Source organism: Primulina eburnea, chromosome 6, assembly GCF_022965805.1.
Source record: "Primulina eburnea isolate SZY01 chromosome 6, ASM2296580v1, whole genome shotgun sequence".
Taxonomy (NCBI): Eukaryota; Viridiplantae; Streptophyta; class Magnoliopsida; order Lamiales; family Gesneriaceae; genus Primulina; species Primulina eburnea.
Window position 1 is genome coordinate 19,953,979 of NC_133106.1, and position 144,179 is coordinate 20,098,157.

The 144,179-nt window shown below is 37.0% G+C and overlaps 1 protein-coding gene and 1 long non-coding RNA gene across 4 annotated transcripts; both read right to left on the reverse strand.

Annotated features, from left to right (window-relative positions):
• Positions 1–18,339: 18,339 nt before the first annotated feature.
• LOC140833851 (type IV inositol polyphosphate 5-phosphatase 7-like) lies at positions 18,340–23,065 on the reverse strand. 3 transcript variants are annotated; one of them, XM_073198306.1, is made up of 14 exons: positions 22,733–23,064; positions 22,379–22,494; positions 22,190–22,277; positions 21,656–21,724; positions 21,343–21,451; positions 21,172–21,276; positions 20,326–21,082; positions 20,040–20,233; positions 19,740–19,848; positions 19,474–19,622; positions 19,058–19,320; positions 18,786–18,845; positions 18,545–18,700; positions 18,340–18,465 (listed from the first exon to the last, which is right to left on the reverse strand). In XM_073198306.1, the coding sequence occupies exons 2-11, from the start codon at positions 22,406–22,408 to the stop codon at positions 19,074–19,076; spliced, it is 1,857 nt and encodes a 618-aa protein (XP_073054407.1). In that variant the 5' UTR covers positions 22,409–22,494; positions 22,733–23,064; the 3' UTR covers positions 18,340–18,465; positions 18,545–18,700; positions 18,786–18,845; positions 19,058–19,073. The 3 variants fall into 3 exon arrangements, with proteins under 3 accessions (XP_073054407.1, XP_073054406.1, XP_073054408.1); XM_073198305.1 differs by having other exon boundaries at positions 22,379–23,064; XM_073198307.1 differs by lacking the exon at positions 21,656–21,724 and having other exon boundaries at positions 22,379–23,065.
• Positions 23,066–44,659: 21,594 nt separating this feature from the next.
• On the reverse strand, positions 44,660–109,748 carry LOC140833359 (uncharacterized). Its single transcript, XR_012118433.1, has 3 exons — positions 109,320–109,748; positions 107,598–108,696; positions 44,660–45,013 (listed from the first exon to the last, which is right to left on the reverse strand). It is a non-coding gene; the product is annotated as an uncharacterized lncRNA (long non-coding RNA).
• Between the last annotated feature and the right edge of the window lie 34,431 nt (positions 109,749–144,179).

The window sequence follows — 144,179 nt, forward strand, 5'->3', positions numbered from 1 at the left end:
CAGTGATCAACGCCTCGAGACTCATCCTAGGACACTATGATCCGTACTCGACTCCATAAAATGTATCAACCGTCAACGCACTGCAAACTAGCTACAAATCCGTAAACTCAAATTTTGACACCAACTCGTTTCCTACGACTTCTAATACATTTGAGTGCCTATTGACACTACGAGACATATCAAATAACATCTCAACATCATACTAAGAATACCTAGACGTAGCAACGATCACCCATCGATTCTCAACGAAGCCTGCAACAATAAAATCTCAAGAACGCATCAATACATAATTTTCTGAAAAACGCAGTTTGAGCAGTCCTACGTAAAACGTCATAACTCACTCAATTTTTATCCAAATATTTCTAATTTACTGTCAAATCGAAGGTATCAAAAGTTCTACAATTTTCACGTTGAAAGTTTTCTCAGAATCACGACCGAAAAACACAGTATTTAAAAAGACAGTAAAAACGAGTTTTCAGATCTAAAATTATTTCAAAACTGAACCAAACCCATTTCCGCTCAAACGACGAACGTCACACATGAATTTTTACGCATAAAAATAACACAACACATAATATGACGAGATCGATGCAGAAATAACAGAATATACGTGTGTTTTGATATTAAAAATACCGTAACGATGATACCGAAGTGGAGATGGCGCGAGGATTGATCCGGGACAAACTTGGTGCTAAAATCTTTGAAGAATACACACGAAAGTTTGCTGGACGATGGAGAGGGAAGGGGCGGCTGCAAGGTTCTTAGAAACCTAGGTTTTCTCCTCTCAAAAATAATAAAATCTGAATAATGAAGTGTGTGTGTGTGTGTGTTAATCGGTTTTTAGTGTATGTAAAAACATGTAAGTGTGTGTCAGTGTATAAAACGTGTGTGTGTGTGTTTTTTTTTAAATTAGGAGAAATTATAGCTAAATTAACTAATTAAAATATTAATTAAAGGTTAACACACACTAATCTAATTAAACTCTTCAATTAAAATGATTACACACTAATTTTAAAAGTATTAAACTCTTAAATGCACTAAATAAATGAATTGGGATTTAAAATGCTAAACTCAATAAATTATTTAAAGAAAATGCCACAACCTCAACTTAAAATAAAATACCATATTTTAAATTGCCAAGAATCGTCCCCTGTCTTTTCCTCGATCGCGCCTCGAATAATCGCCTGAAACATGAAACTTGGAGAGCATTTTAACATGCATCACGTAAACATAATTAATTTAAAATAATGCATTAATTAATTTAAAATAATGCATTTAGATAAATCATGCACTGCTAAGACTCGTTTTAAAATTTTAATAAATACTTTAATAATTAATTAAATGCATGGATTATACGTGCACTGAATTTGGGTACTACAAATACGATTGTTGAATTGGAAAGACGGGAAAAAAGAGATTCTGATTAAGCGAGTGAAATTTAACATAAAAGTAAAAAAAAAATTGTGTATATGAGATTTAGGTGTTGTGTGCAAATGTTTTAACATATATTCACAACATGCAGTGAAATATATTAATTAAACCCAAATAAACTTTAATGAATAAAATAAGGTAGAATAAATCACGCACAAATAAAAATACTTGTGCGGTTTGATACTTGTTTTGTGTCTCAGGACAAAATAATTCACTAGAAAAATTATTGGTTTACAAAAATCAATACTAGTTAGCAAATAAAAGCTAACTCCTTTTACAAGTGAAGGAGCAAAGTGTATCCAAACAAATATTTCAAACCGTATAATCAAAACTACGAATGCAGCAAATGTGAAGCCGAAGTTCTCGAATAAGTGACACACTAATCAAAATAGTGATTACGTGTTTGTGATTGAATGTTCTCAACACTTCACGACAACACTTTAATACATCTTGGCTTGAGTTCTTTATTAATTCACTGACGTAATTCTTTTCTCTTACTGTGACGTTTCGCTACTCTCCTTCAAATTCAAAAGTCATTCGTGTGCAATTTATAGACTTCATTTTCTGTAGAGTTTATTCCTTGTATAAAGTCCTACACAAAGACAGAAACAAGAATTTCATTAAGAAATAAATTCTTTTGAACAATAGTACAATATCTATATATCTTATCATAAATATCAATAATCTAGAAAAATCTTATTAATCTAGAAATGCAAAACTCTATATATTAATATCACAATATTAACGTCCAAAAATCAACTCACGTAAATCACATGCATGCAAATTATTTAATTTTTTAATTGCTTTATTTAATTGATTTTAAATGCTCAAATGATACATATTACATGATTAAATGTTTAGATTTGCATGATTTCATGAAAGTAAATATTTTAACTGGATATTCGATAATAGGTCGGGTAAAGGAGATCAGGGAGAAAATATTTTTCGGTAAATGTTTTTAAGGCTTGATAATATGATTAATTAGGTAATTTTTTTTTAAAAATGCTGAAGTCCAAATTATTTTACGATTCGAGCCCTAATTTATCTGGGAACTGGTTTTAGTCAAACGAAGAACTTTTTAAGGCCCAAAAATTATTATTTTTGTAAAGGAATTTTTGTAAACTTTTATTTTACAATCAAATATGTCTTAATGGGTTTAATTTACCTAAGATTATTGAGTCTAGTTACTCCTAAAATTAAAGCCTTAAAGACCCTAACTTTTAGACACTAAAAATCAAAAATTTAAAAAGCAAAAACTAGGATTCTTGGGACTCGTAGCAGCCGACATACACAAACATCACACACTCAAGGATTTTCGAAAATTTTAAGGTCGTTCGTCGTCGTTCGTTCTACTTCGCAACCCACGCCAACAATCAAATATTCGAGTGTTTTTAACTCAAAGACATGCTTATAAACCTTCCTTTTGCACCATTTCAAATCATATTATGCATGCTTTTCTGTTTGGAAGCATGAAAAATTATTTGGATCAAATTATTTTAACGTTAGACATATATTTTTCAACAATTCGACGTTCCTATACAAATATGAATATATTTATGATTTATAATGGGTATGCTGACAATGTAAGACGTAAAAGGGCTAGGAAAAGTGTCGATTAAGGGATGATATGAAGGCTGGACATGATCAAGACGAGTCGTGCATGGATACGGATAGAGGCTAGGGTTTTCATGGAGGATTAGGGATCGGCGATGGGAGGCTAGGCGAGGGGTTGCACGTAGGGTTAGGTCCAGTGAGGGGTTGGCTCAACAGGGTCTGGTGTGGTCTAGATGGGTACCCTAGGTTGGCTGGATCAGTGGCTCCAAGCTGGTGAAGGCCACGAGCCCTAGGCACATGCGGGCGTGCGCGTGGTTTGTAGGAGGCTGTGTGTTGCTCGATGATGGTCAGGTGTGGTCCACTAGGGTCTAGGGAGGATAGCTTGGGGTTGGTACGTGGTCTGGTGCAGCCGTGGTCCAAGGTGGCTCAGGTTGGTGTGAGCCGCGACTTGTGGAATAGAGAAGAGGTGCGCGCAGTTGGTTGCAGGGACTAGGGGATGGTGCGTTGGGTCAAGGCTGGGGCAGGTATGGTCCAGGATGGTCTGAGTCAGGTCTGGTCCAGGGTGGTTCGGTGGTGGCTCGTGGTTTGGGTGTGACGAGTGGTTTAGGGATGGCTAGGGAAAGAGTTTGGGCTCGAACCATCGTTCACAGGGGCTAGTTCATGACTCACAGAGGTAGCTTAGGTATGAAAAATCCATCGCTAAAATTTGGGAATAAAATATTAAGTTTGGCATCAATTCGGCTTTTAAAACGCTTCACGGTTTAGTTATTAAGTCATTAAATCGAAAGACTCGGGTTTACGTCTTAGAAAAATTATAGAAGTCAGATTTAAGCTTATATGATGATTTGGAATAGGCTCGAGTCAATAAAAGTGAGAAAAGTCAAACCGTGATTTTTAGAGTCTAGGGGTAACATGGTCATTTTGCGTCCCCAGGTAGTACGGAAGGTCTGGCAGTGCCCTGAAGAATTATAATATATGCTAAATTATATTTTAAAATATTTATAATGAAAATATGATATTTTACTATATATGCTAAAGTTGTACGACTTTTCCTGAAAAATGTTATTTTACGAGTTTTGAAAGATACGATGTTTTATGAATAAAAGAAAAGGAAATATTTTGAAGGATGTGAATTGACTGTGACAAATATGATATGATTGTGAATATCGTAAGAGAAAAGGCCCAGAGGGAGATCGTTTACGGGAGAAGGCCTCAGAGCGAGCCCAACGATCGTATTTCCACTTTTAGCCGAGGCCCAGTGATGAAAGTTGCCGACGCCCCGCCCCCATGTACGGTGAGCTAAGACTGATTAGTCGCCCACATGATGATACAATTATAGCTAGTCAATTTCAAATATCAAAATTCACCCAAAATGATATACGATGATGGAAAGCTTTACGATTTAATGATTTATTATTTATTTACGCTTACACACTTGTACTCGCTTATTTTAAATAAAAATATGATTTTAATGCATGCGCTTGTATATGTATTATTTGCTACTTATGGTTAAAACATGCTGAGTCATCAGACTCACTAGGTTTAGATGGTTGCAGGTGAGGAGGATTTTGAGGGATGCGCTGACGCTTGAAGTCTAGTTTTGGATTATTTTAAAAGTTGACGTATGATTTTTGTTGTTGACGATTTATGAATTTTTATGCATTTAAGATTTTTAAAGGTTGAGTTGTTTTAAATTTGTGTTTCGAATTTTTTGATTTAAAAAAATTAGTAGGATTTTAAAGTTAAAAAGTAAGAGTCGTTTCAACTCCAGCTCGTATCGAAAAAAATTTCAACTACTCGAACTCGATCTCAAATCAACTCGAGTAGTAATTTTCAAGCTTGATCTGTACTCAACAATGTATCGAGTTATTTTAAAATATAATTAATATTTATATATAAATAAATAAATTTATAAATATATATATATATATATATATAAATTTTCAAAAAATATATATACATACTCGAGTAGCTCGCGAGCTACTCGTGCAGACTCAAAAATTACTCAAGCTCGACTCGATTACGGGCTCGAGCTAGTCGAACTCCACTCGAGCTCAATCTAGGTCGAGTTACCCACGAGTAGCTCGACTCTTTTTCACTTCTAATCTGACCTTCATAAAATTATGTCTGGCGTAACTCTTATCAGACCAACTCGATTTAAGTTTGGGACCATAACAACTCTTGCGAAGTATGTTTTTTAGCTATCTTGACTTAGAACTTAAAGGTTCTACATATCCAGGCTCATGATGTAATCTTTGTTCTTCTGAAAAACAAGATGACTATTCTGAATTTCTAGATCTAAATGTTCATATATTGTGCTGGATATGACAACAATTATGAATTTAGATTTTCCTTTCTCCAAACACAAATGCGTTCTTATTTCAGAAAAGCTACAGTAATTATTGCCAAAGCCTAAGCCAGATATGTCACCAGCTTGCTTTTGACCTTTGTGCATCTTTCCAAGTGAAATAGAAGAATTTATCCAAGTGTTGACTAGATTATTCAATCTTTAATTTTCAATCATTATTACTTGAACCTCATATCGGATGTTTTTATTTTCAGTTATTAGAAGATTCACTTTTTTCTTCGGATGGTCCAACTCATCAGACTGAATGCAATGTTATTTGCTGAACTTATCTGTAAAACATTTTTTTTCTACATTGAGTTCTTCGAATGTTTGCAAAAGTCTTTTGTACTCCATAATCATCTCATTTAATGCACATACTAAGTCATCTTGTGTAAATTAATCAAAGGCATAGTCAAATAACTCATCAAGATTAGATTCCAAATCATCATCAGCCATCAGACACTTGACTGACTCCTCATTGCTTTCACTGGAAGCATCATCTAAACTGGTGGTGCCTGAGTCTGACTCAACCCACTTTCTTTTGGTTTCTTTTGCTACCTGATTTTTGTTCTCTTTTCTTTTTGAATGACTTCTTATCATTCCCGGATCTTCTTTTTTTGAATGACTTCTTCTCATCCTTTTTTGGTCTGGTGCATTCAACAATGAAGTGGCATGTTCTGCCCCAATTAAAACAAGCTTGATTATAAGAGTTTAATTATTTCTTATAGTTATTCTTCGTATTAAAATTTTGAATATTTCTATGATTATTCCTCATGAATTTCTAGAACTTCACAAATTGTGACATGACATCGTTTCGTCGTTAATAAAAATATTTTGATTGAGACTCTTCTGTTGTAACAAGAGTTTTCGTTGGTTGTGAGATCGATGATACTTCCTCATTTATTGTTCCTAGATCAAACTCATAAGCGTAAGATCAACAAATAGATCATGCAGTTCAATTTTGCCCTAGATCTTTTGATTCTCTCTTAGCTATAGTCTTGATGTCTCATTCTTTTAGTAGGGCTCTCATCACTTTAAGTATAACATCTTTGTTTTTGTATTTCTTTCCAAGAACATCCACCTTGATCACTATGTTGTTGAATCTTTCATCGTACTCATTCATTGTTTCTTCGATCTTCCTTTTGATGTTATCAAATTTTTGAATAGCCACAATCAACTTATTTTCTTTAGTCTGGTCATTCCCTTCACAGAGTTGAGTAAGATTTTCTCATTTCTCCTTAATTGTTGAACAAGTTTTAATTTTACTGAACATATTCTTGTCTAAAGTTTTATAAAGGGTATACTTGGCTATGTTGTTTAGATTGACTTTCTTTTTATATTCGGCATTACATTCCATCCTTGATTTTTCTTTCATTTGGGAGCACCTTCTATGATAGCCACAACTGTGTTTGCTTTCATGATTACAATTGGTCTGTCTATGATGATGTACCACATATCATCATCTTGTACTATATATATGCATGTATTTGGATCTTTCGGTCACCATACTCTTCTTTTGAAAACATGAAGATCTTATTAAATGAAGCCATAAGAGTATAAATTGTTAGAGTAGGTGCACGTCGAGCCAAGTGTTGGTCGAGTGTTCACAATGAAACTCTATGTATAAACAGTCTTTATTTTAATAATATTTGAAATTATTATTTTGGCACTTCTTTATCTGTATACACATGCTAGTTACATAGATAAAGTCCTTGAATATACAAATAGTAGAAAGAACATGAGATGCTCATATGATGAGAATCATGAGACTCATATTTGGAATACTGTATATTCTAAACAATTCTTAGTCGATTCAGCCGCCGCTAAGAAGGATATATGCCCCTCGAGTTCGAGACTAGTATCTGCGATGTGAGTACCATGTTTCATTGGTAGGGGACATTGTGATGTCCGAACATGCAGATAGGTGCTCCTTGTAGAGTGCACTGAACAACCCTCCATACTCACATCGCAGATACTAGTCAGTACCATGTTTCATTGGTAGGGGACATTGTGATGTCCGAACATGCAGATAGGTGCTCCTTGTAGAGTGCACTGAACAACCCTCCATAAAAGGACTTTCCAAGTGGTTCTCACTTATCGAGTGGAAAAGTCCTAGTTTATGGTTGTACACCATTAGTCCTTATGACCCGGGACAACATTGAGACTCTATGTGCTAGAATTACACTTTGACTTGTTTACCGACTCTCATGGGCTCATCAGGTGGCAAGGTTGGGTGTTCTGTCGAAACATATAGGAGTCGATGCATTGTAGTCGGGGATTCACCGCTTACCTTCGGGTATGGATATCCTATGTGTTATCATGTGTATGTAGGTTGAAATCTCTGATCAGAGTATGGTGGTAATTATGAAAGGGGTTTCTTAGATTACACCATCGATCCAACTACGACATGACACATAGTATCGATTCATTGACAACTCTCGATATACCAATGGTTGTCGAATCGATCGGGATATATGAATTGAAGGGACCGTACTGTACGCTAACCATAATAGAATGGTTCTTGCAGGCACTATCATTTGATACCTAGGGAATCATGTAAGCGATGCTGCTAGACTGTTTAACATGATTGATTGGGTACTATCAGACTTGAGTTCTGACGTTCTTATTATCAAGGAGTTGATAATTAAGAATGGAGCAATTGTGGTATGCTCGTATAAGGACATGTTTAGTCCGAATCACGTGGAGATGTGAACCCACGGCTAGTTGTATCAATGAACCATTGAGGGCCACACAAGTACTAGCTTTCTAGATCCCGTTGAGAAGTAAAATAGTTCAATGTGTTGAACTGCTTATAAAGGAGTTTATAAGCGTAAGCAAAAATAGAAGTATGAATTCTATAAGGAGAATGTAACTTTTAATTTGAGGAAGTATTCCTAATATAAAAGTTGACCAAATGAGTAATGTATTTGAAAATTGTGATTTTCATATACATTATTATGGACTAAATTAAATTAATTCAAGTGTTAAATTAATTAAACGCTAATGGACCTAGTAGAGTTCAAATAATTAAATTAATTCAAATGTTGGATTAATTAAACAACATTGGAGTAGAGTCCAATTAGAAATAATTATTAAATTAGTGGGCTTGAGTAAAATCAAGTAAAGGTTAAATGGTTTCAAATGTGTTTGAAACATTTAAATAAAAGTCCATGGGCCTTGTAATTGTTACAAGCCCAAGTAAAATGCATGCTTGGAAGGTGAAGGGTTGGAGACAACTTTTGAGTTAATTGCATGGCATGCATATGCACCTTTTTGCTTCAATTTTTTGCACAACCAAGAAAAACTCTCATCCCTCTCTCCTACACATATCATGGACGAAATTTTACTCTAGATTCTCCTAAATTGTTTTTTCTATTGTTGAGGAAACAATATACTTCTCAAGAAAAATACCTTACATTTTCTAGTGTACTGTGGTTCTAGCTAGTTGGTGGTGGACTTGATATTGAGCAATGTGTGCTCTTGGAAGCTTGAAGAATTGTCTAGCCGTTCAAGAGCTTAGTTGTATATCAACTAAGTTGGAGCCAACATCATTCTTTTAAGATTGATAGGTATATTTTCTAAACACCCTATGTATGACATTTCGTGTTTTTGTATTTGCTACACATCCTAGTACATGAGGTGTTCGGTTTTCTTGCTAGAAAATAAATTTTGTAACTTCCGTGCACATTTGAACAGTTTAATCGATCCTCTTTCAAGTGGTATCATGAGCTAAGGGTACTAGTTTGTGTAGCATATACATAATATTATATTGAGGTCGATTTCTAACCGCATGAGATGAATTTTTGCAACAAAAATCAAGGCCGTCGTGGGGTGATTTTGGGGCAGCTTGGGCTGCCCGAGGGGCTGCCCATTTCGGCTCGGGATGCCCGAACGCCCCATGTTTTTTAAATAAAAAAAATTTGTTGGCCGGAATCCCGTGACGGCGATGACGACTAGGGTTTCCAAAAGTATTTTGGATTATCAAAGTGTCATGGGCCTTGAATTTGTTGGACCATGAGATGGCTAACATATTTGTGAAATTTAAATAGGCCAAAATGTTTATGGTGAAAAATGATTTTTTTTTGCCCTTAAGTTTAAATTTACAAATCTTGCAAATATTTTCTCATTAAATAAATAATTTAAGTTGTACTTTAATTATTTATATTAAATGGTGATTTACAAGAAATTCGGTTATAAATAAATTAATTAGAAAGTAGACAAAGGTGTTTGTATACTTTGTTAATTTAGTTTATAATCGCGGTGGTTAGGGACTGGATCAAGATATATAATATTGGATCAATTAATTATTGTGATAATTAATTGATGGTGTATGATATGTGATATTATGCATGAAGGATGATCAAAAGCCCAAGCCCAATTTGCTAGGTGTATGCTAGTATATTTTGTGTTGAATGATTGTAATAATTATCAAATTTAAAGTGGCTTGGTTTGTGGCCCATTCCCACCCCATGAGATGTATCCCTATTTGCCATGGATATTTATTTGTAAATATTAGAATAGTGCAAGATCAAGATTGGAAGATGGTGGCCTTGATGATTATGAATATCGAAGACATATAAATATTGGAAGCATATGTAAGTAGTTGCATTTGCATCCCATGCATTTCCCTAGGATTGGACCTAGGCTCGTGCTTAGCTCACACGAGCCATTAGTATTGGGGCGATTGATCATCCTTGTTTTGTTTACTGTTTATTATATATACATGATATGTTATAAATAATGAGTATGTGCGTTATTATTATGATAATAACCAAGCTGCATGAATACGGCAAACATACGATCAAACATGGCAAGCTTTTAAATAAAATTAATGATGAGACCTTTCAAAATTAAAAACCTTCATTTTGAATAAGATTCAAAATTAATATCAAGCCCGGAAAGGGGAATTATAAAGTTGTTTATAATTTTCATGTCTTCCAACGACAATGGGTGCATGATGAACGCTACCCGTGCTCGGGGCTCGACTAATATTATTGGGGGGGCCCTGGGTGCCGGAAATCTGTGACATCCATTGACATTGTGATGTGAACTACGTGGAACTCCCATGATTTCGGCTCATATTATTGAGGAAACTCATGGCGACCGTCCATTAAGGTTCAACATCGGTGGGTAAGGCTTGACACGTAAAGATGAACGACGTCATATTATTGGGTCCTAATCAAACGTGAGACAAAAGTTTACGTAGAGGGTTGCATGGAGATGCAATTGGAAACTACCTTTTAGGAATTGTGATTGGCTGATATTATTCGGGATCATAATTCGCTAATTGGACCTTACGTACCTACTGAGGAAAGGAGTTTCCCGTTTTCACTAGAGGGTAGTGAAAATGTCAAAACAGTGGGAGCAAAAATTTATAAAGTAAAAGTCAATACTTTATATCTTACTAAATATTTTAAAATATTCATTAACATTTATCTGTTTACTTTTCAATACTTTTTGACAATGTCTTCGATTCGCAATCCGCTATCTGTAATACTCGACAAACACATATTAACCAGACCTAATTACCTCAATTGGCTAAGAAATCTGAAAATCGTCTTGAATTCGGAAAGGATAGCGTATACACTTACTGAGTCGCCCCATGTTAAGGCTCCGACTGACTGCACTACTGAGGAATTACAGACTTACAAGGAATGATGTGACCATGACTTGAAAGCCAAGTGTTATATGCAGGCTTCTATGAATGACGAGAAGTCGGTTCTTTGTGTGGATTCTTCATCTGGTACGAAGATTGGTCCACATGAGAAGGGAAAGAAGCGTTCTTTCCAACGTCCCAAGAAGAACGTGCCCTTGAAGAGGCAATCTCCGAGTCCTGCTGTGGTAGCCATAGCACTAACGGCTGACAAGAATGTTGACATATTTCATCACTGCAAGAAGCCTGGACATTGGAGGCGTAATTGCAGGGAATATCTTTCCCAGAAGAGTTCTGGAAACGGTATGTTCTATATTGAAGTAAACATTTAAATTAACTCTACTTCTTGGGTATTGGATACCGGTTGTGACTCACATCTCTGTAATGAGTTACAGGTGATGGGAAGAAGTAGAAAGCTTAGGGAATGTGAGACTTTCTTGAGGATGGGCAATGGAGCAAGAGTTGCTGCCAAGCCAAAGGAGATGTTTACTTGCTGTTGAACAATGATTTTAAGTTGATTTTAAGAGATGTTTTGTTTGTACCTTGATTTGGTGAAAAACATTGTTTCTATTTCTATGCTTGATAAAAATGGATATTCTTGTTTATTTAGCAAAGATGTTTGCAACTATTTACAAGAATGAATGTTTAAGTGATACTGGAGAACTTTAAAACGATCTCTACACCTTAAAATTGAAAGATATTCCACTAAACAATGTTCAAGGAAAAACAACAACAAACAAGCGAAAAAAAGATACTCTAAATTCGGCACAATTATGGCATGCTCGATTATGACATATTTCCCCAAGAAGGATGAACAAGTTTGTAGGAGTGGGCATGTTTGATATGTTTGATATTAATACTCTCATGACTTGTGAATCCTGTCTGAAAGGAAAGATGACCAAAATTCCCTTTATGATGGGCCATGTGGAGCGAGCCAAATGGTTATTGGATATGATCCATACCGATGTGTGCGGTCCGCTTAGCATCACCACTAAGCATGACATGCCTACTTCATCACCTTTACCGATGACTTTTCGAGGTATGGGTATGTGTATTTGATTAAATACAAGTCTGAATCCTTTGAAAGGTTCAAAGAATTCAGAAGTGAAGTAGAGAAACAGTTGGGACGAAGCATCAAGACACTTCGATCGGATCGAAGTAGTGAGTACTTGAGTGCCGAGTTCCAAGAGTATCTTAGGGAGAATGAGATTCTCTCGCAGTCGACTCCGCCCGCTACACCAAAGTTGAATGGTGTTTCGGAGTGTCGTAACCGGACTTTGATGGACATGGTTGGTCTATGATAGGGGTTCACAGAGTTGCCGCCATCCTTTTGGGGATATGTGCTTGGGATAGCGACACTGTTGTTGAACAATGTCCATTCAAAGGCAGTTGACAAGACACCATATGAGATATGGATGGGTAAGCCTCTCAAATATTCTTTTCTTAGAATATGGGGGTGCCCTGGAATGTGGAAAGAGGAGAAGTGTCTATTGACAAAGTCGGCTCCGCAGATAATGTTGCAGGATCCGTTAAATAAGCCTTTACCTGGACAAATATTCGAGAAGCATCGCGAATCGATGGGTTTAAAGCATATGGGTAGTCTGCTCTAGTGAAAGTGGGAGATTGTTAGAGTAGGTGCACGTCGAGCCAAGTGTTGGTCGAGTGTTCACAATGAAACTCTATGTTAAACAGTTTTTATTTTAATAATATTTGAAATTATTATTTTGGCAATTCTTTATCTGTATACCCTTGCTAGTTGCATAGATAAAGTCCTTGAATATACAAATAGTAGAAAAAAATGAGATGCTCATATGATGAGTATCATGAGACTCATATTTGGACTACTGTATATTCTAAACAGTTCCTAGTCGATTCAGCCCTCGCTAAGAAGGATATAGGCCGCTCGAGTTCGAGACTAGTATCTGCGATGTGAGTACCATGTTTCATTGGTAGGGGACATTGTGATGTCTAATCATGCAGATAGGTGCTCCTGGTAGAGTGCACTGAACAACCCTCCATAAAGGACTTTCCAAGTGGTTCTCACTTATCGAGTGGAAACGTCCTAGTTTATGGTTGTACACCATTAGTCCTTATGACCCGGGACAACATTGAGACTCTATGTGCTAGCATTACACTTTGAATTGTTTACCGATTCCCACGGGGTCATCCGGTGGCAAGGTTGGGTGTTTTGTCGAAACATATAGGAGTCGATGGCATTGTAGTCGGGGATTCACCGCTTACCTTCGGGTATTGATATCCTATGTGATCTCATGTGTATGTAGTTTGAAATCTCTGATCAGAGTATGGTGGTAATTATGAAAGGGGTTTCATAGATTACACCATCGATGCAACTATGACATGACACATAGTATCGATTCATTGACAACTCTCGATATACCAATGGTTGTCGAATCGATCGGGATATATGAGTTGAAGGGACCGTACTGTACACTAACTATAATAGAATGGTTCTTGCAGGCACTATCATTTGATATCTAGGGAATCATGTAAGCTATGCTGCTAGTCGTTTAACATGATTGGTTAGGTACTATCATACTTGAGTTCTGACGTTCTTATTATCAAGGAGTTGATAATTAAGAATGGAGCAATTGGGGTATGCTCGTATAAAGACATGTTTAGTTCGAATCACATAGATATGTGAACTCACGGCTAGTTGTATCAATGAACCATTGAGGGCCACACAAGTACTAGCTTTCTAGATCCGGTTGAGAAGTAAAATAGTTTAATGTGTTGAACGGCTTATAAAGGAGTTTATAAGCGTAAGTAAAAATAGAAGTATGAATTCTATAAGGAGAATGTAACTTTTAATTTGAGGAAGTAGTTCCTAAATTAAAAGTTGACCAAACGAGAAATGTATTTGAAAATTGTGATTTTCATATACATTATTATGGACTAAATTAAATTAATTCAAGTGTTGAATTAAATAAACACTAGTGGACCTAGTAGAGTCCAAATAATTAAATTAATTCAAGTGTTGGATTAATTAAACAACATTGGACCTTGTAGAGCCCAATTAGAAATAATTATTGAACTAGTGGGGTTGAGTAAAATCAAATAAAGGTTAAATGGTCTCAAATGTGTTTGAGACATTTAAATAAAAGTCCATGTGCCTTGTAATTGTTACAAGCCCAAGTAAAATGCAGTGCTTGGAATGTGAAGGGTTGGAGACAACTTTTGAGTTAATTGCATGGCATGCACATGCACCTTTTTGCTTCAATTTTTTGCACAACCAAGAAATACTCTCATCCCTCTCTCCTACACATAGCATGGACAAAATTTTACTCTAGATTCTCCTAAAAAAAATTCAATTGTTGAGGAAACAATATACTTCTCAAAAAAAAATACCTTACATTTTCTAGTGCAAGTGTAAGTTGGTTCTAGCTAGTTGGTAGTGAGCTTGAAATTGAGCAAGGTGTGCTCTTGGAGCTTGAAGAATTGTCTATCCGTTCAAGAGCTTAGTTGTATATCAACTAAGTTGGAGCCAACATCAATCTTTTAAGATTGATAGTTATATTTTCTAAACACCCTATGTATGACATTTCGTGTTTTTTTATTGCTACACATCCTAGTACATGAGATGTTCGGTTTTCTTGCTAGAAAAAAAATTTTGTAACTTCCGTTGTGCATTTGAACACCTTAATCGATCCTCTTTCATAAATAATATTCAGAGATCGGAAAAACCCGCTCTGATACCACTTAGGATCGAAAATGAAATTTAGAGAAGGTGAATAAGATTTTTAAAATCAAACTGACAGATGAAATAACTCAAGCTGTGTGAGTAGCTCAAGATGATTTTCCAATCAAAACTACATATAAGAGCAACTAAACAGATCAGTGCGGAAAAAACTCAAAATACAAAGTGGATATTAAATACTTAGATCAGATCATATAAGATAAATTAAATGACTATGAGTAAATAGGGACAAGGATTTTTTTATGAAAGTTTGAAGACTAAGATTCTACATCTCCATTTATTCTATTTCTAGAAGAATTTAACTAGAAGACTTGATCGGTACAACTCTTTGTATAAACTTACTTCAGCTTGGTTTAGCAACCTTAATGAGTTAAAAATCCTAGAAACTACTTCAACAAATTTAATCTGTTCAGAAACTAACTTCTGACAGTTACAACAGAGTGTGGACAAAGTGATCCTCGAGTTGATATGATAAGAAACTTTTCAGAATGTGCAATATCAGCTTGAATATGAATCTTTTCAGAGATGCTGAGATGGAAAATGCTTAATACTAATCAATGTAACAATCATCATCTGCAATTCTGATGCATCCTCTTTTATAAATGTTGGTTCTCAGAGATACTAAATAGATATGGTACTCACAATTGCACTGGATGCCCAAAAATTATGCATAAGGTGCCACATATCCTTGTCGCATTACCGAAAATAATATCAACCAATTTAAATTTCTTGGACACTAGCTGAAAGGAATAACAAATGGATTCTTTATTATGTCCTCCTTGCTGATAACAACCAAATCTTTAACATAGATAACTTTTAGTTGCATGTAGATAATATCGTCAGATCAATTTAATTAGACAACACGGTTTGTCTATCTGTCTCATCTTGTCATTGTATTTGAGTAACGCACGTTTGATTTAGTTTGATGATCTTTTATCGATAGTCTTGTCAATTCAGTTCAATAAGCTTCTTGGGTAATATATATTTATCAATTTATCTTAAGTCGAACTAGTTTAGTCTATAATCATCAAAACTTTTGTTCAAATTTGATCTTAACAAAGACCGAGTAAAAAAATTTCCTCATGAATACAAAAAACCTACAATTTAACAAGTTTTACTTAAAATTTAACATTAAGGGGTAACTGTATTTTTAGTCAGTTTTAAATTTTTGTCTTCTAACAAGTCAAATTTCAGTGTAGATCCGCTATTTTTGAGGTTTTTTTTTTTATTATTTTAATCTTTTTTAGACATGATGCAATAAAAAAGATCCAAAATGTCCAAAAATCGGAATATGTATATGACTAAGATCAAGACTTGATAACAAATATGATCAAAATGAACATATTAGAAATAGACAAAAATTTGTGTAAGACGATCTCACGGATCGTATTTGTGAGACGGATCTATTATTTGCGTCATCCATGAAAAAATATTACTTTTTATGCTAAGAGTATAACTTTTTATTTTACATATTGATAGAGTTGACTCGTTTCACATATTAAGATCAATGAGACTCACTCTTAGAAATGTTATTTGTCCCTCAAGAGAATGGCCCATTTAAAATTTTGTGGTGTGCCATGTACATGGTGCTCCTAATTATGATGAGAACTTAACAAAATAAAAAACCCACTATATTATTATATAGTGGCTGTCACATATTAATTTAGGTACATTGAAATTATGATTCCAATCCGCACTCTTGTCTTTCACCGAACGGACAAAGCAGACATCCACAGCGTGGAACTTTAACAAACTAATCAAATTAATTATTTATGCTATGATTCAGGCAGATTAATTTTTTGAAATAAAGGAAAAAATTAACAATTATTTAATCAAAATAAATTTCAAATATGATCCCCAAAATTTCATTTTACTATGTGTTTTTTTTCTCACTGATATTATTTCCATTTTTTTAAAGGATAAATCTGTAGTTTTATTAAGATAAATCGTTCATTACAAACTCGCCAACTAAAATGGAAATCCGTCTTTCAACCAAACAAAGGGTGAAGGGGATGAAGAAGCAAAATTTGCAACTTTATGGGCTAGTCTATTCGTTATTTTATGTTATATACATTTCATTTTAGATTCATATAAATATACATGATAAATAAATTTAATTTTCAATAAAATTAGTCTTGAAATTAAAAAAAAAAATATGTTCCTTGTAAAAAAATAATACTTTTATAACTCGGTTGTCTGAACTCAGTCCGACTAATCTCATAAGATATCGAACGGCCTTCCCTTAATTTGAATTTAAGCAAATTTTAATTTGTTCACAAAATATTAATTTTTGAGTAGGTCTCTTGTGAAACGGTTTCACGAATCTTTATCTGTGAGACGGGTCAAATCTACCGATATTCACAATAAAAAGTAATATTATTAGCATAAAAAGTAATATTTTTCATGAATGACCCAAATAAGAGATCAATCTCACAAAATACGATTTGTAAAATCGTCTCACACAAATTTTTAGTTTTATCGTTGACTCTCTTATAATTTCATATCAAATTGTGGCTTTCTTCACGAGCCAATAAAGAAATCTGCCATTAATGCATGCGACAGCCACGCGCTGAATTGGTAAGCACCATAATCATTATTCCCAAATATTTTAGTGAAATTCCACAGTTTAAGGTGGAATATTTCATCCTGCTCCCGTCCGTTTAAGGTCTCAAAATCATACGAGAATGTCACGTCATTTTTTTGATGTCCTACGTGGAATTAAAGTTCAGCAAAGCATAAATTTAAGATTACAAATATTTATTCCTCAAATCTTTTTTTCCCGTATCTACTAAAAATAAAAATAGAATTCAATAATATGTATATCTTTTATGAATTTTGAGATGATATCTACCTATGCTAGAATACCCTATCTTAACTCCAATGTGTAATTTATAGTGTTGTTACCACGAGGTTAGTTTTAGTTCGAGGTGGATCATCGACAAGTAGAACCAAATTTGTTGATTTCGAATTTATACTATAACATAACTTGCAAAAAGTCTTCGCAGAAACGATTTTTTTGGCAAATATGACAATCGCAAAAAAATATCTCCAAATTTCATCTTTTACCAACCTTGACTAAATAGTTTACTTGCGATCTACAAACATTTTTGCTCCGTATGAAACTATTTATATTATTATAATAATAAAAAAAAAACTACATGTAGCACAGTTCATAATTCAACTGTCTTGGAATAACTAACATTTGATGTAAAAGGCTTGCGTCTCTTCGAATGAAAGGAACTAGTCCAATGCCATGCCTCCCACCAAATAAACCAGCAATATCTGAACCTGTCTGTGACTTTCTTTTTCTCAGTTTGTTCTGATCTAAGTTGCTTTTGCTTTAATTTCAGACCAAAGTAAAGCATATATATATATATATATATATATATATATATATGTATATATATATATATGTATGTATATCTCTGTGTGTGTGTGTGAGATATGGACACAGAGATCCATACAAAAGGGAGGAAACAAAGAAAACAACTTTTCAGTTAGAATCATTGGCATAAAACAGAGCACAAAGCACTCTTACAGAGAAATCAAATAATGCTGCTGTAATTTTCCTATCACGTTAATTCTCTCTTCATTTAAAGCTAAAAGGTGAAAAGGGGTGGGATTATTTTGACCATAACCAATCTCCCCTTTGTCAAGAGTTTTTTTTCGAATCTAAAAAATAAAGAATTTCCAGCATTAATGAACAAAGTGAAGACAGGATCCTTGTATTCCCTTTCTTGAATGATTACATACAATTGCCGCATCCTGCGATAAAATTAGTTTGCTCATTAGTATGAAATGATATCGGATTTTGGGAAGTTGACGCAGATGAATGTGATGGTACCTGGCGAATGGAGGGCTAAAAATACGAACTTGGTATGAAACGTAGAGGTGTACGTGGGAAAATGGTGAATGTTGAAAATGGAATGTAAGAAGTTGTGTGGACTAAGTAGCGTTGACACCGTGTGAAGTTAGTCGTCAAGGTTACAAATATGTACATCTGATCAGAAAGATGAGGAAGAAAATAAGACAAAATCCATAGAGAATTGCTGCAAAATGTGGACCGAAAAAGAGAAGGGCCTCACCTTTATCGGTTAATGGGCGAAGGGATGTCCCCATCTCGAGTTCTTGGAAGCCATCGCATCCTGCAAATGGGGACCGATGAAACATAAAAGATAAGACAACTCAATGCAACACTTGACAATATCCCTTTCGTAACTGCCAATTTGAAATGGCACCACAAGGGATTTTTAGAATGGCATTCGCATACGAAGGTCCATATGTCACAGAGGACAAAAACGTGATGTCAAATTCGAAATTATGCTGAATTAAGAAGTAAACAAGGGAGATCGTGTACCTTTATGAGAATTTCTTCAAAAAAAGCAGAGTTCAGTGTAACCATGTGAGTATGGGAACAGTTCCCCATGTGAATATGGGAACAGTTCCTCCGCGTCGGTTCTGGAGCTTGAATAGCTCATGCTTTTCCTTAACCGATTGGGGGCTGACTCGACTTCTGCCCAAAACACACTGGAAACAGGCCTATGATCTGAAAACCTGGATTCTCCACAAACGTATGACAATTGTTGAAGCCCGGTGCCATACCACAAAATTCGATCACACCTTCAGGTTTAAAAGAATCAATATCAACCCTTTACTTAGCAGAGGATATATAATTTGATATTAGAATAATACATCAAGGATTAAATCAATTTTTTCCATTATTCAAGAATTTAGATCATGACTGCAGAAACAAGTATAGTCATAGGTTATTACCACGCAGGCGTCCTTCGTTTCTCTTTGGGGTGCATATCATCACCGGCATATCTGTCTGAATTATGAGAATACTTATACGTTGGTGGGAAATATATCTTCCCTTCTCTCCACCCATCAAATACTCGACCTCGTCTCTGCTCAATCTGAAGCTGCAAGGGAAAAAGGAAAGAAAAGAAATTTTCATTCAGTATTAGCAAATAAGAAAACAAAATAAAACTAAGTATTTCCAAGAACTGAACTTCAGAAAACATAAGAAGATATCATACTTGATCTTTCTCTAATAATGCTCTCCAGTTTTGCATTTCAATAAGTGCTTTGGCTGATCGGTATGGCAGTGCAATTCGATAGTTTAGATCTCCAATCCAAATAATTCGACTACAGCCAAAAGATATTAAACAGCAATAGTTAGAACAAGAATTTTTAATTAAACTCTTATATTTTCACATTGTCCAACAACAGTGAAAAAGAATACGTCTGAGGTTGGTTATTGATGATGGGTTAAAAGAAGGAATTCACTTCATAAAATGGATAAATGAGGGGTTTTCAATGAAGCCAGAGAATCTTACTCGTGTTCAAGGATGGTCTCTGGTGATTTCTCTTCATAGATACCATTGACTCGTGGGAATCTCGTTTTCCTTAGGATCTCCACAACATCGGCATTTCTTCGAAGCTCGTCTCCTTCCTTCTGACCAGACGTCAAGTGACTGCACACAAAGCAAAGGCTGGTCTGATGCAACGACATGCTAATGGAAATGGATCCCTGCAATAAAAAATGGTACTTCCTTTAAGTTTATTTATTCAAGAAATGCCTAAATGCAAACTTAACTGACTCTTTGTAAGGTAAATCACTACCTTATTACCAAGATATCCCATCAATCCTCTGCCAACACAAGAAACCTTTATATTCCGAACATGTTCCCGCAACTCGTTCCGAACCCAAACAGTGAGAAAAACACCAACCATTTGCTTGCTTGCAGCTAAAGAGTATCTTGCATGTCCAGGCATTGTGTACGCATCTCCCCCCTGTGCATAAGTGCTGTATGACATTGGAGAATACAGAACTGTACTCGGTGATTCCCCAGGCAAATAATCCTCATCCGACCCCCATCTCGAGAAATCACTTGTCCTCTGACCACAAGAATAGTCACTTGGCCTCTGACTTGAAGAGTAGTCGCTCGGTCGATGACCAGAGGAGTAGTCGCTTGGTCTCTGGCTAGAAGAAGAATCACTTGGCCTGTAACCCCATCTCGTACTTGGCTCAAAGTCACTAGTCCGATGACCAAAAATTACGCGGTCACACACACTTAACCTCCTGTCCAGCCGAGGTCGTGGGGTTGACACGTCGTTCTCCATTCTCCACCCTTGTGGTGTCTGGAAGGATCTACGAGGAAAGAAAGTCGAGGCTTTATGCCCGGTAGCTCCTTCAAAATCCGCATTCCACTCAGCAACAGGATCAGGGATAGGTGACGGTGTATAGCACACATTGCCACCACAAGCGCCAGGAGCATTGTTTAGTGTTCTTTTTATAAGGTCAAGCCACTTTTTGGCAGGACCATTGTCCTCGGCACCAAGAATGTTACTAGCATTCAGAGGGACTATTTCTTGAAAACTACAAAGCAGAAAGAACAATAACTTCAGTTCAGAAGAACACGGTAAATTTGATTGTTTCTCAGCATGGATCCAAATTTAGAATCATACCCAAGTACATATATGTCAGCCGGAGGTGCTGAATGTAACCAACCATCTAAGTTCATATTGCTCGATGGTGATTTTCCTCCCACATTCCAGGTAGATGCGAAGACACTGAACCAAGAACCGGAAAATTTAACAACTTCAACTAAAAGGAAAGAAATGAATAATCATACAAACCTATAGTTCTGAACATTTATAATCTGAGGGTGATCAAGATAACCTCTCCCTCGCCTGGACCGAGAACGTGAACGAGAAAAAGACCGCTCCATATTTTTGGTTGAGTTTTCTGCAGAACCAAGACAGATAATCTCTACAAAACCAGTCTCATAAAAAAGATCTAAAGGTCTAATGTATGGAAAGCATGTTGATGAATAAATAAAATAGTATGAACACGTAATTTTACAGCACAGACTAAATCTTTGAACACGACTTGTGAATTTTCAAACTTTTGGAAGTGTTAATTCAAAGTTAGAAATATGATACTACCGACCAGTTCTACTTTTCTTGATTGAAGATGGTTCCCTTTCAGAGAAGCTCTTCCTCCACTCGTCATCCCCACCTAAAGAGAAAATCATTATTAACACCTAATTTTCTCAAAATTAAGCAGCGATCTACAATTTGAATTTTGCATAGTTTCACATCTCGAAAATTTTAAAATAACAATAGGTCCTTGAAGTTGGAATTTCCCCATATTCAATTGATATTTTCTTTCTTCCATTTCTAACAAGCAGCGTCGGAGGAAAATAATTTTAAAACTTAATTAAAATGCTTAAAAAATTTGCTTGATTATTACGATGACCAAAAAGACAAGCCTATAAAAGCCAAAGAGAACAAAAAAAAAAAAAAAAAAAAAACCATTAGTATCTTCTCATAGGATTTCTCAGCAGCCGATACCATGTTAAAAACAAAGAAGGAAGAGATAATCAGAAAATACAAAACAAATATTGAAACTCAACCCCATAACCAAATTATCTCTAACCCCATGGAAATCATACTCTCTTATTCAATAAAATTGTGTACACACCTCCATGAACGGCTCCATCGGCTTCATAGTCCACATTTTTGCATTTGATATTGAACCATTTTCTGATCAGTTTCTTTGACCATGAGAGCTTCAAAATACCCAACAAAAATCATTTCAGCATACAAAATAATAAATTTGAAACCACATTTCCTTCCAAGAAAATAAAATAGTGGAAGAAGCCCCAAAAACCTTGCTTTTCTTGGTATTTTCATCTTTCATTGTGCCTCCTATTTCTTCATACAGCACTCTCTACACACTACTGCCTTCCCCCTCTTCCAAAAATTCGATCTTTGCCCCAAAATCAACTTCAAAGAAAGAGAACCCGGAAAGCCAAAACACCGGTAAGATCCCCTTAAAATTCACCACTTTTCTGTATCTTCATGAGCTTCGACGCTTCAAGCCCCATGCAATAATGAAAATTCGAAAATGGGCCTTGCCAAATTTTTATTTTTTTAAAAAAAATCTTTCAAACTTCAGCAATCAAGTTTCCCAACACCTCGCCATGAACCCCATCAACCAAGATCAATTTTCTCGATGAAATACCTCTGTAGGGAACACACAAACGGCCTACACACAACTTGACAACAGGAGGAATATGTAGGCTAAGAGCCCAAACTTTATCGACCCGAATGCGAATGACACAAAAGAATGAGAGGAGAACCAACTTAAGAACAAGACAATGCAAGTATCAAGGAGAGAGATAAAAGGAGGAATTCCGAAGGGGGGGTCTTCCCTTTTTTCCCCTTTTTAACAGTAGTCAGCCTCGTTCTCAGTGGCAAAATAGTTACAGCAATGCATCGAATTTGAGCACAATAAAGTGAGCCATCACAGCAGCCTCCCACTCTCTCTCTCTCTCTCTCTCTCACACACACACACACACACTCACACACTCACACACAGAGACACCCATATGTATGTGTGTGTGTTGCTAGCTTTTTTGAACCGAAGCACAATGGCCAGCCCCAGCACGACGGAAGATAGAACAGTCATGTCGTTTTACACATAGGTCACCTATTATGACCAAAATTTTGGCTTTGTGAAACCAATGCATTGAATAAAATCCCTTGGTAATCTGATTAATTTATTTATTTCAATAAAGATTTTCATTTTTTCATTCTTGAAAAAATAAACTTGAAGAGCAAATCTTATGCAGCTGGTGAGGATAGATTGAAGAATAATGTTATGACAAAAACTTGTGTGAAACGATTTCACGGGTCATATTTTGTGCTACGGATTTTTTATTCGGATCATCCATAAAAAAATATTACTTTTTATGCTAAGAGTATTACTTTTTATTGTGAATATCGGTAAGGTTGATCTGTCTCACAGATAAAGATTCGTGAGACTACCTTAAAAGAGACCTACTCTAATGTTAAAAGGTACAATTAATATATTGCTACAATGATATTTATTATCATTATATCGCTAGATTTTGATGAGATTTTGACAAACCGAATTTTTATATTTAATTTTTTGTGTTATACAAATTGATATACAAATATCGATATACATATAACATCATTCTAAATGAAATTAGTCAGCATTTAATATATATTATTTAAAAGTTGGCATTGGTCTTGCAAAGAAAGTTAGCATATTAAAAGCAAATAAAGATAAAGTTTACTCAAATTCAGAAATAGTTGCAATTTACATTTGACATGATTTGATTTGATTTGAATATCGACTGTCTTCTTTCATTAAAAAAAATAAGGGCGTACTTTGGCTTTATACAATGTTTCTTGCTTTCTTGGGCTGTGGTGATTGTTGTCTGTGAATTGGTAATTTGGAATGTTTGGAGATTGTATTGTCAATTATTTGCGTATTAGTATATTGCTTCTTTACATGAGGGATTTATTGTATGATAGATCCAAAAAAAAAAAAAAAAAAAAATTTGTGTATTAATTGAAATACTCAGCATTATTATCATGTAAAAAAGTTCAATATATAAATTATAATTAATATTCATCAAGCCAAAGTTATATCAAGAATATCAATGTTTTTTTTTTTCTTGAATTGGTTCAGGAGTTGGTTATAATTAGATTTCGAATACGAGACTAAATATCAAATATGAGATATTGGTGTATGACGGACTCTGAAAGTAACGATATCTATGTAATATATCCCGAACTAATTTTCTTTGTTGTGGTTTTAAATAAACAGTTGTGATTTGTTAAATTAAAATTAGTCTTTTTTGGACATACAAGCTTAAGGGTGTATTTTAGAATCTTATGTTATTTTTTGTCGAATATATGAATACTTCGAAAACGAAATGTAAATCAAGAATCAAGATAATACTTGGCAAAATTCTTGATGAGGTAACTAAAGAAGCTAGTGGAAAGGATGGATTTGAGAAGGACTAACAATTCATGTGTGTGTTTAACTAATTGTGGGGAATGTTTTTTTTTTTTATATAAAAGAATTCGAGGCTGAAAAATAAATAGGGAGGGGCAAATGTCTCAAGAAAGGGAGGTGTGGTCCTTCCTTTTCAATGCATTAGTTCCTAACATAAGGTGCCAATTTTGTGGGGGCTGTGGCCATTGCATTGACTCATGAATCTTGTGGATTTGATTTCCTTTACCAGGAATATTTATTAATAATTTTATTTTTACTTTATTTTTTAAAATAAATATTTCTGCAGTTGGTATTCATCATTTATTTATTTAATTTTTTTTTTTGAAAGGTGGTATTCATCATTTGTAGAGAAAATTATAATGTTTGTTTTTTTGTTGGGAGAAGTAGAGATAAATCCCTAATCATAAACTCAACTTCACATTCGGTCTCAAGGTCATAAAATTATATTTTCACTTCTTGATGCACAAAATTTTTTTGAATTCACTTCTTATTTCGTATTTAATCTCATTTTCCCCTTTAATTCAATTTTATTTCCGTTTTTAATTTTATTTCCTCCATTACATCACTTTTCTTTTCTTCCTCAATAATTTATCACGTAAATCCGTAACTCATCTCCATGGATTTTCACGATATAATTATTGTTATTTGATAGAATAATGACATTAATTAAATCTAAGTTGATATATCGTCTGCATGAATTTGTGGTACTAGATCTTCGATAATGTGATACACTTTGACACAAATGTGGTACTTTATAAGCTAGATTGTGGTACAATGAACACAAACATGTGGTATACCTTAACATATACAACGACAATATCATCTCATGTATATCATTTCTCACAAACATCGATACCATAACACTTATATTAAAAAAGCTCGAACTAATTTGTACAAAAATCTTATTGTTCTCCTTTGGAAAAAAGTTGATAAAAATATTTGAATTGTGGCAACAAGACATCAGAAGGTGATAAAATAGTTATGAATTGTTTGATAATTTACGATAAGTGGTTAAATTAAAATTTAGATTTATATCTTATTTCATATCATTGCATTAAATTTGCATATAATACATGAAATAGTTAATGTTATTTGATAGAATAATAGCATTAATAAAATCTAAGTTGTTACATAGTCAGCATGAATTTGTGGTACTAGATCTTTGATACTGTGGTACATTTGAGACAAAATGTGGTATTTTATAAGCTAGATTTTGTGTTCAGAATTATTTTTCATTTCAAAATAAAAAATAATATTTACTTAGGGTGGTGAAAATATGATATTATCTCACTAGGGAGTGCATAGGTAAACTGAATTTAAAAAAACTTTTAACTTTGGATATTTTCCTCCAATTTACCGTTGTTTTTTTTGTTTGTTTATTTAATATTTTTGTCATCAATATTATCGAATTTTAATATTAGTCATGAATTTTTTAAATTTGGCAATTTTAGTTATTTTCATCGGAAATGATAATGTGATATTACACACATCAACATAATATCGAAAAAATAAAAAAATTTCAACATAATAATATTAGTCATGAATCTTTCAAAAATTTGATGATTTTATTTATTTTTCATGGAGAATAATAATGTAGTACTACATATATCAACATAATATCTGAAAAATGAATAAAATTTCAACATAATAATATTAGTCATGAATCTTTCAAATTTGACAATTTATTTATTTTTCATCGAGAATGATAATGTAATACTACACACATCGACATAATATCTGAAAAATGAATAAAATTTCAGCATATATAAAATTTACGAAAATAAAAATACAATTTTCTCATATTTATATTCTTAAAATAACATCAAATGAGCATATGGGAATGAGACCATTCACCATTATCTTGAGAAATCCGTATTTAAAAAGAATTATTATTATATTATAAAAATAAATTGTAATTTAGAATATAAATACAAAACACAAGGTTTGCCGACTAGGGACAGCTCCTCCGCCGCCCATGCCGGAGAATATGCAACCACCTGGCTGCCTCGCGGTTCAATTCTTCAAACTAACCTTAACAAGAAAAGCATAAAAAGCCAAAAGGAAAAAAAACAATAAAGAAAATGTTGTGAAAAAGTAAAAATTTATGGTAAAAAGTAAAAATCTCAAACTCTCAAAATTTACCAAACTACACACTTTATAATATTTTTCTCTCTACTCAATTGTGATTTTCTTCACAAATGAGAGATCTATTTATAGAGTTTCATTACACATAATCCAAAAAATAAAATACATCATTACCTACATCATCACACACAAATTTCTAACTTTACAACTCTTATTTTCAACATTCAAATATTCAACTATTACTTTTCCATATTAAAATATATTCTTTCAACACTCCCCCTTGTGATGATGATCATGATACGATGATGTCTTCATTACGTGTTTTGTACTGCCTCGTTAAAAACCTTACTAGGAAAAACCCATTGGGATAAAAACCATAGTAAGGGAAAAAGAGTGCAGTCACGTGAACTCCCCCTCATGTTGACACGAACAACTCTTCACAAATTTCGTAGATTGCGCATCCCAATATTATATATGTGCTTTCTGAATATTGACGTAGGTAGTGCCTTTGTGAAGAGATCTGATGAGTTTTCACTTGATTGAATGTGACGAACATCAATACATTTATTCTTCTCAAGCTCCTTGGTGAATGCGAAGAACTTAGGAGGAATATGTTTAGTTCTGTCGCTTTTTATGTATCCTTCTTTCATTTGAGCAACACATGCAGCATTATCTTCATATAGTATCACAGGCTTCTCATCAAATGATAATCCGCATGAAATTTGGATATGTTGGATCATTGATTTTAACCACACACATTCACGACTTGCTTCATGTAGTGCAATAATCTCGGCATGATTTGATGAAGTTGTTACGAGCGTTTGTTTCTGTGAACGCCAAGAGATTGCAGTGCCTCCACGAGTAAATACATATCCAGTTTGGGAACGTGCCTTGTGTGGATCAGATAAGTATCCAGCATCGGCATAACCAATTATACTTGGATTAGCATCTTTTGAATACAAAAGTCCCAAGTCTGTCGTTCCTCGTAGATAACGGAATATATGTTTAATTCCGTTCCAGTGTCTCTTTGTTGGATATGAGCTAAATCTTGCCAACAGATTCACGGCAAAAGATATATCAGGCCTTGTACAATTTGTAAGGTACATAAGGGCACCGATGGCACTTAGATATGGTACTTCTGGACCAAGAATATCTTCATCATCTTCACATGGACGGAATGGATCATTTTCTATGTTTAATGATCTAACAACCATTGGAGTACTTAAAGGATTTGCTTTATCCATATTAAAACGTTTAAGGATCTTTTCTGTATAATTTGTCTGGTGAACAAACATTCCACATTCTTTTTGTTTAATTTGTAAACCCAGACAATACTTGGTTTTTCCAAGATCCTTCATTTCAAATTCTTCCTTCAAGTATGACACAACTTCTTGAATTTCCTTATTCGTTCCAATGATGTTTAAATCATCAACATATACAGCAATAATTACGCATCCGGATGTTGTTTTCTTAATGAAAACACAAGGGCATATTGAATTATTTACATATCCCTTTTTCATCAAGTGATCACTTAGTCGATTATACCACATTCGACCTGATTGCTTTAACCCATATAATGATCTTTGTAATTTCACAGAATAACATTCCCTGGGTTTTGAACTTTGTGCTTCAGGCATCTTAAATCCTTCAGGGATTTTCATATATATATATTACTATCAAGTGATCCATATAAGTAAGCTGTAACAACATCCATAAGACGCATTTCTAAATTTTCAGATACCGCCAAGCTAATCAAATACCGAAACGTAATTGCATCCATCACAGGAGAATACGTTTCTTCATAATCAATTCCAGGCCTTTGAGAAAAACCCTGTGCAACAAGTCGAGCTTTATATCTTACTATTTCATTTTTCTCATTTCGCTTTCGAATAAAAACCCATTTGTATCCAACAGGTTTTACACCTTCAGGTGTAAGGACTATAGGTCCAAAAACATTACGTTTATTTAGCGAATCCAATTCAACCTGGATGGCTTCTTTCCATTTTATCCAGTCCTGCCGATTTTTACATTCACCAAAAGATTTTGGTTCATGATCTTCATTATCATTTATGATGTCGATTGCCACATTATAAGAAAATATATCATCAATTTCATCTATATCTTTTCGGTTCCATATTTTTCCAGTATTAATGTAATTGATAGAGATTTCATGATTCTCGTCAGTTTGTGGTTCTGACAGAACATTTTCATCATCATGTGTTTCTTCAGGAACAACATTCTCTATTTTGTGATCATCATGTTTCTCTATGAATTTTCTTTTTCGAGGATTTTTATCCTTGGAACCGACTGGCCTTCCACGCTTCAGGCGTTTAATGACATCATGAGTATCTTCCATTTGTTTCTTTGGAATTTCAATTCGAGCAGGGGCATTTGCAGCATGTATATATGATTTAGTTACCCCTTTTGTGTCTGCAAATGCATCTGGTATTTGATTTTCTATTCTTTGCAAGTGTACAATTTGTTGTACATCTTTTTCACATTGTTTTGTTCTTGGATCCAGATGTAACAATGATGATACATACCATGTAATTTCTTTTTCGGTATGTTTTTGTTCTCCCCCTAACATTGGGAAGATTTCCTCATTAAAATGACAATCAGCAAAACGTGCTGTGAACACATCTCCTGTCTGAGGTTCAAGATATCGAATGATTGATGGACTATCATAACCGATATAAATTCCAACCTTTCTTTGAGGTCCCATTTTCTTTCGTTGTGGTGGTGCAATAGGCACATACACCATACATCCAAAAATTCTCAGATGAGAAATGTCTGGTTCTTTACCAAATGCAAGCTGCAATGGGGAGTATTTATGATATGCACTTGGTCTGATGCAAATTAATGAAGCAGCGTGTAAAATTGCATGTCCCCATATAGAAATAGGGAGCTTTGTTTTCATAATCATTGGTCTAGCAATCATTTGCAGACGTTTAATCAATGATTCAGCCAATCCATTCTGTGTATGTACATGAGCAACAGGATGCTCCACAATGATTCCCATAGACATACAATAATCATTGAAAGTCTGGGAAGTAAATTCACCAGCATTATCAAGTCTAATTTTCTTGATTGTATAATCGGGAAATTGATTCCTCAATTTTATTATTTGAGCAAGTAATCTTGCAAATGCAACATTTCGAGTTGACAATAAACATACACGTGACCATCTGCTGGAGGCATCAATCAATACCATAAAGTATCTGAATGGTCCACATGGTGGATGGATTGGTCCACAAATATCACCCTGAATACGTTCAAGAAACATTGGTGATTCAGTTTGGATTTTGACTGGTGATGGTCTTATAATAAGTTTTCCAAGAGAACATGCTTTACATTGAAACTTATTATTCTGAAAGATCTTCTGGTCTTTCAGTGGATGACCATGTGTATTTTCTATAATTCTTTGCATCATTGTTGAACCAGGATGTCCCAATCGATCATGCCAATTGGTTAATATCGAGGAATTATCAACTACCATGTTTGATTCAATGTGACTTATATGTGTATAATGCAATCCAGTAGGGAGCATTGATAGTTTTTCAATCACATATTTCTTTCCTGATTTATATGTGATAAGACACATATATTTCTCATTCCCTTCATTCATTGTTTGAGTATCATACCCATGGGAATATATATCATTAAAACTCAACAAATTTCTTTTCGATTGTGGTGAATATAAAGCATCATTGATCAAAAATTTTGTACCATTAGGTAACAAAAATTGTGCTTTACCACATCCTTTAATCAAGTCTACAGGACCTGATATTGTGTTCACCGTTGTTTTTGTTGGTTTTAGTTCCAAGAAATATCTTTTATCTCGGAGGATAGTGTGCGTTGTACCACTATCGGGTATGCAAACTTCAGCTTTGCTCATAGCATTTTCCATATTTGAACTTCAAAAAAATATGCAATGAAATAAAATTACTGACAATACATATATAAATAAAACACATATCATAATTGTACAATAAAACATTATTATATGAATACATGAAAAACAAATTATTGTACATTTATATTCTACAACTATATTGTTCATTTTCAGAAAAATCATTGAGAAAATCTGCAGCATCAAAATTGTTCATTTCTATCCCACCAACATGTTGATCATTTCCAGAGAAATCATTCATAAAATCACCAGCATCAAGATGAGTTAAATCACTCAAACGGTCACTGCGTTCAGTGAAGTTGGTCTCCTTTTCTTTCCCCTTTAATGATTCTTTATAAAGTTTGCAAAGGTGCTCAGGGGCTCGACAAACTTTGGACCAATGTCCTGGAGTACCACATCTGTAACAAGAACTTTCATATCTTTTTGAGTGATTCTCATTAACACTTGTATTCTCATGATGTCTTTTCTGTGGATGGTTTGGGACGCTCTTTTGAGATGAGTTATAACTATCTCTATTATTTTCAAAACCACGGCCGCGTCCACGACCACGACCAATTCCACGTCCACGTCCACGTCCACGTCCACGACTTCGACCTCGACCTCGACCTCGACCAAAACCTTGTCTTTGAAATTGATTTTGGTTTCCAGGTATAAATTCATTTTTACTTACAGCATTTACTTCTGGAAATGCTGTTGATCCAGTGGGTCGGGACTGATGATTTCTCATTAATAGCTCGTTGTTCTTTTCCGCCACAAGAAGACAGGCGATGAGCTCAGAATATCTCGCAAATCCACGTACTCTATATTGTTGCTGCAGAGTAATATTTGATGCATGAAATGTGGAAAATGTTTTTTCAAGCATCTCAGATTCTGTGACCTCATGTCCACAAAATTTTAATTGCGAGATTATTCTATACATCGCCGAATTGTAATCACTGACTTTTTTAAAATCTTGGAATCTCAGTGTATTCCATTCATCCCGGGCGATCGGAAGTATAACTTCCCTTATATGTTCAAATCTTTCTTTTAATCCCTTCCACAAAGCCATGGGATTTTTTTCAGTCAGATATTCACATTTCAATCCATCGTCGAGATGTCGACGCAAAAATATCATGGCTCTTGCCTTTTCTTGTGACGTGCATATGCCATTTTCTTTAATGGTCTCGCTTAGACCCAATGACTCAAGATGCATTTCTACATCTAGAGTCCATGGCGTATAATTCTTTCCCGTGATGTCGAGCGCAATAAATTCGAGCTTTGTTAAATTTGACATGGTGGTACTAAAAAAAATTACGATGCATTTTATTAGTTAATAAATATTGCAATACAAAGTAACGGATAAACAACAAGTACAAGTATTTGTAAAAATAAAAAAAACGCACGAGGAGGATATTCTCCGATAAATACAAGACTCGTGAGTATGATAACCAAAATAATTAAAAATATCCTTGAGAAAGCCATCTTCTTTTTTCTTCGAAAAATTTGATGATGAATAATTTTTAGAGAAGAAGAGAAAGTTGGAGTGATTGAATGTGTTTGTGAGATGATATTTATAGGGCAAAAACTAGCCGTTTGTTACCGTTTATGACCGTTGGTGTACAAAAAATAAATGTATGTATTTGTATAATTTTATGGTAATAATATGATGTATATAATATTAGTCATGTTTAAATAATTATGTATATCATATCATAATATTATAATGAGTGTCATAATTTATTTTGTTTAAAAACCTTATAGGCTTTTATACTTGTCGTATCCCTTACTGGGAGTGTGGGATGTCGTCTTAACATCCTCCCAGGATTTATAACAAGTTTATGAAAAATTTATTTTTATTATTTCTAATAATAACATTATATTGTATATTAAATAAATACACAATAAATAAATAACAGTAAAATAAATATAATTACTTTTGTTACCTTTTTCTTCTGTTTGGAGCTTGGAAAAGTATGTAGGACTTTTAGAGCTTCGTGCTGATAACGTGTTGTGAAAAAGTAAAAATTTATGGTAAAAAGTAAAAATCTCAAACTCTCAAAATTTACCAAACTACACATTTTATAATATTTTTCTCTCTACTCAATTGTGATTTTCTTCACAAATGAGAGATCTATTTATAGAGTTTCATTACACATAATCCAAAAATAAAATACATCATTACCTACATCATCACACACAAATTTCTAACTTTACAACTCTTATTTTCAACATTCAAATATTCAACTATTACTTTTCCATATTAAAATATATTCTTTCAACAGAAAAAGCGTTTAATGAAACAAAACTTTATTTCACAAAATCAAATTTTTGATTGACTGATCTTAAAATAAATTACAATAGCTAAGGATTTGGTTGGTTAGTGGTTTTGGCGTCTATCTTCATGGACTCAAGAAGAGATATTCATGATTAAAATTAAAATTCATAAAATAAAATAGATTTCACGATGTTATATATGGGTGACCCGAATAAGATATCTGTTTTATGAAATTGATCTGTGAGACCGTCTCATCAGAGTTTTGTGTAAATGATATTTCTTAATAATGAAAAAATACATCATTACTTAACAATAATTCAGATTCACAACAATTGAATATTTGAACCACAAATCAGACCTCAAAATTTTATTTTATTTTATTTTATTTATTTGAAATTGATTAGACCTTAATTTTTGGTCCCCAAATATTATAATTTATATACATGGACAAATATTCTAATCTTCGTTGTCAATTTCTCTGTCTTGGTGGATATATGACTAGCTTATCAAATTTATTGCCCTAGTGTTCCATTAATGCAGCAACTGAGATTTTTCGATGATTTTAAAAAAAAATTCACAATTTAAAGAATTTTTGTGAACCACTTCTTTTGGTTAAGAACGTTCTTCATATCTCTAAACAAATTCCTAATCAATAAATATTTTAAAACAAAAAAAATCACTCTCATGTTATTCATTAAGATTAAAATAATTCTATAAATAATTATAATGTAACTCAAATCTTTTAAACAATATTTATAGCATGAACAATTATCACTTTCCATGCATTCTAACAAGTTGATATTAATTATAGAATTAAACGCTTTCGTTTAACAAAAATATAAAGTTAGTGATAATTGTGCGACTCAAATTTTTTAAATCAATAATGAAAAATTATATTTTGAGTTTTTAAGTAAGAAATGAGGCATAATCATCAAATGAATATCTAAGGGGCAAGAATATGCCCCTACTATTAGTTTAGAAAGTATGGGTACATGTTTACATGAAAAGACATCCCCATTGGATGAATTGTGTTTACATTCAATGAAAACATGATTAAAAGCATGTTTCTAAATGCATTTTCTTGTGCCTCACAGCAAGGTGGAAGATGATTGAATTATTTATCAATTGTTGGCTGATGTTATTGGTCATCACCAATCAGCACAATACAATTGTTCCATGTATTTAATTAGTTGGAGCAATATGTTTACATTTTTAGTGACGATGGTACTCGCAGTCGTTACTCTTTTGATGTTTATTAGATAAACTTTCAAACTAATGTAATAGTGTTGGAATTTATAAGTTTTAGAGTTCGACAAACTGATCAGTAACCGAACAGAAGATCTGATGATCCGAAGATTGACGAACATAAATGATATAACGTAACCTAAAACTGAACTAAAATGTTCAAACTGGGAGGATATTAGTTAGAACTGATGTAGCCCAGCTGAACTGATCATTCGACCAATTTGACTCCTGATCAGTTAGTCACGTTATCAGTAGCAATTTGAATATCAGCAGACAAACTGACATTCTATATCAAAGCAGAACAGATGAAGCATAACAGTTTGATATATCGTATATCTGTCAGAAAAAATCATTTAGATGGACTAAAAGATGACTCAACGGATATTAATCATTAAATGCATTCAATGTGACCGTTAGAATCAAAGACTATATATAGCTGATAAGTTCATTTGTGAAAGGGTTAATGATTATGAACAACAATATCAACGAGAACAATCAGTCAGTTGCGATTTACTTTCGATTCTATTCATTTTGCAAAGCACAAATTCTAGCTCACACTTCATTGATATATTTGCAGCATTCAGGCTACTCTTTCGAGCTATTCAGTTATCAACTGATAAGTGAAAAGAAAAGCTAAGAGTTTCAGTTTGTCATTTTTTTAAAGTTTAATTGGAGTGGATTATTAAATTTCATTGTAATTAATCAAAATCTTTTAGTGAATTCATATCCTTGAGACAGAAAGAGTGAGGTAGGAGTGTTTCAAGTCTCTGAACATCAATAAAAGTACTTGTGTTAATAATTTTACTCATTCTGTTATCATGATATCCTAGTCACAATATTCAATCTATATTTCAGTTTTTTTCTGCACTACTATTATTAGTTAAATTATCGATATAAAAATACAAAATTTCAATATCAGTTCATCAAAGAACGGATTCATCTTTGAAAAATATTTCAGAAAAGTGATGAGTTTATTCAACCCCCCTTCTAAACACTTCATCCATACTAACCGATCCTAGCAAATAGTTTAAAAACCACGTTAATTAGATAAATTACACTGAATACATCTTATACAACATGATCATCCAATATTAATAATTTAGGTAATAAACCAGAAAATCGTCTAAATATTTTGATTTTAGTGAGATATCATATTTTTTCGTAATTTATTCTTTTGAATTCAATCAAAGAATTTTATTTTCAATTCTATAACTAATATTCTATATAGTCAAAGGCAAAAACTTGTGTGAGACGGTATCACGAGTTGTATTTTTGAGACGGATCTCTTATTTGGGTTATCCATAAAAAAATATTATTTTTTATGTTAAGAGTATTATTTTTTATTGTGAATATGAGTAGGGTTGATGTGGGGACCCGGACGCTAATCAAGTTCTTAATCATCATTGGGACCAATTAATCAATAATAAAACAGCGTCTAAATTTTTTTTTTTTTTTTAAACTGCGGGACGTAGTGACATACAACATATATACATATCAGTATATAAAATACAAATCCTGTATTTCGACATTTATTCAAACTAGGGTTTAAAACTAAAGTCAAGTGTTTAACCCTATATCTAGTCCAAGTCCGGTGCCACCACTCTAATCACGATCTAGCTCTTCATCTCCTCGACCCTGGACCTGTCCCACCTGTTGTCAAGTACACATACAGACAAGACAACAGCCGGATATACCGGTGAGAATATAATCCCCAGTATAAATCAATGAAACATGCAATCATATAAACAATATAAAGCATGTAATCAGGTAACATGAATATGTATCAAAATCTGAAACATAAACGATATCAAATCAAACTGTTGACATCAATCATAATTCAGACTAGACTCAATCCTAGTCTAGGGATCCCGGTTTCCAGATGTGGTATTCCTATATCGAATTCCGTAAAGGATGGAACCATAATCTCTATTACTCGATATAACCAGTGCCCTGATATTCCTATATCGAATTCCGTAATAGAAGAATTCCAATACCCTTTACTCGATATAACCAAATATGGTGTTCCTATATCGAATTCCGTAATATATTCCATTACTCGATATAACCAACCATCCAGTGTCCTGACCTAACCGTCAAGGACTGTAGCTCTATCGCTAGCATCCTATCTTGAGACATAGTGCAATGTGCCGTGGCGATACCACCACTCTCCGGCACTTCTGTCACAAGATAACTTGTCTAATACCGGTCATCTAAATACAAGAGAACAAGTACATTAATCAATGTAATGCAAATATCCATGCAATAAAATAAAGTATGTGATTTAGGGAAACCCAAGTCTAAACCGACTCAAGTCCATCTCCCAATACCACATTGACTTATACCTTTCTTTCGTCGGTTTCTGGCTCAGTCGAAGTCCTGAACTCAAAATCTGTCTGGTACTGACAATGTCAATAATCTCATGTCAATATACCATTCAATTCCATAATACTCTGATCAATCTGGAATTAATTCAAAATCAACGGTATAACGGTACAATTCCAATATCCCCGTCTATACCAATTTACCAGATAATAGTTACAATCTATAACCCATATCCAATACATTCTATAATCAATCCATAATCCAAATCTGTCCGGTATTAACTGATTATAATCAGAAAATCATAACAATTCCATAATCAGTCTATTTCTTAATCTGACTTCGATTCTATGATGTCTAACATATCAAGAACATCATATCTGAATCCTATTCAATTCTGACAATAGCATCAATTCAAAGCATGTCAACACGTAGCAAAACTTACGTCAAAGTGTAGCCTACGTCGATAGGAACTCACTACCGAAGTCGGATTACAATTCGGACGGACGGATTGATCACACGATTGAAATTGAAATCGAATTCCAAAATTTCCTCTCAATTTCCCTTTTCCGTTTCTGATGAAATGTTTGCATGTTTATATATATATATATATACAACTCCCGCATGCACAAGGGCAAATGGCGAACTCTCAGCCAAACACGTCTCGCGCATATGCGCGACTTCCTCGGCGCATATGCGCGAGACATTCTGTCTCGGCGCGTGACTGGCACCTCGCCTCGCGCATATGCGCGCACGCTATCGGCGCATATGCGCGAGGTCCAATCGAAATTTAGGGGGGCTACTGTCCCCTTCGCGCATATGCGCGCAATCACTCGCGCATATGCGCGAACCCTTCTGTTTAATGCGCGCATGTGCGCGCATTGTCCGCGCATGTGCGTGCTGTCTCCTTTGCACATACACACACTTTTCACACATACGTGTACTTCGTGTCCCGATTAATCCTTTCATAATCATATCAAATTATAATTCAATAATTACCGATTACTGGGATTAATTTTCCGAGCATTACATTTCTCCCCCTCTAAGATACGATTTCGTCCTCGAAATCACAGGCAATCAAATCATATCATTAAGAAGGAATGTAATCACAAACTAGTACATATTTACATCAGTGAAATAATGCTGGGAATTCCTGTCTCATATCAGATTCAGTCTCCCATGTAGCTTCTTCAGTGCCATGACGAGTCCATTGAACTTTCACCAAAGGAATCATCTTTGTTCTGAGTTGTTTTTCTTTACGATCGATAATCCGGATCGGCTTTTCAATATAACTCAGATTTTCATCAAGTTCTGCCTCGTCTGGTTGAATCACGTGTGAATCATCAGGGAGATATTTCCGCAGCATCGATACATGAAAAACATCATGTATTCCAGATAATGAAGGCGGCAATGCTAGTCGATAGGCACGATCTCCTATCTTTTCTAGAATTTCATATGGACCGACATATCGTGGAGACAACTTCCCTTTCTTGCCAAATCTGACAACTCCTCTGAAAGGCGAAATTTTCAGGAACACTCGGTCTCCAGCCTCAAATACCAATGGTCGTCGTCTGAGGTTGGCATATTTGGCTTGTCTGTCCTGAGCTGCCTTCATTTTCTTCTGAATCAGCTTTACTTTCTCAGTCATATCTTTGATCATATTCGGTCCAGTCTCAGGAACTTCAGAGATATCATCCCAGTAAAGAGGGGATCGACATTTCTTTCCGTACAACGCTTCAAATGGTGCCATCTCAATACTCGTTTGATAGCTATTGTTGTACGAAAATTCACAAAGTGGCAGTGCATCTTGCCAATTAGTGCTAAAATCCAGCACTATTGCTCTCAGCATATCTTCCAATGTCTGGATCGTACGTTCTGACTGTCCGTCAGTCTGTGGATGATATGCGGTACTAAGATGTAACTTCGTACCAAGAGCTTGCTGCAGACTCTGCCAGAAGTGCGATGTAAACCGAGGGTCACGGTCTGAAACAATCGACTTCGGCACTCCGTGCAATCTTACCACTTCCTTGACATAAATCTCAGCCATCTGATCATATCGGTACGTCATCTTGTATGGAATAAAACATGCAGATTTGGTCAATCGATCAATCACAACCCAAATCACATCACAACCTCGGGAGGATCTCGGCAACTGTGTCACAAAATCCATGGAAATGTGATCCCATTTCCATTCAGGAATGGACAAACTCTGTAACAATCCTCCTGGTTTCTTTCTTTCAGCTTTCACCTGTTGGCAATTCAGACACTTGGCTACAAATTTAGTCACATCAGATTTCATTTGTTTCCACCAATACTGTGTCTTTAAATCATTATACATTTTCCTACCACCAGGATGAATGCTAAAACGACTGTTGTGCGCTTCTGTCAGTATTCGCTGTCTCAATTCTGAAACATTTGGCACAACAATACGATTATTCACATACAAGACATTATCACGAACCTGATATTCCGATCGATGTCCAGCTCTGACCATCGCAATCGAATTCTGTACATTCTGATCAACTTTCTGAGCTGTTTTAATTTCCAAAAGCAGCTCTGGTTCAGCCCGAACAGCACACAATCTCAGAGGCTGACGATTTGTCTCAAATATTAATCCAGACAAACAGCAGTCTTCAATCAAATTCGATACACCAATCGTCGATAAGGATAGTGCACATACTTTTCGACTCAGCGCATCAGCTGCTGCATTGGACTTCCCTGGATAATACTTGATTTCACAATCAAAGTCTTTCAGTAAATCCAGCCATCTTCGCTGTCTCATATTCAGCTCTGATTGTGAAAACAGATATTTCAAGCTCTTGTGATCAGTATATATTTCAAATTTCTCACCGTAGAGGTAATGTCGCCATATCTTCAATGCAAAGACTATGGCTGCCAATTCAAGATCATGAATTGGGTAACGGGTCTCATGTGGTTTCAATTGTCTCGAGGCATAGGCAATGACATGCCCTCGCTGCATCAGTATACATCCCAGTCCTCTATGAGATGCATCACAATAAACCACAAAATCACCAGTACCTGAAAGAATCGTCAACACAGGCGCACTGGTCAATCTCTTCTTTAACTCAAGAAAACTGGTCTCACATTCCTCAGACCAATTAAATGGAGCATTCTTCTGAGTCAACTGCGTAATCGGTTTGGCAATACTCGAAAAATCTTTAATAAATCGACGATAATATCCTGCCAAACCCATAAAACTGCGAATTTCCGGCACAGATGTAGGTCTCGGCCAAGAAATCACTGCCTCAACCTTACTGGGATCAACTGATATACCGTCTCCCGATATAATGTGACCCAAAAACACAACCTGTTTCAGCCAAAACTCGCATTTCGACAATTTAGCATACAGTTTCTCTGCCCTCAAAATTCTCAACACCATCCTCAGATGATTAGCATGCTCAATCATATTCTTCGAATAAATCAAGATATCATCAATGAATATGATAACAAAATCATCCAAGTATTTCTGAAAGACGCGGTTCATCAATCCCATAAATACCGCCGGGGCATTCGTCAAACCAAATGGCATGACAATAAATTCATAATGTCCATACCTGGTTCTGAATGCTGTCTTTGAGATATCAGAATCCCTGACTCTCAGTTGATGGTATCCAGATCTCAAGTCGATCTTGGAATACACAGATGAACCTTGCAACTGATCAAACAGATCATCAATACGAGGCAATGGATATTTATTCTTTACCGTTGCCTTGTTCAGTTGCCGGTAGTCGATACAAAGTCTCATCGACCCATCTTTCTTCCTCACGAACAGTACTGGAGCACCCCAAGGAGATACACTCGGTCTGATATATCCCTTGGCCAGTAAATCCTCCAACTGTTCTTTCAATTCTTTCAATTCGATCGGTGCCATCCTGTAAGGAGCTCTCGAAATAGGAACGGTTCCTGGCATCAATTCAATGCTGAAGTCTATCTCTCGAATCGGAGGCAATCCAGGAATCTCGTCTGGAAAGACATCAGTAAACTCGCACACCACTGGCAAATCCGCCAATGTTGGGCTCGTTTTCAGTAAGTCAACTGAATATACCAGGAATCCATCCGCTCCCTTCTGCAATAATCGAGTCATATTTATTGCAGATATCAAAGGAATTCTAGCCCTAGAACCCTTACCATAAAATTTCCACTCCTTAGCCATCTCAGGTCTGAATCGAACTATCTTGTGGAAACAATCGACTGTAGCCCGGTACTTGGTCAACATGTCGATACCGACAATACAATCAAAATCAGATAAACCAAGCACAATACAGTCTAACTCAATCGTATGCCCATCGTACTGCAGTATACACGATTTCACAGATTTCACCGATATCAAACCTGTTCCTAACGGAGACGTGACAGATACTACAGTAGCTAAGGACTCAACAGGCAATGAATGCATTAAAGCAAATCGCTCAGACATAAAAGTATGTGATGCACCAGTATCAATTAGTACATAAGCAGGATAACCAGAAATAAAACAGTTACCTGCAACTACATCATCAGGTGCATCTTGTGCCTGCTCCTCGGTCAAAGCAAAAACTCTGGCCTGCTGTCTCGGAGGCTGGCTCGCGATCTGGCCCCCTCCTGGCCTCTGCTGTGACAGAGTAGACGGTGCTGGCTGAAAGGAATGAACGGCAGAAGATCGTCTCCCTGTCTGAGCCGCTGATCCAAACGACTCAGCAACCTGTGATCCCTGGGCACTCCTCTGGGGACACACTCGGGCAAAGTGTCCCTGCTGTTTACAGATACGACAGCTGCCAACTACTCCTCGGCACTGATCTGTGGAATGTCTCCCTCCACAAGTACCACAGTATGGTCCTGCATAGCTCTGGCTCTGACCGCTCTGTCTAGAGCCACTCGAACTGGACGAGGTAGTCCCTGATTTCTTGAATTGCTTTCCTCTAGCCTTCAAGAAATCCTTCTTCTCGGTACTACTGCTGCTGCCACCTTCAAATCGAGGAGGTGGTTGTTGTCCCGGTGCTGGAAGCACAAACGAAGCCTCTCTCTGCCTCATCAGGCCTGCCTCAGCTCCCTTGGCTCTGTTTAGGGCATCGGTGAAGTTGTTGGGCCTCCCAGTATTCACCAGAGTAAAAATTTCAGGATTTAGGCCATTTATGAACTGGTCTACTACGGCCTCATCACTTCCTGCCACATGAGGGGCAAATCGGAGCAGAGTAGAAAACTTAGCCACATAATCCTCAATGTTCAACTGGCCTTGTTTCAGGTTCGCAAACTCGGCTCCCTTGTCCTTCCTATAAGAAACTGGAAAGAACCGTAGATAGAATTCAGTCTTAAACACATTCCAGGTAATGGCCGTACCTCGTTGTTCCAATGCCCTTCTAGTCGTGATCCACCAGTGTTTAGCAACGTCATGCAACTGGTGTATTATCAGTTTCACCCTCTTTTCCTCAGTATACTCCAAAGAGTCAAACAGTGATTCAATATCGTCCAACCAACTTTCACATTCCACGGAGTTCTCCGTTCCTTTCAAATTCGGTGGATGAAATGACTGAAACCTTTTCAGCAATTTCTCCATTGCTGTAGGTGTCACATCCATGGGAGGATTCGAGGTACTCCCCTGTTCTGGCATTCTCCTCGGAGGCATATCTGATAACCAAAAGGGTTAGCAGTTCCAACAATAATCCTATTTCAAGCCTCCCTGGATCATCTTACAGCTGATCCATTCCAATAATACACAATACCATATCAATAGCAGATAAGTCAGGTAACATGTATTAAAACAGGAATCATGCTAGCAATCAAAAGCAGGAAAGAAAACACATTCTACCCCGCTCACTATCTCCTATCTCAATCTCAAGGATCTATAGCTCTGATACCACCTGTTGTGGGGACCCGGACGCTAATAAAGTTCTTAATCATCATTGGGACCAATTAATCAATAATAAAACAGGGTCTAAATTTTTTTTTTTTTAAACTGCGGGACGTAGTGACATACAACATATATACATATCAGTATATAAAATACAAATCCTGTATTTCGACATTTATTCAAACTAGGGTTTAAAACTAAAGTCAAGTGTTTAACCCTATATCTAGTCCAAGTCCGGTGCCACCACTCTAATCACGATCTAGCTCTTCATCTCCTCGACCCTGGACCTGTCCCACCTGTTGTCAAGTACACATACAGACAAGACAACAGCCGGATATACCGGTGAGAATATAATCCCCAGTATAAATCAATGAAACATGCAATCATATAAACAATATAAAGCATGTAATCAGGTAACATGAATTTGTATCAAAATCTGAAACATAAACGATATCAAATCAAACTGTTGACATCAATCATAATTCAGACTAGACTCAATCCTAGTCTAGGGATCCCGATTTCCAGATGTGGTATTCCTATATCGAATTCCGTAAAGGATGGAACCATAATCTCTATTACTCGATATAACCAGTGCCCTGGTATTCCTATATCGAATTCCGTAATAGAAGAATTCCAATACCCTTTACTCGATATAACCAAATATGGTGTTCCTATATCGAATTCCGTAATATATTCCATTACTCGATATAACCAACCATCCAGTGTCCTGACCTAACCGTCAAGGACTGTAGCTCTATCGCTAGCATCCTATCTTGAGACATAGTGCAATGTGCCGTGGCGATACCACCACTCTCCGGCACTTCTGTCACAAGATAACTTATCTAATACCGGTCATCTAAATACAAGAGAACAAGTACATTAATCAATGTAATGCAAATATCCATGCAATAAAATAAAGTATGTGATTTAGGAAAACCCAAGTCTAAACCGACTCAAGTCCATCTCCCAATACCACATTGACTTATACCTTTCTTTCGTCGGTTTCTGGCTCAGTCGAAGTCCTGAACTCACAATCTGTCTGGTACTGACAATGTCAATAATCTCATGTCAATATACCATTCAATTCCATAATACTCTGATCAATCTGGAATTAATTCAAAATCAACGGTATAACGGTACAATTCCAATATCCCCGTCTATACCAATTTACCAGATAATAGTTACAATCTATAACCCATATCCAATACATTCTATAATCAATCCATAATCCAAATCTGTCCGGTATTAACTGATTATAATCAGAAAATCATAACAATTCCATAATCAGTCTATTTCTTAATCTGACTTCGATTCTATGATGTCTAACATATCAAGAACATCATATCTGAATCCTATTCAATTCTGACAATAGCATCAATTCAAAGCATGTCAACACGTAGCAAAACTTACGTCAAAGTGTAGCCTACGTCGATAGGAACTCACTACCGAAGTCGGATTACAATGCGGACGGACGGATTGATCACACGATTGAAATTGAAATCGAATTCCAAAATTTCCTCTCAATTTCCCTTTTCCGTTTCTGATGAAATGTTTGCATGTTTATATATATATATATATACAACTCCCGCATGCACAAGGGCAAATGGCGAACTCTCAGCCAAACACGTCTCGCGCATATGCGCGACTTCCTCGGCGCATATGCGCGAGACATTCTGTCTCGGCGCGTGACTGGCACCTCGCCTCGCGCATATGCGCGCACGCTATCGGCGCATATGCGCGAGGTCCAATCGAAATTTAGGGGGGCTACTGTCCCCTTCGCGCATATGCGCGCAATCACTCGCGCATATGCGCGAACCCTTCTGTTTAATGCGCGCATGTGCGCGCATTGTCCGCGCATGTGCGTGCTGTCTCCTTTGCACATACACACACTTTTCACACATACGTGTATTTCGTGTCCCGATTAATCCTTTCATAATCATATCAAATTATAATTCAATAATTACCGATTACTGGGATTAATTTTCCGAGCATTACAGTTGACTCGTCTCATAGATTAAGATCCGTGAGACGGTCTCATATGAGACCCACTCATAGCCAAAAGGATGTTTTTCGAGGATGTGGTTTTTAATTCAAACACCCAAGCAATTTTTGTCTCGAAAAAAACATGTTTCCACTAAATCCTAAGACCCAAAAAGAGAAAAGAAAATAAAAAGGATAATGAATGTAACAAAGCACTGAAATAATCATCATATAAATTGAATTTTTGTAATGCTATGCGTCTAAGAAAATAAATAGCCATATTTTCTCGATAATGTAGTGTTTTTATCATTTGTTATCGATAGAACAAATTTATCTCGATTTACATCATCAAAAAATTTGTGAGGCTCATTTACTCTGATGACAATTAATGATCAAACAATAATGAATTGATTTAAATTTATAGCAAAAAAAATGGTTTAAAATACTTTAAAATGGACCTCAGGCCTGGAAATATTTCGATATTACCTCCCAGTAAATAGGATATCCCAAAAAACTCAAGCATCAGACAATAGTAAAATGATTCAAGACTGACGCTGCGATAATCATAAACAATCACATACAAGTGCCGATCAGACAAACGTCAACAATTCTCAAGCATCAGTTTAACTAAGCCGACAAGGCTTTAAATATACTAAAACTGATCCAAACTTAATAATAACAAGTCAAACATACAGAACCAAGCAATCCCACCTCAATCCCGAGCACCTCTGGCCGAACCTCAGCCTGATACTGCAAAGCTACTCGGGAGATCTACCACGGTATCTAATAGCAACCACAGCAGCCCCTCAATAAACAACCGAGTTTAGGGTTCTGGTATGAAACAGTTCAACAAACATAACATGAAAGGATAAGTTAGAAGGTGATAAGTTTTTAGAAGGGGGTTGAATAAACACTCACGGATTATAAATTATTTTCGAAGATTGGGTTCAGTTTAATGACAAACTGACACTTGGTATCTCGTCAGTCGATAACAATCAGTTTAGCTGAAAAATAGTTGCGGAAGTAAACTGATTGAAAGATAGAATAACTGATAGTAACTGAAATAAAATGCACACGATTTGTTTCTGGATGTTCGGAGAATATAATAACTCCTATGTCACCCCTTCTATCACGAAGATAGGATTTTCACTAAAAGACTTTGAAAGAATACAAACGTCGTACTGACCCACTTCAGTTTGGACTTAACACTGCCAAAACTGAAACTCTTAGTTCACAAAATTTTTACAATGCGTGACTGAATATAACACAACTGAATGAATCTAACAAAGATTTTAAAGTGCTAACAAGCTCGTCAATATAGCCTTGATTGCTACTGATATATCTGATAAGAGTGAGCTCTTGATATTTGAATACGAGTGGTGATTTTAACAGAGTAACAGCAAGCTTGAATAGAATAATAGCCGTGTTGTTCTTCTACGCTGCACTCTTCACCTATTTATAGGCTCCCCTCTCAACGGTAATATTAAATAACATTTGAATCCATATATCCGTTGATTGCCATGTCAATATTATCTGACATTCGTACACTGCAATATCTGAAATGCGACGTTCCACTACTAGTTGCAGTCTGTTGTACTATTTGTCGGTTGTCATTCTCAACTGATGACGTGTACAACTGAGAGATCAGCTGAAAGATACTTTGCTGGAAAACTCATAATTGATTGTTTCAACTGATCAGTTTCCAACTGATCAGTCAGTTAGTTTATGCTTCAACTGATCAGTTTCCAACTGATCAGTTTGACATAGATAAGATTTAGCTGGTACACATTAATCTTGAGCTAATGACAACTAACAGTTGTAAGATTTTATTCAGTTAAGCTCGTTTGCCTTTGATAAGTTATTCCAATAAGTTCGATGCTTAGTTTGTCAAATCACTAAAATTTAGTTTCCAACAATTTCCCCCTTTTTGGTGATTGAAAAAACTCATAATTTAATAAACTGATCAGTTGAAGTAAAAGAATGCTTTGCATCATTGTAGATAAAATAATTTTTCTAGTGTACAGAGTCGTACAAAGAAAACAAATAATCTTCAACTAATAACTGACAATAGTTGTCTCTTTAGTTGTATCATCTCTTATACTTCATCAATCTAGCTGCTTCCCCCTTTTTGTCAAGCACATCGACTTTGAGAGATAAAATCCTAACATCAGCTGCAATATATTTGACAGCAGTCAACACAGTGGTTTGCAGCAAGTCGATTTTCTTTGAGACAGATGTTTCCATAGATTCTACTCGCTTGCTGATTGAGTCTTGAGTAAGGGAGAGACTCTCAGCTAAGACTATTTTCTTTTTAAGTTCGTCGATCGCAAAGGAGATGGAGGTCACAGCTGTTTGAATAGATTTCAGTTTCCCTGAGTTGAATTCAATGGAGGAGTTCAGCTTCAGAGAGTGAGCAAGTTGAGTGCTTTGAATCTCCTTTATTTCTTGCATTATCTTTGACATATTAAGCTGAATGTCCTGAATCTCTTCAAGGAATAAATCCATGTCTGAGGATTGATGAGGAGATACAGGTCCAGATGGTCCTGGTTCTTGTTCTTTGGTAGATTGATCAAAACCACCATAGTCCTGTCATGTACTACTGTCTCAGCATGTGTCAGCTCTGGAACGTCTTGCATACTGACTTCTTGAATAGGAGAAGAAGAAGATTGATTTGGAGCAGCAGATGGACTGTTCTGCTGATTAATTTGATGATCTGTGGGAGTTTCAGTTGGAGGATCAGTGACTGATGGTTCTGATTGTTTGTCAACTGAAACTTGTTGCGGTTCGTCAACAAGCAACTGAGCCTCCTCAGTGTCAACATTTTCTACATTATGCTCAACAGTTGAGTGAATGGGCACATCAGTTTGAACATCTTGTTCAGCAGAGACAGAGACATGAGCATCTGTAGCTGCTTGATCTGTTGGGAGATCAACTGATTCAGTTGAAGGACACATTTGTTTGAAATTCTCGGGCTGACTGACTGAATGATCTCATCGATATTAGCAAGTGTCAAGTCAGCGTCCGAGTAAAGTTGAGGATCAGCAGCAGAAGAAGATGGTGGTACATCCTGAATTGGCTCTACTGTTGTAGCAGCCGCTTGTTTTGGGGATGACTCTTTGTGCTGAGATGACGATTCATCTTTTTCATCTACAGAAAAGCCTTCATAATTGACTAATTCCTGATCTATTTCCCAAAACTTTATCTGCGATTGCAGAGCAATAAGATCTATGTCCAACTGAGTGAGCACAGCTCGATCATTATAAGCAGTTGGACTTGTAGGAATGTAGTTGCTTTTGAGCTTCTCAATCAGTTGGCCCAACTTTTTGGCTCTTATTTGATCAAAGAAATAATTCTTTCTCCCCAGTGCCTGAACAATTGTAGCAGCTTTAACCATTTTGAGAACAGTTGCCTCCAATTTGATGAATGTATTCAGTTTAGACTTCTTTTTCAACTGTTTGGCAAAAGTGTGAGTTCTGAAACTCGTCCAAGCATACTTAGTTTGGATTCAGCAAAAGAGTTGACCTGTTCCCAGATAAGTTCAATGTCAGTCTAAGTTGAATTTGATGGCCTGGGCTCTTCGATCAACTTTCCCTTGCCTTTCTCATCAGAGAGAATGCGTGGAATGTTCAGTCCAGAATGAGTAGCGTCCACTTGTTCCTTAATTTTGATTTCTTTGGGTCGAGCAGGAGCAAGGATTGTAGGTCGATTGATATTGATCAAAGGAGCTGAAACTCTTGCTGATTCCTTCTTTTTACCTAGTTGTACTGATGACCTTTTTGGATGGATCAGTTGGTGGGGGTAACTGATCTTTAGATGAAACATCAGCTGGAATGTCTTTTAAAGGAATAGCCTGAATAGGCTTTTGAGCAGTCTGATTGCTTCAATCTATCAGCTGGGAAAGATGCCAACATCGCTACTGGCTTGGTTTTCAGTGTCCTTTGTTTCTTTGTAATCATCTGAAAGGGTGTTTACTCAGAATCTGATTCACTGACAATTAGTTTTCTCTTGATTGCTTTCAGTTGAGACAAAGTTCTTCCCTTTTCTATTGACTTGGGAACATCCTACTGCGTCCCAATCTCTTTTTTGATCTTTACAAACTGATCAGGAGAGATGTCCAGTTTAGTTTTTAGGCGGCTGAACATTCTTGGCGTTGAAGACTTTAAATTTTAATGATCTCTTTGAATCATCAGCCACCAGTCCTTTGACTTTCATCAAATAACTTAGCTGTACTGCGAATCCTTTGGACTGCTTGGTGGATTGAAATATATTCTTCAAGATATTGAAGATAAGGTGCTTCCAGTTCAGTCTTCGACTAGCCATAATAACAGTAATGACTTGAAATTTCTCCAAAGTTAGTGCAAGCAAATGATCCTGCCTTTGCTAATAGCCCCTTGGATACAATATCAGCCATCAACTGAACTTCGTGCTTCAGTTCCTTCTTTGGATCGGAAACTTTGATTTTCCGTCCATCAGCAGAATGTATAGTTTGCATCTCTTCGACATCAGATGCCTTTACTTCAGCAAGGTTTTCCAGCCCATCGGAAGGAAATAAGAACATTTCTCCAAACGATTCTGCAGAAATGGTCAACAACTGACCATTGACAGTAGTGATGATGTTTCCATCAGAATTGATATTCCCATTAGAGTAGAAATCCTGAAGTTCCGTCGGGTATATCTCCTGTGAAGATTGCCCCAAAAATGTTCTCAGCCCAGCTGATTCTAGCTTCAGAATGACGTTCTTGACATTAGCCTCTACGACTGATAGAGCTGATTCAAAATTGATAGCCATAGCATTCAACATGTGACCGGGAATTTGATTTGCCATTAGAACTGAATGATTTTCTGCGAAAAAGAAAGCTTGAATTTGCTTTTGCTCTGAGAATTTTAGGTAAGCGTAAGGAAGAAGAACTGAAATGGAGCGGGCAAAGTACTTATGTACGTGACTGTTCAAATTATTGGATACGTGTTAGTCCAGAAAATTTTGAATAAAAGACGTGTGTACGTGTGGTAAAAGCGTGTGTTGAAAATACATGGATTATAAGGGTCCACGTTTCAACCTATAATTTGTTGAAAGATATCATTTAATGTTTTGATAATCAGTCACGTCACTAAATTTGGAATAAAGAAATGGTTAATTTGTTAACTTATGTGAGAAGATTAGTGAAATAATCAGCTGAACAATCAATTGTAAAACTGTGTCTTTTCAGTTGAATATTTACTAACTGCTGTCTTCTCAGTTAACCTTTTAAACCAATATTCCCCCTTAATAAATGCATATAAAGATTACGAGAATTTAAGCAAGATGAATCAAATTAAATCTTATGCTTAGAAGGTTAATCGTCTGCCGTAATGACTTCATCCTTTCATCTTCCTTGACCTGTGGGCTATAAATGAGAATAGCTTGGTTAATTTCAATCATATCAGCAAATAACAATCAAAAGCTAAAATGGCAGGTGCAAGTAGCTCGAAGACTCCTGGCATGGCTGATTCATTTATGGAATCAGCTCTGGAGAAAAGAAAGATTGCAATGGAAGATAAAGTCTTCCACAAAATCCTTCGATACTAGGAGGAGCTTCAAGAACTCCAGTTCCTCCAGTAGTGTGGAGCGGCTACCACCCCCAAACTGATGGCAAAACTACAGAAATATCGGGAACGCTTGCACATTGCTGATACGGTGGACATCTTCGAAGATGAATGTGTCTACCAACTAATGCTCCAGAAGAAAAGGAAGATCCTAGATCATATAGCTGATTCAGATAGCTTCTTTAAGACTTCCACTGGAGTTTTAACCTGTTGGTTGACCAAATGGAGGTCTTATGTTGAAGAAGAATATTTCGATGTACTCCGTGCTTATTTCTCTAAATGAATAAAATGAATATCTAGTTTATTTTTGTCTTTTATTTTCATGTAAGAGTTAATCTCATCAGTTGATAAGTAAATCACGAACTGAACATAATAACTGACAAAAGATTAACTGACATCAGTTGAAATTCAAATGGATAAAAGACGAACTGAATAAACAGTAATTGACAATAGAACTGATATATAACACAAATTAATTAACAACTGATATATCAACAGTAAAACTGATTAGGATAAATCAATTAATCCAAGTATATTGCGAAAGTGAGAAAACTTAGTCTCGGGCAATGGTTTGGTGAAGATGTCGGCTGATTGTTGTTCAGTTGAGACATATTCCAGTCTTATGTCCTTTTTCAAGGCATGATCTCTGATAAAGTGATGCCTGACATCTATGTGCTTGGTCCTTGAGTGAAGAACTGGATTGTAGGTAATAACAATCGTGCTTGTATTGCCACAGAATATGGGCGATTCTTTGGCAATAACTCCATAGTCTTTCAGTTTTTGCTGAACTCAGAGCAGTTGAGCACAGCAACTCCCAGAAGCAAGATATTCTGCTTCAGTTGTGGAAGTAGCAATGGATGTCTGCTTCTTGCTGAACCAATAGGATCAGTCTGTCTCCTAGAAACTGACATGATCCACTTGTACTTTTCGATCAAGCTTACATCCTGCATAATCTGCATTTGAATATCCAACTAGATTGACAGAGGAGTCTTTAGAATACAATAACCCAACATTTTGTGTGCCCTTAAGATATTTTAAAATACGTTTGGCAACTGAAAAATGTGATTGCTTAGGGTTTGCCTGAAATCTAGCACACATACAGACAACAAATACAATATCAGGACGAATAGCAGTTAGGTACAATAATGAACCTATTAAACCTCTGTAAAGTATCGATCAGTGTCCAGTTTCACTGATGAGCTCATGGTAGTACTTGCAGCTGAACATGATTCCATGCAAAATTTCTTCAGCAACTCCTTCGTGTATTTAGTCTGACTTATAAAGGTGCCTGTCTCCAGTTGCTTCACTTGTAGTTCAAGAAAAAATGTCAGTTCACCCATCATGCTCATTTCAAATTTCTCCTGCATCAACTTAGCAAATTTCTCGCATAATTTGGGGTTAGTTGACCCAAATATGATGTCATCAACATAAATTTGAACGAGTAAAATGTGATCATTCTTTAAAAATTTGAACAATGTCTTATCAACTGATCCAACAGAAAAATCGTGATCAGTTAGAAATTTTGAAAGAGTTTCATACCAAGCTCTTGGAGCTTGTTTAAGACCATATAAGACTTTGTTCAAATGGTAAACATGATCAGGAAAATGATGAATAATGAAACCTGGAGGTTGTTAAACATAGACTTCTTCTTGCAACTGGCCATTCAGGAATGCACTCTTTACATCCATCTGGTAGACTTCGAAGTTTTTGAATGATGCATAGGCAAAGAATATTCTGATAGCTTCCAGTCTTGAAACTGGTGCATATGTTTCATCATAGTCAATTCTTTCTTCTTGCCTGTATCCTTGTGCTACCAGTCTCTCTTTGTTGCGCACAACTGAACCATCTTCGTTCATTTTATTCCTATGCACCCATTTTGTGCCTATAACAGTTTTTGAAATTGGTCTTGTAACTAAGTTCCAGACATTGTTATGGATAAACTGATTCAGCTCTTCTTGCATTGCATTTGTCCAGTTTGGATCAGCAAGAGCTTCATCAGTTTTCTTCGGTTACAATTGTGATACAAAAGCTGAATGAATAAATAAATTGAGCATTTGATTCCTTGTCTTTACCGGGTCAGATGGATTACTTATCACCAATTCTGGAGGATGTGATTTCTTCCATTTGAGTTCAGCGTTTGTTGTGTTCGAGTCAGCTACTGCTTTAGTTTGCAACTGGGTGTTTTCTTCACTTTCAGTTGCTACATCAGTCGGTAATTGAATGTTCTCAATAGGCTCCTCCAGCCGATTATCAGGAACAACTTCTTGTTCAACTGGTTGATCTAACACTTCTGGTTCAAGTGTTTGGAGGTTATCTCGATTAATATGATTCTCTTCTTCATTATCATCTTCCAAACTGATATATGTAAATCGATCAACTGGATCAGTTGGCTTATCAGTTAGTACAGTTTCATAAAAAACAACATGTATATACTCTTCAACATTTAGTGTGCTCTTGTTAAAGACTCTATAAACTTTGCTAACTGAAGAATATCCCATAAATATTCTCTCTGCAGATTTGGCATGTTTTAAATGATTTTTGCCATTGTCAAGAATAAAGCATCTGCAGCCGAATATTTTGAAGTAAGAAACCACAATTTTTCGTCTATGCCAGATCTCATAAGGTGTTTTCAAATGATATTTATTAATCATCGATCTGTTCTGAGTATAAAACGTAGTGTTTACTGCCTCCGCCCAAAACCTTTGAGAAATACCAGAATCAGCAAGCATTGTTCTAGCAGCTTCTTTAAGGGTCCGATTTCTTCTCTCAGCTACACTATTTTGCTAAGGAGTTCTAGCTGCTGAGAGCTCATGCTTAATTCCAGCATTTTCTAAAAAATTTGAAAGAATTTGATTGATGAATTCAGTTTCTCGATCGGATCTGATTCTATCAATTCCAACTGATTTCTAGTTTTATAGTCTTTTGAAAAGCTTGATCAGTTGTGCAACAGTTTTGTCTTTGGATTTGGGAAATATAACCCAAGTAAATTTTGAAAAATCATCTACAACCACCAAGGTGTATTTCATTCCTCCTAAGCTCATGACTGGTATTTGACCAAATAGATCCATATGTAACAGCTCTAAGCATCGGAAAGAAGATTTACGACCCTTGTTCTTAAAAGAAGATTTAACTTGTTTACCAAACTGACATGCTGAGCAAATTTTATCTTTGGTAAATCAATTTTGGGCAAACCAGTGACAAGATCGTGATTACTCAGATATACAATAGATTTAAAGTTCAAGTGGTTTAATTTCTTATGCTACAACTATTTTTTAGAAGATTTTGAAGCAATAAAACATACTGGTGCATAAGGTTGATCATTCCAACTGACTTTGTAGGTGTTTCCACACCGTTTGCCAGTAAGTATGATATCATCAGTTGCATCTCTGACTGAACAAGAGTGTTTGTCAAACTGAACTAAGAATCCATTATCGCATAACTCACTGATGCTAATCTGATTATACTTGAGATTCTCAACTAATAAAACTTCATTAATGAGAAAGTTACCATGGATAAGCATACCCTTACCCACAATTTTACCTTTGGAATTATCTCCAAAACTGATGTTTGATCTAGTGTACTTGATCAGTTGAGATAGCAAATTTGCATCTCCTGTCATGTGTGGTAAGCATCCACTATCCAAGTACCAGATTGATTCCTTGCTTGTACCTATTACCTACAATCACACACGAGATATAATTTTGGTACCCTTTTCTATTTGGGTCCAAAATTGATTAGTCCTTTAGGAATCCAGACTTGGATCAGTCTAACTGACTGTCCAGTTGCTGTATTCCAGATGGTCTTTCTCGATTTGTGTGTGCTTGGTGTGTAGTGTGCAGATGAGACAACATGTGATTTAGCTTTGTTCAACTGATTGTTCAGCCGATATCTTTTCTGAACTGGATTGTTGTTATAGTAAGTGGAGTAGCCATTTGAATAATTCCTGCTGAATCTTTTTGTCGACTGACTGCGTGAGTCAATTAAAACTTTTTGGCTATAACCAATACCATATCTTCTAGCCTTGTTCGTACTTTCAGTAGGCTGTTTACTTGGCTCAGTTTGTTCTTGTACCACAACTGATTTGACAAAGTGAATATATTTCCCTTTATCCATATTCAGTTTTGGTCGAGTATCATTGGAAGTCATTTCATCTTGGTTACTGAACCCTAAACCAATTTTATCAGTAACTAATTTCTGTGAGTTTTGTATTTCAGTTAATGCAACAGATGATTTGTTCCAAGCCTGAATAAGCTCAGTTTGCTTTGAATTTTCAAGCATCAACTTCTGAATCATTAATTGATTCCCGCTTCTTTCAGCATTGAGCTCAGCAATCTCCCTTTTTAGACTCAACACATCAATTGATTCATCAGTTTTAGTTTTATTGTCTATGAGATCAGTTTGCTTTGCTCTGGCCTTTTCAAAAGATAAGGGAAGCTTGTGGTACTCACTAACCATGTCATGAAGAGTTGAAATGAGTTCTTCTCTAGTGAAATCAGTTGAGCTAAAGCCAAATAACTGTTGACTGCTTGACTCCATTTCTGTATCACCAGCCATTAGACACTTCACTTCCTCTTCACCATCACTGGAGCTGTATGAGGTTTCTGGCTCTGACTCTTCGCTGTCAGTTTCTGCCTATTTTTAATTTACTCTCTTCAGCTAAGAGCACCTCATGCTTCTTCCTGAAAGACTTCTTATCATCCTTGGGTCTCCTCTTGTGCTCATATGACTTCTTCTTTCTTTCAGTCGATCCTTGACTGTCCTTCTTAAGTTTGAGACAGTCAGCAATGAAGTGACCGGGTTTGCCACAGTTGTAACAAGCATTTAATTCCTCTTTAGAATTGTTTATCTGATAATGCTTCTGGAAGTTCCTTTGATTTTTCCTCATAAATCTTCGATGAACAATGACATAGCATCATTGCTCTGTTGATCAGCAACCTTTTCGACTGAACCAGTTGGTTCTGTTCTTACAGCAGCTAAGGCAGTTGTGGCTGCTGGAGTAGAGAGTTCTCCTTCTCGAGTTTGCAGCTCAAACTCATAGGCCTTCAGATCAGCAAATAGATCATGAAGCTCAACCTTGTTTAGATCCTTGGACTCCCTCATTGCCATGGTCTTAACGTTCCACACCTTGGGAAGACCTCTGATCACTTTTAATGCAACTTCTTTGTTGGTATACACTTTTCCAAGTGCATTTAGCTCATTGATGATACAGCTGACTCTTTCATCATACTCATGCATCGATTCTCCAGTTCTCATCTTCATATTGTCAAACTTCTAAACAGCAACAGAAAGTTTATTATCTTTGATTTTTTCATTTCCTTCACAAAGCTGGATCAGCTTTTCCCAAATTTCTTTAGCTGTCTTACACATTTTGATCTTGCTGAAAGTTATTTTATCCACCGTTTTGTACAGTATATCCATTGCCACATTGTCCAAATTTGCTTTTCTTTTGTCCTCAGCAGTCCATTCATCTCTGGGCTTTTCAATTCTATGAGGTGCCCCATCGGTGATTGCAACTGATGTGTTGGATTTCAGAATCTTCATTGGTCCGTCAGTGATGACGTACAACATATCATCGTCTTGTGCAGCTAAATGAGCCTGCATCTTGATTTTCCCAACATCGAAGTCTTCTCTGGAAAACATTGGGATCTTGTTCAAGGAAGACATAATGAATAGTTTGAGTAGAAATATTCTGAGACAAGATACAACTGCTCTGATACCACTTGAAAGGATCGGTTATAAGGTGATAAGTGTTTAGAAGGGGGGGAGGTTGAATAAACACTCACGGATTATAAATTCTTTTCGAAGATTGGGTTTAGTTTAATGACAAACTGACACTTGGTATCTCGTCAGTCGATAACAATCAGTTTAAATGAAAAATAGTTGCGGAAGTAAACTGACTGAAAGATAGAATAACTTATAGTAACTGAAATAAAATGCACACGATTTGTTTCTGGATGTTCGGAGTATAGAATAACTCCTACGTCACCCCTTCTATCACGAAGATAGGATTTTCACTAAATGACTTTGAACGAATACAAACGTTGTACTGACCCACTTCAGTTTGACTTAACACTGCCAAAACTGAAACTCTTAGTTCACAAAAACTTTTAAAGTGCGTGACTGAATATAACACAACTGAATGAATTTAACAAAGATTTTAAAGTGCTAACTAGCTCGTCAATATAGCCTTGATTGCTACTGATATATCTGATAAGAGTGAGCTTTTGATATTTGAATACGAGTGGTGATTTTAGCAGAGTAACAGCAAGCTTGAATAGAATAGTAGTTCGTGTTGGTCTTCTCAGCTGTCCTCTTCACCTATTTACAGGCTTCCCTCTGAACGGTAATATTAAATAACATTTGAATCCATATATCCGTTGATTGCCACGTCAATATTCTCTGACATTCGTACACTGAAATCTCTGAAATGCGGCGTTCCACTACTAGTTGCAGTCTGTTGTACTATTTGTTGGTTGTCGTTCTCAACTGATGATACGTACAACTGAGAGATCAGCTGAAAGATACTTTGCTGGAAAACTCATAACCGATTTTTTCAACTGATCAGTTCCCAAATGATCAGTCAGTTAGATTCTGCTTCAACTGATCAGTTTCCAATTGATCAGTTTGACGTAGATAAGATTTAGCTGGTACACATTAATCTTGAGCTAATGACAACTAACAGTTGTAAGATTTTAGTCAGTTAAGCTCATTTGCCTTTGATCAGTTGTTCCAATAAGTTTGATGCTTAGTTTGTCAAATCATTGAAATTTAGTTTCCAACACATAACAATAATATAATTCATGCATCAATATATATATGTAGATGTAATGTGAAATGCATGAACATGGCTCGATAACAACGGGGTAAACGAAGCCAAACGAACGATACGATCAACAAGAATAATGCTCGAGCAACACATAGGGGAGCTATGTTGTCATGCAGTTAAACCGTCCTGCCAAGTATGCGAGGTATGCCAGGTTGTGCTAATCAACACCCCCAAATCGGCCTCCATACATCTATAATGATATATAACAAGAATGACACAAACAACCAGAATTGGATATCACAATCCAGCGCTCACCCCAAGGGCTACACTAACAACATGATTGATAAATCTTAACTAAGATTTCAGATGTATCAATATAGGCCTATCAGTCACAACCTGATCCAGAGTTATACAACAACCAGTGCCAAATAACAGTAACTGATCAACAAGAAAGATAGGTCTCAAGATGTATGTCATAACATTATGCCCCGCATTAAATGTCATATTCACTGAAAATGTAACACAATAAGGCATTTAATAACTCAATTTGTTAATATAATCACATAAACAACAATCACAATACATAAATATGCGTAAAACATAATTTAAGTTTTACTATTATATGTTACCGAACTATAACATATCTATACCAATAAACGAAAATCAGTGCACAAATTTAATGTTCCTCGGCTTCCAATTGTCGAACCCGTCAGCCTAGCAAGGATGAAGAACTTGCTGGAATCGAGCTTGAAATAGAGCCTAAAAGCTCAAAGATCAATGCTATGCAAGCTGGTCTCGGAACAATAGCTGGCCACAGTGATTCACGCGACGGAGCACATCGCCATCTGATGAAAATGGCCAGAATTCAGGAAAAAGAATCAGGCTTGGTTGATTATTAAACAAAGACACAAATACCACCGAAAATCAAACAAAACAACTACAACATTGGTAAAATCAACGAGGAAGAAGTACATCTCGTGCAACAACTTTGATCCCATTGAGTCTTTACTCAAAATTCATGATTAATGGTTCAAAATAAATTTAATAAGTCAAGTTGCACAACCCACTAACTAAACAAGCCATTTACAACGTCGATTGAATGGAAAGGCGCTAGAATGAAGGTTGCGCGATTTCCGTTTGTGAGGAGGGGGAAGGAAATGACTTCTGACCATGGTTAGGGTCACGAGGTCTTGAGCTATCATCGACGGTGTTCGTCGGTCCGGTTTTTTGGTGACGAAACATATTCCGGTGACCTAGAGGTGGTGTCAGGACTAGGAGTTTTCTTTTGTTTTCTTGATATCATAACAGTGTATGTATATGCATAGTATATATTTGTTTACTAAATTAGTAACTTAAGCCTAACTGTCCCGATGTTGCATTTATTTTTCTCTCGTGTGTTATTTAAACTCTCTATGTATTTTATATCGTTTAATTCTTCGATATTCTAAAATACATATTTTTAACACATTTTCAAAATTTATTTGGCATAAATAATTATTTAATTTATAACTCAATAATTATTCTAATTATGTCAAATTACCGGATAATATATTTTAAGGCCATACATTTCTCCACCCCTTAAAACAAATTTCGTCATCGAAATTTCTGTTTATACACATACATTTTACCCATGATGCGAATACAAAAATTCAATGCTAAGAATCAAACAGATATAGATAATATGCTCTCATCTTCTCTTCTATTTCCCACATTGATTCTTCTATACCGTGCCTCGACCATTGAACTCGAACAAGTGGTATAATTTTATTGCATAAAACCTTTTCTTTACGATCCAAAATACAAACAGGATACTCAGTATATGATAGAGAAATGTCAAGTTCAACCTCTTCGGATTGAATCAGATGAGATGGATCGGGCTCATACTTACGCAACATAAAAACACGGAAAACATCATGGATGCCAGACAAGATTGTGACAACTCTAGTCGATAAGCACAAGTCCAAGTTTAACAATCTTATAGGGACCAATGAAACAAGGTGAAAACTTACCTCTCATGCCAAAACAAACAACACATCTAAACGAAGAGATTCTCTGAAACACAAAATCTCCAACTTGAAATTCTAGAGGTTGACAATGTTTGTTAGCATAACTAGCTTGCCAATGCTGAACAGATTTTATTCTCAGACGAGTCAACTGGACTTTATCATGAATTTCAAGAACAATCTGAGGTCCAGTTAACTGTTTCTCACCAAATTCATCCAAACAGAGAGGTGATAGACATCGTCTGCCGTATAAAGCTTCAAAAGAAGCCATACCAATAGTCACCTGAAAATTTTTATTATATAAAAAAAACTACTAGTGGTAAAGCCTCTTGCCAACTTTCACTGAATTCCATGAATATAGCTCGAACCAGTCTTCAAGAGTTTGGATTGTAAGCTCTATCTGTCCATCTATTTGGGGATGGTACGTAGTACTAATTGAAAGTCGTGTATCCATCTTGTTGGAATCAGAATTCGGAATTTGAAAAATTGAGCGTTTGAAGATTACAGAACTGATCAACTCAATTGAACGTAACATAACTGAAATGGCTTGACTAAAGTTGCTCGACTGATAATTAATGTGCTAAACAATCGAAGGCAACTGAACTGATTAAAGCTAACTGAAAATGTATAGCAAACTGAACTATCAGTTAAGACTGATCAATTACACAGTCAGTTCATTGAATCGGATATAGAGTCAACAAATAAATCAGTTTGACACGTCATCAGTTAAAGAGCGTAGCCAACAACCGACAATTTGTGCAAGATAAGACTGCAACTTGTAGTGGGAGCACCGCATATCAGAATGCCACAATATATGATTGTAAGAAGAATGATGACATGTCTACTCAGAACAAATCAACGGATATATGACATTTAAACGCATTCAATATTACCGTTGGGAGCAAAACCTATAAATAACCGATAAGATCAACAAGAAGAGAGTAATAGAACAATAGTGAAGAGCAACAATTACCGAGGTAGCAAGAACAAGAACAAGCACATCATTCTCAGTTACAAAAAGCTCAAGTTTTACCAAATATATTCATAGCTTTCAGGCTATATTTCGAGCACTAGCACAAGCACTTATTGTTACTGTCTTCGATCTTTTTAGATCAGTCTTGCTTACAAAAATATATCAGTTGCGTACTGATAAAATTGTAAAGATACTAAGAGTTTCAGTTAGGCAGTGTTTAAGACCAAAATAAAGTGGATTATTACAGCTCTTGTAATTAATCAAAGTCTTTTAGTAAAAATCCTATCCTTGATATAGAAGAGGTGACGTATGAGCATTTGAAGTCTCCGAACATCCATAAATCTTTGTGTTCTTTATTTCTCAAGTATTCAATCTGTCTTTCAGTTAGTTTCCGCACTTTAAGTTAACTGATTGACACTGACAACAAGATTATCGAATTCATATTATCACTAAATTGATTCACCCCATCGAAAAGATTCGAAAATCGTGAAGTGTTTATTCAAACCCTATTTCTAAAAACTTTCACTGACCTAATCGATCTTAAAAAATGGTATCAGAGCACTGTCAATCTTGTTTCGGAATACTTTTTATCTCTACAATCTGATTACCATGTCTTCTTTCATTAAGATCCCCGTGTTTTCAAGAGAGGAATTTGATGATTGGAAGGTCAGAATGCAGGCTCATTTAGCTGCAAAAGATGATGGAATGTGGTAAGTCATAATTGACAGAACAATGAAAATATTGAATGCAAATATAACAGTTGCCATAACTGAAGGAGCGCCTCATCGCATCGAGAAACCACGAGAAGAGTGGACAACTGAAGATAAGAGGAAAACCAACCTGGATAATGTGGCTAAAGATATTATGTACAAAATCTTGGACAAAGTTACATCCAGTAAGATCAAGATGTGCAGAACATCAAAAGAAATCTGAGAGAAACTGATTTAAATTATGCGAAGGAAATGAGCAAACTAAAGAGAACAAACTTTCAGTCGCGGTACAGAAATTTGACAACATCAAAATGAAGACTAGAGAGTCAATGAATGAGTACGACGAACAATTCAGCAGCATTATCAATGAACTGAATGCACTTGGGAAAGCGTATTCAAAAAATAAGTTGCATTGAAGGTTCGAGGTGTTCCCAAAGAATGAGATGTAAATACGATGGCTATGAGAGAATCCAAAGAGCTGAATAAGGTAAAATTACATGAATTATTTGATGATCTCAAAGCTTATGAGTTCGAACTGCAAACAAGAGAAGGAAAACCTTCAACGCCAATAGTTACAGCTGCTCTAAGTGCCATCAAACTGGAACCAACTGGTTCAGTTGAGAAGACTGCAGAACAACTGAGTAATGACACGATGTCATTATTTTTCAAGAAATTTGAAAAATTTATGAAAAGAAATCAAAATTCTTTCCAGCGACAATATCAGAAGAACAATTCAAAGGAGGAGCCAAATTCTTGCTACAACTATGGTAAGACAGGACATTTCATTGCTGATTATCCTAAACCAAAGAAAGACAGACGTCATTCAACTGAAAAAGGAAAGAAGTCCGTTGAGTTCAGAAAAAGAGATAAGAATAATAAAATATCATTCAAGAAGAAACATGAGGTCTTACTAGGTGAAGAAAGCAAATCCAAATGGGCAGAGACTGATAGTGAAGAGTCAGAGTCTGAGACCTTGTGCAGCTCCAGTGATGAAGATGAAGTGAACAGGTATTTGATTTTAGTTCAACTGATTTTACACGTGAAAAACTCATTTCTACACTGCATGACATGGTCAATGAGTATCACAAGCTTGCTCTTTCATTTGAGAAATCCAAAGCTAAGCAAACTGATCCCCAAGACAACAAAACTGAAACTGATGAGTAAGTTGAATTGTTGAGTCTAATAAGGGAGATTGCGAAGCAGAAATCTGAATGATTGGGAAACAATCTTTGATTCAGCGTTCGAAAAATGAAATTTCCAAATAAGCTGATCTGATTCACTCAAGGAACAAATCATCAGTCATGCTGACTAAAATGCAAGGTTTACAAAAATCAGTTACTGATAAAACTAGTTTAGGCTATAATAGCAATGATGAAACCTCTGCAAGTGATACAGTGCCAAAGTTGAATAAGCACAAAGGGAAGTATATTAACTTTGTGAAATCAACTGTGATAAAAGAATTCTCAAAACCAATTAACCTATTGTCCAACCGATGGAAAACAAGAACAAAGCTAAACTGTATGGAATTGGATACAGACCCAAGAGTTCAACTGATTCGCGAAGTTGGTCACCTAAATGGTTCAGCTATAAAAATCAGTACTCTAAGGATGACTATTACAATTATTACAACTATAAGCCAGTTCAGAAGAGATATCGGATGAAAAATCAGTTGAAAATGGTTAAAATCGTATTGTTTCTTCTGCACACAACACACCAAACACATACAAGTCGGGAAAAATCATTTGGAACACAACAACTGGAAAGTCAGTGATAGTTGTCATTTTTACGTGTTTTGTTGAATTAGTTTTGTGTGTGTTTGCATTGTGCATGCGTGCATTGAATTTAATTTTTGTTCGTTTTAGCGTAAGCATATGCAAATGATTTTTTTCCCATTTCTACGTGATGAATTTGAAGGTAAAATGGTTGGAAAACTGGAATCGGAACTAAAATGTGCAAACCAAGAGGACAATGGGCAGAAAGGTTGGCACCTGAGCAGTAAAATTATACCGCTTGGGCGCGAGATGTGAAGTGCTAAGTTAATTTCCAGAGGACGTGGAGCTCGGGCAGTATATTCTATCGCCCGGGCGCGTGTGAAGTTCAGAAGAAATGGATAGAAGACTTGGCACTCGACCGGTAAGATTTTACCGCTAGAGCGCGGTTGGCTGCGAGAAAAAGTTGAAAACAAAAAGTGCGACGCTCGAACGGTAAGACTTGACCGCCCGAGCGCCACCTAATTTTGGAAAGATTTGCTGTCCGATTTCTTCCCTAATTTTCCGAAGGAGGCAAAAAAGAAGAAAAGGGGGACAATTTTCATTCATTCAGACATCATTGAGAGCAGCCAAGGAAGGAGAAAAAGAGAAAAAGCTTGGAGCAAAGGCTTGGATAGAAGATTCGAAGATTTCCGAGCACCGTTCTTCTCACTTTCGTCACAAATATTATTTCTAATCTAGTTTTTATCAGTTAACCTTTGTTGTGTTTATTTTACTATGTATTCGAGTAGCTAACTTAAAATATTTGTTGGGATTAAATGGGATCCTACCCCGAATCATATTTCGATTTTTCATTTATTCTTGACTATGCTATTGAGTTATCGTGTTGTTAAAGCGTAGGTAACTTTAATAACAAATTTTATATCGCAAGTGAGTTCGAGAGAATACCTTGTGATAGGATCGAGTAGTATATTCCGTGGATTTACAATTTACATAGACATATGAAATTGGATACGCGCCGATAGTTATAGTCCGATAGGGCGAAAACTAGGGGATTTCATAGATCGACATGCGATTCACTCTTGATAAATAATTAAAGAAATTTAATTACTTCATTGAGTAGAGTTAGTTTGGTATAGCTCGAGAGGGCGTGTTCAATTGAATAGGAAATCCTGTCGAAGCATAGATCACTATCGAATGAATTAAGTAAATAACGAGGGGTATGTGAAATGAAATTCCCAACAAATTCATTTCTCATTGAATTTTAATTAACCATTCTAGATATTATATCTCATTATTCAATCCCTGAACCTTTCTTATTTGCATTTTTATTTAAACATAGTAGTAATAAACAATCATTCGAATTTCGTTGCTAAAGATTTAATAACTGAAAATAATAATTTTCAAATATAGTCTCCAGTGGAACGATACTCGTACTCTAGTACATTATATTATAACTTGACATCGTGCATTTGCGATTATTTCGAGATTGAATATTATTAATTTTGACCAAGAGTTTTACAGTGCAAGTTTTGCTCGATCAGTAAGTCAGACTGATCCAAATCTGGGTCCCAAAGGACTACTCAGTTTAGGGACCAAATAGATGTGGGTACCAAAATTATTCATTGTGTGTGATTACATGTGACATTTACATCAGCAAAAGAATCAATTTGGTACTTGGACAGTGGATGCTCGCGACACTTGACAGGGGATCCTGATTTGCTATCCAACTGCTCAAATACTCTAGTCCAAATATCAATTTTGGAGACAACGCTAAAGTTAGAACTGTGGGTAAGGGTAAGCTTATCCATGGTAACATTATTATTAATGATGTCCTTCTACTTGTTGATAAAAACTGGTTGTGACATAAAAGATTGAACCACTTGAATTTCAAATCCATAACTCATCTGAGTAATCACGATCTTGTAATTGGTCTGCCTAAAATTGATTTATCAAAAGATAAAATTTGTTCAGCATGTCAGTTAGGTAAACAAGTAAGATCTTCATTAAAAAACAAAAGTAGTAAATATTCCTCCAGGTGCTTAGAACTGCTGCATATAGATCTTTTTGGTCCTATACCAGTCATGAGTTTAGGGGGGATGAAATACACTGCATGTTACACTCAGAATAGATTAATGATTAATAAAAACCATTTGAAAACACCATAAGAGATCTGTCATGAAAAGAAAAGTGTGATGTCCTAGTTCAGAATATTTGTCAACAGATGTTTTATTCATAATAATTACAAAAATTATTTGAAAGCCTTTGTTGCTAAATCCGCAGAATGAATATTTCTGGGTTATTCATCAGTTATTAAAGTTTATAGAGTGTTTAAAAAATATACTTTGAATGTAGAAGAATCAATTCATGTCGTATTTGATAAATCTGCACTAACTGAAAAGTCAACTGATCCAGTTGAGCTAACTGATCGCTTTATAGAAATCAGTTTGGAGGATGATAGTGAAGAATAAGTTCACATCAATCGAAATATCCTTCAAACACCAGAAGCAGAAGTAGTGGATCAAGCGGTTGAACAAGAAATTGTTCTTAATAACAGTTGGTGGGACAACAAGATGGTATCCAAATGCCAACTGAAACCACATCAACTGAAACTGAAAGAAACATTAGGTTACAAACTGAACCAGTTGCTGAAATCGATCTGACTAATCCCAACAACAGATGGAACAAATCACATTCACAAGAATTGGTGTTAGGTAACTCATCTGATCCGGCAAGAACTAGAAATCAAGTGTTTAATTTATTTGTTCATTCAGCATTTGTTTCTCAAATTGAACCGAAGAAAACTGATGAAGCTCTAGCTGATCCTAACTGGATAAATGATATGCAAGAAGAGCTAAATCAGTTTACCCATAACAATGTCTGGACTTTAGTTCCAAGACCAGTTGCCAAGACCATTATAGGTACAAATTGGGTCTACAGAAACAAACGGAACACAGATGTTTCAGTTGTGTGCAACAAAACAAGATTGGTAGTACAAGGATATAGACAAAAGAAGGAATTGATTATGATGATACATATGCACCAATTGCACGACTGGAAGCAATCAGAATATTCCTTGCCTATGCCTCCTTCAAATAATTCAAAGTATACCAGATGGATGTCAAGCGTGAATTCCTGAATGGTCAGCTGTAGGAAGAATTGTAAGTTGAACACCCACCAGTTTTGTAAATCACTCTTTTTGTGATCATGTTTATAACTTGAACAAAGCTTTGTATGGTCTTAAACAAGCTCACAGAGCTTGGTATGAGACTTTATCAAAATTTTAAACTGATCATGATTTTACTGTTGGAACAATAGATAAAACTCTGTTCAAATTTTCAAAAAAAGATCATATTTTACTTGCGAAATTTATGTTGATATTATTTTTGGGTCAAATAACCCCAAAGTTTGCGAGAAATTTGCCAAGTTAATTCAGGATAAATTTGAGATGAGTATGATCGATGAACTGACGTTATTTCTTGGTCTGCAAATGAAACAACTGAAAACTGATACATTTATCAGTCAAAAAAAATATACGAAGGAATTGCTTAAGAAATTTGGTATGGAGACATGTTCAAATGCAACTACTCCCATGAGTTCATCGATTAAATTAGATAAAGATGAAGGGTGAATATCAGTTGAAACGACACTCTACAAAAGTTTAATATGTTCTTTACTTTACCTAATTGCTAGCCATCCTGATATTGTGTTTGATGTTTGTATGTGTGCTAGATTTCAAGCTACTCCTAAACAATTGCATTAGACAGCTGCCAAATGAATATTGAAATATGTTAAAGGAATAAAAAATGTTGGCTTATGGTATGCTAAGGACTCATCTTTCAATTTATTTGGTTATTCAGATGCAGATTATTTAGGATGTAAAATTGATTGTAAAAGCTACTAGTGGATCATGTAAGCTTGTAGGAGACATGCTTATTTCTTGGTTCAGCAAGAAGTAAACATCCATATCTACTTCCATAACTGAAGCAGAATACCTAGCTGCTAGAAGCTTTTGTTCCCAACTACTCTGGATTCAACAACAATTGAAAGACTATGGAGTCATTGCAGAAGAATCACCAATCTTCTGTGATAATACAAGTACCATTGCGATTACATACAATACAAATCTTCATTCAAGGACCAAACATATTGATGTCAGATATTACTTCATCAAAGATCATGGTCTTAAGAAGGAAATCAGACTGGAGTAGATATCAACTGAACAATAAGCAGCTGATATCTTCACCAAGCCACTCTCCGAGACTATGTTTTCTTACTTTCGCAATATTCTTGGCTTAATTGATTTGTCTTTATATTATTCGCATTATTATATATTCTTGTTGTTATTCAGTTATTAGCAGTTTGAATGCAAAATAATAAAGCAGTAAAACAATGAACAAAAACATGAATTTTATTGGTAATATCTTGCTGCTATTACACGATTTATTTACCTATCTACAACATCTTGCCAAAGGGACATCCAACTGGATATCTCCTTGAGGAATTTCTCCTGAAGCCTTGTATGAATGCGATTCTTCCCAGAACTCTATGCTCCTTTATGAGCATCAGTTAGTAGAGAACTCCATTTGTGGCGAGGTCTGAAGTACGAATGATGGAGAGACGCCGCTTATATTTGATTTCAGTTTCTTTTTTTTTTTCACTTGTGCCAACTCGTCCTTCTCTTTGGAGAGACTATAGCTCCTGCACCTTAGTCCAGGTGGACATTGTTTCCGCGAAGGACAAAGTCTTCGATCTCTTTCTTCCAAGAAGCCTTGAATGCCAGCCTCTTCTTCTCTGCAAAACTGGGTTTCTTGGAACTGGTAGCTTTGTCCATCTGCTCTTGATTAATATTGTCTGCTGAATTATTTTTGCATCTAATGAATTTGATCTTATTTATAGAGATACTCAAACCGACTGAAGAAACGAACAGAAGAATATGAAGAGACTTCAGTCAACCGCCTACATTTAGATTATCCGATGATGAGATTCTCTTACTCTATTTATTTTATGCATTCATTTAGGAGGAATGTTGATTTTTAAATTGGTTAACTGATAAGACAACTATCAATTGGTCTTAAACTGAACTGAATCAGTTTTCAACTGATCGCTCAGTATTGATCTAACTAATCTTATCACGTAGGTTAACTGATTATCGATAAAATTTCACATTAAATGTTGTGAATGTCAAGATTACGTCATTAATTATAATTCCTTTTATATTGATTTACAACGTGGCCCCACGTAGTCCAATCGACTTATTTACAGTTACACATCACGTACGCACGTTGTTATTTATTCAAATTAATCTTGGACTAACATGTGTCCAAAAATTTGAACAGTCACCAACATAAGTAAGTGTGTCGTCCTTATTCAGTTTTTATTCACATCATTTCATTCTCTCAGAGCTTTTCTATTCACTCAGAGCATTCGAACTTTCAGAAGTTTCTTCTTTGCAGAAATTCACAACTCGAGCAAATGGCATGCCAAACACCCGCTTTCATTCTCAATGCTATGTCTATCGACTTTGAATCTGTTTTATCGGTGACATATGAAGCATGTCGGAGTGTATTTATGAAACTCGAAGCTGCTGGTTTAAAGAAATTTCTTGGACTGGCAAACCAGGAGATTTACCCAAACATTCAAGAAATCTATGCCAACAGCACTATCTTCGGTGACGGTAAAATCATATCAACTGTCAACAATCAGATGCTGACCATGGATGAAGACTCTTTCAGCACCCTCTTCCAACTACCCTCTGATGGTTTATCTCATTTCTCTGAGATAAAACTTGCTGATATTGAGGAAATGCATAGTCTGCTATCTGCTGATGAGAAGAAGATCAATGTATCTGATCCCAAGAAAGAACTGAAGTCAGAGATACAGTTGTTTGCAGACATAGTTGCCAAGGGTGTTCTTGCCAAGGTAGGCTCATTTGTTGCCCTCACCTTTGAAAAATTTCAGGTTATGAAAACAATCATGAATGCAGGAGACTGAACTGGTCGACCATCATCTTCAACATACTAAAAAATATGGTCAATCTTCCAAACAGTCAAATGGTTTTGTTGTGCCACTCAGCTACTTGCTGGAGAAATCTTGTTAGAAAGGATGACTCAGTTGAAAAGTCATCCAAATTCAAAGTCTTCAATGCCAAGAATGTTCAGCATCCAAAGATAAAGTTGGACATCTCTCCTGACCAGTTTATCAAGATAAAGATGGAGATCGGGATGCTGCCAGCTCCCAAATCAGAAAAGAAGGCTAGAACAAAGGACTTGGCGGAGACAAAGACAATCAAAATGAAATTAATTGTCAGTGAAACTGAATCGGAGAAAACTCCATCTCCGAAAATTGTTAAGAAGCCAAGATCCCAAAAGACCAAGGCAGCTGTAGTTGAAGCTATTCCAGCTGATCGCCATATGCCAACTGGAGCTGAACCACAACTAACTACTATACCTATTCGCTCAGTTCCAGTTGCATCATCAGCTGAAGAACCTCAACAATCGAAGCCAACTGCTCCTCCCAAGAATATTATCACAAAATCTAGTGAAAAACTGACATGGGTTGGACTTCGCGCACCACCCATCTTTGTCAAGACCAACTGTTCTACCGGTTGCTCGACCTAAGGTGTGGTAATTAAAGAAAAGAGTGGATGCCGCCACCTTAGGGCTGAGAATTTCTGATAGGAGTGGTTGAAAGGTAGAAAAGTATTTAGAAGGGGGGTTGAATAAACAGACACGATTTTATAATCTTTTCGAATGGAGTGTCAGTTATGTGACAAACTGATACCAGGATTCTTGTCAGTCGATAACAATCAGTTTAACTGAATATAGTTGCGGAAATAAACTAACTGAAAGAATAACACTAAGAATTTATGGATGTTCGGAGATTGAATAACTCCTAAGTCACCCCTTCTATCATAAAGATAGGGTATGCACTAAAAGACTTTGATAAATACAAAAACTTGGACAGACCCACTTCAGTTTGGACTTAACACTGTCAAACTGAAAATATTAGTTTACTAATTCTCTCACATTTCTCAACTGGACTTAGCACAACTGATCTAGTTAAGATCAAATAAATAATACAACGATTTGTGCTAGTAAGCTCAAAATGTAGCCTCGAATGCTACAGATAAATCTAATAAGAGTGAGCTTTTGATTCTTGAGTGAGAGCTTCAAATTTAGCAGGGTAACGACAAGCTTGAGAATAGAATGATCACTTAGATGTTCAAGAGTTGTTTTTCAACTACTCTCCTCACCTATTTATATGATTCTCTTCAACGGTAACATTAAATAATAATTAAATCTTTATATCCGTTGATTGCCACGTCAATATTCTTCTGACAGTCGTACACTATAGACTCTGAAATGCGGCGTTCCACTACCAGTTGCAGTCTGCTTTGTACTATTGTCGGTTGAATGTACTTTTCAACTGATGACGTGTACAGCTGAGTGATCAGCTGATATGAAGACGCTGGTAAGCTTTCAACTGAATATGTCAACTGGTCAGTTTCCAACTGATCAGTCAGTTGACTCTGTGAAATCAGTTTAGCTGGTTTCAGTTGCCTTTAATAAACTGCACATTTAATCTTCAGTTAGGCAACTATCAGTTCGTGATCAGTTAGTCCAATAAATTAATCTCTTAGTTTGTCAAACCACCGAAATTAAGTTTCCAACAATTTCTCCCTTTTTGGTGTTTGACAAAACTTGTAAAATATGAACTGATCAACTGAACTAAAAAGATAATCTTTGATTTCATTGTAGATAAAATAACTCTTCTAATGTACAGATTCGTACAAAGAATAAATAATCTTCAAATCTTCAAGTCTTCAACCATTAAACTGAAGTCAGTTCATCTTCATACATTCTTCTTCTTTCTTTTGTCTTCTTCCGTCTCTGTAATAATTTCTCCCTTTTTGTCAAGCACATCCACTTTCCTTGTTAACATGCAGACATCTGCTGCAATATCTGATACTACATTTATCATAATGTTTTGCAGCAAGTAAATCCTTTTAGTGACTTTTTCTTCAAGAGAGTCAAATCTCTTGTCGATAATGCTTGAGTTTGGAAGTGGGATTCAGTCGACAGTTTGTCTTTCTTGATTTCTTCAGTTTGGAGGTAAATAGCAGTCACACTTTTTTTAAGTTGATTCAGTCTGTCCGTTGTAAACTCACAGTTTGAGTTGAGCTTCAAGGTATGTGCAAGTTGAGTAGACTGTATAGCAGAAATAGCAGTCATCATATTGGCAAGGTTCGTCTGAACGGTTTGAAGTTCTTCAAATAGGGCATCAGTGTCTGAAATTCCAGGAGACATGGCTCCGGAAGTTTCTGGAATCTGTTCCCTTTCTTCTTGAGTGAATACAACCATTGTACCGTCAGTTGGTTCTGATTCATGCACTACTATTTCTGAAATACCTTTAGTTGTAGGTTCCTGGGGAGGAGATGAGACAGATGGAAGAGCAGAAGTAGAGGAAGGTTCTTTGGTTTGTTCGACAACTGCTTCTTCAGTTGGTTCAACAACTGGCTCTTTAGTTGGTTCGACAACTGACTCTTTAGTTGATTAAACAACTGGCTCTTCAGTTGGTTCTTCAAAAATGCCAGCTTGAACAGCTGGTTCTTCAGTCATAATCACATCTTCAACTGATCTAGAAATGTCCAGCTGAATATCAGAGGTTACTGATTGGATAACCTCATCTAGATTTGCCTGTGATAATTCAGCTTCAGTATAGGGCATTGGATCAGCACTTGAATATTGAGGTGCTGAAGATGGAGATGGTTGACCAACTGATGTAGGAAGTTCAGTTACCTTTTGAGTAGCTTCGGCAGCTGAGTCTTTGGTTCGTTCTTGAACTGACTGTTCAGATAGCTCTTTTTCAGACGATGAGTCTTAGGTAAGCCGCTGGAATGATCAGTTTTTGATCCATTTCCCAGTTCTTGATTTCTATCTGTATTGAGAGAAGATCCGAGTACAACTGGTACATGCACAGCTGTATTATTAAAAGCAGTTGGACTGGTAGGATCAAAATTCAGTCGCAATTCAGCAACTATCTTCTGAAGTTTCTTGGCTCTCAGCTGATTGAAAAAATAATTCTTGCGCTCTAGAGCCTGAACCACTGTTGATGCCTTGACTACCCTTAAAACAACATACTCCAGTTTAATAAATTTCTGCAGTTTGGATTTCTTCTGAAGCTGTTTGGTGAAGACTTCTGTTCTAAACTTCTCCCATTCAGTGTAAGGCCTTGAGCTTATTTGCTGCAAATTCATTGATCTCTTGCCAGATGAGATCAATGTGCGTTTGGATCGCATTAGTTGGCTTGGCTCTTCTTAAATTTTCCCTTTGCCCTTATAATCATTTAGGGCATGAGGAAGGCTTAGCCATGAGGTAGTTGCATCGATATTCTCTCTGATCACTATTCCCTTAGGTCTTGCAGTAGGAAGGGGAGTGTATCCATCAATAGTAATCAGTGGAGCCTTAACTCCGGCGAGCTTCTTCTTGTCACTAGATTCAATGACTTTATTTTTGGCATTATGGCAGATAGTGGTAACTGATCATCTGTTGAGGGTTCAGTTGGAATAGCCTTCAGTGGAATATCCTTAATAGGCTGTTCAGCTCCTGATTGCATTAGTCGATCAGTTGGGATGGTTCCAGCTGCAGCAACAGGCTTGGTCTTCAAAGTTTGTGGCTTCTTCACAACTTTGGGAGAAGGAGTCTTCTCAGAACCGGTTTCGCTGACAATCAGTTTGCGCTTGATTGTCTCTTTCTAAATAGTCTTCTTCTTCTTTTGAACTGATTTGGGAGCCTCCTTTATCCCAATCTCCTTTTGACTTTTAAAAACTGCTCAGGAGATAATTCCAGTTTTGGCTTTGGTAGCTGGACAGTTTTGGCATTGAAAATATTCATCTTTGATGACTTTTCCGAGTCATCAGTCACCATTCCTTTAACCTTCAGCATGTGGATGATCTGCACTGCAAAGCCCTTCGACTGATTTGATTGTCTGAAACATATTCCTCAGAATATTGAAGATTATCAGCCATGATTGCAGTCATAGCTTGAAACTTCTCGAGACTGAGGGCAACAAATGATCCTGCCTTTGCCAATATGCCCTTGGCTACAATATTAGCCAGCAGTTGTACCTCTGGCTTCAGTTCCTTCTTTGGATCAGAAACCTTGATCTTCTGACCAACAGCAGAGAGGGTAGTTTGCATCTCCTCAATATCGGATGCCTTTACCTCAGAAAGATTAGCTAACCCATCAGGAGGCAATTGGAAGAGATTGCAGAAGAACTCCTCCTCAATGATCACCAACTGACCATTTACAGTCGACACAATACTGCCTTCTTGAGTGACATAGCCGGTAGCATAGAGTTCTTGAACTTCTTAAACATAAATTTCTTGGGAATATAATCCCAGAAATTGCTTCAAACCGGCTACTTCCAGTTTCAGAAAGACGTTCTTGACTCCATCGTCCTTTACAGTCAGGACTGAGTTGAATTCGATTGCCATAGCGTTCATGAGGTGAGCTGGAATCTGGTTTGCCATTTGATTGAGAAAAATATGCGAAAAAGAGTATGTTGTGGATAAAATTTGCTCTAAATGCTTGAATGTGCGCGTAAGAAGAAAAACTGAATTGAAGCGGGTATAGTACTAATGTAGATGACTGTTCAAATTATTGGACACTTGTCAGTCCAAACAAATTTGAATAGAAAACGTGTGTACGTGTGGTAAAAGCATGTGTAAAATATTAATGGATTACGTAGGCCCACGTTCCAAAATAATATTCAATGAAAGACAACATTTAATGCTTAGACAAACAGTCACATCATTTAATATAGAATATTAATCAAATTATCAATTAACATATTTGAAAAGATCTGTTAGATCAGCAGCTGAATGACCAGTTGAGAACTCAGTCAGTTCAGTTGAAGACCAACTGACTATTGTCTTCTCAGTTAATTTTTCTAAATGAAATTCCCCCTTAATAAATGCATATAATTTAGAGAAAGGGTAAGAAAAACTCTGTCTGTGGGAGTCAAAAGACGGTTCGGTTGACTTGTGTCTCATCATCTTCTTCAATATTAAATGAGGCCTGTTTATAAGTAAAATGAAAACAATGTTAGATAATAACAGTTTAATATGTCGAGTGTGTCTGGTTTGTCTAGTGAGTCTGATTCGATCATCTCATATTCCTGCAGCATCAATCATAACATATTGGCACAAAGAGCACGAGAACTGGAAGATGTGAAGAAAGACATCGAAGAATTTGTCTGGTTGAAGGTGATGTCTTCTTGGAATAAAGTCCATGATCTTCAGTCTATACGGAGACATGGTTCAGTTTCCACTGCTCAACAAAGAGCTTTAGCAAGAAAATACATCAGACGTTTTAACGTCTGTCACATTTCTCAGCTTGTCAATGTTATAGTTTTGTGGCATGTGATGCTGTGAAAAGAATGACATCAGCTATAGAAGGTCTATAATTCTGAATATGTCAGATAAATGCATAGCCAAGAACTCTTAGATTGGTTAAATGATTGGCAAGAAGCCATAGGAAGAGCATTGAACAATGTTGTATAGATTCGATTTGAAGCTTAATGAAATCCTGTTTTGCATTGTTATCTCTATACTTTCTGCAAAAAATTCACTTTCATCAGTTGATAAACAATTAACTAACTGAGTACAATAACTGATAAATTAATAATTAACATCAGTTGACAGACAAAGAACGAACTGAATATCATAACTGATATAAGACTAACTGTTGGAACTTTTCAAGTTAGCAATCTTGATTTTGATGTTAACAAAAATTGTTATTGTGTTTCTAACATATTTACTCAAGTGTGAAGTTGTTAACACAAGAAACCAACTGAAACCAAATTATGCACAAAATGAATTTCTGGCGAGCTTTGGTGTTTTGATGATATCTCCGAGCTGGATGACTCAAATGACAATCCGCCAACTAAATTGATCAGAAAACTCAATTTAGAACAAGTCTTATTTCACGTCAGTTGGGCAAAATCGGATGGTATCAAGGTCTAACTGATCGCTCGATTACCAAACTGATCACACGAAAACAACAATCAGTTGGGTTTGAGCAGCTGCGGTATTTTGGTCATATCTCTCAGCTCATTTATTGAAATGAAGCGATTCAGTATGCATTGGAAATTTAAGACAAAGATCTACAAATCATCTTAAGAAGTCAAAGTCTGAATCGAAGCTTACGATGCTGATAAATGACGATGAAGCTACTGGTTCTGCACAAACTGAAATCAGCTAGGCTGATTTCAGCACACCAGCTGACCAGTGACCAAGCAACTGAACTGAACCAGCTGCTGACCACATTTGAGATATACAGTGTAACTGATAAATTACTCACAAACGATCACTCACACATATAAAAGAGAGCTGAAGGTTAAAGATTAGTTGAGCGAGTCTTGCACAAAGACATAAAACTTGTGTATGTAGTCTTTGCATATGAGACATTAAACAATATGCTGATTGTGAGGTGCTGCCTACAATCTTGAGTGCTAGGAGTTCAGTTTAGACAGTGGGTAAGTCCTAGCTGAATGGGTTTGTACAAAGTGTTGAAAGTCTTCTAGTGAAACCTTCCCAAGGGGAAGAGGGGTGACGTAGGAGTATTTAAATCTCCGAACATCCATAAACAAATCCGTGTCTGTTTGTTTATTGCATTTACTTATCATTTCCATAGTTTTAAAGGTGCATTATTGAAGCATTTTATGTCTTCTTCAAATTCCAAAATATTATATACCAAGTGTTTGATAAAATTCTTCAACTAAAATATATTTTTTTTCATTCAGCTTGCATATATTTTAAATGCTTTAAAAAATATTTAATCGGTTTTTAAGAAGGATTATTTCGAGTATCCTTCCGCTTGATTTTTAACCAAACTCGATTTAATTCATCGGTGTTCAATATTTCAAGAACCGAGCTATTGTAGCTCAACGATTACCCTCTAGTCGATCCCAACAAGTGGTATCAGAGCGGGTTGTTCTTGAAATAACATTGAAACTGATTTTGATGTTTAAAATTCTAAATTTCAGATTTTTTACACTTATATGCAAACTGAATTTTCGTGCAGCTTGTAGCGATCATGGGAAAAATGACATATCTCCTTGCTCGAGTGTCCAAAATGAGGAACCGCTTTTTGCATTGCAAACTAGACTCGTAGATGTCTACAATGGTATAAAATTTGCAGCCTAATTATGCATGAGAAAATACAGTTTATTTGTTGAAGACAGAGTATTGCTGCTGCAGAAAATAAGCCATGGAGAAAATTTGTTAGTTATCCCTCTTCTTTTACATTTTTCAAAATTTCAAAAATATAGGGGGAGAACTCATTAAAATTTTAATGGAGTTATTACTTTTATATATTGAGGGGGAGAAAATTTGTTTAAATGTTTTGAAAATATGACTTTTTGATTCACACAAAAAGGGGGAGAAATATGTTAGTTGAGTTGATTGTTTATCCAAGTTTTGTGATCATCAAAAAGAGGGAGATTGTTGGAACTTTTCAAGTTCGCAATCTTGATTTTGATGTTAACAAAACTTGTTATTGTGTTTCTAACATATTTACTCAAGTGTGAAGTTGTTAACATAAGAAGCAAACTGAAACCGAATTCTGCACAAACTTAATTTCTGGCAAGCTTCGGTGTTTTTATGATATCTCCCAGCTGGATGACTCAAATAACAATCCGTCCAAATGACTGATTAGAAAACGCAATTAGGAACAAGTCGTATTTCACGTCAGTTTGGCAAAATCGGATGTTATCATGGTCGAACTGATAGCTCAATTACCGAACTGATCACACAATAACAACAATCAGTTGGGTTTGAGCAGCTGCGTTATTTTGGTCATATCTCTCAGATCGGTTATCGAAATGAAGCGATTCAGTATGCGTTGGAAAGATAAGACAAAGATATACAATTGATCTTCAGAAGTCAAAGTCTGAATCGAAGCTTACCATGTTGATAAATGACGATGAAGCTATTGGTCTTGCACAAACTGAAATCAGCTAGGCTGATTCAGCACACCTGCTGAAACTGAACCAGCTGCTGACCAGCTTACCAACCAACTGAACTGAACCAGCTGCTGACCAACTGAACTGAACTGAACTGAACTGAACTGAACCAGTAGTTGACCAACTGAACTGAACTGAACCAGCTGCTGACCAGTTGAACTGAACGACCAGTCGGGAAAAATGCCCAGCAAGCTGAATTTGACCGTTGCAATTTCAGAAACAGTACAGAAACTTTCCAAACGGTCATATCCTTGTGTCCAACGTATATATCATTGTTGGGCTTATAAATACAAGATATTGAAGATCAAACAAGATCTTTTGAAGAGGATTCAAAGCATGGACAGTTAGCATGAAGAAATAAGCTAGTTGAGAGCACAAGCCCTTGTGTGAGGATATATTTGAGATGTACACTGTAACTGATAAATCCTCACACACGATCACTCACACATATACAAGAGAGTTGAATTTCAAAGATTAGTTGAGTGAGTCTTGCACAAGAAGTAAAACTTGTGTATGTCGTCTTTGCATATGAGACATTAAACAATATGCTGATTGTGAGGTGCTGCCTACAATCTTGAGTGCTAGGAGTTCAGTTTAGGCAGTGGGTAAGTCCTAGCTGAATGAGTTTGTACAAAGTGTGGTATAAATCAAAGTCTTCTAGTGAATCCTTCCTAGGGGGAAGAAGGGGTGACATAGGAGTAATTAAATCTCCGAACATCCATAAACAAATTCGTGTCTATTTGTTTATTGCATTACTTATCATTTCCATAGTTTTAAAGATGCATTGTTGAAGCATTTTATGTGTTCTTCAAATTCCAAAATATTGTATACCAAGTTTTTGATAAAATGCTTCAACTAAAATATTTTTTTTTCATTCAGCTTGCATATATTTTAAATGATTTACAAAATATTTAACGGTTTCTACGAAGGATTATTTCAAGTATCTTCCGCTTGGTTTTTAACCAAACTCGATTAATTCATCGGTGTTCAATATTTCAAGAACCGAGCTATTTTAGCTCAACAATTACCCCTAGTCGATCCCAACAAGTGGTATCAGAGCGGGTTGTTCTTGAAATAACATTGAAACTGATTTTGATGTTTAAAATTCGAAATTTCAGATTTTTTACACATATATATGCAAAACTGAATTTTCGTGCAGCTTGCAGCGACCATGGGAAAAATGGCATATCTCCTTGCTCGAGTGTCCAAATGAGGAACCGCTTTGTGCCTTGCAAACTAGACTCGTAGAGGTTTACAACGGTATAATATTTTTCAGCCTAATTATGCAGGAGAAAATACAGTTTATTTGTTTAAGACAGAGTATATGTACTGCAGTAGAAAATGAGGCATGGAGAAAATTGGTTAGTTATCCCTCTTCATTTACATTTTTCATAATTTAAAAAATATAGGGTAGAACTCATTAAAATTTTAATGGAGTTATTATTTTTAAATATTGAGGGGGAGAAAATTTTGTTTAAAATGTTTTGAAAATATGACTTTTTGATTCACACAAAAAGTGGGAGAAATATGTTAGTTGAGTTGATTGTTTATCCAAGTTTTGTGATCATCAAAAAGGGGGAGATTGTTGGAACTTTTCAAGTTCGCAATCTTGATTTTGATGTTAACAAAACTTGTTATTGTGTTTCTAACATATTTACTCAAGTGTGAAATTGTTAACACAAGAAGCAAACTGAAACCGAATTCTGCACAAACTGAATTTTTGGCGAGCTTCGGTTTTTTTTATGATATCTCCCAGCTGTATGACTCAAATAACAATCCACCAAACAGACTGATCAGAAAACTCAATTTGGAACAAGTCGTATTTCACGTCAGTTGGGCAAAATCGGATGTTATCATGGTCGAACTGATAGCCGAACTGATCACACGAAAACAGCAATCAGTTGGGTTTGAGCAGATGCGGTATTTTGGTCATATCTCTCAGCTCGGTTATCGAAATGAAGCGATTCAGTATGCATTGGAAATATAAGACAAAGATCTACAAATCATTTTCAGAAGTCAAAGTCTGAATCGAAGCTTTTGATGCTGATAAATGACGATGAAGCTACTGGTTCTGCACAAACAGAAATCAGCTAGGCTGATTTCAGCACACCAGCTGAAACTGAACCAGCTGCTGACAAACTGACCAACCAACTGAACTGAACCAGCTGCTGACTAACTGAACTGAACTGAACTAAACCAGCAGCTGACCAGTTGAACTGAACGACCAGTTGAGTTGACCAGAGTTGACCAGTCGGGAAAAATGCCCAGCAAGCTGAATTTGACCGTTGCAATTTCAGTAACAATACAGAAACTTTCCAAACGGTTATATTCTTGTGTCTAACGTATATATCATTGTTGGGACTTATAAATACAAGATATTGAAGATCAAACAAGAGCTTTTGAAGAGGATTCAAAGCATGGTCACTTAGCATGAAGTAATCAGCTAGTTGAGAGCACAAGCTCTTGTGTGAGGATACATTTTAGATGTACAATGTAACTGATAAATTCCTCACACACGATCACTCACACATATACAAGAGAGTTGAATTTCAAAGATTAGTTGAGTGAGTCTTGTACAAAGACGTAAAACATGTGTATGTAGTCTTTGCATATGAGACATTAAACAATATGCTGATTGTGAGGTAAGTCCTAGCTGAATGGGTTTGTACAAAGTGTTGTATAAATCAAAGTCTTTTAGTGAATACTTCCCAAGGGGAAGAAGGAGTGACGTAGGAGTATTTAAATCTCCGAACATCCATAAACGAATTCGTGTCTATTTGTTTATTGCATTACTTATCATTTCCATAGTTTAAAGATGCATTGTTGAAGCATTTTATGCGTTCTTCAAATTCCAAAATATTGTATACTAAGTGTTTGATAAAATACTTCAACTAAAATATTTTTTTTTCATTCAGCTTGCATATATTTTAAATGCTTTACAAAATATTTAATGGGTTTGTACGAAGGATTATTTCGAGTATCCTCCGCTTGGTTTTTGACCAAACTCGATTTAATTTATCGGTGTTTAATATTTCAAGAACCGAGCTATTGTAGCTCAACGATTACCCCCTAGTCGATCCCAAAAAATGGTATTAGAGTGGGTTGTTCTTGAAAGAACATTGAAACTGATTTTGATGTTTAAAATTCGAAAATTCAGATTTTTTACACATATATATGCAAAACCGAATTTTCGTATAGCTTGTAGCGACCATGGGAAAAATGGCATATCTCCTTGCTTGAGTGTCCAAATGATGAACCGCGTTTTGCGTTGCAAACTAGACTCGTAGAGTTTTACAAAGGTATAAAATTTACAGCCCAATTATGCATGAGAAAATACAGTTTATTTTTTGAATACAGAGCATATGTGATGCAGCATAAAATGAGCCATGAAGAAAATTGGTTTGTTATCCCTCTTCTTTTGCATTTTTCAAAATTTCTAAATATAACTCATTAAAATTTTAATGGAGTCATTATTTTTAAATATTGAGGGAGAGAAAATTTTGTTTAAAATGTTTTGAAAATTTGACTTTTTGATTCACACAAAAAGGGGGAGAAATATATTAGTTGAGTTGATTGTTTATCCAAGTTTTGTGATCATCAAAAAGGGCGAGATTGTTGGAACTTTTCAAGTTCGCAATCTTGATTTCAATGTTAACGAAACTTTTTATTGTGTTTCTAACATATTTGCTCAAGTGTGAAGTTGTTAACACAAGAAGCAAACTGAAACCGAATTCTGCACAAAATGAATTTCTGGCGAGCTTCGGTGTTTTGATGATATCTCCCAGCTGAATGATTCAAATGACAATCCGCCAAGTGGACTGAGAAAAAACTCAATTTGGAACAAGTCGTATTTCACGTCAGTTGGGCAAAATCGGATGTTATCATGGTCTAACGGATCGCTCAATTACCGAACTGATCACACGAAAACAGCAATCAGTTGGGTTTGAGCAGCTGCGGTATTTTGGTCATATCTCTCATCTCGGTTAATGAAATGAAGCGATTCAGTATGCATTGGAAAGATAAGACAAAGATCTTCAAATATCTTCAGAAGTCAAAGTCTGAATCAAAGCTTACAATGCTGATAAATGATGATGAAGCTACTGGTTCTGCACAAACTGAAATCAGCTAGGCTGATTTCAGCACACCAGCTGAAACTGAATCAGCTGCTGACCAGCTGACCAACCAACTGAACTGAACCAGCTGCTGACCAACTGAACTGAACTGAACCAGCAGTTGACCAACTGAACTGAACTGAACTGAACCAGCTACTGACCAGTTGAACTGAACGACCAATTGAGTTGACCAGAGTTGATCAGTCGGGAAAAATGCCCAGCAAGCTGAATTTGACCGTTGCAATTTCAGAAACAGTATAGAAACTTTCCATACGGTCATATTCTTGTGTCTAACGTATATATCATTGTTGGGGCTTATAAATACAACATATTGAAGATCAAACAAGAGCTTTTGAAGAGGATTCAAAGCATGGAAAGTTAGCATGAAGAAATCAGCTAGTTGAGAGCACAAGCCCTTGTGTGAGGATATATTTGAGATGTAAACTGTAACTGATAAATTCCTCACACACGATCACTCACAGATATACAAGAGAGTTGAAGTTCAAAGATTAGTTGAGTGAGTTTTGCACAAAGACGTAAAACTTGTGTATGTAGTCTTTGCATATGAAACATTAAACAATATGCTAATTGTGAGGTGCTGCCTACAATCTTGAGTGATAGGAGTTCAGTTTAGGCAGTGGGTAAGTCCTAGCTGAATGAGTTTGTACAAAGTGTTGTATAAATAAAAGTCTTCTAGTGAATTCTTCCTAAGGGGAAGAAAGGGTGACGTAGGATTATTTAAATCTCCAAACATCCATACACAAATTCGTGTCTATTTGTTTATTGCATTTAATTATCATTTCCATAGTTTTAAAGATGAATTGTTGAAGCATTTTATGTGTTCTTCAAATTCCAAAATATTGTGTACTAAGTGTTTGATAAAATGCTTCAACTAAATTTTTTTTTTCATTCAACTTGCATATATTTTAAATGCTTTACAAAATATTTATTGGTTTCTACGAAGGATTATTTCGAGTATCTTCCGCTTGGTTTTTAACCAAACTCGATTTAATTCATCGGTGTTCAATATTTCAAGAACCGAGCTATTGTAGCTCAACGGCTACCCCACTAGGTCGATCCCAACACTAACTTAACAAGTGAACTAAAGAATGAGTAACTGATATCAGTTGATAAACATTTAAATAATAAATGACAAACTGAATGAACAGCAACTGACAAAGCATCAATAAAACTGATTAAGATAAATCAATTAAACCAAGTATATTACTAAGTGAGAAAACTTAGTCTCTGCCAATGGCTTTGTGAAGATGTCAGCAGCTTGTTGTCCAGTTGACACATATTCCAGTCTGATAGCTTTCTTCAGAGCATGATCTCTGAGGAAGTGATGTCTGACATCAATGTGCTTGGTCCTTGAGTGAAGAACTGGATTATAAGTTATTGCAATTGTGCTCGTATTGTCACAAAATATGGGAGATTCTTTAGCATCAACTCCATAATCTTTCAGTTGTTGCTGAATCCAGAGCAATTGAGCACAACAGCTTCCAGCAGCAAGGTATTCTGCTTCAGTTGTGGAAGTGGCTATGGATGTTTTCTTCTTGCTGAACCAAGAGATCAGTCTGTCTCCTAGAAACTGACATGATCGACTGGTGCTTTTAAAATCTAGCTTACATCCTGCATAATCTGCATCTGAATATCCAATTAAATTGAAAGAAGAGTCTTTAGCGTACCATAATCCCACATTTTTAGTTCCTTTTAAATATTTAAAATTCTATTGGCAACAGTAAAATGTGATTGCTTATGATTTGCTTGAAATCTAGCACACCTATAAACAACAAACACAATATCAGGACGACTAGCAGTTAGGTACAATAATGAACCTATTAAACCTCTGTAAAATGACGTCTCAACTGATATTCCCCCTCGATCATTATCCAGTTTAACTGATGAAATCATGGGAGTGCTTGCAGCTGAACATGTTTCAATGCCAAATTTCTTGAGCAATTCCTTCGTGTATTTGTTCTGAATGATAAAGATACCAGTGTCCAGTTGTTTCACTTGCAGACCGAGGAAAAATGTCAGTTCATTCATCATGCTCATCTCAACTTTGTCCTGCATTAAATTAGCAAACTTCTCACACAATTTGGGGTTAGTTGACCCAAATATAATATCATCAACATAAATTTGCACAAGTAAAATATGATCATTCTTAGAAAATTTGAACAATATCTTGTCAAATGATCCAATAGTAAAATCATGATCAGTTAAAATTTTGAAAGTGCTCATACCAAGCTCTTGGAGCTTGTTTAAGACTATATAAAGCTTTGTTTAAATGATAAACATGATCAGGAAAAGAGTGATTGATATAACCTGGAGGTTCTTCAACATACAATTCTTCTTGCAATTGACCATTCAGAAATGCACTTTTTACATCCATTTGATACACCTTGAAATTCTTGAATGATGCATAGGCAAGGAACATTCTGATTGCTTCCGGTCTTGAAACTGGTGCATATATTTCATCATAGTCAATTCCTTCTTCATGCCTATATCCTTGTGCTACCAATCTTGCTTTGTTGCGTGCAACTGAACCATCTTCATTCAGTTTATTTCTAAATACCCTTTTTTCACATATAATTGTTTTGCAAACTGGTCTTGGAACTAAGTCCCAGACATTGTTATGGGTAAACTGATTTAGCTCTTCTTGCATTGCATTTATCCAGTTAGGATCAGCAAGAGCCTCATCAGTTTTCTTTGGTTCCAGTTGTGTATACAAACCAAAATGAATGTATGGATTACCTATCACCAATTCTGGTGGATGTGATTTCTTCCATCTGAGTTTAATGTTTGCTGCTTCCATATCAGCAACTGCTTCTGTTGGCAACTGAATTTTTCAGTTACAGTTGGCACTGTATCAGTTGACAACTGAATATCATTTGTTTGTTCTACCAACTGATTATCAAGAGCAGGTTCCTGTTCAACTTTTTGATCTAGTATCTCTGGTTCAGGTGTTTGAAAGATATTTTTGTTGATATGATTTTCTTCTTCACTTTCATCCTCCAAACTGATCTCTGTAAATCGATTCAACTAGCTCAACTGGATCAGTTGGCTTATCAGTTAGTATAGTTTCATCAAAAACAACATGGACAGATTCTTCAACATTTAAAGAATTTTTGTTGAAATCTCTATATGATTTGCTAACTGAAGAATATCCAAGAAATATTCCCTCTGCAGATTTAGCATAACTGAATAATATCTGATAAATATTCTCTCTGCAGATTTAGCATCAAAAGCTTTTAAATTATTTTTACCATTATCAAGAATATAACATCTGCAGCCTAAATATCTTGAAATAAGAAACCACACTTTTTCTTCCATTCCAGATCTCATATGGTATTTTCATATGATTCTTATTAATCATTGATATGTTTTGAGTATAACACACAATGTTTACTGCTTTAGGCCAAAACTTTTGAGAAATACCAGAAACAACAAGCATTGTTCTAGCAGCTTCTTTAAGGGTCCGATTTCTTCTCTTAGCTACACCAGTTTGCTGAGGTGTTCTAGCAGCTGAGAGCTCATGCTTGATTCCAGTATTCTCTAAAAAAGTTGAAAGGTTTTGATTGATGAATTCAGTCCCTCTGTCAGACCTTATTCGATCAATCCCAACTGATTTCTCATTTAAAAGTCTTTTGAAGAGCTTAATCAGTTGTGCAGTAGTTTGGTCTTTTGATTTGAGAAAAATGACCCTAGTAAGTCTTGAAAAATCATCCACAACCACTAAGGTATATTTCATTCCCTCTAAACTCATGACTGATATTGGACTAGAAAGATCCATATGCAACTAGTTCTAAGCATCGAGAAGATGATTTACAATCTCTGTTCTTGAATGAAGATCTTACTTGTTTTCCAAACTGAAATGCTGAACAAATTTTCTCTTTTGAAAATCTATGTAGGGCAAACCAGTTACAAGATCGTGGCTACTTAGATAGGCAATAGATTTAAGGTTTAAGTGGTTCAATCTCTTATGACATAACCAGTGTTTGGAAGATTTGGAAGCAATAAAACAAACTGGTGCATAAGATTGTTCAGTCAAACTTACTTTGTAAGTATTACCACAACGATTTTCAGTTAGGATGACCTCATCAGTTAAGTCTCTAACTGAACACGTGTGTCTGTCAAACTGAACTGAGAAATTATTATCGAATAACTGACTGATGCTTATCAAGTTATACTTCAAATTCTCCACTAGCAAAACATATTTAATCGTAAAGTTACCATGGATAAGTTTAGCCTTACCCACATTTTTACCTTTGGCGTTGTCTCCAAAACTGATGTTTGGTCCAGTATATTTGATCAGTTGAGATAGCAAATTTGTTTATCCTGTCATATGTCTTGAACAAGCACTGTCTAGATACCAAGTTGATTATTTGCTTGTACTTGTTACATGCAATCACACACAGTATATAATTTTGGTACCCATATTCATTTGGGTCCTAAACTGATTAGTCCTTTAGGAACCCAGACTTGAATCAGTCTAATTGATTTCCCAGTTATTGTGTTCCAAATGGTTTTCCTCGAATTTTTGACAATATGTGTGTGATGTGAGGATGAGACGATATGATTTGAATCCTTTTTCAACTGGCTATTCTTTTGATATCGTTTCTGAACTGGCTTACAGTTGTAGTAATTGTAATAGTCATTCCTTGAGTACTGATTTTTGTGACTGGGCTGTTTAGGTGACTTGTTTCTTGTATCAGTTGAACTCTCACAACTATATCCAATGCCATGCTGTTTGCCTTTGTTCTTACTTTCAATCAATTGAACAGCTGGTCTACTAGGTTCTGAAAATTCTTTTACCATAGTTGATTTTACAAAGGTAATGTACTTTCCTTTGCTTTTATTCAACTTTGGCTGAGCATCACTTGCAGAATTTTAATCAAAACCTTTAAAATCTAAACCAGTTTTTATCATCAACTGATTTTTGATAATTCTGTATTTCAGTTAATGCAACTGAAGACTTGTTCCAAGCTTGAATAAGTTCAGTATGTTTTGAAATCTCTGTTTTTAACTTACATGTCAAGCTTGATTTTCAATCATTTCAGCTTTTTGCTGTGCAATCTCCCTTTTCAGACTCAACAGTTCAACTGACTCATCAGTTTCTATCTTGTTGTCATAGGGGTCAGTTTGCTCAGTTCTGACCTTCTGAAATGATCGAGCAAGTTTGTAATACTCATTTACTATGTCATGCAAGGTGGTAATGAGTCCTTCACGAGTGAAATCAGTAGAATTGAAGTCAAATACCTGTTCACTTGCTGACTCCAGTTCAGCTTCATCTGCCATTAAGCACTTAACTTCCTCTTCATCATCACTTGAACTGCTTGGGCTTTCTGGTTATGACTCATCACTGTCAGTTTCAGCCCAATTTGATTTGCTCTCTTCAGCCAAAAGTACTTCATGATTTTTCTTGAATGATTTCTTGTCATCCTTGGTCCTTCTTTTGTGTTCAAAGGCTTCTTTCCCTTATCAGTTGATACTCGACTGTCCTTCTTTGGCTTAGGACAGTCTGGTATGAAATTACCAGATTTACCAGAGTTGTAGCAAACATAAGTTCTTCTTTGGATTGGTTCTCCTGATATTGCTTCTGGAAGTTTCCTTGATTCCTCCTCATGAACATCCCAAATTTCTTGACAAACAATGACATAGCATCATTGCTCAGTTGATCAGCAGATTTGTTAGCTGAACCAGTTGGTTCCAGTCTGACAGCAGTTAAAGCAGTTGTAACAGTTTGTAGAGAAGGTTCTCCTTCTCTGGTTTGTAGTTCAAACTCATAAGCCTTTAGATCAGCAAACAAGTCACCAAGTTCGATCTTATTAAGATCTTTTGACTCTCTCATTGCCATGGTCTTGACTTCCCACTCTTTGGAAGACCTCTGATCACTTTCAGTGACACTTCTTTGTTTGAATACACCTTACCTTTCCAAGTGCATTCAGTTCATTGACAATACCACTGATCCTTTCATCATAAACATGCATGGATTCACCAGCTTTCATCTTGATGTTGTCAAATTTTTGAACAGCAACTGATAGTTTTTTCTCTTTTGTTTGCTCGTTTCTTTCACACAGCTGGATCAGTTTTTCCCATATTTCTTTGCCAGTTTTGCACATTTTGATTTTGCTGAAAGTGACTTTATCCATTGTTTTGTATAAGATATCCTTAGCCACATTGTCTAGGTTGGCTTTCCTTTTGTCCTTAGTTGTCCATTCCTCTCTGGGCTTTTCTATACGATGAGGTGTCCCATTAGTAATGGCAACTGCAGTGTTTGCTTTTAGAATCTTCATGGGACCATCACTGATGAAATATCACATGTCGTCATCTTGTGTAGCTAAATGAGCCTGCATTCTGATTTTCTAGTCGTCAAAATCTTCTCTGGAAAACATTGATATTTTGTTGAATGAAGACATGTTGATCATTTTGTAAGTAATAATATTCTGAGACAAGATTCAACTGCTTTGATATCACTTGATAGGATCATTGAAAGATAGAAAAGTGTTTAGAAGCGGGGGTTGAATAAAAAACACGATTTTTATAATATTTTCGAATGGATTGTCAGTTCTGTGACAAACTGATACTAGGAATCTTGTCAGTCGATAACAATCAGTTTAACTGAATATAGTTGCGGAAACAAACTGACTGAAAGATAGAATAAATAACTGAAAGAATAACACGAAGAATTTATGGATGTTCGGAGATTGAATAACTCCTACGTCACCCTTTCTATCACAAAGATAGGATATGCACTAAAAGACTTTGATCAATACAAAAACTTGTACAGACCCACTTTAGTTTGGACTTAACACTGCCAAAACTGTAACTCTTAGTTTATTAACTTTCTCACATTTCTCAACTGGACTTAGCACAACTGATCTAGTTAAGATCAAATAAATAATACAACGATTTGTGCTAGTAAGCTCAAAAGGTAGCCTCGAATGCTACAGATAAATCAAATAAGAGTGAACTTTTGATTCTTGAGTGAGAGCTATAGATTTAGCAGGGTAACAGTAAGCTTGAGAATAGAATGATCAATTAGATGTTCAAGAGTTGTTTCTCAACTACTCTCCTCACCTATTTATATACTTCTATTCAACGGTAACATAAAATAACAGTTGAATCTTTATATCCGTTGATTGCCACGTCAATATTCTTCTGACAGTCGTACACTGTAGACTCTAAAATGTGGCGTTCCACTACGAGTTGCAGTCGGCTTTGTACTGTCGTCGGTTGAGTGTCCTTTTCAACTGATGACGTGTACAGCTGATATGAAGACGCTGGTAAGCTTTCAACTGAATATGTCAACTGATCAGTTTCCAACTTATCAGTCAGTTGACTCTGTAAAATCAATTCGGCTGGTTTCAATTACCTTTAAACAACTGCACATTTAATCTTCAATTGACAACTGTCATTTCATGAGCAGTTAGTCCAATAAATTAATCTCTTAGTTTGTCAAACCACCGAAATTAAGTTTCCAACAATTTCTCACGCCCTAACTGATCCAAAAGGTAAGGGCAAGTTGATCGAAGTGCCCAGACCTACCAACCCGATTCAAACTCACATCGATCTTGTATGGAATGAAATAAATGAGTTTTCTGAATCGAAGTTGGAAACTCATGATGAATGGGTCAGATATAGGACTGAAGTGTTTGCCAGGAGTTTGAGGAAGACATCAGTTTTAAACAAGTTAATCGCCTTGGAGACAGTAGTCCTGAAGACAGTTAAAGCTGTCACAATCACTCAAGCACTGGAGAGGATAACCTATTTTTTTGATCCTATGCGGGTGAAAAAGCTAGCTGAAGTAGCAGCTCAGCTGAGAAAGAATTACAATCCAATCAGTCCAACTTCCTACAATGACAGAGTAGTTTTTCAACAGTTAGTCTCTGATCTCTTATAATTACAAATGAGGATCAAAGCTCGGGAATTAAATCAACAACTGTATATACCAGTTGATTCCAAGATCCCAACATCAGCGGAGCAAGTTGAAACATCTACAGCTCAGCCATAGCCATCCAAGGAACCAGTTGTTGAACAAATTTCTGAGCAAGTGACTCTTCCTACTTCTCAGGATGCTCAACCATCATCTTCTTCTGCTCCTACAAAATATCCTCCAGTTAGTCTTCAGCTGTATACAGATGCTGAGTTGTCGCTGGAAAATGTCTGCGAAGTGATACAATCAGTTGCCAATGACATACAGCTGAATCTTATAATTGGTCAATCAGTTGAAGTCCAGAGCACAACACAACAAACCGCCTTAGAGGCTGTGTCACAAGAAGCTGAAGAATTAGTTCAGCCGTCTGCCATGACTGAATAATAGAATCAAGTTGAAATGGCTCAGTTGCACTCAGACCAATAGAAGATGTGTAAGTGCCAAATAAAGAGCCAACCAGCTCAACTGCCACTCAAACTTCTACCTCTGCTCAAGACACTCATCAAGAACCAGTTGAAGAAAATATTGCTGAACTAGCTCAAGCTGAGACTGAAGCACCACAGTTGGTTATGGTTATTTTCATTGAAGAAGAAAAGGGCAAAGATCCAGATACACCTAAAACCCTGTCTGCTGTGATTCCTATGGCTGCTGGCATTATGATAGAAGAAATCCAGTCTAGTTTGCACAATATGATTTCAACTGTTTCTGATATGAAGTCAACCCATCTGTTGCATACTTTAAAGATTTATTCTATGAAGGAGAATACTATGAAGAGCCTCCACCATGTTACTAAAGATATTACTTCCTTATTTCTCCTAGTAGATCAATTGAAGAAGGACAGAGAGACAGTACCAGCTCTTTTCCAAACTCAAGACGTGCTTATCAATCGGATTGATTTCATATAAACAAGCATAACAAAGAGAAAATATTTGATTCAAGAAAAAATGTTAAATGCTATATCCCAAGTCACTTCAGAAGTCCGTATTTTATCCAAGCGAGTTGGTGGTGTTGACAAAAAGAAGGAAGAAGAGCAGCAACATCAATAAAAGAAGAGACCGAGTCAACCAATTGATCAAGAACCTATTGATAAAAGAGCTAAGAAATAAAGATCAGTTAGAAGACAATCTCTTTTATTCTTTGATTTGGCAGAGTATCAGTTAGAAGACATTCTTTCATTCTTTTATTTAGTTCTTTTATTATTTGTAGAAATCTGTAGTAAAAGATTATTTGCAAATGAAAGAATATTTTATATACAAGGTTCAGTTCTTGAATTCTAAATTTTGTCAAACACCAAAAAGAGGAAAATTGTTGGAATCAGAATTTCAGAGTTTGACAAATTGAGGGTACGAAGATTACAGAACTAATCAACTCAACTGAATGTAACGTAACTAAAATGACTTGAACTGAAGTTGCCCAAGTGATAATTAATGCGCTAAACAATCGAAGGCAACTGAACTTATTAAAGCTAACTGAAGTTGTATAGCAAACTGAACTATCAGTTAAGACTGATCAGTTACACAGTCAGTTCATCGAATCGGCTGTAGTGTCAACTGATAAATCAGTTTGACACGTCATCTGTTAAAGAGCATAGCCAACAACCGACAATTTGTACAAGAGCAGACTGCAACTTGTAGTCGGAGCACCGCATATCAGAATGCCATAGTGTACGATTGTCAGAAGAATGATGACATGTCTATGCAGGAAAAATCAATGGATATATGACATTTAAATGCATTAAATATTACCGTTGGGAGCAAAGCCTATAAATAACCGAGAAGATCAGCTGAGAAGAGAGTAATAGAGCAATAATAAAGAGTAATAGGTACCGTGTTAGCAAGAACAAGAACAAGCACATCATTCTCAGTTACAATAAGCTCACGTTTTATCAGATATATTCATAGCTTTCAGGCTATATTTTGAGCACTACTATAAACACTTATTGTTAATATATTCGATCATTTTAGATCAAATGTGCTTAGAAAAATAAAACAGTAGCGTACTGATAAAATTGTAAAAATACTAAAAGTTTCAGTTTGACAGTGTTTAAGACCAAACTGAAGTGGGTTATTACAGCTCTTGTAATTAATCAAAGTTTTTTAGTGAAAATCCTATCCTTGAGATAGAAGGAGCGATGTAGGATCATTTGAAGTCTCCGAACATCCATAAATCTCCGTTTCTTTATTTCTCAAGTATTCAATCTGTCTTTCAGTTTTTTTCCGTACTTTAAGTTAATTAATTGACATTGACAACAAGATTATCGAATTCAGTTTATCACTAAACTGATTTACCCCCATCGAAAAGACTTGAAAATCGTAAACTGTTTATTTAAACCCCCCTTCTAAACACTTTCGCTCACCCAATCGATCCTAACACATCTCTTTTTGGAAACTAGTCCAAAACCTGGATGTGAATCTAAGGCCATGATAAAAAAATAAAACTATTGCAACTGGGACTCCATGTAGTCTCACTACATTCTCTATATACAAACGAACCATCTTCTTGTACTAATACGTTCTCTCATAAGGAATAAAATATGTCGATTTAAACAACCTATCGACAACCACCCAAATAAAATCAAAATGGCAAGAAGTACGTGGCAGATGCGTGACGAAATCCATAGCCACATGCTACCAGTTCCATTGAAGAATCTCAAGATTGTTCAGTAATCTTCCGGGTCTCATTCGTTCTGCTTTGACTTGCTAACAACTATGCATCATGATACAAACTCAACGACATCCTTTTTCATATTCTTCCACGAAAATTGAGATCTTAGAATATGATGCATTTTCCTACCTCCAGTGTGGATACTATAACAAGTGTGATGGGATTACTTAAGGATGGCTGTATGCAAATCTTCCATATCTGGAACAAAAAGTCTTCCATTTAAACGAAGAGAATTATGAGAACGAATTGTAAACCCAGATTGGTGTTCTTTAGAAACTAACTTATACGATTTCTAAACTTTATCGTCTGATTTCTGAGCTGACTTAACAATGTTAATCAATTCTGGTTCAACAGAAATCTAGGACACACATATAACATTTCCTTGAATCTGAAAATCTAAGCCAGATGTGCAGGTATCCTCATGCAATTTAGAAATATGAATAGAAGATAGATTAACATCAACAACCTTACGACTCAAAGAATCAACAATGACGTTGCTTTCCTAGCTGGTATTGAATCTCACAATCATAATCTTTCAATAGATCCATCCAACGCTTCTGTCTCATATGGAGAAAAGATATTTCAGACTCTTATGATCTGAATAAATCATGAAATTCCTCACCGAAAAGATAATGTCTTCGAATTTTGAGAGCAAAAAACGATGGCAGCCAATTCCAAGTTGATAAACATAAAATTTTATATTAATTAAATGTTTTATAATATAAATTTACAGTTTTTGTTTTATTAAATGTTTTAATATTATATGTTTTATAATAAATTGTATAAAATATAAATTGTTGTATAATTATAAGTTTTTACTAATTTTTACAGTTTCGATAAAACAAGATTAACATTGGCGTTGCAAATAGGATTAAGATGATTTTTGGACCTGTAGAAAGTTGATGTTAATATCTACAATATTGGTGACAAACATGAGATAAAAAAATCTTCTCACAAGTAGAATCAAATTAAGCAACAAATAAAGTTACCAAAGAAGTGGCAGTTTTACCATGCTCTAGCATTTTGACCATATCTCTCAAATTACTTGGTAAAATGGTTAAAAAAAATACCACAATTCAAACAACTCAGATATCTACATGTTTTATTTTATGTGGAAAAGAAATTTCGGATGGGATGATTTTCAAAAGTGACTTTGATAAACATAAAAATTGTACATTAATTAAATGTTTTATAATATAAATATATAGTTTTTGTTTTATTAAATGTTTAAATATTATATGTTTTATAATAAATTTTATAAAATATAAGTTGTTGTGTGATTACTAGTTTTTACTATTTTTTACAGGTTCGATAAAACAAGAATAAACTTGGAGTTTCAAATTGGATTAAGATGATTCTTGGACCTGTAGAAAGTTGATGTTAATATCTACAATATTGATGGCAAGCATGAGATAAAAATCTTCTCACAAGTGGGATCAAATTAAACAACAAATAATGTTACCAAAAGAGTGGCAGTTTTACCATGCTCTAGTATTTTGACCATATCTCTCAAATTACTTGGTCAAATGGTTTGGAAAAAATACCACAACTAGACAACTCAATTATCCACATGTTTCTTTTTATGTGAAGAAGCAAATTCGGAGAAGAAGATTTTCAAAAGTGGTGTATAATATAATATAATATAATATCTTGGAACACCAATGAAGACTTTTGTGTAAAAACATAATATTTTATTCGTGGTTGTCTCCCCAAATTTGGCTATAAATAGGGGTGCATTGTAATGTATTGAGATATCCCTCATTCTATGAACAAACCTTTGAGTTCATAATATTTCTCTCTATATTTTTCCTTTATTTCTTCATTTAAATATAATTAGCATGATAATTTCATATTCAAAGTTTTACACTTTGAATAATGAATAGCTAACTTCTTAAAGTTCAAATGAAAAGGTGAAACTCTTGGCATGATAATAAGATTACTAAAAGGTAAGAATCTATGTTTTATATTATTTAATCATTATTTATTGTTTATGTTATATTTATTTCTTTAAGTATTTTTATACCCTACTTATAAGTGGGAGTTTTGATTTATTGTTGTTATATGTTACACTAAATTCTTGGAACCATTTAAATGTTAGTTTGGTATTATCAAACATTTAAAGTGGATGCCTTGATTTATTATATATAAATATATTATAATATTAAATTCTTGGAACCATTTAAATGATAGTTTGGTTTTACCAACCATTTAACTTGGATTCCTTGATTTACTATATATAAATAAATCACAATAATATTTTCTTGGTACCATTTAAATGTTTTTTACCAACCATTTAAAGTGGGAACCTTGATTTAGTGTTTACAAATATATAGCACAATAAATACTTGACCACATTTATAAGTTTTGGTATATATTATATACTTATAAGATAATAATATATAATATAATATAAATATGATTATTTAATATTGGAACCATTTTATTAAGTGGATTTCAATATTGTTCGTTAATGTTAACTTTATTAAAATACCAAGAGTGGATCCTTTAATCTCAACTACTTAAATTAAAATTTGAACAGTTAAAATTTATCCATTAAAGATTCAAACAATTAAAATTAAAAAGAAACAAAAACAAAAACAAAACAAAAAGACATTATAGTGGACTTGTAATTACCTTAGCTTCCCTGTGGATACGATATTCGGACTCACCGAATTATACTACTTGTGGACAATCTGCTCTTGGGAGTGCAACAATCAAAGTCGCAACAGATGTGTATTAAAATATAATTTCTTGGGACACCAATGAAGACTTATGTGTAAAAAAGTAATATTTTATTTGTGGTTGTCTCCCCAAATTTGGCTATAAATAGGGATATATTGTAATGAATTGAGATATCCCTCATTCTATGAACAAACCTTTGAGTTCATAATATTTCTCTCTTTATTTTTCTTTTATTCTTCATTTAAATATAATTAGCATGTTAATTCAATATTCAAAGTTTTATACTTTGAATAATGAGTAGCTAACTTCCCAAGGTTGAGATGAAAAGGTGAAGTTCTTGGTATGATAATAAGTTTATTAAAAGGTAATAATCTATGTTTAAATTATTTAATATTATTTATTGTTTATGTTATATTTATTTCTTTAAGTATTATTATACCCTATTTATAAGTAGGAGTTTTGATTTATTGTTGCTATATGTGACACTAAATTATTGAACCATTTAAATACTAATTTGGTATTACCAACCATTTAAAGTGGATGTCTTGATTTATTATATATGAATATATTATAATATTAATTTCTTGAAATCATTTAAATGTTAGTTTGGTATTACCAACCATTTAAAGTGGATGCCTTGATTTATTATGTATGAATATATTATAACATTAATTTCTTGGTATCATTTAAATGTTAGTTTGGTATTACCAACCATTTAAAGTGGATACCTTGATTTATTATATATAAATATATCATAATATTAATTTCTTGATACCATTTAAATGTTTGTTTGGTTTTACCAACCATTTAAAGTGGGAACCTTGATTTAGTGTTTACAAATATATATAGCACAATAAATACTTGACATCATTTATAAATTTTGGTATATATTATATACTTATAAGATAATAATATATAATATAATATAAATATGATTATTTAATATATTGGAACCATTTTATTAAGTGGATTTCAATAATGTTCTTTAATTTTAACTTTATTAAATTACCAAGAGTGGATCTTTTAATCTCAACTACTTAAATTAAAATTTGAACAATTAAAAATTATCAATTAAAGATTCAAACAATTAAAAGAAAAACAAAAAGACATTGTAGTGGACTTGTAATTACCTTAGCTTCTCTGTGGATACGATATCGGACTCACCGAATTATACTACTTGTGGACAACCTGCTCTTGGGAGTGCAACAATCAAAGTCGCAACACAAGTCATGGAAAGGATATCTAGACTTGTGAGGTTTCAATTGACGAGAACGATAGGCTACTACATGGATATGTTGCATCAGAACACACCCTAAGCCTTGATTCTATGCAACAGTGCAAACGACAAATCCTCCAGAACTATTCGGAATGGTGAGAAATGGTCAGAAGTCAATCTCTTTTTCAAATCTACAAAACTTGACTCGCATTCATCAAAACAGATGAATTTCTGATTTTTATGAGTCAATTAAGTGATAGGTCTAAAAAAATTTGAGAAATTTTCAATGAATCTACAGTAATAACCAGCTAAACCCATGAATCTAGGAATCTCTGGCACAATGTTCGGTCATCAGAACTGCCTTCACTTTACTCGGATCAACAGAAATACCATGTTGAGATGTGACATGGCCCAGAAACACAAATCTGTCTAACCACAACTCACACCTGGATAGCTTGGCGTACAACTAATTCTTTTGCAGAATTCGAAGAACTATCCTCAAGTGTTTGACTTGATTCTCCTCAGCCTTAGTATAAACAAGAATATCATCGATAAAGGCAATCACAAAACAGTCGAGATATTAAGGAAATACTCGATTCATCAAGTCCATAAACACAACCGAAGCATTGGTCAAACCAAAAGACATAACAAAAAATTCAAAATGTCCGTATCTGATGCGAAAAGCTGTTTTCAGAACAGTTTATTGTTTGATTCGTACTTGGTGATATCCAGCACGAAGATCAATCTTAGAATTCACTGAAGTGCCTTGCAGTTGATCGAACAAATCTGATAATCTTGGAAGTGGATATCTATTTTTGACAGTAAACTTATTCAATTTTCGATAATTAATACACATCCTCATAGTGCCATCAATCTTCTTAATAAATAGAACAGGAGCACCCAAGATGATGAAATTGGACGGATATAACCCCCACTCAGCAAATCCCGCAATGGATTTTTCAACTCTTTCAATCAATAGGAGCTAAATGATACGACACTCAAGAAATGGGTTCAGTTCATGGCATCAAATCGATGCTAAACTCAACTTCTCGCTCTGGTGGAAAACCAGGAATTTTCTCTGAGAACACGTCAAGAAATACACATACAACAAGGATAACAGATATCTACCTTTCATCTTGCAATAGAACAACAACATATACAATAAATCCTTCATGACCAGAATTTAATAGACGAGTCATCTCGACGGAGGAAACTAAAGGAATCTTATCTCGAGAACCATGACCACAAAAATTCCACTTAGGTGCAAAATTTTGCCTAAAACGAACTATTTCTCGATGACAATCAATTGTGGCTCGGTTAGCGGTCAAAACGTCCATACCCTCTATATAGTCAAAATCATGCATCGGTAGGACTATGAGATTCATATACGACCACTACTACAAAAACGGAAAAATCCGTTGTCGTAGGCCATTTAAAAACTGTTGTAACTGATGGTGTGGGGACCCGTACGCTAATCATCTTCCTAATCATCTTTGGGGTTTAATTATCAGTTAAGATAAACAGGGTCTAAAATTTTCTCTTTTAAAATGCGGAAGGCAATGGAATCAATCTATTATACAAACTAGTATAATAATACAAATCTTGTATAACATGCCTCTAATTTAAAATTAGGTTCAACTACTACATTCAAGTAATAAAACCTATCTACATCCAAGTCCGTGATCACCACTCTAATCTCGATCTCTCCTCATCTTCTGGACCCTGATCCTGCCCCATCTGTTGTCATGCACACATACAAAACAAGACAACAGCCGGATACCTCCGGTGAGATATAAATATCCCAGTATAAACAATGTATTAAATGCAATCATATAAAACATATATACAAGCATAAACAAACATCAAAACATGTATCTAGTCTGACTACATGAATCAATGACTCATGATCTAATCTTATATTAAATCTAGGGATCCCAATCTAATTTAGACTTTGGTATGTTGTATCGAATGTGTCTGAGATAGACGTCGATCTACATCTGAAGCTCTTCGATACACCGTAAGTCTAGAGTCTTATCGGTTCTGAGAAAGACTCGGCGGTTCTGCCCTAGCTAGGCTGTCTGCCCTAGACTCGGACTCTGACTCTGTTCTAAGTCAATACATTAACATATCAATCTGATAATCTGCAAATATCAATGCAATAAAATAAAGTATGTGATTTAGGGAAACTCAAGTCAAACCTAACTCGAGTTGTGCAATCCCGAATCAACATTTATTTATACCTTTGTCGTCCCGGTCTGACGATGACGAAGACCTGACGCTAATCATCTTCCTAATCATCTTTGGGGTTTAATTATCAGTTAAGATAAACAGGGTCTAAAAATTTCTCTTTAAAATGCTGAAAGTAATGGAATCAATCTATTATACAAACTAGTATAATAATACAAATCTTGTATAACATGCCTCTAATTTAAAATTAGGTTCAACTACTACATTCAAGTAATAAAACCTATCTACATCCAAGTCCGTGATCACCACTCTAATCTCGATCTCTCCTCATCTTCTGGACCCTGATCCTGCCCCACCTCTTGTCATGCACACATACAAAACAAGACAACAGCCGGATAACTCCGGTGAGATATAAATATCCCAGTATAAACAATGTATTAAATGCAATCATATAAAACATATATACAAGCATAAACAAACATCAAAACATGTATCTAGTCTGACTACATGAATCAATGACTCATGATCTAATCTTATCTTAAATCTAGGGATCCCAATCTAATTTAGAATTTGGTATGCTGTATCGAATGTGTCTGAGATAGACGTCGATCTACATCTGAAGCTCTTCGATACACCGTAAGTCTAGAGTCTTATCGGTTCTGAGAAAGACTCGGCGGTTCTGCCCTAGCTAGGCTGTCTGCCCTAGACTCGGACTCTGACTCTGTTCTAAGTCAATACATTAACATATCAATCTGATAATCTGCAAATATCAATGCAATAAAATAAAGTATGTAATTTAGGGAAACTCAAGTCAAACCTAACTCGAGTTGTGCAATCCCGAATCAACATTTATTTATACCTTTGTCGTCCCGGTCTGACGATGACGAAGACCTGTATTCAAATCTGTCCATCTCGAATCTGAAATGACAATATTGAATACGCTGTATCAGTGAATACCTCAATATACAATTTGTTCTGATCAATACTCAATTCAGTATATAATCTGATCAATGTCTGAACAAGATATAATCTGATTCATATCATCGATATCATAATACAATCTGAATCATATCGAAATCTGATTAATCTAAATCAACTGATGTTTCGACGGCATAATAATACAATCTGAATAACCCCGTCAATCTGAACATCACAAATATAATACTGGACTTCATAATCTGTGTTAATATAATTCATACTCTGAATACTAACACAATTCTGATATAGAATCTTAGTCAATATCTTTCAAAAATCATAACAATTACATAAGCAATCTGTTCTTCAATCTGACTTCAATTCTATAATGTCTACGGTAGCAGAAACACAGTATCTGAAGCATATTCAATTCTGACAATACCATAAATTCAAATCTTGTCTAAACGTAACAAAACTTACGTCCAGAGGAAGCCTGCGTTGATAGGAACACAGTACTGAAGTCGGATTCAAAATCGAACGGACGGATTTCTCACAAAAGGCGTAAGGATATTTCACTCTTTTTCAGAAACCTTTCTCGATTCTTTATCCTCGTTTATGAAGAATTTTTCGAAGTATACATATATGTATATATATATATATATATATATATATATATATATATATATATATACATATACGATGCATGCAAGAAGGCAAGTGTCTCGTCTCGCCTATTCCACGTCTCGCGCTCGAGCGGTAAGAAAGTACCGCTCGGGCGCGACACTTTCTGTTCGGTGCGTGGCTCTTTATTCCATTGGCGCTCGAGCGGTACTTTTCTACCGCTCGGGCGCCACCTTTTCTGTTTGATTATCATCTCGGAGAACACTGGCGCTCGGGCGGTAACTTTCTACCGCTCGGGCGCCAGACTTTCTGTCAAACTCTCCCATTTATGGTGCATTGGCGCTCGGGCGGTCTCTTTCTACCGCTCGGGCGCCACGAATTCTGTACAAATCTTGTTTTTCTTGCACCGACGCCCGGCCTCGTCATTTGAGTTCTTATAACCCCAATCATGTCAATTATCAACAAATCGTGTCCGATTATAATAACCATCGTCAAATCATTTCGAATTAACATGATAAATTTCTCGGGCCTTACATTTCTCCCCTTCTTAGATCTGAGTTCGTCCCCGAACTCGCAACAATCGATTCAGAAGAAATGTATACAGAGTTCAAAGCAGAACTCATCTCAATGAATCTTTTCTGAAATCTCAATCTCACCATACTGGCTATACAACATCTGTATATACCAAACCACAGCTCATAGCAAATCACTACTATCAGCTGTTATCAAATCTGTTTATCCCGGTCAAGGATATACTCAATCTTTATCTTCAAATACCAATCGTCATCATCCGACGTTGGTTTCTTAAATCTGTCCATTCTGAACTGTCTTAATAGCTATTGTCATACAGTATTTCAAACAGTGACAATAGTCATAATAATTAGTGCTAACATCCAGCACTAAAGCTGTACCAAAGTCTTTTAATATCTGGATAACACATTCTGATTGCCTGTCAATCTGTGAATAATCTGCAAAATAACTTATGGTATGATCTGCCATAATTGTAAACTTAATCCAAATCACAATTTGATATAGTCTACTTCTACATTCTAGTTACTCTGACTATGTTCTGACATCAATCTGTGTCATTTAGTTCTGTTTGTACATCATCTTGTACAAACTAATAGATATAGATTGAACAATCTGTCAATCATAATCATATTATATCACAATCTGGAACATATTGGGATAATCTCATTACGAAATTCATCGAAATATACTCCCCATTTCGAATCAGAAATATACTAAGTCTGTAATAAATCTTCTGATTTCTATCTTTCTGTCTTTTCTGTTAGCGATTCAGACATGTCAGTACAATTTCTGCCAACATTTCTGTACAATTTCTGTCACGACTGATCTAATCTGTCTATATCAAAACTGTCTGTTCGAATATCATACATTCTCAGTCACAAACATGACAACTGAAGTCACTACAACGCATTTCTGACACTATCTGTAATTTCAGATTCAAATTATTCTATATAAACAAATCAGTTAATAATAAAAATTAAAGAAGAAATACCTACCTGGTATTCGGCTATGCCTATCAATATCAATTCTGTTATACAATACTGAAACATTCTGATATCACAAGCTAGTCAATTCATACAAAACACAAAATCACATATCTGTTTCTCTGACCTATACTCTGCTCTGATTATCGAAATACTGTTCTGACCACTCTGATCACGTTTCTGAACTGCTGAAATTCTCGAATTCATTTCTGATACAAGCTGAACTGTATATACTCTCAACGGTTCATAAAATCTGTATCAATACTGATTCAGAATAACAATAATCTATACTAATCTAGTAAATATATAGGATTGTAAGTTCTAACAATACTATCGATTCTGACAAATCAATCAGATCTTCATGCCATTCTGATCAACTGCTATATATCATCTGCAAATATAATCTGCTCCCCAAACAATACAATCTGTATAAAATACTGATCTAGAAGCAATAATTCTCAAGCAGTTCAAAACACAATCATATCAGATAATCTGTCAACTCATATAATATCAATCTCTGACATTTCTGACTTCCTGATCTTTCTGATATCGGTATCTGATCAGTCACTGATCACAATATCAACTGTCTCAAAATCAATCAGTATACTAACATCAGATGTCATCTATTCTGAATACAATCTGTTTCAACAAAATACATATCTGAACAATTTCTGTATACAAGAATCATAATTCTCAGAATATTTAATATGATCTTTCAAATATTCTTCAATTCATTTTGTATCATTCTGTATAGTCAATACCATTCTGTACTAAATCTACTATACACACAATACCTGATATCAATTCAATTTCTGAAGTTTATCTTTCTGAGATCACCACAAATCTGAAATCTTAGTTGGCAAACATCAGCCAACTCATATAATACTGACCAATCTGTCAATAGTAAACTCGATTTCAGTGGATCTACTGAATACATAAGGAGACAATCTGCTCCTTTCTGTACTAATCGAGTCATATACAATCTGAGTATCACAAGAATTCTTAGTCTAGAATCCTTATTGTGAAATCTCTACTCATCAGCCATATCTGGTCTGCATTTTATACTCTAGTTCTGTACTTGTTTAGCATATTAATATCAATAATGCAATCAAATCTGAAAACACAAGTACATCATAATCTAACTCGATCTCCTTCTTATCTTACTGTAGTTTATGATATTTCACAGCAATCTCTGATATCAATCTTTCTTTTCCTAACAAAAGGAAATCAATACTACAGTACAACCCAACTCAACAGGTACAACATATCTCAATGAAATTCTTTCAAAGATACTCATAATTGATGCATTAGTATATGTCAATACATATGCAACATAATCATAAAATAACAGTACCTGTCACTATATCATCAAGTGTCTCCTGGGGCTGTTCTTCGATCACCATATCCAGATGGTCCTGCTCCCGGAAATCTTCGGGAACCTCTCTGGGGACAAACTCTAGCGAAGTGTCCCGGCTGTCTACAGATACGGCAACTACCAGTCACTCCCTGGCATTGCTCTGTGGAATGTCTTCCTCCGCAAGTACTACAATACACTCCAGTATAACTCGGGCTAGAACCACTTGAGCTGGAGGAACCACTCCCCAACTTCTTGAATGACTTCTTTCGAGCTTGCAACAAATCTTGTTTTCCACTCGTGCTGCCACGATCAAATCGAAGAGGGGATTGCTGTGTCTGGGGTTGCTTCACACACAACCTCCCTAGCTGTCTAATCAGACTCGCCTCAGCTCTCTTTGCTCTACTCAAAATATCAGCAAAATGGTAAGGTCGCTGCAGATTCATAAATGCAACCACCTCCGAATTCAACCCTCTGATGAATTGATTTACTATAGCTTCATCATTTCCAGCTATCTGAGGAGCAAAATGCAGTAGAGTAGAGAATTTAGAAATATATTGGTCAATATTTAACTGACCTTGGCTCAAATTCTCAAACTCTGCTTTCTTGTCCTCTCGGTATGAAACTGGGAAAAACCGTCGATAGAATTCAGTTCTGAATATTTCCCACGAAATCACTGTACCTCTCTGTGCCCACATTCTTCTACTAGTAATCCACCAACTCCTGGCGGCTTCTCGTAACTGATAAGGCACCATTTTAACCCTCTGTTCATCTGTACAATCAAGTAAATCGAACAAGATTTCTATATCATCAAACCAGTTCTGACAGTCTTCAGATGTCTCGGTACCACTCAGAATCGGTGGCTGTAATAACTCAAATTCTTTCATCTTTTCTTCTAGCTGAGCTTCTGATGCATCTAGCTGTTCAGACGAAGTACTACCCCTTTCTGGAAATCTCCGAGACGGTATATCTGAATGTCAAACAAATCAATATACAGTCTGTATAATCTGTCTCAGCCCTCCTCTGATCATATACCTCTGATTCAGACTCGGTTCCGATCCAGGCTTAGTAATTACATGCTGCAATCAGCTCAGATAACAAGCAACATGTAATAGGGAAAGCAATAAATCATGCTAGCACACACAATGTAAATCAACATTGAAATAATTCTCATGCTAGCAATCACATGCAAGAAAAGAAAATTCAATCTACCCCGCTCATTCTCTTCTATCTCAGTCTAAAGGATCTATCGCTCTGACTATCTCAATCTCAAGGATCTATCCGCTCTGATACCACCTGTTGTGGGGATCCGGACGCTAATCATCTTCCTAATCATCTTTGGGGTTTAATTATCAGTTAAGATAAACAGGGTCTAAAATTTTCTCTTGTAAAATGCGGAAGGTAATGGAATCAATCTATTATACAAACTAGTATAATAATACAAATCTTGTATAACATGCCTCTAATTTAAAATTAGGTTCAACTACTACATTCAAGTAATAAAACCTATCTACATCCAAGTCCGTGATCACCACTCTAATCTCGATCTCTCCTCATCTTCTGGACCCTGATCCTGCCCCACCTCTTGTCATGCACACATACAAAACAAGACAACAGCCGGATAACTCCGGTGAGATATAAATATCCCAGTATAAACAATGTATTAAATGCAATCATATAAAACATATATACAAGCATAAACAAACATCAAAACATGTATCTAGTCTGACTACATGAATCAATGACTCATGATCTAATCTTATCTTAAATCTAGGGATCCCAATCTAATTTAGACTTTGGTATGCTGTATCGAATGTGTCTGAGATAGACGTCGATCTACATCTGAAGCTCTTCGATACACCGTAAGTCTAGAGTCTTATCGGTTCTGAGAAAGACTCGGCGGTTCTGCCCTAGTTAGGCTGTCTGCCCTAGACTCGGACTCTGACTCTGTTCTAAGTCAATACATTAACATATCAATCTGATAATCTGCAAATATCAATGCAATAAAATAAAGTATGTAATTTAGGGAAACTCAAGTCAAACCTAACTCGAGTTGTGCAATCCCGAATCAACATTTATTTATACCTTTGTCGTCCCGGTCTGACGATGACGAAGACCTGTATTCAAATCTGTCCATCTCGAATCTGAAATGACAATATTGAATACGCTGTATCAGTGAATACCTCAATATACAATTTGTTCTGATCAATACTCAATTCAGTATATAATCTGATCAATGTCTGAACAAGATATAATCTGATTCATATCATCGATATCACAATACAATCTGAATCATATCGAAATCTGATTAATCTAAATCAACTGATGTTTCGACGGCATAATAATACAATCTGAATAACCCCGTCAATCTGAACATCACAAATATAATACTGGACTTCATAATCTGTGTTAATATAATTCATACTCTGAATACTAACACAATTCTGATATAGAATCTTAGTCAATATCTTTCAAAAATCATAACAATTACATAAGCAATCTGTTCTTCAATCTGACTTCAATTCTATAATGTCTACGGTAGCAGAAACACAGTATCTGAAGCATATTCAATTCTAACAATACCATAAATTCAAATCTTGTCTAAACGTAACAAAACTTACGTCCAGAGGAAGCCTGCGTTGATAGGAACACAGTACTGAAGTCGGATTCAAAATCGAACGGACGGATTTCTCACAAAAGGCGTAAGGATATTTCACTCTTTTTCAGAAACCTTTCTCGATTCTTTATCCTCGTTTATGAAGAATTTTTCGAAGTATACATATATATATATATATATATATATATATATATATATATATATATACATATACGATGCATGCAAGAAGGCAAGTGTCTCGTCTCGCCTATTCCACGTCTCGCGCTCGAGCGGTAAGAAAGTACCGCTCGGGCGCGACACTTTCTGTTCGGTGCGTGGCTCTTTATTCCATTGGCGCTCGAGCGGTACTTTTCTACCGCTCGGGCGCCACCTTTTCTGTTTGATTATCATCTCGGAGAACACTGGCGCTCGGGCGGTAACTTTCTACCGCTCGGGCGCCAGACTTTCTATCAAACTCTCCCATTTATGGTGCATTGGCGCTCGGGCGGTCTCTTTCTACCGCGCGGGCGCCACGAATTCTGTACAAATCTTGTTTTTCTTGCACCGACGCCCGGCCTCGTCATTTGAGTTCTTATAACCCCAATCATGTCAATTATCAACAAATCGTGTCCGATTATAATAACCATCGTCAAATCATTTCGAATTAACATGATAAATTTCTCGGGCCTTATAGATGGTGTTGTTGAAAGCGAGTTCAATGACAATGGTTTAAACCGTTGTGATTGCTAACATTTGCGACGGATTTGTCGCTAGTTTTAGCAAAGGTTTGTCATGATATCCGTCGCAATTTTTTTCAGTAAAATAAAAAAAAATTACTTTTGATAATTTAATAAATCTAACAACAATCATGATCTTAACTAACAGTTAAAAATTTACAATAAATTGAAACAAAAAAATACCCTAAATCGAAACCAAATCGTGTAAGAGAAAAATTTTGAGTGTTGTGAAATGATGTGGAGGAAAATGGAGTGAAAACGCTGGTATTTATAGACAAGTTGCGACGCTTTTTGATTAACCGTCACTAGGTTTAATAGTAAATAGCGACGGTTACTATTAAACCGTCGCTAATTTAAATTTTTTAGCGAGCGACGATTTTTCAAAATCATCGCTAATTTAAAATATGTGACAGTTTAGCTTAAAACCTTCGCTCAATTTAGCAACAGTGTTGAATAAATCGTCGCTAATTTAAGAAATACGACGGTTTTAGCAAAACCGTCGTGAAATATAGCACAGTTTAGTAAAAATGTTGTTGTTTGTCCAAAAACACGCTAATTGATTCTGTCACGCCCGAGCTCGGGCCCGTGCCTGCGTGACTGCACAATGGGCTCCTATAGCAACTACTTCGTATTCGTCCTCGCTTTACGAAAATGATTAACCCAAGTTACTATAGATGTCTATTGTAAGCCATTATAAATTCATTTTAAATATTTCATTTTCAAGATGTGGGACAAGGGTATCACAATACCCCTCTTTCAGAACGCGACGTCCTTGTCGCGGCCTGACCCCTCGATCCACCAGTGCCGAGAATCTAGAGGTGGCTCATACAGGTTCAAGAGGTGGCTCCCGTCATGTAGCACTTTGCCCCACAGGTTCAAGAGGTGGCTCCCATGTACGTAGCACTTTGCTTGGCATAGCACTTATTTCCCAGTGTTCCATGCCAGTGACCGGCTATGATACCATACTGTCACGTATCGAGCCCGAGCCCGAGATCAGGATGGCCCACGATCGTTACAAAAAAGGCGTGTTTTACTGTAGCGGTCATGGGCCATGGCATAGCATGGACCTCGGCCCATACCCACACACCATTACGCATAGGACTTATCCAGCCCAGGCACTGGAGTTTTTACCTCCTCAGGATTAGAACCCAAGACTTTTTGGACTTATATAGATCTTGGCAGCAATCCTAGTACCAGTTGAGAGGAACTATAGAGCCCAAAATCAGTAAACGTAAATCACATGCATTTATTTAATTGTTAAATCTTTTATTTAAGTTTAAAATGATTTTAGTGGTCATGAATTATTTAAATTGCATTACTTTAATATTTATGTGATGCACGTTAAATTATGTCTCGAGTTTCATGTTTCAGACGATTATTCGATACGGGGACGAGGAAAGAGACCGGCGACGATTTTTGGCTATTTTAAAATGTGATATTTTATTTTAAGTTAAGGATGAGGCATTTTAAATGAGTTACTAAGTTTCAGCATTTTAAAGCCTAAATTATGTATGTAGTGAGTTTAGAATTTTTTTTGAAACTTTGAAAGTTGACTTCGAGCATTTTATTTTGTAAAAAAGAGAATTTTATAAAAATCATTGTGTATTTATTTTAATTGAGGAGTTTGGTTGAATTAGTGTGTGTTAGCCTTTTAATTAGTATTTTTATTAGTTAAATTAGCACTAATTAATCCTAATTAAACACACACACACACATTAATAATATACTCACACCCACACACACTTTTTCATACACTAGAAATCGATAACACACACACACACACATATTTCCATTCAGACTTTTATTATTTTGAGAGAAAAACCTAGAGCAGCCGCCCCACTATCTGAAAATTTCCCTGCAAGTTTTCGTTAGTTTATTTCAAGGAGATCGTGCCACGTTCGTCCCAGGTCAACCCTCGCTTCTTTCCCCCGCTTCGGTGTCGTCGTTCGGTAACATTAAAGATTTAAAAGCATGTATATTTTGTTCTTCGTGCGTCGATCTAGTCATATTATGTGTTGTGATGTTTTTAAAAACGTAAAAATTCATGTGCGATGTAAATGGTTTGAGCAGAAAAATTGTTTGATCAATCTATGCACGTTTTTAGATCTCAGAATTTCCTGTTTAATGTATTTTGAATTACTGCGATTTTTCGGTCAAGATTTTGGGAAAACTTTTAAACATTTGAAACGTATAACTTTTTGATGCCTTCGATTTGATATAAAATTCGAAATATTTGAATAAAAATTGAGTGAGTTATGACTGTTTTCGTGGGACTGCTCAAACGATGTTTTTCTGAAACATATGTTATTGACGTGTTCTTGAAGTTTTATTGTTGCAGGTTTCGTTGGGGATCGACTGGTGAACGCTTCTGCATTTAGATATATCGAGAATGATGTTGGGATTATTGTTGGTGTTTCGTTTCGTGTCGTTAGGCGTTGAACTAAAGTCGTAGGAATTGTTTTGGTGTCAAACGCCCCAAGACACTACGCATCACAAACAACGAAACCCAATCTGTGAACATGACTATAAAACCATTGTCGATTGTCCAAAAAAACACGCTAATAGACAACAGTTTATAAAACCGTTGTCGTTGACCCTAAAAAAGACTCAAAGACAACAGTTTTTAGAAAACCGTTGTCGATTGTCCAAAAAAGCACGCTAATAGACAACAGTTTAAAGAACCATTGTCTTTGACCATAAAAACGCTCAAAGACAGCGGTTTGGCCCCATAAAAGACAACGATTTTCTAAAAACCATTGTCTTTTGCTTTAAATAACGCCATACGACAACGGTTTTCAAAAAAACCATTGTAAAAAATAAAAGACAACGGTTTTAGCGAAAAACCGTTGTCGTATGTTTGTTGTTGAATGACAAATTTGTTGTAGTGAACACATTACCATCGTGAAACAAAACTGCATTAAACACCACATTATCAGAGAGAATAACTTTATCCATCAGAGTAGCAATAGATGAGAATTCATACTAGCAGTGCAAAGATCACGTGAGGTAACAAATGCAAGAGAAACAAAAGAATATGAGGTGCCAGTGTCAAACAATACTCGTGCTGAAAAACCATACAAATTGCAGTTATCAGTAATAACAATACCTGGAGCGACCTATGCATCATCCTCAGTCAAAGCAAATACACGAACCGGTGGTTGATTTTGTTGCTGACCACCCAGACCTCTAAACTGATGCGGAGGTTTGCTAGACTTGTGAGAAGAATGAGATGGTGCTGGAATTATGTTACTCTGTTCCCCACTAGCTACCTGGGCTGATTTTACCGTCTGACTTGAACAGGCTCTAGCATAATGACACAGTCTACCTCATACAGTTCAGACTCCATGAACTCCCACACACTGATTACTATAATGATTGCCTTCACAATGATCACAACAAGGGCCAGAATAACGATGTCCACTTTTTCTGTCAAAACTCGCAGAACTTGAAGAAGTAGAACCTGATTTCTCAAATTGTTTCCCTCTAGGACGAAAGGAAGCATTACCAGTGACTAAAATGTTGCCTCCCAGAGTGATTATGGTGAATAGGATCTCGATGGACACTTCTCCTCAAACTAGCCTCAACTCTCTTAGCAAGTTCCACTGCCTCAGGATAACTCATCGGTCTTCCAGTAGAAACAGAAGGATGAAGAAGGTAATTCAATCCCTCGATGAAACTCTCAACAACCGCACCCTGGCTGGCAGTAACGTGAGGAGCATACCTCAACATAGCGTAGAAGGTATCATCATACTCCTCAAAAGACTTATCACCTTGCTTGAGATTGTGAAATTTAGAAGCCTTGGAACTATAGAATGTTGGTGGCAATTAACTCTCTCGGAATTTCAACTTGAAAATGTCCCAAGGCGGAATAATCCTCTAAGACTCCAGAGTCATCAAATTAGTAGACGACCACATCTTAGCATGGTCTCTTAACTGATGGAGTGCTAACTTCAAACGATGCTTGGGTGGATACTCAATCAACTCAAACAAATCCTCTATCTCAACAACCCACAATGAAGCTTTTTTTGATCCTTCGGTGCCACTAAATAAAGGTGGATGCATACTATGGAAACGAGCAACTAAATCATCCATCTTAAGATGGTCTAACTGACCAACAGCTTGAGTAACATCCTCATCATTAACAACAGTATGAGGTCTACCACGACAATATGCACGACCTCTACCAGCAGTTTGCTCCTTCCATTCTATAAAATGTAACGAAAAATAAATAGAACGAAAGTAAACATAACACGTAGACACATAAACATGCTGGCAAGTAGTAACAAACAAGCACAATGAATATTTAGTGCCGCGATTCGAGTGTCCTAGAATCTATTTTGTGCGTAACCCAGATTAGGCTCTGATACCATGATGTGAGGCACATTTACTTTAATGACAATTAATGATCAAACAATAATGATTTGATTTAAATCTACCACAAAAAAATGATTTTAGATACTTTAAAATAGACCTCAGGGCTTGGAAAAGTTTTGACATGATCTCCCCGCACATAGGACATCCCGGAAAGCTCAAGCATCAGAAAATATTAAAATTAGTCAAGACTGACACTACGATAATCATAAACAATCACATACAAGTGTCGACTAGGCACACGTCAAAAATTCTCAATCATCAGTTCAACTAAGCCGACAAGATTTTAAACATACTAAAACTGATCCTAACTAAATAATAACAAGTCAAACACTTATACAGATACTCGAGACATCTTTCCGGAAAATAAAATACGACATATATAACTGACACAAACTCTAAGAAAACCATAAAGAATAGTTGGGAGACTCCAAAGGACAGAGCCAAGCAATCCCACCTCAATCCCAAGCTCTTCTGGCGAAACCTCGGCCTTATACAACAAAGCTACTCAGGAGATCTACCATTGTGCCCTATAGCAACCACATCAGCCCCCTAGTAAACAACTGAGGTTAAGATTCTGGTATGAAACAGTTCAACAAACATAACAATAACATAAATCATGCATCAATATATAAGAAGATGTAATGTGAAATGCATGAACATGGCTAAAAAACAACGGGGTAAACGGATCCAAACATACGATACGATCAACAAGAATAATGCTCGAGCAACACACGGGGGAGCTACATCGTCACACAGCTAAACAGTCCTACAAAGCCTGAGAGGTATGCCAGGCTGTGCTAATCAACACTCCCAACTCGGCTTCCATACAGCTGTAACTATATATAACCGGAATGACACAAACAACCAGAATTGGATATCACAATCTCAGCGCTCATCCACTAACAACGAGATTGATCAATCTTTATTACCGTTTCAGGTGTATCAATATAGACATATCAGCCACAACCTGATCTCGAGTTATACAACAACCATTGCCGAATAACAATGAATGACAACAATTGGTCAACAAGTACGATAGGGCTCAAGATATATGTCATAACAGTATGCCCTCCCTAGACTAAATGTCATATACACTGAACATGTAACACAATAAGGCATTTAATAACTCAATTGTTCACATAATCACATAAACAACAATCACAACATATAAATATGCGTAAAACATAATTTAATTTTTACCGTTGTATATTACCAAACTATAACATACCTATACCAATAAAATAAAACCGGTGCACAACTTTAAAGGTCCTTGGGCTCAATGGTTTCCGATTGTCGAACCAGTCAGCCTACTAAGGATGAAGAACTTGCTGGAATTGAGCTTTAAATACAGCCTAAAAGCTTCAAATATCAGTTCTACGCAAGCTGGTCTCAGAGCAGTAGCTGGCCACACTGATTCACGCGATGGAGAACGTCGCCAGCTAATGAAAATGGCCAGAATTCAGGGGAAAGAATCAGGCTTGGTCGAATATTAAAAAAGACCCGGATACCACCAACAATTGAACAAAACAACTATAACATGGACAAAATCAACGAGGAAGAAGTACATCTTGTGCAGCGGCTTTGATCCCGTTGAGTCTTTGCTCAAAATTCATGATCAAGGGTTCAAAATAAATTTAATAAATCGAGTTGCACAACCCACTAACTATACAAGCCATTTCCGAAGTTGATTGGATGGAAAGGCGCGAGAATGGAGGTTGTGCGATCTCCGTTCGTGAGCAAGGGCGAAGGAAATGACTTCTATTCAGACCATGGTTAGGGTCACGAGGTATCGAGCTATCATCGACGTTGGTTTTCGGTCCGGTTCCGATGGTGGCGCGGACAGATTCCGGTGACCTAGAAGTTTTCTTTTGTTTTCTTGATATCGTAACAGTATATGTATATGTATAGTAAATATATTTGTTTACTAAAAGTAGCAACTTGAGCTCAATTATCCCGGTTTTACATTTATTTTTTTTCGTGTATTATTTAAACTCTATATGTATTTCATATCGTTTCATTTTTCGATATTCTAAAATACATATTTTTAACACACTTTCAAAAATTATTTGGCATAAATAATTATTTTAATTTACAACTCGATAATTATTCTAATTATATCAAATTATCGGATAATATATTTTAGGGTCTTACAAAATTAGTGAAAAATTAATTATTTTTCCAATTCTTACCTGTTATTGCCAACAATGTATAATAATTAAGACAGGGAATCATATCAGAATTTGCCACGTTTAAATATAATATTTCTCCTAATTTTAAAAATAAAGCATATATTATTGTAAAATAAATTAAGTTATAAAAACCCATCAATCTTGTATAATTTCACGTTGTGTATTTGTAATATATAGGCAAAAATAATATCTATTACTGTTTTTCTTTTTTAAAAATAAAATGATGCCACCCGGGTCGAACAGTGGAGTCGGGTAGGTAACTCTACCAGGTAAGCTATCAAGAATACGGGAAGAAATATGAGCTAAGACGGCGGACTGGAAAGAAGATTCTTCGTTGGCCTTTGAAAGATCTGCCAATAAGAAAAACAACCACGTGAATGGGCGCCGGAGGGGGTCCCCGGCGTGGCCACTCCGATGCTTAAGTCAGCAGGGTACTCAAGCAATAAAACCAATGTAGCCAAGTGATGGCTGTGATATTGGTGTGCATTAAATGAGTGTGTTAAATGTTCATTAATATCTGAATGAAGGAATAAATGCAAAACCTGGTATTTATAGTGGAGGAAATAATGATGACCTCGTTTTTTGGGACGTGCGCATTAAATATACTAGGGCGGCTGATTATACCCTATTGTTCTTGACATGTCAAATCATATATTGGTCATATCCCATCTGTCCAGTCACTCATTAATGTTAACAGGTCGGCCGCGTGTATTTCATCATCATTAAATGCCTCCCTCGCTTCGAGATGTCAGAAGAGAAGTTATACCAGAACTCTGGTGCTATGTCCTGAATCAACCACTCGCGAGATGGGCTGTCCTGACCCGGGCATCGCTCATGAGCCTGACCCATGACCCGAGCATTCCCGGGATCAACTGCCCGGGACATATCGGGGTATCATCACTCCTTCCTTAAATAGTCGGGCTAGAGTCTACTCGCTGTCCCGATTAGTCCCTTGTGCCCGGTCAGGAAAGCCATTTTGATACACCTTCTGGACTGAGCATAGCTACACAGACGTCGATGTATGGTGAAGACTCGCGATGTACATCAGTCAATCATATCTCCCACGTTTTTATGTTTTCGAGGATGATTTATCGCAATATTTCAATAGGCGTGTACGTCTTTTCAACTTTCTGGTGCAATTCCCAATGTCCATCCTGACCGTCTATGTATCCAAAGATTCGACGGTTGTGATTAGCCCCTCGCTATTATAAATATAGCAACATCTTTTTTATTTTTTCCAAGTTACTATTAAATAGTTGGTCACAAGAGTCAAATGGCGAGCTCCAGTAATCCGTCGAATTCAGATATGGAAGAAGTCTCGTGGCGATTAGTTGAGAAGAAGAAAACCGAGATAGAAGATGAAGTGTTCCATAAGATTGTTCGTTACTGGGAGAAACTTCAGAAATTACAACTTCTCCACGAGACCGGAGAAGCTAATGCTTCTAGACTGGTGGTAAAGATGGAGAAGTATCGGGAACGTCTGAACGTGACCGAAGAAGTGAACATCTTCGAGGGTGATTACATCTACCAGCTGACGTTGCTTAAGGAGATGAAAATCCTCTCGGGCATTACAAGCACCGAGGGCTTCCTCAAGTCTTCCCCAAATGAGCTAAGAAAATGGAAAACCATGTGGATACTCTTTGTAGAAGAAGAATACTCCGATGTAATTAGTAGAAATGCTAGCAAGTGAATAGAGTTATTCTTCTGTTTCATCCTTGCTTTGTATTTTTAAGATCTGGTATGAGTCTTTATTACTGAATACCTGCTGAACAAACCAAACAAAAGTATCCCAACGGTAATGGTTGATCACCGGCTTTGCTTTGAAACATTACGTTGGGCCCTGACAATCTCTTAGAGAGGATACGAAGCTCCAAGGTTTGTGATATCCGGGTAGTCATAATGATGCATGCATTATCATTAAACATTATCTCGGGAAACCTTTCATATTCGGGGTCGTTTTGATAACTGCATCCGCCTTTTGGTCTTCCCCACGTAATTTTCGAGGCCCTTATTAATCGCCCACGTGCACTGGTCTTAATGGCTATGATACATTCTCCTTCCCAATAAATGACGGCATGCTTTAATTAACCTTAGGCTCTTCACATTCCCTCATCCCAAACGTCTTTTCCTCCCTTTCCTATAAATAAATTGGTGGATAAGATGCACCCATACCAACAGAACAATGTCGAGCTCCAGCGACTCCAGTACTTGCAGCAGTGCCATCTCTTCTGTTGGTGTGCAAAGTCAAATCCCAGCGGAGTTACGTCCCTATGTAGAGCTTTTCAAAAAGAATGTCGATGAGTACATTCTGGCCAAAGTCATATGTACCTGGCATAAGCTTCAATTCATCGGCCTTCTTTATTTGAACGGCACAGTCCTCACTCGCTCTCAAAGGATGGTGGCGAGGAAATACAGGCGGGAACTAGGGGTATCCCGCATTGAAGAGTTGTTGACTGACCAGAACCTGCTGCATGCTATGTTGTGGAAGGAATGACGGCATCTAAATAAGGTCTCGAGCACTGATTCCTTTGTCAATCTTGGCATTCAAGAAGTTACTGACTGGATGGATGAGTGGAAAGGTCGAGTGGCCACTGAAATTTCTGTAATACGACGCCGACCATTCCCTTAATGAAAATTTAGACAATTAATTCCTGCGTCTTCTTTTAATTCCTTGCAAATGTTTTAACACCAGCTAAACTAATCATCAATCCGAAAACCGAAAAAGGTAGGCCTAAACATATCCGAACGCCGGGTCCCATGCTGTCCGGGCCTTTTAGCCGGGTGATGGGATCCTCTGCTCCCGAGTTACCTCGTAAGAGGCCGGGACTTGGCATGTTTTCTTTCTTGATTGTGATAAAAGGATTCTATCGGGGCGTATTACCTCTTTACCTTTTTCACGCATGGATATAAAAGAATAGTCATATGATAAATCGGTAAGTCCCAATCTGGGTATAGTGGGTATTCATTCGATAACTTTAGTTCTTCCGGGATCTGAATAAGGCCGAGATATGGCATTATCCCAATCCCTCTCTTCGCTTTTTCAGTCAATCATTGCGCAGTCATAACGATAGAATTCTGATGACGTGTTGTCAGAGCCCGTACGTATTCTCAGCTACCATGGCGCCTCGATTTGAGCAACTGTCTTTTCAATTTTCCCGCCGAATGATGCCACTCAACTTCCAAGGCTAATCTAGCCCGTCCAATCTATGCTAGATCAACGGCATAGATTCCATCTCTCCCTTATATATAGCGATCCATCGATTTTTCTAAAAATCACTTGCAAATTTATTCTTCGGCGAAGCCCTGCTTGTTTTCTTCCTCGGTCTTCTCTGTAGATTTCTCCGGCGATCTCTCCGACTATCGACCATCACCCTCAATTCCTCTCAGTAAGTCTCTCTTTTCTGTGTCTTATTTGCTTCTTTTCCATCATGTCCAATTCCACTTCTTCTACCTCTGGCAAAAATGCTAGGGGCCTATCGGAGGACAATTCTCCCACCCCTTCTGACCAGTCTGTTCAGATTCCGAGGGGTATTCCTACTATTCCCTCTCGATCTTTGTCCAAGAAGACTGCTAAAGCGTCTTCTTCCCGACCCCTGGGCTCCTCGAGTAGAGGGAAGGATAAAATAACAGGGCCCTTCTGGTTTTCTACGGTGTCTTCCACTCTCCGTCCGGGTAGTTTAGGAGACATTCGGTCCCTGGGAGCTATTCCTTCTACTTATGACATTAGGATTCCCGGACCTACTGACCATCCTGATACTCCTCCCCTCGGATACCACGCTTTCTTCCTTGAGCAGCTTAGGAGTGGTCTCCGTTTCCCGGTTCATCATTTCTTTGAAGGAGTTGCTCGATTTTTTAACCTTCCTCTTAATCATCTTCATCCCAATGCTTTTCGTATTATGGCAGCTACTTTTGTTTTGTTCCGCATGAAACTTATTCCCATTAACTCCTCCATCTTTCACTATTTTTATTCCTGTCGATTTAATGACGGGGTTTTTTCTTTATGGCCCGGATGCACTATCGGTTTTTAACCGACATCCCTTCTTCTTTGAAGGGATGAAAAACAAAATTTTTCTTTCTTAAATTTCCGACTCTCCCCACCTGTGCTTTGGGGTTTCTTCCTTCCATGCCTAAACAACCTGAGCTTCCCCGAGATTTCAAACTTCTTCCTCCTTTTACCGATGCCTGGGATGCTTTAGGAAAGCAATCCTTCTTATCTTCAGTGCTGATTGGGTCGAACAATCTGGCCTATTACGGGATCGGGTCCCGGCCTGAAGACCCTGTAGATCAGATCATCGACGAGTTTGATCAACCCGGGTCGCAGGCGGGTAAATCGCTTTTCTTGGCTTGTTTTCTTCTTTTTTTTTTTTTTTTTTTTTTCGCAACTTTACTTTGCTGACCCACTGTGTTCTTGATGTAGCCGAAGAAGACATGATCAAAGCAAGCTTTCTAGAGGCTGCTGCTCAGAGGAAAGCGGAGCAAAAGAGGATTAGAGCGGAGAAAAGGGCGAAGGAAGCCCAGGAACAGGAGGAGCGCCGGGCCAGGGAGGCGGCCGAAGCTGGTGAATTGGAAGCACGCCGTGCTAGGGAGGCAGCTGAAGCTCAAGAAACAGAAGAACGCAGAGCCAGTGAGGCAGATTTGGCCCGGGAAGCAGAGAGTGATGCCCAAGCAGGGGCCAGTTCTCCCCGGGTGGGGCCTATCTCTTCGGGAGGGGAGGAAGACTCAACTTCCCTGAACCGTCGCAAGAGGAGAGCCACCACGGAGCCACGGGTGGAGACGGTAGTGGTGGAAGATGAGCCCGAGGGGATGACCCCTTCCCCTGCTTTGGCTGATCCTTCTGCAGGCATTTCGGCGACGAGGCCTCTGGTTCTCCCCAATATTTTTGGGGATACCATCAGTTCAGATCTGCTAGGGGTGATCGGGAGCTTCCTCCGACCTGACGAGGTGGCACATCGTCAGGGAATGCACCCTAATATGCTCCTGAGCGAAGGAGCGGCCCGGACCTTCTCGGTAAGTTCATTTTTTGGGTTCCCTCTCTCTTGCTTCTTCCTTTCTCCTGCAAATTTTCCTGACCTTTTCATTACCAGGGTTTACAAATGTTACTTCATGGGCATGATCGAGTGGCGAAGATAGCCAAGAGAGCTAATGCTCAAACCAAGGCCGCTCAGGGAGCGCATGGTCAGCTCCAAGAGGAAGTGAACCGGATCAGGGAAATTCATGAGAATGTCCTGGCCCGGGAGAAGGCCATTTGGCAACAGCAGATGGATCTGCTTCAGGCAGACTTATCTGTTGCCCGGGCGGAGGCGCAGTCGGCCAGGGCAGAGGCAGAATCCTCCCGGGCTCGTGCCGAGGATTTCGAGGCGATGGCTGCTGAGGCTAGAGAAGGGATGCTGGCTGCTAGAGAAGATGCAGAATACCACCGGGTCCGGGCTGAGGATTTTCAGGCGGCAGTGGCCCTTTTGAGGAAAACCCAGACGGAGCAGATGTCACACTTCCTGAAGTCTTCGGATTTTAAACGAATGCTGGCCAGAAAAGCCTTCCCGTACTTTGAACAAGGCTTCAACAAGTGTTTGGAGCAATTCGAGGAAGCTGGCCTGGTTCCAGCGGATATGGAAGATTTCCCGGATTTGGAGAAGGCTGTTGCATCTCTCCCAGATGATGACAAGGAAGATATGGATAAGCGGGACCCTCCTGCGGAATAAATAACTCTCTTTTTTTTTTTTTTTGTAACCTCTTTCCTCTGATCTATGTATGCATGTTTCTTTTTTTCGATTTTGCTTCCTTTAGAAAAATTTCGTAATTTCGATTGCTAAATGGGATACGGTTTACCCGGGTTAGGTATAAGTCCTAAAAGATAATCCGGGGTACGGGTCCACCGGGCCAGGGTACGGGTCCCTGGTCTTAAAAGATTATCCGGGGTACGGGTCCACCGGGCCAGGGTACGGATCCCTGGTCTTAAAAGATTATCCGGGGTACGGGTCCACCGGGCCAGGGTACGGATCCCTGGACTTAAAAGATTATCCGGGGTACGGGTCCACCGGGCCAGGGTACGGGTCCCTGGACTTAAAAGATTATCCGGGGTACGGGTCCACCGGACCAGGGTACGGGTCCCTGGTCTTAAAAGATTATCCGGGGTACGGGTCCACCGGGCCAGGGTATGGGTCCCTGGACTTAAAAGATTATCCGGGGTACGGGTCCACCGGGCCAGGGTACGGGTCCCTGGACTTAAAAGATAATTCTTTCGAGTAATTTCCTTCATTCAGTGTAGAAATAACAGATACAAATGTTTCTTAAGCATAATACTTCTTTAAATGAAAAGCATTCCATGGTCTTTTAAGAACACGTCCTTGAGGATCTTCGAAGTAATAGGCCGTACCAGAACTGACTTTTCTGATTACTTTGAAAGGCCCTTCCCATTTGGCTTCTAGCTTCCCCACATCACCCACCGGTTTAACTTTTTTCATAACCAGATCTCCCACGTGAAAATCCCTTCTTCGGACGTGCTTGTTATAGGATTTTATGATCCTGCTGCGATAAGCTTCCATCCGGATGACCGCCCGATCTCTTTTTTCTTCCACAAGGTCGAGCTCCAGGGCTCGAGATAAGTCATTGTTGCTCGAATAGGATTCCACTCGAGTGGAAGATTGCCCGATTTCTACTGGCAAGACTGCTTCAGATCCATAAACCAGACCATATGGGGTTTCCCGAGTGGATGTCCGAGGAGTAGTCCGATAAGCCCATAAGACGCTGGGTAATTCTTCTACCCAATCTTTTCCTTTCCCCTGCAACCGGGCTTTCAAAGCTTGCACGATGATCCTGTTGGTTACCTCTGTCTGGCCATTGGCTTGAGGGTAGGCTACTGAGGTAAAAGATTGCATAATCTTCATTTCCTGACACCAAGAGGTAATCTTTTTTCCTTGGAATTGTCTGCCATTGTCTGAAATCAATTTCCTGGGGATGCCATATCGGCAGACAATGTTTTTCCATAAGAATTTCATGATTTCATCCTCGGTGATTCTTGCCAACGGCTCGTGTTGCGACTTTGATTGTTGCACTCCCAAGAGCAGGTTGTCCACAAGTAGTATAATTCGGTGAGTCCGAATATCGTATCCACAGGGAAGCTAAGGTAATTACAAGTCCACTACAATGTCTTTTTGTTTTTGTTTTTGTTTCTTTTTAATTTTAATTGAATCTTTAATGGGTAAATTTTAATTGTTCAAATTTAAATTTAAGTAGTTGAGATTAAAGGATCCACTCTTGGTATTTTAATAAAGTTAACATTAACGAACAATATTGAAATCCACTTAATAAAATGGTTCCAATATATTAAATAATCATATTTATATTATGTTATAAATTATAATCTTATAAGTACATAATATATACCAAAACTTATAAATGTGGTCAAGTATTTATTGTGCTATATATATTTGTAAACACTAAATCAAGGTTCCCACTTTAAATGGTTGGTAAAACCAAACAAACATTTAAATGGTACCAATAAATTAATACTATAATATATTCATATATAATAAATCAAGGAATCCAAGTTAAATGGTTGGTAAAACCAAACTAACATTTAAATGGTTCCAAGAATTTAATATTATAATATATTTATATATAATAACTCAAGGCATCCATTTTAAATGGTTGGTAATACCAAACTAACATTTAAATGGTTCCAAGAATTTAGTGTAACATATAGCAACAATAAATCAAAACTCCCACTTATAAGTAGGGTATAAAAATGCTTAAAGAAATAAATATAACATAAACAATAAATAATGATTAAATAATATAAAACATAGATTCTTACCTTATAATAACCTTATTATCATGCCAAGAGCTTCACCTTATCATCTCAACTTTAGGAAGTTAGCTATTCATTATTCAAAGTGTAAAACTTTGAATATGAAATTAACATGCTAATTATATTTAAATGAAGAAATAAAAGAAAAATATAGAGAGAAATATTATGAACTCAAAGATTTGTTCATAGAATGAGGGATATCTCAATACATTACAATGCACCCCTATTTATAGCCAAATTTGGGGAGACAACCACAAATAAAATATTATTTTTTACACATAAGTCTTCATTGGTGTTCCAAGAAATTAATATTATATTGCACATCACTTTTGACAAGCATCTTCTCCGAATTTTCTTCTTCACATAAAATGAAACATGTGGATAATTGAGTTGTCTAGTTGTGGTATTTTTTTCAGAATATTTGACCAAGTAGTTTGAGAGATATGGTCAAAATACTAGAGCATGGTAAAACTGCCACTCCTTCGGTAACTTTAATTGTTGCTTAATTTGATCCCAATTGTGAGAGGATTTTTATCTCATGCTTGCCACCAATATTGTAGATATTAACATCAACTTTCTACAGGTCCAAGAATCATCTTAATCCCATTTGCAACGCCAAGGTTATTCTTGTTTTATCGAACCTGTAAAAATAGTAAAAACTTATAATTACACAACAACTTATATTTTATACAATTTATTATAAAACATATAATATTTAAAAATTTAATAAAACAAAAACTATATATTTATATTATAAAACATTTAATTAATGTACAATTTTTATGTTTATCAGCTCGGCTTCTACCCATTTAGAAAAATAATCCACAGCTACCAGGAGGAACTTCTTCTGGGCGCGAACTGGCGGAAAGGGACCCACGATGTCCAATCCCCATTGGTCAAAAGGGCATGATGCGGAGATCGGTTGCATGTTAGCAGTTGGGCGGTGGTGGAAATTAGAGTGATGTTGACAACCTTGGCATTTCTGGACGAGCCGGGTAGCATCTTGGTTTACTTGAGGCCACCAAAATCCTGCTAAAATAACCTTCCGCGATAGAGCCGTTCCCCCGAGATGTTCCCCACAACATCCCTCATGTACTTCCCGAAGGACATACTCTGTCTCTTCCCCCGATAGGCACTTGAGTAAGGGGCCCTGAAAGGATCGCCTATATAAAACATCATTTAAAAGGGCAAATCGGGGTACCTGCTTCCTGATCTTTACAGCTTGGGTCCGGTCTTCTGGAAGTTTTCCCTCCTTTATATACTCTATGAGAGGAGTCATCCAAGAGTCTTTTCCCAGCGGAGGTGTTTCTTCTTCAAGCGAGGATACGAGCTTCGAACAATAGAGAATTTCCCGGGTGCTTACTTCTGTCAAGGAAGCCGCCAATTTAGCCAACGTATCGGCTTCGGTGTTTTCTTCCCGGGGAATCTGTTCGATACTCCAGTCTGTGAAGGATGACGCTTGAGAAGTGATAAGATTCAAGTACTTGAGCATCTTTTCATTCTTAACTTCGTAAGCTCCCTTAATTTGTTGAGTAACCAGCTGGGAGTCGGAATAAATGATGATTCGGGATGCCCCAATCTCACGGGCAGCACGTAACCCTGCCAAGACAGCTTCGTATTCTGCTTCATTATTCGTGACCCTAAAGTCAATCCTTAAAGCCAATTTAACCCTTTCTTCGAGTGGGGAGATCAAGACGACCCCCACTCCGCATCCCGCTATGTTTGAAGCGCCATCAACAAATACCCTCCACACTTTTTCTTCCTCGGGCTGGATCATTTCTGTTAAGAAATCTGATAGCGCTTGTGCTTTTATTGCAGCCCGGGGTTTATACTCAATATCGTATTCCCCGAGTTCTACAGTCCATTTGATCATCCTCCCCGAGACCTCTGTATGAGTCATAATTCTGCCGAGAGGAGAATTAGTGAGGACCACAATGGGATGTGATAGGAAATACGGTCTCAGCTTTCGAGCAGTCATTACCAAAGCTAGAGCAATCTTTTCTAATTCACTGTATCTCATTTCGGCTCCGCGAAGGGCGTGACTGACATAGTAGACAGGCTTCTGATCGGTCCCTTCCTCCTTGACGAGCACGGAACTAACAGCAATTTCGGTGGCTGAGAGATAGACCCACAATTTTTCTCCGGGCTCGGGTTTTGCTAAGACAGGCAATTCAGCCAAGTGTTTTTTCAAATTTTGAAAGGCCTGCTCGCAGTTGTCATCCCAGCCGAATTTCTGTGCTTTCCTCAGAACTTGAAAGAAAGGATAGCTACGGTGTGCAGATCGGGAAATGAAGCGTGATAAGGCTGCAGTTTTCCCTGTCAGTTTTTGCACATCTCGAACCGACTGAGGAGAGGGCATATCCATGATGGCCCTGATTTTTTCTGGGTTGACTTCGATTCCTCGATCCGTGACCATGAACCCCAAGAATTTGCCACTCTTAACCCCAAACACACATTTGGCCGGGTTAAGTTTTATCCTATACTGCTTCAAAGTGGCAAAAGTTTCGATCAGATCATCGATGAAATGGGCGACTTCTCGGGTTTTAATCAAAATTTCATCCACATATACTTCAATATTTCGGCCTATCTGTTTTTGAAAGACAAGATTCATCAGTCGTTGATATGTAGCCCCTGCATTTTTTAGTCCAAAAGGCATTACAACATAGCAGAAAGTTCCCCCAGACGTGACGAAACTAGCTTTGTCTTGATCTTCTGTAGCTAAAGGGATCTGATGATATCCCTGATATGCATCCAAAAAGCTCAAGATTTCACACCCAGAAGTGGAATCGACTAGCTGATCAATCCGAGGGAGTGGGTAACAATCCTTCGGGCAAGCTTTATTCAGATCTCTGAAATCTACGCACATTCTCCATTTCCCAGTAGACTTTGGGACGAGAACTACATTCGATAGCCAAGAAGGGAAATGGACTTCCCTAATTTGTCCAGCCCTCAGCAATGCTTCGACCTGTTTTTCAATTATTTTATCTTTCTCCGGGCCGAAATGTCGCTTTTTCTGCTTAATTGGCCGGGACCCTGGGAGGATATTTAGTCTATGCTCGGCCACTTGGGGCGAGATCCCGGACAGTTCCTGCTGAGACCAAGCAAAGATATCGGCATTAGTTTTTAAACATTGCAAGAGTTTTACCCGGGTGGTGGCGCAGATGTCCCGAGCTATCCGGATTGTCTTTCCCGACTCGATCTCCACCGATTCTTGCTCTTCTTCCGTCACAAAGTGTACTTCCCCTTCCCGGGCTTCTTCCTGGTGTTCTTTCCCCTTCCCTTCCCTTCTTGCCTTCTTCTGATCAATTCGGACTGTTTCTCCATAACATCTTCGAGAAGAGGGCTGGTCGCCCTTGACTTCTCCGACCTGTCCTTTCACTGGGAATTTGATCTTTTGGTGGTACGTCGAGGCCACTGCTCTCATTTCATTCATGGCTGGTATCCCTATGATGACATTATATGAAGATGGGGCGTCCACTACTGTGAAAGTAGTTATTACAGTTTTTCTCAAGTCTCCAGTGCCCAGAGTGAGGGGTAGAGCAATTTCCCCTTCTGGATACACGGCGTGCCCAGCAAACCCGAACAGGGCGGTTTCCACAGTTTCCAGCTGGTATTCATGCAGATCCATTTGGATGAGGGCATCTTTGAAAATAACATTGACAGAGCTCCCATTATCCACGAAAATTCTTAACACGTCATAGTTGGCGATGCGGGCCTGAATGACCAGCGCATCATTGTGAGGTAAACTCACTCCTTGGAGATCTTCTGGTCCAAAGCTTATAATCGGCTCGTCTCTTCTTTTATTATCAACTTCTAGACACTCCCTCCTACCCCTTGCCTTCCTTGCCCGATTAGAGTCGCCATCAGTAGCTCCCCCCGAAATAATTTTGATTACTCCTCGACTCGGAGAAGGATCCTCTCCTCCCGCTGGCTTGATTCTCTCTTCCCGGGTACTCGTTTCTCCTCCTCGTCTTCCACTTGAAGTGCTCATCGTTCTTTGGGGAATATTCAGCGATGAACGTCTGGACAACCAGGGTGGTTGTTTAGATCGTTCTCGTGGCGGGTGAGGCGCGGACACGGGACGTCTATTAGCATTTCTTCCTAGGACTCGGCACTGATTAGTGTCGTGAGCACAATTTTTATGAAGGGTACAGTACCTTTTTTGTTCTGGCTTGGAGATTCTGACCTCTGAACGGGGAGGAAGGACTTCATTTGACCTGCACTCTTGAATCTCTCTGTCCCGAGCCATCTTTAAAGGCACATGGGGAAAATGACCCCCACCACTTTTCTTAGGAGCTCTTTCTTCAGTTTTGTAAGTCCGATCTCCTCTTGCTCTTTTCAAGGCCTCTCTTTTCTGGTTTTGCGCTTCTTCCATATTGATATATTTCTCCGCTCGTGACAGGAGATCCTCAAAATTTTCAGGCAGTTTTTTGGTTAAGGATCGGAAGAAATCCCCTTCCCATAACCCTTGCATAAATGCGGTGGTTTTTGTCTCAGGTGCACAGGTCGGCACATCAAGGGCCACCCGATTGAATCTTTTGAGATAAGCCCTCAGGGTTTCATCTTGCCTTTGCTTTACTTCGAATAAACTGAAGGCGGTCTTTTTGTACTTTTTACTGCTGCTAAATTGATGCAAGAACACTTTTTGAAAATCTTCAAATCAACAGATGCTTTGTGGCGCCAACCCTTCAAACCATCTCTGTGCGGAATCGACCAGAGTGGTAAGAAATACTTTACATTTGATTGGGTCTTCATAGCAGTGCAACATGGCCATATTTTCGAAACGCGCGAGGTGTTCCTCAGGGTCAGAGCTTCCATCATAATCTTTGATTTTTGCCGACTTGAAATGCCCGGGAAGTGGTTCCCGGACGATGATGTCAGAGAATGGGCAGCCTTTGATTACAAAAATACCGCCCTTGGAGACAGCCTGCCCTTCCAATGCTTTCACTTTTTTTCTTAATTCTTCCAATTCTCCAGCGATAGTGGGGGATTTAGAACCTGCGCTTTCCCTTTCTTCTTCCCTTCTCTCTTCCTCTTGTGCTTGCTTACGCTGCTGTTCATGCTGACTGGCCTGGTGAGAAGCAGCCTTTTTGGCGTTAGCCATGTTGACAGCATCGGTTATGATTTTCTTCAATTCTTCGGGAGTCAAATGAATGGTGGGTTGAGGATCATTAGGGGGGGGACCACCTGCGCCAGAGAGACGTGTATTGTTTTCCTCTGGGGCTCGAGAGGCGTCTTGGTTTGCTCTCCTAGTAGGAGCCATATCCACGTCTTAGGACTCAGATTTCCCACAGACGGCGCCAATGATGCCACCCGGGTCGAACAGTGGAGTCGGGTCGGGAACTCTACCGGGTAAGCTATCAAGAATACGGGAAGAAATATGAGCTAAGACGGCGAACTGGAAGGAAGATTCTTCGTTTGCCTTTGAAAGATCTGCCAATAAGAAAAACAACCACGTGAATGGACGCCGGAGGGGGTCCCCGGCGTGGCCACTCCGATGCTTTAGTCAGCAGGGTACTCAAGCAATAAAACCAATGTAGCCAAGTGATGGCTGTGATATTGGTGTGCAATAAATGAGTGTGTTAAATGTTCATTAATATCTGAATGAAGGAATAAATGCAAAACCTGGTATTTATAGTGGAGGAAATAATGATGACCTCGTTTTTTGGGACGTGCGCATTAAATATACTAGGGCGGCTGATTATACCCTATTGTTCTTGACATGTCAAATCATATATTGGTCATATCCCATCTGTCCAGTCACTCATTAATGTTAACAGGTCGGCCGCGTGTATTTCATCATCATTAAATGCCTCCCTCGCTTCGAGATGTCAGAAGAGAAGTTATACCAGAACTCTGGTGCTATGTCCTGAATCAACCACTCGCGAGATGGGCTGTCCTGACCCGGGCATTGCTCATGAGCCTGACCCATGACCCGAGCATTCCCGGGATCAACTGCCCGGGACATATCGGGGTATCATAAAATAAAAATATCATTTCCTGTTTTTGGTATTAATATTTAGTGTCCCGTCATGGCCTATCATTGAGGAATCAAAAGAAATAAAGAAAAAAATTTTTAAAAAGAAAAAGGAAAATAAAAATCAATATTAACGAGGCAGTCAAGAACATTAAATTTGATTTTATGCTTTTTAGAAATCTGCTTTACGGCCCCACTGAATAGTTTATCATCTTCTTTGCACTTTTTCCTGCATTTGTCCATTTTTTTAATAACATTCTTTGCCACCTTTGACCCTCAAATTTGTCCATCATACTTTTTTTCTTTTATAAAATCTTTTAATAATAACTATTTTCGAACCACGTACGTTTGTGGCATAATGACATAAATCTATCCCAACAAAGTGAAAATTTGAGGTCGATCTCATATTATAACAACGAAAACCGTTATCATATATATATAACTTATTTTCGAAAAATACTACTATTTTTTTTTGTAACTAAATGCTATTTTTTTTTTGTACTAACTTAGTAGTAGTACTATTGAAATACTACTATTTTTTTTAACTTATTTTCAAAAAATACATTTAAATGCATGTATGCAATAACTGCAGACAATCATACATCTTAAAAAGTACTCAACAACTAAGTAAAAATATTGCAGTTTAAAAGAATTCAAATTGATAACATACAAAAGTCTTGTCAAGCCATCAATATATAAAAGATAAAAATATATAAAAATATCCATGTTTACTCCTAACTCATAAACGTATGATGCAGAAAAGTATGGTCCTCGAGTTAGCGTACGCACATCCAGCTCCGCCTACTCAGTCTTCGGTGCCCCAGTCTCCTCATCAATATGCTCACCTGCATCATTCACACTTAATGAGTCAAAAGACTCAACACACCTGAATCGACATAATAAATACATATACATAACATGCAATAGTGAAAAGTACTGTGGATAACATACATTTTATGATCTTGAAAAAGCATAAACTTAAACATACAGTGTCAAACCATAACTTGTCCATAACATATCTCATCATATCAGCGTATATATGTTCATTTACTTTATTTGAATTCAGATCATTACTTGTGACTTTCGTATCAGCTCTAATCGATGGATCCATCTACGAATAACTGCGGTACCTGGCGGCGGGGATATCAGCGACAATTTTACCCATCCACTGAGCCTTGTCCTTGCATGTTCATGTTCGTTTTCGTGTTCGTATTAATCACAACCAACTCTCATCCTTCAAAACATATCATCATTTAAAAAAAACCACGCATATACGTAAATTTTCTTAAAATCAAGCATGCAACGTATTTTTCATATTTTCCATAAAAAGTCATGTTCGTGATTACATGTACATTTAAAATATGTCAAATTGTGATCAGGGTTCTGCCAGGACTGCTAACTCGTCACGGGTGCAAAATGACCATTTTGTCTGTGGAAACCTTAATTGACCATTTTATCCCTGGACCTCAAAATTTTGACCCGAAGCCAACCAAACTCGTTAAAACGCCTCAAAACATATTTATAATCATTTCTTAGATGAAATCTCGAGTCTTTTCCATAACTTATATGATTCGTTTTTAAAACTTGAAATGGAGTCACGGTTTTAACCCGAATCTTAACCAAACTTTTCCAAATTTTAACCATAACTTAAACACACCCTACTAGCCCCTAAACAACACAATTCCATTCATTTTGAACCCCTTAAAACCAGCTTCCACTTGCTGGAAAATCCTACACTTTGCATCTTACAAACCCTAATGCGCCTAGCCCTCAAGAACTCGATCCTAGCCCAAACTATACCGGACCGGCATCGGATTAACCACTTCTAGACCACCTCTGGACCCTCCTGGACCAACCTAACCAATGCCCTCAGTCCCATGCATGTCGTTGAGCAATTTTTCCCAAATGCCACCAAAACCGAGCCCTAACCATGTCTACCCCTTTCGATCTACATTCTACTCGAGACCAGCCTTGCATGGACCTCTCTAGACCACGATTTGGACCCAATAAGATATGCACCATGGCCAGGTTCAGTCCTTCATGGCCGTGCCTTCCATTTTCCTTCACTCTATCAACCATAAACCCTAGCCCTTCAAGAGATCCGATCGGCCCTCACCCAAGCCCGACCAAATCTTGACTCTAGCACCTTGACGCCTCATATCATTGCTTGTACAGCCCTTAAAACTTAGTTCTAGCAGCCCCTTGCACGAAAGTCATGGAAAAACATGAGTACATGTAAAGCGTATGCATATTTCGTGATAAAACTATACAAAAACGATACAACATACTAGATCAAAGAATTTCTCATGCATAAACACACAAATCAGCATCTAATGATGTGAATGATGAGAAAAAAATGATTTTGGGCCTGCCTTTGCGTTTATACGCTCGAAACCTTAGAGATGTTCGCATAGAACTTGCACCGGGGGGTTGCGGAAGGAGTTCTTTGAAAGAAGCTTGAGAACTATGGAGAAAAGCTGCTGTAATATTTCGAAAATGGCTGCTGGAAAATGAGAAGAGGGGTGGCCGAAGCTGTAGAAGTAGGTATACGGTTTTAATTGTAGGGTTAAGTCCATATATTAAGTGCTAATGGACCCTTAATTAAAAATAAAGGGATTAAAAAGATTTTGGGTCCATTTAGGTATGTAAACGATCTAGACCAAACCAAAACAAACAGTATCAAGCTTGAGCTTGGCTCGTTTAAGATTGTTTGAGGAGCTCGGGCTCGATTCAAACTTCTATTATCAGGCTTGAGCTCGGTTTGTCTTTAAATTACGAATCTCGAGAAAAGCTCGAGCTCGGCTCTTTAAAAGCTCGTTTATCATATTAATCAATCCGAGCTCGATCTTGATTCATTAATAGCTCGTTTACTATATTTAACAAACCTGGCTTAAGCTCGGCTCATTTTTGAGCTCGTAAAGATTGAATTGAGCTAGAGTTTGAGCTTTATTCGAGCTTGTTAAAAATTAAATAATATATATTTGATCTAATTTTAAATCAGACATAAAAATGTAAATTCATTCATAAATAGCTCAAACGATAAAAATAACAACTAGAAAAACATAAAATCAGTATATTATTGGACATCCCAAAATAATACATCTAGCATCCAGATAAAAAATATTCATCATACACTGATTTCATCATATAACTAACATGGAAATAATTTCACTCATTTAATATTTCAATTCGTTCCATTGACATTAGTACTAATATTTTTATTTGTCAACTCAACAAATTAGCTAAGTTCGAGCTTACGAGCCACCTAAACGAGTCGAGCTCGAGATTACGAGCCACCTAAACCAGCCGAGATCGAACTCGAGCTCGCGAGCCTATTATCGAACTTGTTTTTAAGCTCCCGAGCTGAATATTCTTAATCCTGAGTTTGGTTTGATTAATTTTTCGATCTCGAAATCGATCTTGAGCTTGGTTTGAAATGAATAACAAATAAACTGAAACAACCCACTCCCATGACAATAACATTTGAAAGAAAGGACATACGCGAAAGGCTTAACATTAAAAAGAAAAGAACAATATATCATTTGATCATAAACATTTTCCATTAATTACACATATCCATTTACAAAATATCCAAAAGCCACCACAAAATTTACCCTAATTTACTTAAAAAAATACATAATACTAAAATTTCCAATGCTAACCACACACCATGTAAAAGTGACATGACAAAAGTTCAAAAGTTTTCCCTTTCCATTAACCATATGACTTCTCCCGTCTCGAACAATGCGTTTCATTCTTTCTTTTCACCTGTATCACATGACATTAACTGGAATGAGATAAAACTCAGTAAGTAGAGAGCTATACATAACAAATACATATACATATACTTGGCTTGGAACATGGCTATGGCAATGAAAATTAAAACTGAATAAAATCATCTTCAATAAACAATAGATATCAAAGCTATATAGATGGTATCGTGTGGCATGAATTAAAGTAAAGAATTGATAGTTCTGTGACCTGTGACCTGTGGTAAGTATCTCTTTGATATAAATATCAAAACTGTGAGAGATACTTAATAATCATGAAATTGGCCAATGACATGCATGAATTACTATCATTTCTTAGTTTTAATCATAGGAAATCTCATTGAAGCAATAAAACAAACACTTGATAGGCACAAAGGTTTATTAGCTTCTTGACCAATCAATTCAATAATAATCCTTGACAATGAATATATAACAATATATAGATCAAGTATATATCAATGAAAGGAGCTAATCATTATATACATATATTTATCATGTGAGCACAAGGAGAAGTTTCTACTTACAACCCAACAAGCAAAAGATGGCTAAGGAGATCTTGAATGATTCCTACAACAATAAGCACAACAATAACCATAAATCATTACCATTAATCCAAGGAATCAATCAATTCAACTTAACCCTCAAAACTCAAACCCTTCCAACTCCAAAAATATAGAACCCTTACCTTGAAACTTGAAATCTTAGGTAGGAGAACCTAAGAAATAAACTAAAATCCTTGAGCTTGAAGAGAAGAATTGGAGAGAAAACCTTGAGGAAATAAGCTAGAACCGATGAAGACTCATGGAAGAAGAAATAATTGTGGAGAAACATCTAGAAAGGGGTTAAAAAGCCTCCAATACTTCCAAAAACATGTTTTAAAATAACAAATCTCGCCCACTTAGCGCCGCGGCGCTTCCAGGCGCTACCCTGCACGCCTAGCAGCGCTTCCCTCCGGCGCTGCGGCACTATCCCCTGCACCAAAAACTATGCCCAACTAACCTTTAATCCAACCTTCCCAATACCATTCAATCCCAATTAAATAAGCATCCAAAAACATCTTCAATCATCCAACACAACCATAAACAAAATCATTTATTTCCACAACCATCACTAACCATAAAGCATAATTACAACACAATACCGTTCCAATAAACATAACCACCATAACCATAAATTATCCATTACCAATATTAACATCATAACAATAGCATGATAAAAGGTCGGGATATTACAATCTTCCCTCCTTATAAAAATTTCTTCCCCAAAATTTTCTTACCGTCGAATAAATTCGGATAACGATGCTTCATCTCTTCTTCCGGCTACCATGTAGCTTTTCATTTACTTGATTCCGCCATAGAACTTTGACAAGACCAATTTCCTGATTTAGTAACACTTTTACCTTGCGATCAAGTATTTGCACCAGCGCTTCCTCGTAGCTTAGTTGTAACGAACCGCACTCTTACTACTTAAAATTTGCGGAAGAATTTAAAATTTTCTTTTAAACTAAAAGGAATGCGGAAATGAAATCAAATACGGTCGTCACTACATCCTTCGTCAATAAAAATGTTTGAAATCGACATCATCAATAAAATTTGCTAAAAAGAAACACTTGCTCCAAAAGTTTTGAAATGAAACATAACATCAGAGTATTTTGAACTTGCATAAAAATCGTAAAATAACATGGGCGGTCCTCGGGTTTAGCCTGCCGCTCAGTCAAAGCCTGCCCCTTGGTCACCACCTCCTGTCTCCTCAACATAGTCACCTGCATCGATCAAGTCTAGTGAGTCTAAAGACTCAACACGTATAAACTGGAATAACGAGTACTACATAATAAAATCACATGCAACTTTAAAATAAGACATACATAACTTGAAACTTGAACTTGCGTATTAAAACTTGAACATACGTACATACATACTTCGACGTGCCATCACTTAAACTTTTCATAAACATGCAGCATACTTGAACATACTTGAACATACATAACTTCATCATTTTTTGCGTAGAGGATGTTTCAAAGCAAGTGACCCATACATAAAAAACCGCCTGATCAGACAAACCACAGTACTGGGTTGACAGGGACGTATCCACTGCCACATACATGAGATCCCCGTTCATAATTTAACGGGCTGGTTGGTCCCCGTTCATAATTTAACGCTTCTCAACCATGATCTAACCCGTTCATAATTTAACGGGGTGGAGAGGTCCTCGGCCACGTTCACCGACTTCCAAACCCATTCATAATTTGGTCACAAGACATTTAGCATACCTCAAAAACTTAAAATTTTTTCTTTCTTGCACGTCTACATACTTACTTGGCGTTGAGGGATTCGTTGGACTTCGATCGGGGCCGTTGCTGCACATACTAACATGAATTCACATACTTAACTTGCATAACTTAGACGTATTTATCAAACTTACTCTCAAATTCAATCATTTCTTAGAACATTCTAAAATTTCCCCTGACACGACCTTGATAACCCTTGTACTAAACCCTGACATCAAACCTCAAACATGCTATAATAATTTCCCCCAATTTATGAATGACACGGACCCCGTGCCTACATCCGTGTAGGGGTCCGTGTAGACTCGGGTAAAAAGGTTCGGAATGAAGGGTAGACACGGACCCCGTGCCATGGTCCGGATGAGGGTCCGTGTAGACTCTGGAAAAAAAAACATCGCAAAGGAGGAAGGGCACGGACCCCGTGCATGGGTCCGTGGGAAGGTCCGTGTACTCTCGGGTCCTAGACACTGCTGAGGGAACAAAGTCACGGACCTCGTGTGGGGGTCCGGGTAATGGTCCGTGCACTCTCGGGACAAGAAAACTTACGAAAATTCTGTACATGTTTTGCTCAACTTTCTAGACTCGGTTGCACGGACTATGAAACAACACCCCGAGACCCATCCTAGCACACTATGGGATTATACCAAACCCAAGTAAACATTAAAATTTCCCCAAGAGCAATTAATCATCAATGACAACGACACAACTCAAAATTCGGCAAAAGGTTTCTTCCTATGACTCTTGGTTCAACTTAGTGCCTATTGACACGAAACGAACCATTAGTGACCGTCCCAAACAACATAAACAAAGTACCTATACGCAGCAATGATCACTCGTCGTACCCCCAACGAAGCCTGCAACATAAAACTTCAAGAAACGAATCAATACAAAATTTTCTGAAAATTATAGTTTGAGCAGTCTCACGGAAAACATCATAACTCGCTCTTTTTTCGTCCAAAAATCTCGAATTTTATATCAAATCGAAGGCATTGAAAAGTTCTACAATTTTCTAATTGAAAGTTTCCTCAAAATATGTAATGCCCAGAAATTTAATCCTAGTAATCTGTAATTATTGAATTATAATTTGATATGATTATGAAAGGATTAATCGGGACACGAAATAAGATTATATATGAAGGGTGCAAATTTTTAGACAGAACAAGTGGCGCCTGAGCGGTAAGAAATGACCGCCCGAGCGCCAAAGTTCAATAGAAACACATCTTGGACAGAAGGTGTGGCGCCCAGGCGGTAGTTTTTGACCGCCCGAGCGCCAATGTGCAATCCGGAAGGACTTGGACAGAAAGTGCCGCGCTCGAGCGGTATTTTCTTACCGCCCGAGCGCCGACCGAAATTCAAGAAAACAAGCCACGTTTCTTTAACCGGCCAATTCGATATATATATGCATATATACGTTTATTTCCTTCAGAAGAAAACCGAGAAAGGGTCGAGGGAGGTTTAAGAAAAATCCTTACGCCTTTATATTTCAATCCGCCCGTCAGATTTTGAATCCAACTTCGGTACCGAGTTCCTAGCAACGTAGACTACAACTTGACGTAAGTTTTACTACGTTTTGACATGCTTTGAAATTATGATTTTGTCAGAATTGAATGGAATTCATATATGATGTTCTTGACATATTAGACATCATAGAATCGAAGTCAGATTAAGAAATGGACTGATTATGGAATTGTTATGAATTTTTAGGGTATATTGATTTATACCAGACAGATTTGAATTGTGATTGAATTACAGATTGTAATGGATATGAGTTATGATTTGTAATTGATGTCTGTTGATTTGGTATTGACGGGGATACTGAGATTGTACCGTTATGCCGTTGATTTTGAATTAAATCCAGATTAATCAGATTGTTAGTAATTTGAAAGGTATATTGATATGAGATTATTGGTATTGCCATTGTCAGATTGAGGGATTGACAGAGTTTGGATTCCAGACCGAAACTGCAACGAAAGGTATAAGTCAGTGTGTATTGGGACATCGACTCAAGTAGGAGGTACTTGAGTTTCCCTAAATCACATACTTATTATTTGTTTATCATTGTGTTTAATGATTTGATTTAAATGCTTGTTCTATGGAGTTATAGGAGCATGCATTAGACGAGTAATCTTGTGACAGAAGTACCTGATAGTGGCAGGTAATCACGGGTACATTGCATGATGTCACAAGATATGGTGATAGACCATAGTCTATGACGGATGCGTCTGGACACTGGATGTTGATTATATCGACTTGGATAGAACTGGAGTCTTTTCTATTACTGTTTGTCGATATAGAAATGCCACATCTGGACACCGGGATCCCTAGGCTAGGATTGAGTCTAGTCTGAATCGTGGAGTCACGAGTATTGTCGACAGATTGATATTGTTTACATTTCTGATTTTGATATGTATTTCTATTATCTGTTTCATGCTGTGTATTGAACATATGACTGCATGTTCTTTGATTTATACTGGGATTTATTCTCACCGGAGTTATCCGGCTGTTGTCTTGTTTGTATGTGTACATGACAACAGGTGGGACAGGTTCAGGGTCCAGGAGATGAGGAGAGATCGTGATTAGAGTGGAGGCTCCGGACTTGGATTGTATATAGGGGTTAAATACTTGATAGTAGTTGTTGAACCTTAGTTTGTACTGATTTGTAGACGGTACAGGATTTGTACTTTATTATATACTGATATGTATATTAACTTGATTTCACTACGTTCTGCATTAAAAAAAAAAAAATTTAGACCCTGTTTCTAATTGATTAATTAGTCCCAATGACGATTATGATTATGATTAGCGTCCGGGTCCCCACAAAATATGTACCGGAAATTCGCAGTTTAAACGGGAAGAGTAAGAACGTGATTTAGATCTAAAAATTTTCCTTCGAAATCGATCCAAACGATTAACCGCTCAAACTATGAACATCATACATAAGTTTTACGCAATAAAATAACACATCGCATAATATGACATGATCGATGCAGTCAAATAGAGATTATACGTGCCTTTTGATATTAAAAATACCGTGACGACGATACCGAAGCGGAGACGGTGCGAGGCTCGATCCGCGACGAACGTGGCGCTAAAATCCTTGAAGAAAACACACGAAAATATGCTGGAATAATTCAGAGGATGGGGCGCCCGTTTCTTTCACAAGAACCCTAGGTTTTCTTTTTAAAATCTGAAAATAAACTTGTAGGTGTGTGTTGTGTGTTTTAGTGTGTGTAAAAACGTGTTTAGTGTGTGTGAGTGTAGAAAACGTGTGTGTGATTTAATTAGGAGAAATCTAGTGCTAAATTAACTAATTAAAATACTAATTAAAAGTTAACACTCACTAATTTAATCAAACTCTACAATTAAAATGATTACACACCAATTTTAAAAATTTTAAACTCTTAAATCACTAAATACATAATAATGCTTTAACATATTAAAACTTAATAACTTATTAAAAATGCTCCATCCTCAACTTAAAATAAAATACCATATTTTAAATTACCAACATCGTCACCGGTCTTTTCCTCGATCCCGCTTCGAATAGTCGCCTGAAACATGAAACTCGAAAAACATTTTAACGTGCATCACAAGGAACATGATTAATTTAAAATAATGCATTTTTCATAAATTATGCATGGCAAAAACTCATTTAAAATTAATCAAATGATTTAATAATAAAATGAATGCACATGTTATACTTGTATTGAATTTGGGCACTACAGTTCCTCCCCCACTTATAAAAATTTTGTTCTCGAAATTAAATCTTACCGAACAACTCCGGGTAGCGAAGTCTCATATCTGCTTCGGACTCCCATGTGGCCTCTTCCACTGATTGGTTGAGCCACCGGACTTTGACTAGCTTAGTCACTTTGTTCCGAAGCCTACGCTCTTGCCTGTCTAGGATTTGGACCGGTCTCTCCTCAAAGGACAGGTCTGGAGCCAACTGCAACGGCTCATAACTTAGAATGTGCGAAGGATTAGCCAGGTATTTTCTCAGCATTGAGACATGGAACACATTGTGCACCCCGGCCAGATTCGGCGGAAGGGCAACACGATAAGCTAATGTTCCAACTCTTTCCAAAATCTCGAATGGTCCTATGAACCTCGGACTCAGTTTGCCTCTTTTCCCAAATCTCATCACACCCTTCATAGGTGCTATCTTGATGAATACGTGATCACCAATGGCAAACTCGAGATCTCTCCTCCTCTTATCAGCATAGCTCTTCTGACGGCTTTGGGCAGTCTTCATTCTGTCACGAATCTTGACCACCACGTCTGCAGTCTGCTTAACTATCTCTGGACCAAATTATGCTCTCTCACCAACTTCATCCCAATGAACTGGTGATCTGCACTTCCTTCCATACAACGCCTCATAGGGGGCCATACCAATTGATGATTGGAAGCTATTGTTGTATGTGAACTTCACTAGAGGTAGTCTAGACTCCCAAGCTCCTTGAAAATCAATCATACACGCTCGCAACAAGTCCTCTAAAATCTGAATCACTTGCTCAGACTGGCCATCTGTCTGTGGGTGAAAAGCTGTACTGAAAAGCAGCTTCGTCCCCATGGCTGCGTGTAAGCTCTTCCAGAAGGACGATGTGAATCTCGGGTCCCTGTCGGACACAATTGAAACTGGGAACCCATGCAAACGGACTATCTCCCGAATATATAGCTCCGCGTACTGCATCATGGAGAAAGTCGTCTTCACTGGCAAAAAGTGTGCTGTCTTAGTGAGTCGGTCAACTATAACCCAAATAGAATTCGATCCTCGGACTGACCTCGGCAACCCAACCACAAAATCCATAGTAATGTTCTCCCACTTCCACTCAGGGATGGGGAGTGGCTTAACCAATCCTGCTGGCCTCTGATGTTCAGCTTTTACTTGCTGGCAAGTGAGACATTCGGACACGAACCTGCGGATGTCTCGCTTCATCCCTGGCCACCAATACAAAAGCTGGAGATCCTTATACATCTTGGTACCTCCTGGATGGATAGAATACGGAGATGCGTGTGCCTCTGTCAAAATATCTTGTCTAATCGAGTCACCACTAGGCACCCACATTCTACCTCTGTACCTCACTATCCCATCTGACGCTGTATAAAGAACACTGCCTTTGGCCTCATCTCTCAATCTCCATTTCTGTAGCTGCTCGTCTGAAGACTGTCCTGCCCGGATACGGTTTAGCATATCAGATTTGACTGTCAGATTAGACAGCTTAGGAGCTCTGCCCTCACGATAAATCTCTAGACCAAACTTCTGAATCTCAGATTGAAGAGGTTTCTACACTGACAACTGAGCTACAACTGCCACTTTCCTGCTCAATGCGTCCGCGACAACATTAGCCTTTCCCGGATGGTAGCTAATTTCGCAGTCGTAATCCTTCACAAGTTCCAACCATCGTCTTTGTCTCATATTCAACTCCTTCTGCATGAAGAAATATTTGAGACTCTTGTGGTCGGTGAAAATCTGACATTTCTCGTCATATAGGTAGTGTCTCCAAATTTTCAGTGCGAAGACAACGGCGGCTAACTCTAGGTCGTGAGTCGGATAGTTCTTCTCGTGCACTTTCAGTTGCCTGGAAGCATAGGCTATGACCCGACCCTGCTGCATCAATACTGCGCCTAACCCGAGCTTAGATGCATCAGTATATAACACAAAGTCTCCTTGCCCGGATGGCATGGCTAGCACTGGCGCTGAAATAAGAGCTTGCTTCAACGTATCGAAGCTCTTCTGGCATTCGTCGCTCCACACGAATTTAGCATTCTTCTTGGTGAGTGACGTGAGTGGCACCGCTATGGATGAAAATCCTCGAATAAACTTACGGTAGTATCCGGCCAAACCCAGAAAACTGCGGATTTCTAATGCGTTCTTAGGTTCAACCCAATCTCTAACCGCTGCTACCTTAGATGGATCCACTTCAATTCCACTGCTAGATACAATATGCCCCAAAAACGCTACCTTCTCCAACAAAAATTCACACTTACTGAACTTCGCATATAACTTGCGACTCTGCAAGGTCTGTAAAACTGTTCTCAAGTGCTGGCTATGCTCCTCATGGCTCTTTGAGTATATAAGAATATCGTCAATGAATACTATGACGAATTGATCGAGGAATGGCTTAAATACTCGGTTCATGAGATCCATGAAAATTGCTGGAGCATTAGTCAATCCAAACGGCATCACTAAGAATTCGTAATGCCCATACCGGGTCCTGAAAGCTGTCTTGTGGACATCTGCATCCTTCACTTTTAGCTGATGGTACCCTGATCGAAGATCTATCTTAGAGAACACTGTAGCTCCTTGTAATTGATCAAACAAGTCTTCGATTCTAGGCAACGGGTACTTATTCTTGATCGTTACCTTGTTCAGTTCGCGGTAATCGATGCACAGTCTCATGATTCCGTCTTTCTTTTTCACAAAAAGTACCGGTGCGCCCCATGGTGAGAAACTCGGGCGGATAAACTCCTTGTCTAAGAGCTCCTGAATCTGCTGCTTGAGTTCTAACATTTCCGCTGGAGCTAATCTGTACGGTGCCTTAGAGATTGGCACTGTTCCTGGCATGAGATCAATAGCAAACTCCACCTCTCTATCTGGTGGAAGACCTGAAACATCGTCTGGGAAGACGTCTGGGAATTCACTGACTACTGGCACTTCAGCTAGAGATGGAGTAGGCGCATCAGGTGCTGAAATAATACTAGCCAAGAAGGCCTGGCACCCCTTGGAAATCAGTCTCCTCGCCTGCATGCACGAAATCATGCGAGGGAAACTTCTCCATCTGTCTGGCTCAAAAAGAAACTGCTCCATACCCAACGGTCTGACTAGTACTGATCTCTTCTGAAAGTCGATAAGAACTCTGTTCTTAGTCAGCCAGTCCATTCCCAATATGATGCCGAATTCTGGCATCGGCAATAGGATTAAATCTGCATACACTAAGTGGCCATGCAGTTCTAGATCGATGTCTCTGACCACACTGGTAGCTAACAGCTCTTCCCCTGATGGGACTGTCACTGAAAAGTTCACGTCTAGGCCAATGGACTTGAGGTCCAAATGGTTGGCAAAAGTCTACGATATGAAGGAGTGAGTGGTTCCTGAGTCTATCAGTGCGGTTGTGGATAGTCTCTTAATAAAAATGCTTCCTGAGATGCGATAGCACAACACAAACTAACTTATATCCCAAAAATCTTACCAACACTCTCGAGCATAAAAGAACCCAATACTCAAGGTGTACAAAATAATACTAGCATACTAATAATTCCAAACAAAATCCACATGCACGGCAAAGTAATACTGAGCTTAGGTAGAAAATTTTACCGGTTAGTAATGTCGTGTCTGGGTTCGCCTCTTGTGCATGCATGGCGAACACTCTTCCTTGGGTCGGCTGCTTCCACTGTGGGCACTCTTTCAACATGTGGTCCGTAGCTCCACATTTAAAACATTTTCCGGATCTCCATAAGCACTGTCCGGGATGCTGGCGATTGCACTTCTGGCACACTGGGAAGATAGCGGGCTTCTGAGGCGCCCCTTGCTGTTGAATTGGACCCTTGCCCTTTGGCGGTCCTGGATAAGGCTTTTTCCCAGGCGGCCCCTGAAACGGCCTCTTAAACTGGGATCTCTGCTGCTGTTGTTGTCGGTGTTGCGGTGGTGCCTGATAGGGCCTCTTGCCCTGTCGGTCCGCCTCTATATCCCTCAGATCCTGTTCTGCCGCCAAAGCCCTAGAAACTGCAACTGCGTATGTAGAGGGGCCAGCTACTCTCACATCGCGGCGTAGGATCGGCTGTAACCCATTCAGAAAATGCCTTAACTTTGCTTGGGCATCGTTTGCAATGAGGGGTACAAAGTAACACCCCCTCTCGAACTACCTAACAAACTCTGCAACGCTACTACCTCCCTGACGCAGCGTCATAAACTCACTGGTGAGTCTGGATCTTACCTCCTCAGTGAAATATTTGGCGTAGAACGCCTCTTTGAATCCATTCCACGACAGAGTCTGCAAGTTCACTGCCACCGATGCACTCTCCCACCACAGTCTAGCATCCCCTGACAGCAAGAATATAGCACATCTGACCCTGTCAGCGTCCATCAGCTCCATGAAGTCGAATATTACTTCGATGGACTTGATCCATCCCTCAGCTATCATCGGGTCAGTGGTACCCTAAAACTCCTTCGGACTCATCCTCCGGAATCGCTCATATACCGCCTCTGGTTGGGGCCTCACCCCTACACCCATTGCTGCTGCCTGGTTCCCCGCAAACTGTGCGAAGAACTACGTCATACCAGCAAGCATCCGAGCCTGCATATCTGGTGGTGGAGGTGGTGGAGGATTGGCCCTCTCCTCATCTCGATGTTCCCTGTTCTCATCCTTTGTTTCTCGGTCAACCAAACGTCTAGGAGGCATACTGTTCCAGTAATTTACCCAACACGTAAACCCAACATGCATGAACATAAATCAATATCTTAAGATGCAAGTAATTCAAATTTAAAACATGCACATACTGAAATCATAACTTAATGCTTACTACATAACACAAATTTGAAACTTTAAAACTTACAGACTTGAGGTGTGACTTCGTGAGCTTCTTGCGACTGGCAGTAGGCATAACCCTTTACAAGAACCTGGCTCTGATACCAACTGTAATGAGCCGCACTCTTACTACTTAAAATTTGCCGAAGAATTTAAAATTTTCTTTTAAACTAAAAGGAATGCGGAAATGAAATCAAATACGGTCGTCACTACATCCTTCGTCAATAAAAATGTTTGAAATCGACATCACCAATAAAATTTGCTAAAAAGAAACACTTGCTCCAAAAGTCTTGAAATGAAACATAACATCAGAGTATTTTGAACTTGCATAAAAATCGTAAAATAACATGGGCGGTCCTCGGGTTTAGCCTGCCGCTCAGTCCAAGCCTGCCCCTTGGTCACCACCTCCTGTCTCCTCAACATAGTCACCTGCATCGATCAAGTCTAGTGAGTCTAAAGACTCAACACGTATAAACTGGAATAACGAGTACTACATAATAAAATCACATGCAACTTTAAAATAGGACATACATAACTTGAAACTTGAACTTGCGTATTAAAACTTGAACATACGTACATACATACTTCGACGTGCTATAACTTAAACTTTTCATAAACATGCAGCATACTTGAACATACTTGAACATACATAACTTCATCATTTTTTGCGTAGAGGATGTTTCAAAGCAAGTGACCCATACATAATAAACCGCCTGATCAGACAAACCACAATACTGGGCTGACAGGGACGTATCCACTGCCACATACATGAGATCCCCGTTCATAATTTAACGGGCTGGATGGTCCCCGTTCATAATTTAACGCTTCTCAACCATGATCTAACCCGTTCATAATTTAACGGGGTGGAGAGGTCCTCGGCCACGTTCACCGACTTCCAAACCCATTCATAATTTGGTCACAAGACATTTAGCATACCTCAAAAACTTAAAATTTTTTCTTTCTTGCACGTCTACATACTTACTTGGCGTTGAGGGATTCGTTGGACTTCGATCGGGGCCGTTGCTGCACATACTAACATGAATTCACATACTTAACTTGCATAACTTAGACGTATTTATCAAACTTACTCTCAAGCTCAATCATTTCTTAGAAGATTCTAAAATTTACCCTGACACGACCTTGATAACCCTTGCACTAAACCCTGACATCAAACCTCAAACATGCTATAATAATTTCCCCCAATTTATGAATGACACGGACCCCATGCCTACATCCGTGTAGGGGTCCGTGTAGACTCGGGTAAAAGGGTTCGGAATGAAGGGCAGACACGGACCCCGTGCCATGGTCCGGATGAGGGTCCGTGTAGACTCTGGAAAAAAAACAACGCAAAGGAGGAAGGGCACGGACCTCGTACATGGGTCCGTGTACTCTCGGGTCCTAGACACTGCTGAGGGAACAAAGGCACGGACCCCGTGTGGGGGTCCGGGTAATGGTCCGTGCACTCTCGGGACAAGAAAACTTACGAAAATTCTGTACATGTTTTGCTCAACTTTCTAGACTCGGTTGCACGGACTATGAAACAACACCCCGAGACCCATCCTAGCACACTATGGGATTATACCAAACCCAAGTAAACATTAAAATTTCCCCAAGAGCAATTAATCATCAATGACAACGACACAACTCAAAATTCGGCACAAGGTTTCTTCCTATGACTCTTGGTTCAACTTAGTGCCTATTGACACGAAACGAACCATTAGTGACCGTCCCAAACAACATAAACAAAGTACCTATACGCAGAAAAGATCACTCGTCGAACCCCCAACGAAGCCTGCAACATAAAACTTCAATAAACGAATCAATACAAAATTTTCTGAAAATTATAATTTGAGCAGTCTCACGGAAAACATCATAACTCGCTCATTTTTCGTCCAAAAATCTCGAATTTTATATCAAATCGAATGCATTGAAAAGTTCTACAATTTTCTAATTGAAGGTTTCCTCAAAATATGTATCGGAAATTCGCAGTTTAAACGGGAAGAGTAGGAACATGATTTAGATCTAAAAATTTTCCTTCGAAATCGATCCAAACGATTAACCGCTCAAACTATGAACATCATACATAAGTTTTACGCAATAAAATAACACATCGCATAATATGACATGATCGATGCAGTCAAAGAGAGATTATACGTGCCTTTTGATATTAAAAATACCGTGACGACGATACCGAAGCGGAGACGGTGCGAGGCTCGATCCGCGACGAACGTGGCGCTAAAATCCTTGAAGAAAACACACGAAAATATGCTGGAATAATTCAGAGGAGGGGGCGGCCGTTTCTTTCACAAGAACCCTAGGTTTTCTTTTTAAAATATGAAAATAAACTTGTAGGTGTGTGTTGTGTGTTTTAGTGTGTGTAAAAACGTGTTTAGTGTGTGTGAGTGTAGAAAACGTGTGTGTGATTTAATTAGGAGAAATCTAGTGCTAAATTAACTAATTAAAATACTAATTAAAAGTTAACACTCACTAATTTAATCAAACTCTACAATTAAAATGATTACACACCAATTTTAAAAATTTTAAACTCTTAAATCACTAAATACATAATAATGCTTTAACATATTAAAACTTAATAACTTATTAAAAATACCACATCCTCAACTTAAAATAAAATACCATATTTTAAATTACCAACATCGTCACCGGTCTTTTCCTCGATCCCGCTTCGAATAGTCGCCTGAAACATGAAACTCGAAAAATATTTTAACGTGCATCACAAGGAACATGATTAATTTAAAATTATGCATTTTTCAAAAATTATGCATGGCAAAAACTCATTTAAAATTAATCAAATGATTTAATAATAAAATGAATGCACAGGTTATACGTGTACTGAATTTGGGCACTACATTAGTTTAGGTAAAACAAGAGATAGAATCAGACTGATTCCCGAAATGCCTTTCTGGATATTCCTCAATGTTTTGGCTATTCACGGAACGTGAGAAGTAGATGATTAATCATCTTCTTCCGGAAGAAATCGAAGAATTTATTGGGAATCCTACAAGATCCGTTCGTTCTTTTTTCTCTGATAGATGGTCAGAACTTCATCTGGGTTCGAATCCTACTGAGAGATCAACTAGAGATCAGAAATTGTTTGAGATGGATTAGAAATATAATTACGAAGCATAGAAACATGAAAGAAATTATGAACTCGATCCAAGTTCGGTGGAAATGCAAGACGATAGGCTCGGTCTCCAAACTTATAAAGAATCTCAAACGGCCCAATATATCAAGGACTTAATTTACCTTTCTTTCCAAATCGCATAATTCCCTTAAGAGGAGCTATCTTAATGAAAACATGATCACCAACCTCGAATGGAAATTCGTTGTCTTCGTACATCATCATAACTTTTCTGTCTAGATTAAGCGCTCTTCATTCTCTCTTGGATCAATGCCTCAACATCTGCTGTTTGTTGAACCAACTCCGGGCCCAACATTTTCCTCTCGCCTACCTATTCCCAATACAAAGTAGATCGGCACTTTCTTCCGTACAAAGCTTCATAAGGTGCAATGCCGATTGAAGACTGGTAGATGTTGTTATACGTGAATTCGACAAGAGGTAATTTGGAGTCCCAACTACCGGGAAAATCAATGGTACAAGCTCATATCTTCAAGAATTTGGATCATCCTTAATTTCATCCCCAAGGCTCGATGTAATATCTTCCAAAACTCTTATGTAAACCATGGATCACGATCTGAAACTATCGATACCGGTATCCCATGAAGTCTCACAATTTCCTGAATATAAGCCTCAGCAAATTGATTCATAGAATACGTCGTCTTGACAAGAAGAAAATTCGATGACTTGGTCAATCTATCCACGATCACCCAAATAGAATTGAAGCCTTTCTACGTCCTTGGAAACCCAACAACAAAATCCATGGTTATGTGTTACCATTTCCATTGCGGTATGGGTAAGGAATGCAACAATCTCGTCGGTCTTTGGTGTTCAATCTTAACATGGTGACAGGTTAAACATTTAGAAACAAATAACATGATATCTTTTGTAGAGGTCCGAAATTCTTATTTGAAAATTTGCGGAATTATTTAAAAGTAAATAACTTGCCTCATTCATAAAATAAACTGATAAAAAGTTTAAATGTTCAAAGTAGCAGCGGAAGTAAAATGTATTCAAAAAAACAATTTAAAATAATTCAACAAAATAAAAATTGAGTTTGGAATAAAATTAGTAAGTGCTGAAAATGAGGTCCTCGGGTTCCTACTACTGCCGACCCAAGCTCGCTCACTGGTCCCCGCCCTCGGTCCGGACCTCATCAGTACCTACAACAATCAAGTCTAGTGAGTCTAAAGACTCAGCATGCATATATCGTGAATAACAAATAAAATATATCATAAAGTTTCATGCCATTTAAGCATATCATATCGTAAAGCGTAACATGAAAATCGTGTCATGAATAATTATAAATACGTTCATAACTGAAAGATCTTAAGTGAAATGTTTGCTCAATAGAGCCCTGTCATGAAATAGCATTCATAATTTTCTGTTGAGAATATGTTCTACGCAAGTGGCCCATAACATGATCTGAATCGTCTGATCAGACTAAACCACAGTATACTGGGCGGTAGAGATCATCACAGCCCTTGGACTGGATATCCGTACCCATACATGAATATGAACCGGTCAGTAGCCACCGGATGAAGTAATAATCCCATAAGCTGCAATCCCATGAGTGTGAAGTGGCCACAAGACATATCACATATATCTCAAAAATATACTTTT

Coding starts and splice junctions, on each gene's coding strand:
- LOC140833851 (XM_073198306.1), bottom strand. CDS start 22,408: ATGAAAGATGAAAATACCAAGAAAAGCAAG. Junction 22,278..22,378: donor AAAATACCAAGAAAAGCAAG/GTTTTTGGGGCT, acceptor GGTATTTTGAAG/CTCTCATGGTCAAAGAAACT. Junction 21,452..21,655: donor AATCAAGAAAAGTAGAACTG/GTCGGTAGTATC, acceptor TTGGTTCTGCAG/AAAACTCAACCAAAAATATG.